A 144179-nucleotide genomic window follows, 5' to 3' on the forward strand; every position below is an offset into this window, starting at 1 on the left:
TGGATTCCTTCTACAGAGCATACAAGTAGGGGAAATAACCTTGTCTAGAATGTGTCACCTATTGCACTGGAAATACAGCTTTCCTATTATAACAAGGTCTCCTGTGAATGCCTCCCCCTAATTTTGGACCCAAAGACTCCCCCCACCCAAAAAAAAAACCCCAACAACCCCAATCTTGAGGTTTCAGTATTTTTATGTAATCTGTCATCTTGGGGGAAAAAATCCAAACATTTTACAAATCCAGAATGGATCAATGGAGAATTTATTAGGGACTATTTCTGTAAAATGAGAACCAAGATCAAGTGGTTAAGAGTGGACCAGATAGGCAACCTTACAATAAACTGTAGACCAAAGATGAAAATGACAGTTTGGTACATAACTGAATTCCAAATATTTGCCCGAAATTCTGCAACAGATCCTGCCAATTATTAAAAGAAGGACCTATTTGACAAAAATTATCCAAAATAATGAAACATACTAAGCTGTTGGTACATATGTAGCGATCTGCTCATATCACACGCTTGCACTCCCAGTGTTCTCTCCACGTTAACAGCCATCATCTAAATCCCTCTTTTCCTTAACACATCTGAATCTACAACATGGTTTTAATAGAAAACTTCAATAGAATATCAAGTTTTAAAATAAGTGATCGACTGCACAGCTGAAATGGGAGCTTAACAAAATTTTACATACAGAATGAATTACATTTTACAAAGGAAAATAGTTAAAATCAACATTTCACTAAATTAATACAGTAAAGAAATTATATATAGAATACTGCAAAAATACAGTAAGACCAAATTTTGCCTAACTCTGCTCAGGAAAGGACTGTCGTCGCTCCCAAGCTTCCAGCGTCACCTCTTCCACCGTACTGGTGACCTTTTATTGTTTCTCTTCCTTCTGATCTTCTTTGTGATCTGTACTTCCTGCACTCTCTCTTTCAGATGCCATCTAGTAAAGTATAACGAGCAGCATTTGTGAAAGGTTGTAAAGTATCACCAGAAACAAGTTATTTCAAATACGTCCAGTTTAAGTCACATTAAATTCTCATCAGCTTATTGCTTAGTCTGATTAGGACCCATCTAATTCCTTAAGAACACATTGATAGGTCAATTTTCAAAAGTTGTTTCCCTTTAATTTGCATATTTAAGCAACTATTTTTACAAGGCTCTTAAATTTAAGGGACCTAGAAGTGAGTGTGGCCAGAGTGACGTCGTGAAGCTGGGCACTTAGGGGGAAATTCTAAAACCATTGCCTAAACTTAATTGTCAGTAGGCGCCCTGCCAGCTCCTAATTGAAAAATGCAGTTAAAAACAGCAAAAACGATAAGATTAAAGCACCTACAGATGCTTAAATAAAAGGCGCCGGAATCACAACTAGGTAGCTGCTTTAGGCCGTGGAACGCCGAAAGTAGCATTAGGTGGGCTAAAGCGGCTACCTAGTCACAATTCATGCCAAGATAGGTGGCCGAAATGTAGGCCCAGAAAACCTTGGCCTACATTTCAGCCGCCTATCTTTGCCTTGAGATCCTAAAAGCAAACCGCAGTTGCCATAGGCTGATTGCGGCAGGGGAATTTAAACTCTGATCAGCTGAGTTGGCAGGACTCCCCGAAGCCACGAAAAGTACCCTGCCTCAATCAGCTCAGCAGGCTGCAGCGGACAGAAGACCTCCCCAATTCAGCAGAAGGGATGCCCACTCCTTCCTGCCTTAGGAACCCCCCCATCCAAAATCAGCATGAGGGATTCCCACTCTCCAGTCTGAGAACACCTGCCAACACTTCCCCAAACCACGTACTTTAAGTGACAATCTGGCAAGAGGGATGTCCACTGGGCCAACCAGAACCATAGGCCCCTCCCAATGCATCCCAGGATGCACCAGGAAGGGGAAGGCCTGCTATTTTGAGGAGGTGGGCCTGCTGGCAGGAGGAAGTGGGCATCCCTCCTGCCGGATTGTCATTTAAGGTATGAGGTTAGGGGGGAAGAAGGGTCCGGATGGGGTGTCAGGTGTTTGGGGTGGGGTATTTGGGAGTGATCACAGGCAGGAGGGAGTGGGCATCCCTCCTGCCGATTTTGGATGCTGGGGGGCACTCTCTAAAGTTAAAAGGGGATAGATTCCATACAAACATAAGGAAGTTCTTCTTCACCCAGAGTGGTAGGAAACTGGAATGCTCTTCCGGAGGCTGTTATAGGGGAAAACACCCTCCAGGGATTCAAGACAGTTAGACAAGTTTCTGCTGAACCAGAACGTACACAGGTAAGGCTAGTCTCAGTTAAGGCACTGGTCTTTGACCTAAGGGCCACCGTGTGAGCGGACTGCTGGGCACGATGGACCACTGGTCTGACCCAGCAGTGGCAATTCTTGTTCTTATGTTCTCAAGCAGAAAGGAGTAGGCAACCCTCCTGCCGATTTTGGATGGGGGATGTTAGGCAGGAGGGAGTGGGCATCTCTCATGCCAATTGGGGGGGGGGGTGCTTCTGTCTGCCATAGCCTGCTGAGCTGATCACGGCAGGGGAATTTCCACTGATCAGCTGAGCCGGCAGGCTTCCTAAGTCATGGCCAGCTTAGCTGATCAGGGATAAAATCCCCTGAGGTGATCAGCTTATGGCAGTGGCAGTCTTGCTTTTGGGATCCCGCAGCAAAGATAGGCAGCTGAAATGTAGGCCAGGGTTTGCGTGAAAGAGACATGATTCTATAACCAATGCTGTTGTGTGTTTGGCATGCGATCGCTGGCCACTTTTAAGGCAGCTGCTGACATGGGTGCCAGTTAGAGAATCCAGGGGTAAGAACCTAACCAGCACCAGTCCCATAACTTGAACAGCTTTAGGTGGAATGAACAAGGGATAAAGCTGAGGGTATTCTATAAGAATTTCTATCTTACCACCTGCTTGGAGACTGAGAAAGACTGGGTTAGGAGGGGGAGCCTCAGTGGTTCCCAACCCTGTCCTGGAGGACCAGACCAGTCAGGTTTTCAGGATAGCCCTAATGAATATGCATGAAAGAGATCTACATATAATGGAGGTGTCAGGCATGCAAATCTTCCCCATGCATATTCATTAAGGCTATTCCAAAAACCCAAATGGCCTGGTGGTCCTCTAGGATAGGGTTGGGAACCAATGAGCTAATATACTACAACCAAAGTTTTGGTCTTAGTCTCCACCTGTTGGTCATAGTGAGATATTACTCCTCAGTAAAGAACTGTACTGGTCTAGAGAGCAACACAGAAGTATTTTTATTTTTGTAAACATGCAAATATGTTTAACTTCCGCATGAAATTGGGGGCTCTGCTTATGGCACCTCACTCAGCTTTGTACACCACCCATAACCACTACATGCATTCACTCCCTCAATCCCTTTATGCCCCCCCCCATCTATTTAATTTTGCTCAGTTATAAACATCACAACATACCTTTGTACAATCCTCAGGCCAGGGGTTTTCAGCCCAATCTTGACGACACCTATGTGTTCTAATTTTCAGGATACCCAAAACAACTCCAGTGCCCCACATTCGCTATCTAAACGTTCATGCTTTTTTCTGCAATAGACCTGCACATCACTTCCACACATGCCCGTTGCTACTGAAGTACAGGCTTCTACTACCTCTACCGACAGGCCATTTAGGTTATCACCTTCCTTCTGAATTTTTACAAGACACACTAAATCCTAGATTTAGGTCTCTCCCCATATACTACTAAATTTTCTACAATAATTACCAAGATAATCAAAGCCACTGTTCAAGTGCCTTGTCCTTACCTTGCTCATTGAAGATTGCATTTACCCCATGGTCACAACATGCTAATTACTCATTGGAAGCCTACTGTAGCCATATTATACTACTAGTCATGCTGACTGTTGTGTGCAGACTACTCCAAATGCCTTATATTTCCTAACATCTTTAACCTATCTTAACATGTCCCAGCACTTGTAGACATTAGCAATAAACAGAAGGGCAGGTGTTACCAACTCAGGTTAAAAACTGGTATTTGGCTACCAGAGTGAATACAAACACCTATACTTATTGTACCTTTTCATAGATTTTTTTTTTTTTCTTTTTAAAGTAGAGTAATGGACACACATGTGAGCTATGTCACTGAAATAGTGGCACCCTTAAGATGGGATCTGTTGGAGAAATGTGTTATGGACCCCAGATAAAGATAATTGGGACCAAGTTGTAGAAATTTGCATCCTGTGACATACACCTCATGAATTTGTGGCCATAATGGTTAACACTCAAAAAAGAGTTACGACTTAAATCACGCAGGCACCACCATCCTAACATTCTAAAGATTACATACTTTTTTGTAAGCCATTTCAAAAAGCTTGAGTGAAGCTTGCTGAAGACTGGATGCAGCTTGCCTGATGGTCTCCCCAGTCTCATTATCTTTGCGAGCCAATAGGTCCCTCATTTTGGCAATTTCCTCTTTAAGTTTATTGCACTGCAAAAATAAAGGAATTGAGTAAATCTACAATTTAAAAAAAAAAATTGCACTTATCTTTATAAATCCAACAAGAGTCACCTGTTCTAACAAGTTTCTTTTTTTTTTTTTTAAATTTTTATTTATAAAATTTTCATTCTTACAATAAATAAATAGCATAATATTTAGTTTATAATAATTATAGTTGTATGTACAATATCATATCATATATATTGAATCCCTTTCCCCTGTTATTTGTTTTTTCATTTTTCCTCATATTAATTTCTATATTTCCCTCCCTAACCCTATATTATTATTATCAATGTGTTAAGATATCTGATCTTTAGAATATTTTGTCAATGGATCCCATATTTTCTTAAAATTTTTTATATTTCCTTGTTGTAATGCCAATATTTTCTCCATTTTGTATATGTGACACACCGAGTTCCACCAGAATGTATAATTTAGCTTGGTATAATCCTTCCAATTTTGTGTGATTTGCTGCATGGCAACTCCTGTCAATATTAAAAGCAATTTGTTATTGTTTGCTGATATTGGACTTTGTGTTCTCAGTTTCAAGTTTCAAGTTTATTAGGATTTTATATACCGCCTATCAGGATTATCTAAGCGGTTTTTACAATCAGGTACTCAAGCATTTTCCCTATCTGTCCTGGTGGGCTCACAATCTATCTAACGTACCTGGGGCTATGGAGGATTAAGTGACTTGCCCAGGGTCACAAGGAGCAGCGTGGGGTTTGAACCCACAACCCCAGGGTGCTGAGGCTGTAGATCCAACCACTGCGCCACACACTCCTCTTCGTAAAATGGCTTACAGTCTAAGTCTGGAGGAGTAACATGACATGATTTGCCGAGCTCACAAGGAGCTTCAGTAGGACAAGTAGGTGTTGAACTCTGCTTTCTCAGCTTGTTGCTGCTCCACACCACGAACTGAGGCACACATTGCATGCAGCAAGTTCAAGAAACCAGAATGCAGCATATTGTTTGCAAAGCCTCTCATTACCCCAGCCGAACCTACTGGCATTAAGTCAATCCTGTTGTGCTTTGGTAACAAGATATTCTGTAAGTCAGAATGTTACAAAAATTTATTTAAAAGATTTCTTAACTTGCCTATAACTAGGCGGTTTTACAAAAAACTCACTCATTTAAAAAAAAACAAAAAATAACAAACAACCCACAACCCAACATACAACAAAACTGTCAAGAAAAGTGTGGAATAGTTTGTAAGTTTCATGGTTCCACATCAATGTCAGCTTCTATGAGACAAACATGTTTTTTTTTTATTTTACATAGAGCTTTATGGACCCCTACTCGTTTACATAGAATTGATAGTTCTAAGTCTAATAGATGCTGGCATTGTCATCTAGAAGTGGGGACATTAGACCATCTTCTATTTTATTGCCCATTCATATTACTATTTTGGAAATCAATTTGGCCTCAAATTAATAGGATGTTAGAAAATCCGGTAGCCTTGACATATGATACGATTTTGTTTGGTACTGCAATGAGAGCTCGAAGTCAAATCTCGTCAAATAATAATAAACTTTTATTTATATTGACTGGAGTAGCAGTTCAACAAATTACACATAACTGGAAGAATTGCGATAGATTGAATTATAACTTTTGGTGGAATTCAGTTTGCCATATATATAAGATGGAGCGTACATTTGCAACACAAAAAGGATATATTGAAAAGTTCAAGAAGATTTGGGGACCATTAACAGATTTTTGTAATGAATGATATAATTTTTCCCATAATAAGATAATGGTTAAAGGAGGGGAGGGAAGGGTGGGTTTTATTCTCTTTATCATAAAATATAAATAAATTATCATAATAGTTGTTATTTTATATGCAACTAACAGCATAAGGGGAGGGGAAAGGGATTCATAATTAAATAATAATTGATAAATCATTTTATATGATGTCTAAAATTATAATAAGGACAATATAAGATATGTTGTATATAAATATGTTATGAAGATAAAGTGTATTTTTAAGATAATTGTATGAAAGGTTATAACACACTTGTTGTTATATGAAAAAAATCAATAAAAACATCATTCTCTTCTTGGTTGGGCTATGAACTTTTCAGTGGTTCCTCATAATGGAATACAAAACTACAGCATATTACCTCATCTGCTGGCAACTGATCTTTAAACTCCTCCATTTTGGATTCTGTGTCATGGATGATTCCTTCTGCATTGTTTACAGCCTCCACACGTTCCTGAACAAATAAATCAGGGTCAAATAGTCTAGCCCAGACCACTTAAAAACAGATAACAGAACAAGGATTCTATGGAACCTAGATTACATTGTTCTAGATATTTTCTCAGTCTGTGGTAGACAAACAAATAGCCGTACACAGAGCAGTTAAATGTCTACTTCTGGAGTGGTGAAACAAAGTGGACTAAATAGTGCATCAGCACAGCAATCTAGGAGAAACACAATATACACCCAACAGTCATGATTCAGGATGGCAGAGTTAGACTCGAGAAGTTAAGGTCTAAAGTTTTGAGCTATGGTCAACTGGGTACGTGGAGAACACTCACACACACAATGGCTTTGACTGGCATTGCTAAGTTCTGTGAACCAAATTAATTTTTTTTTTTTTTAAATAAGCTATCTTGGATAAATATCTAGTGATGAAGATTGGACCAGGACCAATCACTTAAAAGTCTGTGGTGCAAGAGAAAACTGGATAAGCAAAAAAGAATATATACAGTCAAACCTTGGTTTGCGAGTAATGCAGTTTGCGAGTGTTTTGCAAGACGAGCAAAACACTCAAGCAAACTAACTCGCAAAACGAGCATTGACTCTATTTGCGAGCCCCCACCCGACCCTGAGAACTGGCAGTATTGCTCCCCCGAGGCCGCTGCTCCCTCCCTTCACGATCACCTCCTCCCCCCCACTGAAAGGCCCTGTCTTTACCCGTGCACTGCCAGTGTTAGAAAGTGCCTGCTGCCGGTTTTCTGCTGGGCCTTGAGCATCTGCACATGCTCAAGGCCTTCTGGATCTCACCCTCTCCGAGATTCTCATGAGAGTCGAGATCTCATGTGAATCTCAGTGAGGGTGAGATCCAGAAGGCCTCAAGCATGCGCAGATTGCTCAAGGCTCAGCAGCCGCCCAGCAGAAAACAGACAGCCGGCACTTTCTAACACCGGCAGTGCACGGGTAAGGACAGAGTTGGTCAGTTGGGGGGGGGGGGGGCGATAGCAGTGCCTGTGGCCTCGGGGGGGAGCATGGGAGTCGGGGTGAGCCCAGCAGGAGTATGCCAGCACCTGAGAGTCCCGGGGGGGGGGGGGGGAGGGCGCAGTGTCCGGGAGCGGCTATGCACATGAACAGCAGGGCCAACAGTGCCTATCTGGGCTCGGTGGTGGTGGTTTGATTACAGCCAGCACCCTGGAGCCGGGGCGCACAATCACCACCCGCACAACCTGCAGCAACATGAGCGCCCTGCAGTACAGCCCCCTCTCCAGTTCCCAGAGCTACGTGAGGCAGCGAACAGCAGCAGAGGCCTCCCCAAGAGAACTGGAGGAGCTGTGTGGATAGGTCCCTGGCAGAGGCAGCGGTGGAGGCGTTGCTAATGGTAATTAAGTTTTTGGGATGTGGAACAAATTTTTTCGAATTTACATTTATTCTTATGGGGAAAGTTGCTTTGATATACGAGTGCTTTGGATTATGAGCATGCTTCTGGAACTAATCATGCTCGTAAACCAAGGTACCACTGTATATACATCTTGTTCACACTAGTTAATCTTAGTGGAATTCTGTGCGACTGCGCAATGAAGAATTTACTCAGAATTGCATAGTCATGAAGAATTCCCCCTTTCCCACACAGAATCTTGGGCAGTGCCAACTATCGGGTTGTGATATCAGCAGTGATTCTCACACGCTGCCTGCTACTAACATGGAAGTTTCTCCGTAGCAGAGGAGAGGCTTCTGGGTTTGCAGCAGGCAGCGTGTGAGGGGAGTGCAGAAGGGAGGAAGAGGGAACAGATACTGGACTATAAGGGTGAAGAAAGGAAGATGGCTTCATGGAACATTTCTGCAAAGTAGAACGAGTACAGATGTCTACACAGTGCTCAGGGCCCAAACACTGCAAACATCAACTGTGCGGGTCAGTGACTGAGAAAGGGCACTGGAAGCACCAGCACTCTTTGAACCCACTCAAAGGTTTCGACATTGGCAGAAAAATCTCAGCAGCTAAATTAAATTCAATAATGATGAAAGAGAAAAGCCAGACATAAAAAAAGAGAGAGCCAATAGGCCTGACTGAGGTACCCTCAGCAAAAGAAAAATTAAAACTGTTTTTGCATAGTCTGTAGATAGATAAAATATAAGAAATAGTAGCCGAAAGGCTAAAAAGAAAAACATTGACAGGAAGGCAATGCATGATGGACAGAGTCCAGAAAAAGCACTTCTTCACTCAGCAGATAAAGAATTGAGGTACCATGAGCCTCACGCATGTGCAGTGTGGGAAGTCACAAAGTTTCTAAAAACAAAGTAGCAAAACACTTTTATCATTGTCCGTACCAGGCTCCGTGGATGACATCACCCACTTGTGATAATATGCTGCCTGCTTGTCCTAGGATAACTAATATGGCTTTGCAGAACAGCCTTTGCCGCCGCCCAAAACAAAACCCAGAATCCTCTCTCTGGGGAGCATTATGAGTCTCAGTCTTTCCACCTTTTCAGGAGGAAATCATGAAAGGTCTGATCTCTTTAGAGGTCCAGAGGAAATTTCCAAGTGTTCTGCCCCACTCCCATACCAGGACCCTCCCAATCCATCCAAACCAGGGTGTGGTCAGATTTCACTAGGGCCTATCTCTGCTCCTTCCACTTGTGATACCCAAGAGGTAGAGATCAATAAGTAGTCAATTCTAAACAAAGTAAAATGTGCCCTGGAAAGATGTGTGTACGCCTGTTCCAGAGGATAAAGAAATCTCCAAATATCGACCAAATCAAAGGTCTTACAGAATTTGCTTAGGAGTTACCTCCCCCGCCTCCCCTGATCCCCTAGATCTTTCTAATTGTGTGTCTCAAACAGATTTAATATCTCCACCTACGAACAAATTAGATGTGTCAAAACATAAAGGCCAGAATTAGTCTTCTCAGAAAATAAGTATCATATCAGTAGGGTGCATAAACATTGCATAGCACCATCAGCCTGTGATGGACTGTTATTTTGCAGATGATACGCCTGTCCAAATCTGCCCAGACCTGATTCACTTGAGAGATGAGCCCCTTACGAAAAAGAATGATCACACCACCTTTCTTGCCCAGAGCTGAAGAGGCTACATAGTTAACCCACCCACTATTTCCATAATTTAGCATGCTCAGCGGACCCTAAGTGGGTTTCCTGTAACATAGCTATATCTGATTTCTGGCGTTAAAGGTCTTACAAAATTGTGGACCTTTTAAATCAGGGAAGAAATACCCTCCACATTCCAAGTAAGAATTTTAACTCATGTATAGATGAGAAAAAGCATGATGTACTCCAGAAAAGAGGGAAGAAGATCATCCCAGCTGCAACCCCCACCCCTCCCAATTAGCCAGCCAGAGAAATAAAGCCAGTAGCCATATCCACAACCACACTCTACCCATCCATCCACACCATTCAGTTGAACCCCTTCTCCCTCCATCACTCCCATCCTACCCCTCCAACATATTACTAAGCCTCCTCCAACTGCTCCCTCCCTCTCCCACACCTCCCTCCAATCCAATCCCACATCAACAACCAAAGCATTTTAAAGTTCTTCTCTTCCTCTTGGGGCTCCAATGGTCCTCCTTACCAAAACAAAAAAGAAAAGAGGAAAAAAAAAAAACTACATAAAATACTCAGTAGCCCTTCCCCCCCTTTTAACAAAGTGTCCAAAGTCATATATTTCATCATCTCCTTCTTTCCAACTTGCCAGCAATAAAAAGAAAATGAAACCCCATGCTGACGAAGCAGACTAAGTCCGCCCCTGCCAACCCACTGAAATCAGGCCTCAAGGGCCCAAAAAACTCTTCTCACAGTCACATGCGAATGCAAGAAAAAAAAGGAAGGAAAAAAATAAAGCAAAAAATAGACGCTGATGGGGTGCATAAACCAATGTCCTGCTTGTAGGGCTGCTACCCCACCCCATGGACGCCAAATCAGGCTGCCATCCAGGATCACTGCCAGCTGAGAAGATAAAATAAAGAAAAAAGGTAGGCATAGTCTCTGTGCACCAAGCACTCCCCTCAAAAGAAAAATATCCGCCCCACCACCAAGCCTTCAAGCAAAGTCAGAGTTCAAGTCTCCTGAGGAGACTGAATCATGGCAATATATGCCCTTGCCGATAGCAATGAATCAGAGTTTTGGGGTGCCATTTCGGATAATTTTCAATTTAGCTAGGTAAAGTAAGCTGAAATGCATATTGAGCGTGATTAGTTGCTTGCAAAGGGGTGAGAAAGCGCGGCAAGCCACTGACACTGTGGCTGAATAGTCTTGAAAGCATAACATCTTTGAACTCTGATGCTCAAGTGCAGGGGTAGAGAACTCCGGTCCTCGAGAGCCGTATTCCAGTCGGGTTTTCAGGATTTCCCCAATGAATATGCATTGAAAGCAGAGCATGCAAATAGATCTCATGCATATTCATTGGGGAAATCCTGAAAACCCGACTGGAATACGGCTCTCGAGGACCGGAGTTCCCTACCCCTGCTCTAGTGTCTTGCCTGCGTGAAGAGCTTGCAAAAACTCCAATTTATGACTATAGTTGAGCATCTTTAGAATTACCGGGTGTGATTCAAGCCGGTGGGCCCACTTGATGTACAATGACCCCGCTGCTCCATAAATATTCCAGGGAATCCACCAACTACATTTCTAAGGTCTTAAAATCTATGTCAGCATTGAATTCTGGTAAGCCAATTAAGCACAAGTTGTTCTGGCGTGAAAGATTTTCTAAATCATCTTATTTCGCCTCCACAAAGTCCAGTCATTTGTGGGTTTGTTTACAGTTCTCAATCAGCGAATGCAACACTTTTTCCATCGCGCCAACCCTCCCTTGCACTGCTTTCATGTTTGTAGTAAGTATAGTAAACTGCTGGTCCATTGCTTCAAATTTGTCCAATATAAATTGCAGTTGCCTGCCAATTATAAGTTTCACAGCAGATTTTTCTTCCGCCATGATCTCTGCCGTCCATTTCAAGCTTGGTGAAGGAGATGGTGGGGAGGTCTCTGCCATCTTGGAATCCCCCATTGCCAGTTTGAGCTATCTTTTTTTCAATGCTTTCACCACCTTCGGAGCACTTATATGGCCAAAGATACACCTTCCTCTATGGATAATGTCTTGCAATAATGTTTGCTGGTGATCAATTGCCAAGTCTACAGGGAGTATCGGGAGCAGTCAGAACTGCATCCTCACTGCTGCATTCCCCCACCATAAGTCAACTGTATCCACGACAAACTGTATGTCTATCTTGGCTGTTTAGATTGTAAGCTCTTTCGAGCAAGGACTGTTTTTTCTTCTTTGTGACTCTGTGCAGCGCTGCATGCGTCTGGTAATGCTATAGTAATAATAGTAGTAATAGTAGTAATTGGCAAAAATTGTTTAAATTTTGACAAAAACTTGCAGAATTTGCTAATTTTGAGCACAGAATTTGGAAATTTTTTGTGCAGAATTCCGCCAGGAGTAACTAGTGGATGATAAAGTTTATAGAAGCATGGGCAGAAGATAAAGACAACTCGAGGGGTAGGATAGTCGTTAACATATGAAGCCAATTTATAGCAAAAGCAGTTATACCAGATTTTTAGACAAGTACCTTTCGTCGTCTGTCCTCTTCAGCATACTTCTCTGCATTTTTTACCATGTTCTCAATATCATCTTTGCTTAAACCACCAGAAGACTGTATGACAACTGTAAAATAAAAGCAGCACCTTAATATTCTCTCACTACACCACACCAACAGCAAAAAGGCAGTTTATGGAGCTCACAATGTGAGTATATTGTTCGTAAAGAACTGGGCTAGTTAGAAAGGAAAAATATAACAAAGCACTCTTTAGGATAGTCATTAAAGAGGGAAAAGGAGTAGGGACGACACTGGATACATTATATAAGAATTCACAAGATTTAATAAGTTCCACCCAGAACTAATGCAGCATAAGCACAAAATGTCTACAGCAGTGGTTCCCAACCCTGTCCTGGAGGACCACTAGGCCAGTCGGGCTTTCAGGTTAGCCCTAATGAATATGCATGGAGCAGATTTGCATGCCTGTCACTTCCATTATATGCAAATCTCTCTCATGCATATTCATTAGAGCTAGCCTGAAAACCCGATTGGCCTGGTGGTCCTCCAGGACAGGGTTGGGAACCACTGGTCTACAGTACATAAATATGCATGAAGAGAGAGAGAGAGAGAAAAACCAAAAAAACAAACACACCCTCGTAGGAAACCTGTTTGATTGAAAAAAAAACTATGTGGACAGGCTAAATACATGCCCCCTAATTCTTCCATATATTCCTCAGTTCTTAAGTCTATCTCAGAGGAGATCAAGAAAAAAAAATCTCACACAAAAAGTGTTGTTAATAGTCAAAGTTTTGAGGAGTATTTGACTGCTTACTGAAAATAGCAAGTTCACAGTCAAAAGTCTCATCGTATTACCAGTGACTGATCATTTTATTGGAATCATGGCATCATTAATTAATTCATTATTAAACATACACAGTGGGTATATCTTCCAATTACAATCTATTTACAAATTGCATACTTCAACAATATTCTATTGGTTCTATGCAAGTCGCATGGTTTTCTGTTAATTTTATTTTGGTAGTGCTTTTCCTTAGCAGCAATGACTTAACTCATCATATGCTATTGTCTCACCTCTGTCAGCAATAGAAGGAAGTGGACAACATGCTTACAGAGGTCACACTGACCCTTGCAGACATGTTCTCTTCTATTGCAAATATGTCATTTACAAAAACAATCACGATTTTCTATAATTACAAGTTCAGTGTTTGCCCTGATAAGTGGAAGAAAAATATATTCTTATCAACAGATATGTTAGTGTGAATTTTAGCTTACTTTCAGGGCCCTGTTATGTTATGGCTCCAACTTGTTCCAGACATTAAACCAAAAGATTTTATTCTATGAAGGAAAAATATGTACTCTGCGAGCTGTGCTGTGTCAATTATTCAGCTACATCTTTTATATAATAATAGTGTCTTTAAATTTAACTAAAATTGTATCTAATACATATTAGCTATGGGGGCCCCCCTTATTCTTCATGATACAATTATCACCATCACCACGTTGACCTGCCCCCACTCCTTCTCTATTATATTGCATCTCACCACAAATCTTCCTATTTTATCATAATGCTGAAACCCAAACTAATTTTCAATGGAGCTACAAATCTACAATATTGATTGTAGGGCTGACAAAGGCTCCTCAATGTTTTCTCGATCCTGAAGTAAAGTTTCATTTGAAACATGCATGTCGGGAGAAGTGGTGTAAACGTCGAGAGATAATCCACTATAAAGCTAAGTGGGATTTACTTTATTTTATAAATAAGTTTCAAGGAAGAAACATATAAAGTGAAAAAAGTGAACACATTTAAAAACAATAAAAAACCAATAAAATTTGGACCGACGAAGACGTTAACAATCGGCAGCATAACGTACCTGGCTGCGTTTGAAGGTCCACACACACATACACACACAAAAAAAAAAAAATCTTGTGTGCATGACAAGGTAACCTCTGATTCCACCCTACCCTTAAAAAACCCAAATCAGGTGGTCCACTGGATCCCCCTTCTTTGCAACATGACCACTATAGATTTGGGGGGAATGGGAAGGGGTGGAGTTGGGTCAGGCCAGGCCCTTCAGCCCAAACAAGGGTCCTGGCCAGCTGGACAACTCTCCTCCCTGAGCCCAACGAGGAGTCTGGGCTTCCCAAGTTGAACAACCTTCCCTGATCCCCCACTGTACCTCTTCCATAGCACAGCAAGAGGAATGCCTACTGCCTCAGGGCCCGCCTCTTCAAAATGTCAGCACCCCACCCCTACCTGGTACATCTTGGAATGCTGGGAGGGGTCTAAACATCATTAAGGAGATTTTCTCCTTATATGGTGTTTCAACCCCTCCCAGTGCATTCCAGGATGTACCAGGCAGGGGTGGGGTGCTGACATTTTGAAGAGGCAGGCCTGAGGCAGGAGGCATCCCTCTTGCTGTGCTATGGAAAAAGTATGGTGACAGATCAGGGAGGAGGAGGAGGAAGAGTCATCTAGTTGAGGGGCCCATTCTGGTCACTGGACCACTATAGATATTTTTGGGGAACTCAGGGTCAGGAGAGTGTCCAGTGGTTCACCCCCAATATTTTTGGTTTGTTTGGCTTTGGAGGTAGGATTGAGTCGGGTCAGGATGGTCCACCAGGGATATTTTTTGGGAGGGGTGCTTCACTTTCCTGTGCTAACAGGAAAGTAAAGGCTAAGAGCACTATCAACAGCTCAGAGCTCTCAGTAATATGGCAGGGATTTTGTGCAGCCTGTGATTCTGTGTATTGCAGTGTGCGCCAATGAGCTCGTTTAAATACAAACAAGCTCATTAGCATGAGCTCCCATGCACAGTAAAGCAGTGACTGACAGCCTATGTGCATTGGAATAGAATTTCATTTAGACTGAATAAAACATTGCCAGTGCGTGGGGCTTTATGCATCTATCCCAAAATTAGCAAAGGAGTGGTGGTGGACGACAGTGATTTCCTAAAGTAGATTATAAAGGATGCAGATGTGAGTGATGTAAAAATCAAATGCAACTGAGGTTGCAATGTGATGGGGCTGGAAGTAAGAGGCTGAAGGGCATACAGAAGAAGAGATAAGTTAAGGTAGTTTTAGATCACGTACTGACCCATGGTATAAGCTTATCTAGGGCGAGAGTACAGATTGAAGGAAAGCAGTCACAGAATTTACTGCAGTTACTATATTTTGCTGTCATGAAATGAATTATGAACAGAGATTACTTACTTTGCTGCTCACGTCCTGTACCTTTGTCTTTAGCGGAAACATGAACGATACCATTGGCATCAATATCAAATGTGACCTCTATCTGGGGAACGCCACGGGGTGCCGGTGGAATCCCAACCTGAAAATGCAATTTGAGTATGTAACTTTTCTTGAATGTGTTTAAAGCATAAGCCATTAATTTAATTACAGAATTAGAACAGGCAGTGCCCTTAATGTGCACAAATTGGCCTTCTAGCTACACAAGCAGCAAAACTGGATCACCAACTCTCCAATTTACTGATAATGACCCCAAACTACCAATCGTTCAGAAAAGAAATAAAAACCATGCTATTCAAGAAATCCTTGAAGACAAACTAACACCGCAAGACTCTTCCCAATTCTCTGAAACTCCTCGCTCTTCTCTTCAATTCCTCTGGAAATGGCCAGATAACTTCTTTTGTAATCCGCCTTGAACCGCAAGGTATTGGCGGAATAGAAATCACTAATGTAATGTAATTAGTGTTCTTATATAAAGGCTCTAGGGCAGGTCACATGTGGGAGGGTGTTTCTGGAAGCCAAATTTAGGCTCTTAGGTAGAACGCTGAAATCCAGATCCAACATGAACTCCGGCTGTGCATTTCACCAGCAAATCGCCTCCAGTTGGAAAGAGACCGGAAACAGTCATATCCCCATAATGAGACTAAACTATGGAATCAGCTCCCTCTTCCCATCAGAGCAATAAAAAATTGTGTTCGCCAATCAGCACATACCTTGGGTTTAAGACTAACTGCCCAAAGTCATTTGCCTTGGACAAATAGCTTGTGCATTGTCTAATGTTCTCCTGTCTAATGTCTTCACACTTACTATGAGTGTACAATTGTAACCCATTCTGAGCTCCTGGGGAGGATGGGCTAGAAAAGCAATAAATAAACTTACTTTACAGCACTGGCTGTGGCTATCACTTGAATTACTAAAGCACACGTTATCAAATCACAATGCAAAACCCCACAAATTCAAGTCACCAATCTTGAATTGAAACATCTCATCTGAAAGAGCAGACAGGCATTTTCTCAGCTGCCATCTGAGGTTGTAACCATCTTTGTTAGATAAACAAAATACTTTTATACTTACTAATGTAAACTGGCCCAAAAGTTTGTTGTCATTTGCCATCTCTCTCTCCCCTTGGCATACTTTAATTTCAACCTGTGTCTGTCCATCAGCAGCAGTAGAGAATACCTGTAGAAATGGAAATTCATTTCTCAGACTACTTCCACAGCCTAAACTAAAACATCTGTGCTCAGTTAATAAAGTTCTCCACAACAGTTTTAGAACGATGCGTTGATGAAGCCATCACTGAACCAACAGGTTGCCACTACAATGATTCACAAAAGGAAAATGTGTGCACAAATGAAACCTAACATTGCCAATTTCTTATTTCAAATCTACTGAGTATGGGAGGAATGGACTATATATGGGTTTCTCCAAACAGTCTTGGAAAACCTGTAAGTGTGTACTGAACAAGTTTCAAGTTTATTAAAAGCTTGATTTTATCGCATCATCAAAAGATATTAAAGCAATGTACAAATTAAAAAAACAAAATGACAAACAATATGCTTTGGTAGACAAAAGACTTAATTGACAAACAAATAACATGAAAGCTCCTCAAAAACTACAAAGCAGTAGCACACATTCATGTCCCTTTGAGAACCAAGATGCGAGTCAAAACATGTCGTTTTTAGAAATGAATCAAAGACTATTTAGCAAGGACTGAAGGAAATAAAAGCCACTGACAGCAGCAATGCATACCTGGCTTTTTTTGGTTGGAATAGTAGTGTTCCTGTTAATGAGTTTGGTGAATACACCTCCCAGCGTCTCAATTCCCAGGGAAAGAGGAGTAACATCTAGCAATAAGACGTCTGTAACATCACCAGCTAGTACTCCGCCTTGAATGGCAGCACCAATAGCAACAGCTTCATCGGGATTGACTGCTTTACTAGGAGCTCGGCCAAACATATCTTGAACAGTTTGCTGAACCTGAAGAAGAAAAGATGAAAGTTATTTCCAAAGATAGATGAAACCTGCATCTGCCTCAATCCCTGCCAATAATTCTCTAGTACTGATTATTTTAAGAGTTACTACAGCCAATCCATAAGTAGTCATTTGCCTAGACACACATACAAAATACACAGGACTTCTGCCTTGCTGCACCATATGCTTGAACAATCTGCCCGAATCCCTACGGCAGGCTCTGTCTCAGGCAGTGTTCAAGGCCCAGTTAAAAGCCCACCTCTTTGAGAGTGCTTTTGACTCCTAACTCCTCTCACCTTGAGTTCTGTAACCCCAACCTAAATGTCATGTCTGTCTATCCAAGTTAGAGTGTAAGCTCTTCCGAGCAGGGTCCATCTATAAATGTCAAAATGTACAGTGCTGCGTACGCCTTTCAGCGCTATATAAGTGATAAGTAGTAGCAGTAGACCATTTTTAAATAGTGAAACCAGGACCCTCAGGAGTCTCTTCAATGTCCGTATAAATCCAAACAAGGTCAGGATGATCAGAAAAAGAGACGGACTGTGGCCTCCGGTCATTCATAAGGGAACATTCTGCAACGACAGGCAGCTCAGACTGTAGCTTTAATGCCTGTAGAGATTGAGATCAAATCAACAATAAGCACGTGCTTGAAAGATCTGCACACAGGGGGATCCTCCCCTCAAATCAGGGGCTCCACAGTGATCCGGATCCTGGAGAGCCAACTGATCTGCCACAGCTGCGACCACCATGGCACCCTCCTGTGAAAGCAGATGTATGGAAAGTGAATCTGGCACAACTGCAGGCACTAACTGCATACCTGCTAGTACCCCCTAGGGGGGTCCCTGTTCCCAGTATGGAGGCCGGCAGAAGGGAGACAGGCAGAGACACCCCTCCCCCCCCAATTATGCCTTACAAAGCATATCAACAAAATCCAGGGAAAATCCATCCTTCATGGCAGGAGCCGACCCGTACACTCCAGGTGGGGACTGTTTGGAGGATTTACCAGGTTTATCCCCCGAGACATACTTGCGTTTCACTGTAGCGTCACCTGCGTACTCCCCAGTGCCTCCCAATGCTATTTCCATGGGAATCTGAACAGAAGATGCTAAAAGACCTTCCACGGAGGTCGAAGGCACTGAATTCAGGCAAGTCTCTTGCCCCTCATGGGCTGCAACGCACATGGAATACGGCTGTGCATCCAACAGCCATTCATTGGAAATGAGGCAAGATTTGATGACATCCTGCCCTGGGGAGGTCATCTATGTGGTTTTCTTTCAAAAAAATGAAGCTAGCAAGTATTTAAAAAAAAACAAAAAACCCAGCTTTAAAATCAAAGATGGTGACTGAAGGCCTATTTTGACTAAAAATAGCCTAGGTAAACCACAGGAACCCTCAAAAATGGGGGTAAGGCATACAGGGAAACCACCTAAAAAAAACCCCAAACCTCTGATTCAAGATGTTAGCTGGTACTCACAGAAACATGTGCTGACAGGGAAACACTGCAGTTGGAGCCAAAACAGCTCACAGGGAGATCCTGCATCAACTTGCTGGAAAGTTGAACTTTGAATCTTCTGACTGCCCCACTGGCCTAACTTACATGGCCGGTCAACTCCACCACCCTTGGACACGCCACACAGCACGCCTGGGGGAGGAACACAGTCTGGCTCTGATCCTTGGCGCGCCTATACAGAACTACGCAGCCTGCATTTGACCCACTAGCAGATGAACCTGGGGCAAGCTAGCTCCCAAGGTTATGTGCAGGCTGACCAGAGGGCTTACTGGCAAGCAAGGAGCCCTCCAGAAACACTTTTCCCAAAAGTTTGTGATCTCCCACAGTCGGAGCTGTCCCCTCAGGGAACCTCTGCAGCACAAGGATGAAAACCGCGAACGCAAAGACTGAAATTACACAAAATAAAACACAAGCAGAAAAGATAAGCTCCTATAGCCTGGCTTACAGGAAGAAAATCTGAGGAACTGGAACTGGCAGTAATGAGGGTTAAGGCTCAAAAGTTTGAGGCTTCCTACAAAGTCCTGGCGGGTAACCCACTGGTCCCGGAATAAAGTGGGATTGCACAAAAAAATTCCAGTTTGTAGCCCAACCTACGGGTCTTAATAGAGAATGGAACATTTGATCTGGGCAAGTTGTATTCTTTTGGGGGTCAATATATTTCTGGGCAGTTTGTATGTATCCAATTCACTAAATATTGTTCAATCTTGAATTTGTGCAAATGGTGCGAGGTGCCTGATGTGTGATGCAATCCTCAATGTGGTATGTGTGAGCCAGCTGTCTTGTTCGATCTGATGAGCCACTTTGATGCAAGTATTGGCGTCAACATTTTTTTCTTCGGTGCTTTTGTGTAATTGTGATTTTGGTGTGTGTGGCAGTATCCCCTTTTTAGAATGTTAAATCTTTTTTGTATTATAAACTAATTTAAATTTAGCGATTTGTTGTAGACACGCCCACTTTAGTAGTTTGACGTCATGACATCATTGTCTGGCTGCCTCTTATTCATTTAAATGCCATGTTGTCGGCAGTCTTCGGACTATAAGAATCACTGCAGCAGGAGCACGTTTAGAGTACAAGCACAAAGGTAATGACGTTGTTTAATCGTTATTTTCTGTTTTAGAACAAAGTTAGTTTTGTTAATATGGGTTTAGTACTTGGGAGTTTTCCTCTCTATTATGGCACTGTAGTGCAGTTCCAGCTGTGCAAAGTGTTAGTTTGCTCACATTTGCTTGTTTGTAGGCTTTTTTGTTTAAATTGTGTGATTGATAGGAGTTCATAGGGGTTTATTTTTCTTTTTTTTCCCCAAATCTTTATTCATTTTAACATATACATCAAGTGTACATTAAAATATGAACACAACATATTACATTATCACTTGATAATTCCATAACAATATATACCTAAAAGATTTATATCCCACCTCCATCTCATATCTATCTATCTATCTATCTATCTATATATATATACAGTGGTGCCTCGCATAACGGACGCCTCGCACAGCGAACGCTGCGCACAACGAACTTCAGGTCTTGCTTCCCACAACGAACTTCGTTTCACACAACGAAGTCGCCCGAGCTGCATCCTTAACTGCCCTCTCTCGGCGCTACATATTTTAAACCCCCCTGCCGCCGCCACCGCATATTTTTAAACCTCCCCCCGCCGCCACCGCATATTTTTAAACCTCCCCCCGCCGCCACCGCATATTTTTAAACCTCCCCCCGCCGCCACCACATATTTTTAAACCTCCCCCCGCCGCCACATATTTTTTTAAAAAAGCCACCACTGCTGCAATTTTAATCTCACCCGCTCACTCGTGGTGGTCTAGCAAATTTCCCAGCCAGAAGCGCAGAGATCAAGAGCAAGCCTTCTGTGCTACTGCCTGGGCCTGCGCTGATCTCTGAATGGCTGCAGTCAGCTCTCGCGGGACTCACAAGAACTAACTGCAGCCAGCTCTCGCGGGACTCACAAGATCTAACTGCAGCCATTCGGAGATCGGCATGGGCCCACACAGGCGTGCAGAGGAATTGCTCCTGATCTCTGCGCTTCTGGCCTGTACGCCACTGGCTGGGAAAGATGGGAGGAATTAAAAAAGGTACTGGGGAGTATGTGGGGGGTGATTATAATACACAGCAAGGATCAACAAAACCCCTGTCTCCCCTCCCCTTCACATATATCCCCTCTATATCATGCTAACAGCTCTAACAAGATAAATTTATCTTTTTTTATGTCATCTTAGCATATTTTATGCTACAGAACGAATTATTTTTTTTTACATGTATTGTAATGGGAAAACGCGTTTCACATAACGAACTTTTCGCATAACAAACTTGCTCCTGGAACGAATTAAGTTCGTTGTGTGAGGCACCACTGTATATATATATATATAAATAAAATCGGAGGTATGTATGTGTGTATGTGCCGCGATCACGCAAAAACGGCTTGACCAATTTGAACGAAACTTGGTATGCAGATCCCTCACTACCTGGGATGATATGTTCTGGGGGTCTCGCGGCCCACCTGCACACGTGGGCGGAGCTACAAACATAAAATCAGATTTCACCCATTCATGTCAATGGAAAAAATGTAAAAAGCTGCCATTCTCACAGTAATTCAAAACCGGCTTGACCGATTTGAACGAAACTTGGTATGCAGATCCCTCACTACCTGGGGTGATATGTTCTGGGGGTCTCGCAGCCCACCTGCACACGTGGGCGGAGCTACAAACATAAAATCAGATGGCATGACCGATTTGAACGAAACTTGGTATGCAGATCCCTCACTACCTGGGATGATATGTTCTGGGGGTCTCGCGGCCCACCTGCTCACGTGGGCGGAGCTACAAACATAAAATCAATTTCACCCATTCATGTCAATGGAAAAAATGTAAAAAGCTGCCATTCTCACAGTAATTCAAAAACGGCTTGACCGATTTGAACAAAATTTGGTATGCAGATTCCTCACTACCTGGGGTGATATATTCTGGGGGTCTCGCGGCACACCTGCACACGTGGGCGGAGCTACAAACAGAAAATCAGATGGCTTGACCGATTTGAACGAAACTTGGTATGCAGATCCCTCACTACCTGGGATGATATGTTCTGGGGGTCTCGCGGCCCACCTGCACACGTGGGCGGAGCTACAAACAGTAAATCAGATTTCACCCATTCATGTCAATGGAAAAAATGTAAAAAGCTGCCAGTCTCACTAATTCAAAAACGGCTTGACCGATTTGAACAAAACTTGGTATGCAGATCCCTCACTACCTGGGGTGATATGTTCTGGGGGTCTCGCGGCCCACCTGCACACGTGGGCGGAGCTACAAACAGAAAATCAGATTTCACCAATTCATGTCAATGGAAAAAATGTAAAAAGCTGCCATTCTCACAGTAATTCAAAAACGGCTTGACCGATTTGAATGAAACTTGGTATGCAGATCCCTCACTACCTGGGGTGATATGTTCTGGGGGGTTTCGCTGCCCACCTGCACACGTGGGCGGAGCTACAAACATAAAATCAGATTTCACCCATTCATGTCAATGGAAAAAAAGTAAAAAGCTGCCATTCTCACTGTAATTCAAAAACGGCTTGACCGATTTGAACGAAACTTGGTATGCAGATCCCTCACTACCTGGGGTGATATGTTCTGGGGGTCTCGCGGCCCACCTGCACACGTGGGCGGAACTACAAACAGAAAATCAGATTTCACCCATTCATGTCAATGGAAAATATGTAAAAAGCTGCCGTTCTCACAGTAATTCAAAAACGGCTTGACCGATTTGAACGAAACTTGGTATGCAGATCCCTCACTACCTGGGGTGATATGTTCTGGGGGTCTCGCGGCCCACAACTCTATGTTGCTTGCTCAAGGGTGGGTTCACCCAAGAATTTATATGTTCTTGCTCCAGGAGGTGAAACTAAAATTGTTGTTTATAATCACGTTTTGCGTTAGTTGTATTGTATTCATTTTGTCAAATATTTCACATTATAATTTGAATATTGTACTTTTTATTAAGCTGTAAAAAAATACTTTCATTCACCACTATAAAGTATCTTTATTTGAATCCATTTACAGTGTTATTGCTATAATTAAATACCCGTGCAACGCCGGGGCATCAGCTAGTACATGAATAATATAATTCCTATGTATATCAATTAAATTATGCACATATATATTAAATTATCATAACTCACCCATCCCTCATCCCCCCATCCCCCCCCATTCTGTCAATTATCATATAAGGAAAAATAATAATAAATTAACATTAATCATTATGATAATTTATTATTGGCCTCCACACATCTTTAAATCTATTAAAATGACCATTTTGTATTGCAAGTATTTTTTTTATAGTTCAGCAACAGTTTTATTATCCCCCAAAGAAGGCTTGCTTTGGCTGAAACATTCCTGATTTAAGTGGAGCATCGGGTGTTTACCGAGACACTCACCAACGTTGGAACTGGCGCATAGCCATTTAAATAAGTGTTGCTGTTTCTTCCGATATACAGTATACTAAAAGTTTTTCCCAGTTAGACACAAATAGAGTGGGATGGAGGTTTGATGTAAATGATTATATGGTGATTGATATATCAAGGATAAGGACCTGAAATAACACATGTTATAAGAGGTTCTATGTACTGAGCTGTTAAACCTCTATATGATACTTCTACTTCCTAGTGAATTCATTATTTGGGAAAGTTTTCTCTAAATTTGGATATCCATACTAACGGTTTGAGCAGGATGTCATTTATATTAATCTGTGCATAAGTTGATACACTTATGTGTAATTAAAAATCTGTAAAGTAATAATTTTTTGTGATCCAAAGAAACCCCTTTTTTGATGACAATTTCATTGTAGGTTGGATTAGCTTGAAAGTGATCCATGTTTTTCGTTTGATGATTCTTGTTAAGACTGGCAGAGAAACAAGAAGTTCAATCTAACAGTACTTATTGAGGCAGACAGCAGGTGAATCAAAATCTCCCTGGGCGGGCTTCAGGAATAGAGTGTGGATTTACAAGAAAGAAGATTAATGAAGTAAGAACCTAATCTTTCCTTCTTGTACAACCCCACTATTCCTGAATCCTCGGGATGTCAACAAGCAGTCCCTCAAACTTAGGGTGGGCCAATTAGCCTGCTACCAGGATCAAAGATCCAAATGCAGAATCTTGCTTGGCTGCCACATCTATTCTGTAAAACTTTGTGAATGTACGGAAAGAAGACCAAATGGCAGCTCTGCAAATTTCATTCGGGGAAACCACTGAAGGTTCTGCTCATGAGGAAGCAATGCCTCGAATGGAGTGGACTTTCACCAAAATAGGAGGCCGCTTCCCAGCTCTGATATAGGCCAAAGAAATGGCTATACAAATCCACTGGGAAATTGAGGCCTTCGATGCCAGTCGGCCTTTTCAGGCTGCTCCTAGGACGAATAGATGATCCGACACGCAAAACTTATTTGTGACTTCCAGATCTCTCTGCAAAAGACTATGCACGTCCAGATATTTCAACACCCTGTCATGCTTTCTTGAACCTGAAGGAGTACAGGCAAGCAAGCAGCCTCACCGCCTGATTGACGTGAAAGCTAGAGACCACTTTCAGCAGGAAAGAGTGGACAGTATGCAGAGTAGCACTTGAAACCATAATCCTAAGAAAAGGAAGCTTGGATACCCACTGGGTGGAGGTAATGGCCACCAAAATTACAGTTTTGATGGTGAGATCAATCACCGAAGCTTGGTCCAGTGGCCCATAGGGCAGACTTGTAAGCGACCCAAAAACCAGGTTAAAATTCCAAAACAGACATCACAGTTGAGGGTGGAGCCATAACATGCCTTTTAAAAATCTAACTACTATGAGGAAACTCCTTTAAGGCTGATGACCAAAACAAATACCAGCTATCTGCGCTCTCAGAGCCGACAGTCAGGCCCTCTTGAAGAAAGATGAGTACCACCAGGACCAACCCCAGAGCCTTGGTCCTTGCCCTTACGGGCATACCAGTATTGGAAACATTTCCAGGCCTTCACATAAACAGCAACAGTTGACTTTTTACTCTGGAGGATGACAACACTGGCGAGTAGCTCCTGCACACTGGTGCTGCAAGCTCAAGAGCCATGCCATAAGATCAAAGTGTTTTGGATCCTGCAGAGCAAGGAAAACCACACCGAAAAATATCAGAAATGTTCAGGTGGGGGGATGACCCAGAAACCCCTCAAAATCAATCTTCCATGCTGTCAGCCATGATGTGCAGGGACCTGGAAGATAGAAGCTGAAACACTAACAAGGAGATCCACTGCTTGGACAAGTCTGGAAAGTGGACTGCCTGTATCTTTTGTCTGTCTATCGGACCTGATGTCCCATCCGGAGAGCTCAACCCCCTGAGATGGAAGACCTTTAACACAGGGGAAACTTTTTACAGAGGTTGGACATTTACTGCCTGTTTTCAGTGTGAGCCATGGGTACCAGAACTGGTTCTCTCTGGAACGCTACTTGTGCACCTTTGTGAGTGCTTAAGTTTTGATTCCCTGCTGTGAAGACAGTGTTCAGTGCCCTGTAATAAACCTGCAATTCAGCAAAGGAGCACACCATACATGGTATCAGGCATCCAGGAGGTGATAAAACCCCCAGAAGTGGGGGCCCATGTGAAGAAAGAAAGTTCTAAGAATATTCTTGTCCTGGGAACCCCCAGGGAGGATAGAGACATGGATTGGGGGATGGGTTAGACAGGAGGCATATTTGCACCTATAGCAACAATACACGAACAGAACTGGAGATGTGTTTCACAGAACAAAGAAACTCTCTGTATAAAACCCCATGCTTGGGCAGGGTGATTAGAGAACGCAACATACTTCAGAAATATGCTGGCCCTCTATTTGTATGATTCTCTCCATTGTACATCCAGAGTGATCATATAAGATTCTTCTTGGTGTGTTTATGCTGCTCTAATTTTTTTTATATACTAACAATAAAAGTATTGTCTGATTTGGAATATACAATGTCAGTCCATGGTTATTTCCTTCAGAAGGAGTCTAGTGAAGTACCAAAGCAGCAGGCTATTTTACCCCTCAGGAACCCCCGCATGCAAGAGCAGTCTGCCCTGATCCTGGACAAACCACCATGAAGCCACACAGCCTGTGCTCAATGGCGAGCTATGCTCCCAAAGGAAAGGTGTCCAAGGAGGAGCACTGCAAAGCAGCCAATCCCCTGGAAGCAGACTCTCTGCCTAAGTCTGCAGTCTTCCGCAGCCAGAGCTGTGCCCCAAAAGAATCCTCTGCAGCAAGAAATCAGCAAAAGGAATGAAATTAAATACGAGCAGATCAGACAAGCTCCTACTGTCTTGAAGAATTGGAGGGCAGTCCAGAAGAGAGGAGCAGCAAATGTATGCAAATGAAGCTTCCTACAAGAGATCTTGCGAGAAGGGACTGACTACACAAGGGATCAGGAATAGAGTGGGGTTGCATAAGAATTCCTTTTTTAAGAAACTAGATCTTATAAGCGATAGTAAGCTAAAGCTATACCTAGTAGTTCTTCATGAATTAGAAGCACCACTTTATGCAATATCACTTATGCTTGCCTTAAAAGATCTTGATTTCATCAAAATGAAAAAAAAAAAAAAAAAAAAAAAACTAGTGCACAAAATTTGCAGATTCTACTTCTGAACTAGTTGCATGTGCTTATGATTCATTAAAACTAAAATTCTGTTTCTCATTCAGGAAGAGCAGAATGAAGTTCATACCTTAGGCATTCTGGTCATGCCTCCAACAAGAAGGACCTCCCCAATGTCACTCTTGCCGACTTCTGCATCCTGCATAGCTTTTTGGCAGGGTGCAATTGTTCTTTTGATCAGATCAGCAACAATTCCTTCAAACTGTGAACGAGTCAACTTCATATTCAAATGCTTTGGTCCAGAGGAATCCATAGTAAGGTATGGTAAATTAATGTCAGTCTGCAATACAGAGCAAAAAAAAAGTAAAGTAACGATATTAGCTTCAATAAGTTGATATTAGCAGCGATAAGTTGAAATTGTATATTTGAGAAGAGTCAGGTGACAAATTAGACAATTTTACAGGGATAGCGCCATTATTACAGGAGACACAGAAAGCTAAACTTTGAAATTTAGCATGTCCATTTTTCGGCCCACTAAGGCTTTTTACATAAGTCAGTTTCAAAAAATGAAAATCCACATTAGTTATTTATAGTAACGGGTGTTATCCGGGGACAGCAGGCAGATATTCTCACATTTGGATGACATCCACGGAGCCCGATACAGACAGTGGTAAAAGTGTATTGCCACTAAGTTTTTAGAAACTTCGTGACTGCCCACACCACGCATACACAAGTGCCTTCCCGCCTGATACTGGCTCATGGTACCCCCCCCCACAATCCTACATCCCCCCAGCACCGCAAAGACATCGCTTACCCCGATTGGGCACCGGCACCAGCACCAATGCACAGGACGTGCCAGTGCCCGAAGATCCTCCCTCGCCTGGGCTGGGCTGAGCTGGGCGGTGCGAGGGAGATCCTCCCTCTTCCCTGTGCTGGGCTGGACTTTGAACATTTGCGCATGCTCAAAGCCTTCTGGTCTCGCTCTCTCCAAGATTCTGAATCTGAGAATCTCGGAGAGAGCGAGACCAGAAGGCTTTGAGCATGCGCAAATGCTCAAAGCCCAGTCCAGCCCAGCACAGGGAAGAGGGAGGATCTCCCTCGCACCGCCTAGCCCAGCCGAGGGAGGATCTTCAGGCACTGGCACGTCCTGTGCATTGGTGCTGGTGCCCAATCGGGGTAAGCGATGTCTTTGCTGTGCTGGGGGGGATGCCGGATCGCAATGAAAAAAAAAAATTGTATAACGCACTCACACATATAACACGCATGGTTATGCTCGGTTTGTAAAATATGCGTGAAAATACGGTAATAAGCCAAGGCATGCTTACAGTCTGTTTCCCCAAAATGAGAATGAGGCTGTGCGAAGAAGACTAGAAGCACAATGGATTGATTAAGGTGAAATTCTGAGACTACTTTTGTAAGGAATTTAGGATGGGTTCAGAGAACCACCTTATGATGAAATACTATGTATGGTGGATTGGAGACCAATGCTTGAAGTTCACTCACTCAACGAGCGGAAGTGACAGAGATCAAGACGACCACTAGTGAGAAATGTAAGAGTGGATGCCAGAGGTTGAAATGGTGGCTTCATCAAACTGGTGAGAATTACAATTAAGGTCCCTGACTACTGGAGGCAGTTTGAATGGAGGTTTGAAGTTGAAAAGTCCCTTCATAAACCTAGAAACAAGAGGATGATTAGCCAGAGATTTATGGTTGACAGGAACATGGAAAGCACTAATGGCACTGAGGAACTCTGTCCAAAGTGGTATTCAGCCCAGAACTGGATAAATAGAGAAGATAGTCCAACATGAGAGGAGGAAGCATCTTGGTGATGGAGTGTACACCACAAATTGAAGCAATGAAGCGAGTCCATTTCTGTTGATAGCATTGCTGAGTAGAAGGTTTTCTTGAAGCGGCTGTAATGGCTTGTACTGATTAAGAAAGATTGAAATCTGCTAGAGTCAGACCAGAAGGTACCAAGCTGTCAGATGCAGAGATTGCAGGTTGGGATGTTAACAGAGAGCCTTGATTGAATGAGCAGATATTTGAAAGGTTTGCCAAGGAACTGGATCCTTGACACTCAGCTGAAGTAGAAGAGAGAACCAAAGTTGTCAAGGACACCAAGAAGCTATCAGGATCATGGTGGCTGACTCGTCCTTGAGCTTGTCTAAATAGAGTAACTGGAATGTCTCTTCCCAAACATCTTAAACAAAATTCAATAATAAATCACACCTGGGATGTGTGGGAAGAACACAGAAGATTTAGAATCAGAAAATAATATTAAATATTGAACTAGGCCAGTTACTGGGCAGACTTGCACAGTCTGTGTCTGTTTATGGCCATTTGGTGGAGGATGGGCAGGGGAGGGCTTCAATGGCTGGGAGGGTGTAGATGGGCTAGAGTAAGTCTTAACAGAGATTTCAGCAGTTGGAACCCAAGCATAGTACCGGGTAAAGCTTTGGATTCTTGCCCAGAAATAGCTAAGAAGAAAAAAAAAATAAAAAAAAAATTTAAATTGAATCAGGTTGGGCAGACTGGATGGACCATTCAGGTCTTTATCTGCCGTCATCTACTATGTTACCTTTGAACAACTAAAATACTTAAGACTCCTTCATGGAATAATCCATTAATATGCATTGATAATAATCCATGGACTAATCCATTAATAATCCATGGAATAATCCATTAATATGCATTGATAATAAATCTATTTCAAGGCATAAAAAAGAAGAAAAGAGCGTTTATCCTGTACAAACAATCAGGGAAGCGAGAATCCAAGGAAGACTATCTGGCAAAGTCAAAAGCAGCCAAAACAGCAGTCAGGGAGGCCAAACTCTGAATGGAGGAGAACCTTGCGAAGAACATCAAGAAAGGCGATAAATCCTTCTTCCGCTATATTAGTGACAGAAAAAGAAACACAGATGGGATAGTACACCTTAGGAAACCCGACGGGAACTATGTAGAATCAGACTCTGACAAAGCCAAACTTTTAAATGAATACTTCTGCTCGGTCTTCACTTGCGAGGCGCCGGGATCCGGCCCTCAGCTGCCGACGAGGGAAAACTTGGAAGACCCGTTTCAAAATTTCGAGTTTACACCCAGCAGTGTCTACGAGGAGCTATTAAGACTCAAGGTGAACAAAGCTATGGGACCAGACAAACTACACCCCAGGGTGCTCAGGGAGTTGAGTGACGTCCTGGCGGAACCGTTATCCGTGCTCTTCAATCTTTCCCTAAGTACTTAAGCCTAACAAAGAAGTCTTCTCAGACTTCAGCGAATTCAGAACACCGCGGCTAAACTAATCTTCGCAAAAAGCAAATTCGACCACGTCTCCCCGCTTCTGTCTAAGCTTCACTGGCTCCCAGTTATCCTCAGGGTTCACTACAAATGCGCCTGTCTAGCCTTCAAATCTCTACACGGCATCTTTCCTCCCCTTTATCCATTATCTTGGCTCTCCCCGAATCCTAATTCCACCAGATCCACTCAAAAATTCAAACTATCCTTCCCCTCTTTAAAAGGCATATCCCATACAGGAAAACTTGGGACATCCCTCCTCTTCAGGATCACCGAGCTGTGGAACAGCTTTACTGCCCCTCTTCGGAGTTCGACCTCCCTCCAACGCTTCCGAAAACATTTGAAAACTTGGCTTTTCCCTCTCCATTATACTAAGTCCCCACTTTCTTTCTTTTTTTACTAAGTAGTTCTTCTTTCCATTGGAGTTCCTTTCTATATTAATTCCTGTAAACCATGTCGAGCTCCACTTCTGTGGAGATGATGCGGTATACAAACTTAAGGTTTAGTTTTAGTTTAGGAAGAGTCCCGTTGGATTGGAAAATGGCTAACGTCATTCCACTCCACAAAAAGGGATGCAGGACGGAGGCTCACATCGATAGTGAGTAAACTTATGGAAACACTAATCAAACGCCAATTGGATACGATCCTGAACGAGGAGAATCTACGAGATCCCCATCAACATGGTTTTACGAAGGGAAGGTCCTGCTAATCAAATCTGATCAGCTTCTTTGACTGGGTAACAAGAAACTGGATATAGGGGAGTCCCTGGGCGTCGTGTACTTGGACTTCAGCAAAGCGTTTGATAGCATCCCACACCACAGGTTATTGAGCAGATGGGTTCGATGGGACTGGGTGAAACATTAACCGCATGGGTTAGGGACTGGCTTAGAGGTAGACTTCAGAGGGTAGTGGTAAATGGTACCCTCTCCGATACGACGGAGGTGATCAGTGGAGTCCTGATCCTATTTAACATCTTCATAAGAGACTTGGCTGAGGGGCTTCGAGGTAAAATTACATTATTCGCTGATGACGCCAAACTATGCAACATAGTAGGCAACTGCACAACAGATGAAAGCACAGTGCCTGACAAAAGCTCAATGCCCGACAGTATGACGCAGGACCTACTCCTGCTGGAGCATTGGTCAAAGACTTGGCAACTAAGTTTCAATGCCAAAAAATGCAAGGTCATGCACCTTGGCGGCAGAAATCCATGCAGGACTTGCACCCTAAATGGTGAGATCCTAGCGAGGACTGTAGCAGAACATGACTTGGGGGTGATCATTAGCGAAGACATGAAGACTGCCAATCAAGTGGATAAAGCTTCATCCAGGGCTAGACAAATCATGGGCTGTATCCATAGAAGTTTCGTCAGCCATAAGCCCGAGGTCATAATGCCGTTGTACAGATCCATGGTGAGACCCCATCTGGAATACTGTGTACAATTCTGGAGGCCGCATTATCAAAAAGATGTGCGGAGAGTTGAGTCGGTTCAGCGAATGGCCACCAGAATGGTCTCAGGTCTCAAGGATCTCCCGTATGAGGAACGACTGGGTAAGTTGCAGCTGTACTCACTCGAGGAATGCAGAGAAAGGGGAGACATGATCGAGACATTCAAATGTCACAGGCCGTATCGAGGTGGAAGAGGATCTCTTCTTCCTTAAAGGACCCACGACAACAAGAGGGCATTCATTGAAAATCAGGGGTGGGAAATTTCATGGCGACACCAGAAAATATTTCTTCACCGAAAGGGTGGTTGATCGCTGGAATAATCTTCCACATCAGGTAACTGAGGCCAGCAGCGTGCCAGATTTTAAGAAAAGATGGGATTGGCATGCGAGATCTCTTCATGGAGGTAGTTAGGGGATGGGCCATTAGTGTGGGCAGACTAGATGGGCCGTGGCCCTTTTCTGCCGTCATGTTCTATGTTTCTATGTTAAATGGCAAAATCTTAATATATGGGACCTTAGTGCTTTTATAGATTCTTCAAACAATAATTGGAAAACATTTGCCCAATGTCAACAGGAATATTCTCTTCCTCCTCCACAATCCTATGCTTGGCTTCAATTAAGAACAGCACTTCAAAAATGTGATATTCCATTTTCAAATTTAATCAAATCCCCTGATATATCACTCTACTTATCTATATCTTCCATTGGACAAGCAGCATCCACTTTTTATAAAATTCCCAAAAATTTACATTTTCCTCATTTGTATGGTCTTCAGAAGATGTGGGAATCTAAATTAAACACTTCCTTAATAGACAAAGACAGAAGTACCTTTTGGTTTAATACTTTCCATTTTTCCAAATGTTTCTACCTTAAACATATTTTGGAATGCTCTTTCAAAGCTTTTTTGGTCCACTATATCTCTTAATATTTTCCTTTTCAATACCTCTCACAAATGAAATTATATGTGTTTTTTGGAAAGATCTTAAGAACAAATGCAAGGAAGATTTTCTTCACCCAAAGGGTCGTGGACACTTGGAATGCGTTACCGGAGGAAGTGATCAGGCAGAGTACGGTACAAGGATTCAAACAGGGATTGGACGGATTCCTGAGGGATAGGGGGATCATGGGATACTGAGAGAGGTGCTGGGATGTAACACAGGTATAGAAAGCAAACCAAGTAATAATATAGAAATCCAACCAGGTCATGCATGTGCAAGACCGGAGGGTTAAGACTTCGATGGGAAGATAAGACTCAATGGGAAACCAAGGTGGCAAGGGGGCCCCTTCTGGTGACTCAGACAGGCCGTGACCTGTTCGGGCCGCCGCGGGAGCGGACTGCTGGGCGGGATGGACCTATGGTCTGACCCAGCGGAGGCACTGCTTATGTTCTTATGTATCTTATGATAAGGGATGGAATTTGACCTGCTTAACCTAGATATGAATGATGCTATGCTAAAAAGAATGACTCAGTTAGTAAATTTAACTGGAAATGGTCTAATCTAAAGATCTATTTATCCACTAAGTTCTTCTGAATGATATGCCTATGCATTGTTAAATGTTCTATTGATTTGCATAGCTGCTCTCTTCTCGTCTTTTATAGCCTCTTATTTAATTGGGTACATTGTTCTACATGACATCATATGTAATGTTCCCTTGTTATGTATATGCTCTTATTGTCTATAGATAGATAGATAGATAGATAGATAGATAGATAGATAGATAGATAGATAGATAGATATAAAATCGGAGGTATGTATGTGTGTATGTGCCGCTATCACGCAAAAACGGCTTGACCGATTTGAACGAAACTTGGTATGCAGATCCCTCACTACCTGGGATGATATGTTCTGGGGGTCTCGTGGCCCACCTGCACACGTGGGCGGAGCTACAAACAGAAAATCAGATTTCACCCATTCATGTCAATGGAAAAAATGTAAAAAGCTGCCATTCTCACAGTAATTCAAAAACGGCTTGACCGATTTGAACAAAACTTGGTATGCAGGTCCCTCACTACCTGGGGTGATATGTTCTGGGGGTCTCGCGGCCCACCTGCACACGTCGGCGGAGCTACAAACATAAATTAAGATTTCACCCATTCATGTCAATGGAAAAAATGTAAAAACCTGCCATTCTCACTGTAATTCAAAAACGGCTTGACCGCTTTGAACGAAACTTGGTATGCAGATCCCTCACTACCTGGGGTGATATGTTCTGGGGGTCTCACGGCCCACCTGCACACATGGGCGGAGCTACAAACAGCAAATCAGATTTCACCCATTCATGTCAATGGAAAAAATGTAAAAAGCTGCCATTCTCACTGTAATTCAAAAACGGCTTGACCGATTTGAACGAAACTTGGTATGCAGATCCCTCACTACCTGGGGTGATATGTTCTGGGGGTCTCACGGCCCACCTGCACACGTAGGCGGAGCTAGAAACAGAAAATCAGATTTCACCCATTCATGTCAATGGAAAAAATGTAAAAAGCTGCCATTCTCACAGTAATTCAAAACTGGCTTGACCGATTTGAACAAAACTTGGTATGCAGATCCCTCACTACCTGGGGTGATATGTTCTGGGGGTCTCGCGGCCCACCTGCACACGTGTACGGAGCTACAAACAGAAAATCAGATTTCACCCATTCATGTCAATGGAAAAAATGTAAAAAGCTGCCATTCTCACTCTAATTCAAAAACGGCTTGACCAATTTGAACGAAACTTGGTATGCAGATCCCTCACTACCTGGGGTGATATGTTCTGGGGGTCTTGCAGCCCACCTGCACACATGGGCGGAGCTACAAACAGAAAATCTGATTTCACCCATTCATGTCAATGGAAAATATGTAAAAAGCTGCCATTCTCACAGTAATTCAAAAATGGCTTGACCGATATGAACGAAACTTGGTATGCAGATCCCTCACTACCTGGGGTGATATGTTCTGGGGGTCTCGCGGCCCACAACTCTATGTTGCTTGCTCAAGGGTGGGTTCACCCAAGAATTTATATGTTCTTGCTCCAGGAGGTGAAACTAAAATTGTTGTTTATAATCACGTTTTGCGTTAGTTGTATTGTATTCATTTTGTCAAATATTTCACATTATAATTTGAATATTGTACTTTTTATTAAGCTGTAAAAAAATAATTTCATTCACCACTATAAAGTATCTTTATTTGAATTCATTTACAGTGTTATTGCTATAATTAAATACCCGTGCAAAAGGCTCCATAAGCAAGATGAGCTGGTACAAATAAGATCTACAATGTTTCATTTCCTCTTTTCTTCCAAGGATATCTTTTATTCAGTTTGTTGGCCTTTTACCTGCACAGACGAGGATAGCTCACACTTTGCTTTTTCCGATGCTTCTCTCACTCTTTGGAGCGCCATGTTGTCTTTTGTCAGGTCAACACCAGTCTAATAAAACAACACAGTTATTTCAGAAACGGCTGTTAGGCAGCCCATGAATAAGCTTGGGAAGGAAAAATAATGGCTACAATAAGATTTTTAACACAAAGACCAAAAAAACATCAGGCCTGTGTAATTGTAAAAGTTACTTCTTTAGGGTGCTATATCAATGCCAAATCAACAAACAGCTAGTTCTAAGGTGGTTTACGAGCATAGTATGACCACTAACCTCTCGTTTAAACTCCTTGACAATGTACCGGAGCAAGGCCTGGTCAAAGTCTTCACCACCCAAGAAAGTATCACCATTGGTAGATTTCACTTCAAACACTCCCTTCTGTATTTCCAGGATTGAAATATCAAATGTGCCACCACCCAAGTCATAGACTGCAATACTAAATGCAAAAAGCAGTTAAATCAACAAAAATTTACTAGACAGTGGTCAGACACAAACTAGCTCATTTTTAAACATGGCAGCATGTTAAATGCAGTCGTTTTTCCTACTAGGGCTGAGAAGGGGCCGAAATAGAATGTAGAGCTAATGGGACTAAAGTCTAAATACTGTATATACTTGAATATAAGCAGATATTTTGAGGGCCCCAAAATGCAGTTCTCTGCTTATAGTCAGGTCAGCGCCAACCCACCCCTCTCCCGGACATGTTGCAGGCCTCCACCAGGCCTGCCATTAAGACCTAGTGGTTCAGTGGTGGTCCGGGACAGGAGGGATCCCTACCACTTCCTGTCCCAGCCGACTTGGGGGAAAAAAAGAAAAAAACAACCCCTCCCTCCCGCCTCCCCTGCATACCTTTAAATTCCCTGGCGGTCCAGCGATGAACCAGAGCAGGAGCTGCCTTCCTGCACTCCTGTTCCATGGAGAGCTGCTAGAGAATGGCTGCCGCAAGTTCTCATTGAAATGAGATCTCATAAGATCTTAACTGACTTCAACCCTTGAAATTTCTCACATGGCAATGGGAGGGGGGAGGAGCACTGCAGCTGGCACCGTGATACCCAGAGAGTTGTTACACCCGGGCCCTACTGCCTGCATGCAAGCTCCTGATTAAATCAGCAGACGGAAATAGACCCTGAGCTCCTGAAGGGACATAAAGAAGGCTTAGAAGTTTGCTGCTCCTAGGCCAATCTCAAGTTTCAAATTTATTTAAAAAATTTTATACTGCTCAATCAGAGTAAGCCTAAAAAGGAGACCTCTAAGCACCGATGCTAAGCAAAATAAATTTTGAAGACCAACAGCAAAAATATCCAAAAACTACATGAACAGAGAAAATCAGTACACACCTTCTGAGTTCGCTTGCAGAAGGCGAAGCTATTCTCCACTCCAGAAGGGGAAGAGTTCAAGATTTTATAAAGTGACACACTTCTGCAGATTCACGGTTACTTTCACGGTTACTGGGTATCAATAGCTAAAGTGCACAGACAGTCCCTGGATTAAGAACGACCGACTTACGTCAGTCTCATATGAACCGGGGTCCTGCCTCTCCCTTCTTGTGCCAACACCCCCCCATCTTCCTTCCCTCCCATCCCAACGCGACCCTCATCATCCTTCCCTCTCTGTTCTGCATCCTAAATTCATGCCTCCCTTCACTTCCACTTGCATTTATCTTCTCTGGCCAGCTTCCTCCTCCCAAAAGGACTACTATTCACAAAGCTGCAAGCAGCGGCTCCTGTATGCAGGGAAGAGAGATGAGAGGGAGAAATGTTGGATATGGTGGTGGAAAAGGAACGGTAGGACAAATGATGAACGATGGCCTGTCCAAACTCCGTCCAGCACCAAAAAAGGGACCAGGAGTCCTAAAACAAATTCCAACAGCCTTAACAGGGGGAGCCATAATGTTTTCCTATCTCACCTACTTGGAGACTGAGAAAGACTGGTTTAAGAGGGAGAGCCTCAGCTAATATATTACAACCAAAAGTTTTGGTCTCAGTCTCCACCTGCTGGTCATAGTGAGATATAACCCATCAGTAAAGAACTGTACCGGTCTAGAGGGCGATACAGAAGAACGGTTATAAAAATAGAACTTGTTCTTAACCCTGGGCATGCCTGTATATGTCAGACACCTCCGATACACTGGCATATATAGGAGACTGAGTATCTAATTCTCTCATATATATGCATCACAACTATCCCAAAAACACTAGGTGTCCATTTGCTCCTGCAAGAAAGCAAATCTGAATACAGTTGGCTTCTTCCAGAGTTAACAGAAAGGAAACAAAATCACAAGCCAGCAAGAAATCAGTTATGGCAAAGTGACATGTACAGTTGCGAGGGCGTCTCAAATATGGGATAAAGGCAAGTGGCAAGAAACAAAAAACCAGGCCCAGATGAACAAAGCTCCATCAACCCAGTAAAAAATGCTGGGAGCAATTTGCTTTTACCGGGCTATGCTTACACAAACAGCATGCACATCATATGCATGCTATTGTGCAGAGTAGCCCGGTAAAAGAGGGGAGGAACTGTGCCTGGCACTTGCTCAGAAGAGCATAATTACTAGACACAGCCCCTCCTCCTATCTGCAGCTGTTATTCTCCCCCTCTGCCCAGCTGATGTATCAGCTGAGAGCTGGTAGAGGGGAGAGCAGTGGCTGCCGGCTCAGCTGATTCATGGCTTCCTCTGCCAGCTCCTTCTCAAGAGCTGGCAGGGGAAGCCACGAATCAGAGCCAGCAGCCACCACCCTCCCCTCTGCCAGTTCCAAGATGATCGTAGCTCTAGAGCCACCCATCAGCTGGACAGAAAGGGAAAATGGCAGCTGCAGGCTTTTTTTTTTTCGGGGGGGGGGGGGGAGGGAGAGAGAGAGTGTGTAGCTGGTACTGTATGCACGCACAACAGCTACCAGCAGCTCCAGAGCTGCCGGAAAATTTCCCCTCCGTATAAGGGGGTGGAGATGATTCTTTCATGCATCACAGTGTAATGAATTTGCATAGGGTTCTCAGTGGTTGCTACAAGATCAGTAACAGCCTCTGAGAACCCTTTTGAGTTTTGGGAGGAGAGTTTCTGTGCCAGTAAGACTGCTTTAACAAATCTTACCAGCACAGAAAATTTTTAAGCCTTAGCCTGTGAACCATAAGGAACAGCTGGAAAATAATTATTTCCTAAGCCCTAAAGACAGTCCCTCCAACTCATCCAATAGGAGTGAGAAGCGGGTATTCTTCTCAAATATGGTCCCATGGTGGTGCTTGGGGGAGGAGACTACCGTTATAAGAGGCAAAGTTTTGAGCAGAGTTCAGTCTCCCTATGGAAATGCCATAGTAAAGTATGCTAGTGTCAAGTCTGAAGCCTGCAACATTTGGAAGGTATGCGACCATCTGCTTTTTACCTGTGGGATTTATTTTCTTGGGTATTTTTATTCCTCACAAGCTACCCATTTTGACCATATTCTAAAATGAACTTAAAATTACTATTTTTCCTGCCAGTGGGTGGATGTAGCTGCAAGTAGAGCTTTGTGGGTAGTGGCAGGCTGGACAGGACCTACAGTACATGATTTGTTTTGGATTCTTTTTGCGTGCTATAATAAAGTATAAGATAAAAAGGACAATTTTCTGGATATTTTTATGTATATGAACAGTTGCTTGAACTTTGGGGTCCTTTTTGTTGAAAGTCAGAGAGAAGCTAAGGCTAGGACAAGGTAATCTTGCTGGAGAAACTCAGAGGTTATTTGAGAGTAAACACATAAGGGCAAGGACCTAACTGTTTATTTGCAGGACAGAAATTTCCATGCCGACAGAACTCAAGCTCACACCACTGAGTGGGCAACGATTAACAAGTCATCATGGACACAATCTGTGCACACAGGCAAGTGGGAGTGGGCGTGACAATAGTATACTCTACATGCAGCCTTGCTATACTGCAAGCACATGAGACAACATCTCTAAAATTTCCAAGCAATACTTCATAGAGTGCCACATGATATCAGATGTCTCCTCCGCTGGTTTCTTACAGAATTTATTCCATGCGTTTCCACATTTATAACAATACAACATGTTAAGGAGTATGAAAGTGACCAGTTTAATGCAGAATGCATACAAGAACTTAGAATCATGCATTACACAGTAAATATACTTACACCTTATCATCAGACTTATCCAAGCCATAGGCTAGAGCAGCGGCAGTTGGCTCATTGATAACCCGAAGTACATTTAAGCCAGCAATCTGGCCAGCATCTTTGGTAGCCTGGAACAAAATTTAAACCATAAAATCAGTGTTATAGCAGTTATCTAGCTGCAATTAAGGTTCAGAGATTAAGTGGCTAACCACAGAAGATTTTTCTTGAGCACATAGAACGCATTCACAACAATGGAAAAGACTTCTTCGAAGGGTATGAAACAGACTGTTTGTATCCTTTGAACTTTGCACCCTTTCTGGAGTAATATCTCCACTTCTTGAGGTGAAGAGGAATAGACCTCAGTGGCTACATCCACACTCGTTCAGAATTCATAGTAGCTGGCCTCCTCATTGGTCATATTCCAACCACCATCCTATTTAATTAACCACTGAGATATTTCATAGCTCTGTGTCTACAGCAACCAAAACAGGACAACAGAATCTCTTGTCATGAAGCAGCCTCAAATAACACTGACTCCAAGATCAATTATCCAACAGCTGATTGTTTGCAGATGACACTTGATAACTGCACTTGTTTCAAGCTTAGGATAAGAGTAGTTTGCTTACCCTGAGTCAGGAAAATTTTGCTTGACTTGGTTCTGAACTAGAGGTCTGCACAGGAACAAGGATTGCGGGAATCCCACAGGGATCCCCTCCCTAAGTCTATGGGACTCCTGCAGGGATGGAACCGGGGTTCCCAAGGCCTGGAAAGAGAATTAGTAGAAGATAGACAAAAGCAGAAACTAGGACCAAGATGATAGAACACCAAAATGTCCCACCAGCTACAGCAAGGAAGATGTTCATTTTGAGGGGGCTAAGCTCAAAGTGGGAGGCCCACCCCCTCATGGTTATGCCACCAATTCTGTTTAGTACAAATGAAGTACTTGCTGAGTTTGTGTTGGGGTTTCTAGGTCAGTTTTCGCACATTTTTCTTATGCAACCATTGTCCTGAAAGTCTCTCAATTCTGCTTTAAATAATTTTGATGCTGTATTGTTCGATTCTTTACTTATTGCTGCATTAAAAACTATTTGTGGATCTTAGAAGGACCTCTCACAAGTTACCTATGCCAGATGGTGGAACCAGATTTGTTTGCTCTACAGATATGAGCTTTATATGGCCAAAAATCCATCTCTTATTTCTTTTAACAAGAAATGGTCAACCCTAGTCACATGACCTAATGTCTATTCTAATTTTTTCTGGTGATGTTATGCATCTCTTATTTCTGTTCACTGTTATTTGTTTATTATTGTTGGTGTAAATAAAAAAAATTAAAAAAAACCTGTCAGAAGTAATTGCTGCATTTATGGGGGACGAGCAACTTTATTGTGGGACGGGCCTGTTGGATTGCCTTTAGTAGTGTGGGAGCCACAAGGTCAGAAACATGGACACTCCATTGCAAGATTGCACCACTGAAGAAACGTGTAGTGCTTACTTTCTTTGTGCAGAGGGATTGAAACCTGTGGAAATTCACCCCAGAATACTGACTCAGTATGGACATAGCACCATAAATCAATGAAAGGTTTATGAATGGGTAAAAAGGTTAAAAGCTGGAAGAACAGGTGTAACCAATGAACATAAGAACAAGCATTGCTGCTGCTGAGTTAGACCAGTGGTCCATCGTGGCCAGCAGTCTGCTCCCACGGTGGCCCTTAGGTCAAAGACCAGTGCCCTAACTGAGTCTAGTCTTACCTGCTTACGTTCTGGTTCAGCAGGAACTTGTCTGTCTTGAATCCCTGGAGGGTGTTTTCCCCTATAACAGCCTCTGGAAGAGCATTCTAGTTTTACACCACTCTCTGGGTGAATAACTTCCTTACATTTGTATGGAATCTATCCCCTTTTAAACTTTAGAGTGTCCTCTCGTTCTCTCTGAGATTGGAGTCGGTTCAGAGAATGGCCACCCGGATAGTCTCGGGACTCAAAGATCTCCCGTATGAAGAACGGTTAGACAAACTGCAGCTATACTCGCTGGAGGAGCGCATAGAGAGGGGGGACATGATCGAGACGTTCAAGTATCTCACGGGCCGCATCGAAGCGGAAGAAGATATCTTCTTTTTCAAGGGACCCACGGCAACAAGAGGGCATCCGTGGAAAATCAGAGGCGGGAAACTACGAGGTGACTCCAGGAAATTCTTTTTCACTGAAAGGGTGGTTGATCGTTGGAATAGTCTTCCACTGCAGGTGATTGAGGCCAGCAGCGTGCCTGATTTTAAGGCCAAATGGGATCGACACGTGGGTTCTATTCACTAGGCAAAGGTAGGGGAGGGTCATTAGGGTGGGCAGACTAGATGGGCCGTGGCCCTTATCTGCCGTCTATTTCTATGTTTCTATGTTTACCTTGGAAAGGGTGAACAATCTGTCTTTATCTAAGTCTATTTCCGTCATTATCTTGAATGTTTCAATCATGTCCCCTCTCAGTCTTCTTTTTTCAAGGGAGAGGAGGCCCAGTTTCTCTAATTTCTCACTGTACAGCAACTCCTCCAGCCCCTTAACCATTTTAGTCACTCTTCTCCATGGACCCTTTCGAGTAGTACTGTGTCCTTCTTCATGTACCAGTGCTAGACGCAGTATTCCAGGTGGGGGCGTACCATGGCCCAGTACAGCGGTATGATAACCTTCTCTGATCTGTCCATGATCCCCCTTCCTAACATTCCGTTCGCCCTTTTCGCTGCTGCTGCGCATTGCACAGACGGCTTCATTGACTTGTCTACCAGTACTCCCAAGTCTCTTTCCTGGGGGGTCCCTCCGAATATTACACCAGACATCCTATATTTGTGTATAAGATTTTTGTTAACAACATGCATCACCTTGCACTTATCCACAATGAACCTCATTTGCCATTTCGCAGCTCATTCCTCAAGCGTGCTTATGTCTCGTAGGTCTTCACAATCCTTCTGTGTCCTCAATACTCTGAATAACTTTGTATCGTCCACAAATTTTAATCACTTCACTCGTCGTACCAATTTCCAGGTCGTTTATAAATATGTTGAAGAGCACGGGCCTGAGCAACGAACCCTGCGGCGCTCCACTCGTGATGCTTTTCCAGTCCGAGTATTATCCATTTACCCCCACTCTCTGTTTCTTATCTGCCAACCAGTTTTTAATTCACATGAGTATATCACCCTCGATTCCATGGCTTGCAATTTTTTGAAGTAGTCGTTCATGTGGGATCTTGTCGAACACCTTATGAAAATCCAGATATACAATGTCGACCGGGTCACCCTTTACTATTTTGCCTGTTTATTCCCTCAAAAGGCAGTAAGTTCGTCAAGCAAGATCTTCCTTTGCTGAAGCCATGCTGGCTGTCCTCAGACTATCTCCGTCAAGGTGATCAATGATGCGGTCCTTTATCAGCGCTTCTACCATCTTTCCCGGTACCGAAGTCAGACTCACTGGTTTTATTAATGGAAAAGCAACATACTTAAGAGCACCTGATTACTATTCAATGTATTATAAACCGCTTTGGGTGAATCTCTTCATGAAAAGCAGTTAATAAGCCCCAATAAATAAATAAACAAAACAAACCATGATCTTACCTGTCTCTGTGAGTCGTTAAAGTAAGCAGGGACTGTTATGACTGCATTCTTTATTGAATGTCCCAGATAACTTTCTGAAAAGAAAAAAAAAAAGTTTTAAAACAGAAAATTAATCAGCCAAAGCAGAGGTTCCCAACCCATGGTATGCCCTGGGGACCTGCGAACACTGCCCTTTCTACACTCCCCCAATCAATAGGTTGCTGAAAGCAACTAAAGTCGCTTTCCAAAGTTTGAAACACTATTGTGAGATGGGCCAGTAGAAGGAACACCAGAGAAAGTGGTGGCACAACACAAGTTAATAACGAGAGTTGGTTAAGTCTCCATCCTGTGAAATCATAAGGAGGTAGCAGTGGCAGCATAGCAACCCCGCAAGTCAAAGAGCCAAGGCAGCAAGTTATGTGAGCTGTCAGTTTTAGACATTAAATAATGCTAAACAAAAGGATAAGTGAGATGATCTTAGAGAGCGAGACTGATCAGCTGAAAACAGGGTAGGGTGGGGGTGTGAAAGGACAGAGCGCACACACACACACACACACACACTGGTGACAAGGTGGGACAAAAAATGACTGCTCTGAACAGGTTTAGTAGATATGATTAGAGAGAGGCACCAACTACTGGAGCCACAGAGGTGCCGACTTAAGGATTTTTCCCCCTGTCACCAGTACACTCATCCCCCACCTTGTCACCAGCATTTCTCTCCATCTCAACCTCCCCCACCTACAATCTGGTTCTCAACTTATCAGTTTCACTACTTCAATCCTTTACCCTGAAATAGAGAGCCAATCCCAGGAAACCTGTTCAACTAGAATTCTACAATTACCAGGGTACAAGCAAAATAATTTCATGGGAAGATCAGTCCAAATGCATTCAATTTTAGTAAACTAACCTGCGGTCTCTTTCATCTTCATCAATACAAAAGCTCCAATCTGACTTGGTGAGTATAGTTTTCCATGAGCTTCTACCCAGGCATCACCATTTGAGGCACGCACAATTTTAAATGGAACATTTTTACTGGAAAAATAAATAATTTCTTACATTAAAAAAGTTGGTCATGTGAAGACTGATTATTTGTAACGAATGCTAGATTGAGCTCAGTTTCATTTAGATGTCTAAGGTCTATGGCCCAGAAGTAACAAAGAAAAAAAAAGACATTCTAATTTAATCTTGAAATTGTATACATGTGATTACTGGGCAGACTGGACGGACCATTCAGGTCTTTATCAGCTGTCATTTATTATGTTACTATGGGTCCACACACACTTTTGATGGTCCTCATGGAACCCAAACATATCCAAAGTCTAGTGTGGATAAAAAAACAAAAAAACAAAACCACAAAACACAAAAATACATTTGGGCAACAATTATAAGCATGTCCTCTTGTATTTTGGGACCATTTGTAAAGAAATGGCTTCAGATGCTTTATAAAGCTTTTACTATTGATACATGTAACATGCATTGTCCTAACTATGCCCCAATGATATTTATGGAGTTAGTGATGTTTGGGAATTTGCTTTTTTTTAATGTCTCGTTATAAAACCCTGCCTCTATCTTCAGTAGTATATACACGTATCAGTTTCTGCATAGAACAGCAGTTCTCAAACTATGTGTTGTGGCCCTAAATGGGGTCACTGCATCCTAACAAAATTTAAGAGAAGCTGGTTAGGAAGGGGAATAAGTTATACTAATACAACCCTAGGACTTGAGAGTGCTAATTACCAAGTCAGTAGCTTTCATATGGATCATCTTGGTGGCGAATAAGGGCTGTGAGCTATGCTTGCCAGTGTCTTATAAATTACAAATTGAATGCAAAGACTGACTAACTTCTCAGTTGGTACTTATTACACAAGTGCACTACTATACTTGCCCACATTAAATTTTACCTAACAACTGTCCATTTGTTTGTAATTCTGTTTTGTACTTGTCTGTTCTGTTCCTATATAATAAAACCCTAGCCGCGCATGCGCACTTACCTGCGTGCTTCCGTGATCTCTGATCTGCAAGTCCGTGGCAAGCAGGAGTGCGGATGCAGCGGCCAGACAACTCGGAGAAACACAGCACAGCCGCCGACTCCCCCCTCCCGCCCTCACTCACCGCCAAAACCATCACCGCCAAAGCCTCCTCCTTCTGCCCAGCTCACCCGCGTTTAAATTAAGAGAAAAGCGCTGCACCGCGCTAATGCTGGCCTCGCCGTCTTCTGTCCACTGTGGCCCGCCCTCTCTGATTACTTCCTGTTTCCGCTAGGGTTGACCGCAGTGGATAGAAGATGCCGAAGCCAGCGGTAGCGCGGTACAGCGCTTTTCTATTAATTTCAATGCGACCGGCTGGGAAGGGGGCGGCGGAAAATGTTGTTGCTGCACAGGAAAGGCCGGGAAATGCTGCTGCTTCACAGGCAAGTGTGTGTGTGTGGTGGGGAAATGCTGCTTCTGCACAGGAAAGGCCGGGAAATGCTGCTGCTGCACAGGCAAGTGTGTGTGTGTGGGGGGGGGGAATGCTGCTTCTGCACAGGGAAGGCCGGGAAATGCTGCTGCTGCACAGGGTACTGTGTGTGTATGGGGGCGGGACCACGGGAAGGGGGGGTAAGGTAAATGCTACTGCTGCACAGGGAAGTGGTGTGTGGGGAGGGAATGCTGCTGCTGTGGCAGCTGCACAGGGAAGTGGGGAGGGGATCGAAATGCTGCTGTATAGGGAAGTAGGGGGGGGAGAAATGCTGCTGCACAAGGACATGGAGGGGGAGGGAATGCTGCTGCACAGGGAAGTGGGGGGAAAAAAGACAGACAGCTAGCATCTGTTAATGTAACAGGCTAAAATACTAGTAAATTAATTAATTAAATAAATAAATAAATAAATAAATAAACAAACGATTAAAACTCTAAAATCAGCATACCATATGCACATACACTGGAACAACTGGTAATTTTGTGCTAGTTTCTTCAGATTACTAATAAAATAAACCAGTCAATGTCTCCTTTAAACAAGTTCCAAAAATCCAGATGCCAAAAATCGGAACCACCCAAGAATCCAGATACTTTCTCCCTCCCTCCTGCCCACCTCCACCGTCCATGCATGTTCCGACACCTCTCCCTCCCCTCCTGGCCCACCTAGGTTGTGCTGAGAATCCCCTCTGGGTGGTGATATGTCAAGAGAAAGAATGAGAATTAAGTTCTACATACACATCTTTCTGCACTTCTGGATCATCATAGCGTCGTCCAATCAGTCGCTTGGTGGCATATAACGTGTTGTTTGGGTTAGTTACTGACTGGCGTTTAGCTGGCATTCCTACCAATCGTTCACCATCACCTGAAAATGCTACAACTGAGGGGGTTGTTCTAGCACCTTCAGAGTTTTCCAATACCTAAAGAGAAAACAGATCTTAGTGATTCTCTGAAAATAAAATAGCTTAAGTTTCAGGTGCTTCTCCCTCAAGTAAGCTAAAAGTCAGAGGGATGTATCAAGGGATCACAGGTCTAGATGAATATTGCATGCAGTTATCAAGAAAGATTCAATCAACTCTGAACTGACTATGCACCCTCCCAAACAGCTGAGCCTACACAAAATGGTAGAACTACGCCACTGCAGACCAATTTTTTCATAGGTCACTTTAAACCTGTTTTTACACATACTTCGAAAGAAGGAAAGAATGAACAAAAGGGTAAATATGACTATTTTTTTTTAAGTAAAGTCTCCTTTAAAAACAAATAAAATACATAACTGAGGTGAAAGCCAATTGTCAATTTCATGTTATTAAAAATTACCTTTCCTTCTAGTCTGCAGCCATCCAAAATGTGGAAAAATCAACCACCCATCTTCCTGTCTTTCAGTCTGTCAAAGGTGCCGGTTAGAGAATCATGTTGCCGCCGAGCTGATTGCAGCAAGGGAATCTCCCTGCCACGATTGGTTTAGCAGCCATGCCAGGGAACCTGCCCCACCCCTACCCCAAATGAGTGGAAAGAGGGGTGCCCAGTCCGTCCTGCCGGAATCCAACCTCCCCCAGACATCCCCCAGCAGGAGGATTCACTTATGTCCCAGAGTCCCTTTTCTGTGGGGAGGGTTTTACCATCTTCCCTGGATCACCAATTTTGTCCCCATCTGTCTAGCATGTCACCTTCCCCACCCATCTCTATCCTGAGATTCTCTCCTCTGTGCTCCTCTCCATTCCCCTGCTTCTATTATTCCTCTGTCACAATCACTCCTTTTCTAGCTGTCCTTTTATGCCTGAATCAATTCTCTCTCCCCATCAAGCATTCTTCTTCATGTCCGTCCCTCTCTTTTCTTAGCATTACTTCAGTGTCTCTCTGTTTACACTCATTCTAAATGGGGACTCTCTGTTCTATGTTATGATCTTCCACCCTTGAGCCTGCATCTCTCACATACCCCATCAAGTCTGCATCTCTCACATACCTCTGTCTCATGCCTGGACCCCCTCCCAGCCATCATCTCTCTCATCCCTGTACCCCCCAGCCAACTGTACACCCATCAGCATCTCTCATATCCCTGTACAACCCAGCAAGCTGTGCACCTCCCCCAATCAACATCTCATCCCTGTACCCCCCAGCTTCTCTCATCCCAGTCCCCTTTTTCAGCCAACATTTCTTACTCTTCCCTATCCCCCCGAGCCAGCATTTATCACCCCATCACTCCCCAGTCAGCTTGTTGACTGTTCAAAGTATAAGAACAATTTCTATGCTAGTTTGCAGCAAAGAATTTTGTTTTCCACTGGGATTTACAATATGCAATGATTGGGTGGCGAGGCAATTTTCTCTTGGGGCTGCGGCTCCATATTGTTGCCTTTGTGTCTCTGAGCATATTTTGAATTCTAAGTGTGTGTTCTAGAAGTATTAATTTCACTATTACACCTATTGAGCGACTGCTCAGAGAAAGAACAGCTACAACCCCAACCACCAGAAGGGGCAGGCCAGACAGACTATTAGAGGAAGTAGCCTCTTACTGTCTAGTGATTTACTAAACCATCAAAACTACATAAAAGTGTACCATTTTTAGCTCCCTGAAGCAACAAGGAATCTGAAATTTAAATGTTTACATATCAAAAAGTGGTAAAAAATCATACATTCTGATCATGCTTACCTTTGCTTGCTTGCCCTCCATAACTGCAACACAAGAGTTTGTGGTGCCCAGATCAATTCCAACAACTGCCCCCTTGATTGCTTCGGAACTGCAAAAAACAGCAAAGAAATCATGACAAACGCCAATATTAACTCTGGTTCAAGGGATGATTCCCAAGCTCAGCTTCTGTTTCTCAGCTCTGGATGCAAGAGCCCAATCATACAAACATCTAGCAGCTGGTCTCGGAGCACATGTATCAGATTCTGGAAGAAACCATAATATAACCTATAGCCAAGAATATCTACATTACATAGACACTTTATACCAACAAACCTGGGATAAAAAGATAAAGTAGAAAAAGTATGTAGAAAAATCTTTCAAAATGAGAGGTTACGGAAAACTAAATTTGTTCAGAATAATATAACAACCAATCTTAAATGTGTATAGAAGGTCCTCAGTCTTAACAACCCCTGTTTAGGCAAGTTGTTGATTCTCATTTACCCAAACATCCCAGTATAAGTGTGTAAGTGCAAAATAATAAGTGAAAAAAAAAAATCAAATAAGTTTCCCGTAGACTCAACATCTAATCAATATGTATTCAAAAAATTCAGTTCAATTCAAAAGTTCAGACAGCAAAAAGCAGTAAAATTGCCGATATCCACAAGTTAGAAAATCCAATGTACTTAACTTGGTTGATCAAAAGTGTCTTGCAATATTCCCAAGGGGTTCCTGGGCAGAATTGTTAAGACTGAGGACCCTCTATACACATTTAAGATTGGTTGTTATATTATTCTGAACAAATTTAGTGTTCCGCAGCATCTCATTTTGAAAGATTTTCTACATATATTATGTTTGTGTTTATATATTAACCGCACTTCGATTTGCCAACAGCACAGTGTACAAAATATAAAAACAAGAAATGAAAAGAACGCCATAAAAAACATGAAAGCAAAAGAAGAACGGTAAAGAAAGAACATAGAAACATCATGGCAGATAAAGACCAAATGGCTCATCTAGTCTGCTCATATGCAACATCCACCATCTCCTCCTCTCCCTAAGAGATCCCATGTGCCTGTTCCACATTTTCTTGAATTAAGACAGTCTGTCTCCACCACTCTACCAGGAGACTTTCACCCATCTATCATGCTTTCTGAAAAAAAAGTATTTCCTCAGATTACTCCTGGGCCTATCACCTCTTAACCTCTCACTCTGGAGTTTCCTTTCAATTGGAAGACTCACCTCATGTGTTATATATGCCACATAGGTATTTAAACGTCTATCTCCCCGTTCCGTCTTTTCCTCCAAAGTACATATATTGAGATCTGTCCCCGTATGCCTTATGACAGAACATTAACCATTTTCATAGGGTAAAATGTAAAAGCCCATTAGTTACAACTAAAAGCTTGTAGTACTGCAATCGCAGTAGAGGATGTGTCAGCTGAATGTCCAGGAGGAAAACTGTTGAGACACATCCACTCCTATCAGTATTTTCAAGTGTAATTATCGCAAACTATGAACATATCTTGTATTAGCTGAGGAATCAAAGTGGTGCATATTAGACTCTTCTCAGCTCACTGAGAAAATGTTACTTGTCTTTAACAGGGGTTCTCCACAGATAGCAGGACAAGTCCTAACTCCTTATTCAGGCTAATGAAGGTCAATTCTATAGTAAACTTACATTCCTCCATGACCTCTCCCCTGCTAGCAATAACTGAAACCTGGTTCTGTTCTGAAGACTCTGCTTCAGCTGCCACCCTGCGTCAATGCTACAGGTTTACACACAAAATGCTTAATACCAGTTGGAGTAACTTACGCATAATCACGTCTTGATATTTTCCTGAGAACATCTTGACTAAGACCATTCCAACAACCCTAAAAGAGTGGGGAAAAAACAAAAAAAACACATGAATGAAATGTCAGCATCCTATGACCTTAGTAAAAACCCTGAGGCAGTCAACACAAAGTGAAAGACTAGCATGATATAATATTTGTAAAAGGCTAGAAAAAACCCTGTGTGCCAGGCTACCCAAAATTTGGCATATGTGATGGGAAGTGAAGCCAAAATAAAGGGACGAGTAGGGAAAAATTAGTAAAAACTAGTACTGAATAAATTCCCTCCCATTAAGCTTTATAACATTTCTCCAACTATAAGTCACAGCTATAAAATCTACATGGCAGAACTTCAAATGGATTTCTGCCACTAAAAGCAGCACAGCTTAAAAAAAACAACAAAACATAATTACAGATTGCTTTTAGCTGGAGAAGGGCTGAGAGATCTTGTTGAAGGAGGGTCTTCTGGAGGGAGTTGAGAGTTTTGGTGACTGGTTTGGAGGTTTTATGATCAAGCATAAGATGTAGCCCTGAGTAACAACCCGAAGACCCCATAGAGCTGTTGTAAGAGTCCAAAGTTGATGAAAGCAGATTCATCTGCCTCTGATAGGGAGATTGGGATGAAGAATCAGGGAAATGCTGGCAATGTCAAAAGGAAGACAGACAGGTTGTGATTTGTGTCTTGTTTCCTTGTATGGGATCAATGAGCAGGCGGCCTAGATAAGGAAAATGGCAAATTGTAACGCCGTTTGGTCTGGATGAGGCAGAGTATCTTTTAGATGAGTTAGAAGATGGAGAGGTTTGTTATTTAGATAAAAGTAGTCATAGTATCTCTGGGTTTTTTTTAATCTTATCTACTACTTCCTCAATTGTATCCCCAAACAGGTCGTTGCCCTTACAAAGAACATCGGAAAGTTATTCTTGAACTGAAGTTTCCAAATGAGATACTCTAAGGGTAAAGGGTATAAGGCAGGGGTGCCCACACTTTTTTTGGCTTGCAAGCTACTTTTAAAATGACCAAGTCAAAATGATCTACCAACAATAAAATTTAAAAAAACAAACCCACAAAGCGCACTGTACACAGAGAAAAAGTTAATTATCATTTGAATTTGGGGTTTTTTCAGAGGTCAAGACAGATGACTTTAAAATATGCAATGTCACCTCAGTAACAACTATACAAAAATAGACAAATATACCCCCTCCCCTTTTACTAAACCATGATAGTGGTTTTTAGCGCAGGGAGCGGGGTTTAAAAAAAGGTTTGGCTAAATTACTAAAAGGGAAGCCCATAGGCCATTATTGAGATGGCTTGGGGAAATCTGCTTATTTTTAAGATAAGCGACATAAAATCTGTTTTATTACTTGGATCTCTAGGTACTTAGGACTTGGGTTGGCCACTGTTGGAAACAGAATACTGGGCTTGATGGACTTTCAGTCTGTCCCAGTATGGCAATTGTATGTTCTTAAATCAGGAAATTCAATATGGCTGCCACAATAATGATTTTAGCACCTAAAACAGCCCATGGAAGCAAAATTGAAATGTCAAAAAATTCAGGGAAGGAGTTTCTGGAGGTGGTGGACCCTGTCTCTAGCATCAGAAACCTTTAAAATTAACCCCCCCTGATTTTCCCCCATAGGCTATTAACAGCCTTACTCATTAGGCCATGCTGGATGCTACTAATAGAGAACCTCCAGTAGGCCTCATACAAGCCTGACAAAGAAAAACCAGCTTGTATCTTTGGACTGCCATCCAGCCTTCCTGAGGCACTGGACTCTCAGACCCCCAACAAAACTCCTTGGGAGGGGCCTGAGCCATTCGGGGACTTCCTTAGGAAGGAGCCTAAGGAAGTCCCTGATTGGCCAGGGAGCGGGCAACCCTTCTGCCTTTTTCTTCGCGGGGGGGCGGGGGGTAAGAAATCTTTTCGGGCAGGGGGAGTGGACATCCCTCCTGCCTTTTTCTTCGAGAGGGAGGGAAGAGATCTTTTTGGGCAGGGGGGAGTGAGCATCCCTCCTGCCTTTTTCTTCAGGGAGTGGGGAAGATCTTTTTGGGCAGGGGGGAGTGGGCATCCCTCCTGCCTTTTTCTCCAAGGAGGGGGAGATCTTTTCAGGCAGGGGTGAGTGGGCATCCTTCCTGCCTTTTTCTTTGAGGAAGGGGAGATCTTTTCGAGCAGGGGGAGTGAGAATCCCTCCTGCCTTTTTCTTCGGTGGGGGAGAGAGAGATCTTTTCGGGCATGGGGGGGAGTGGACATCCCTCCTGCCTTTTACTTCAGGGGGGGAGAGCTCTTTTTGGGCAGGGGGGAGTGGGCAACCCCCCTGCCTTTTTCTTCGGGGGGGGGAGGGAGAGATCTTTTTGGGCAGGGGGAGTGGACATCCATCCTGCCTTTTTCTTCGGGGGGGGAAGAGATCTTTTCGGGCAGGGGGGAGTGAGCATCCCTCCTGCCTTTTTCTTCAGGGAGTGGGGAAGATCTTTTCGGGCAGGGGGGAGTGGGCATCCCTCCTGCCTTTTTCTCCAAGGAGGGGGAGATCTTTTCAGGCAGGGGTGAGTGGGCATCCTTCCTGCCTTTTTCTTTGAGGAAGGGGAGATCTTTTCGAGCAGGGGGAGTGAGAATCCCTCCTGCCTTTTTCTTCGGTGGGGGAGGGAGAGATCTTTTCGGGCATGGGGGGGAGTGGACAACCCTCCTGCCTTTTACTTCAGGGGGGGAGAGCTCTTTTCGGGCAGGGGGGAGTGGGCATCCCTCCTGCCTTTTTCTTTGAGGAGGGGGAGATTTTTTCAGGCAAGGGGGAGTGAGCAACCCCCCTGCCTTTTTCTTCGGGGGGGGGGAGGGAGAGATCTTTTTGGGGAGGGGGAGTGGACATCCCTCCTACCTTTTTCTTCGAGGAGGTGGGGGAGATCTTTTCGGGCAGGGGGAGTGGGCATCCCTCCTGCCTTTTTCTTCAGGGAGAGGGGAAGATCTTTTTGGGCAGGGGGAGTGGTCTTTTTCTTCAAGGAGGGGGGGAGATCTTTTCGAGGAGGGGGGAGTGGGCATCCCTCCTGCCATGTTTTTTTCTGGGGGGGCGGTGGCTCAGGAGTGATAGTGCTGCTGGGGGGTTAATGGGAGAGATGGCACACAGAACATCTGTTCCATTAAGAAAAAAGCAGAAGCCCTGACAGCAGTGTCAGTTGGCTGCTTCTGCCTCTTGTCTCTATTGTTAGGGCTCTGCACCGTGTCAAATCCTATTGGTCTGTCAGAGCCATAACCTACGCCGCACCTCCTCTTTTAAAGGACGGGCGAGTTGAGATCCGCGTTTTACCCCTGCCAGGGGCGCCTCTCCCGTGACCTAACCGGAGAGCGCGACTCCAAGTCCCCCCTCAGTGCCAGGAGAGCCCCATCCTCACCTGTCGGGCGCACGTGAGCAGAGCTCGGGGCGCGCAGCAGCTCTGCGGCGACTGGAAGAGGCGGAAGAGGCAGCGGCCGGCGTTCAGCATGGTGCGCAAGAAGGAGGCAGGGGCGCGCGCGCGGGGAGACACTCGCTCAAACAAGTCACGCGCCGGCTAGAGCACGCACACAGCCGCAGCGGCCTCTTTTCTGGAAACCTCCTACCACGCGGGCCTCTCGGCAGAGGTCAAGGAGAGAAGCCCCGCCCCGCGAGATCGCCTCGGCGCAGCCCGATCGGGTCGGCGTCACTCGCTACCGCTCGCGACGAGAAACGGCTCGCTCTGCCTTCGGCTGCGCCACGCCCGAGGCCAATTTCGAGTTTTCAGAGGCGCAGCCCGCGACTTCGGCCAACGCACGCTTTGCCGCTCCAGACAGGCATTACGGGGGGCAACCAAGTCCAGGGTCCATACAGGCGAATTCCGCTCAAGGTCAGACGATATCGCCTTACGACAGTCTGGCGGGACCGCCCACAACAACATTTCCGGCTGCTTAGAAGTTCTTGCAGGGGGATTACATCAGAGCGCGCTTGCGTAGAGGCGGAAATGGGAGGAGTCGCGTGCAGAGGTTCATGTGGCTCCTATGTGTGCGTGATTTTGCTGGGTTTTTTTCTGCACGCTGTTTTCATTTGCTTTAAAATGATATAGAAGTCCTGAATCGATGTTGGTGGTGGTGGTTTTGTGGACTTGCATTCTTTTTTTTTTTTAGAAGGGGAGGGATGCAAGTCAACGTAACATTTCGCAAATCATATCCTTTTACCTCTCTATTCTCCAGGACTTGGATAAAAAAAGACGTGGCCCTCCACACAAACATAACATAAGTCTTTATTTATATATCACAAAATGCCTTTTGGTTTAATGCGGTTACAGAAAAGTAGTAACAACAGAAAAGAGAACATTTTAACAATTGATAAAACCATTTGTGTGAAGTCTTAAGGCACATGAAATTTCCTTATCTGTCCCAAATTGGAATCTCAATATAAGCTAACTGCCTAAGAAGCAAATGGTATGAAGCCTATATACTAGGAAAGAATGATAAATAAACTTTTGTCTCTTCTCTTGCCCCACCCCCCTATCGTGGGATGGTACGTCTGGTGGCAGCTAGTGGTTATTTGCATCCAGTTGGTACCAGTCCTCCAGGGGTAGGAGCTCCTGTCACGAACCACTGGAGGCTCATTTAGAGATAGCAAGAAAGGTCCCATCTCTGCCTGAGCACAGGGCTGTGTGGGGACCTCTGAGCACACACAGATGCCCTCCAGACATGGCCCCTAGCTCAGGTAGAACCAGAGCCTGTCTGGCCGCTTCTAGTGGCTCGCAACAGGAGCTCTTGCTTCTGGACCACTGATACCTGCTGTGGGACTATGATCAATGTGGCTCCCACCTGTAGTTGAGCCGCACTTCCTGCCCGAAGGAAGAAAAAAATTGGCTGGACTTAGTCTAAAACTGAGCTAAACTGCCAGGTTTTAAAACTGTACTGACTCCTAGAAAATCATTTAAAAAGAGAACATGTTTGTGTAAATCTGGACGTATGATAACCTTACCCAAGACTATTTTCAGCTAACAAGTAAAACTACTGTTGGACATTTTTATTTATTTAGTCACACCTTTTCAGTGGTAGTTCAAAGGTGAGTTTACATCAGGTACTATGGGGGGCTTTTTCTATCCCTAGAGGGCTTACATAAGAACATAAGAATTGCCGCTGCTGGGTCAGACCAATGGTCCATCATGCCCAGCAGTACGCTGACGCAGTGGCCCCCAGGTCAAAGACCAGTGCTCTAAATGAATCCAGCTTCACCTGCGTACGTTCCAGTTTAGTAAGAATGTGTCCAACTTTGTCTTGAATCCTTGGAGGGTGTTTTCCCCTATAACAGCCTCCAGAAGAGCGTTCCAGTTTTCTACCACTCTGGGTGAAGAAGAACTTCCTTACGTTTGTACGGAATCTATCCCCTTTCAACTTTAGAGAGTGCCCTCTCATTCTCCCTACCTACTAAGTCTATTTCCTTCAGTATTTTGAATGTTTCAATCATGTCTCCTCTCAGTCTCCTCTTTTCAAGGGAGAAGAGGACAAGTTTCTCCAATCTCTCACTGTACGGCAACTACTCCAGCCCCTTAACCATTTTAGTCGCTCTTCGAGTAGTAATAATAATAACTTTATTTTTGTATACCGCAGTACCACAAACAGTTCAGAGCGGTTTACAATGTAAGAGACTGTACATACACAGCGAAGATACAGTGCAAGGGAATGTGCTATGCAGTTGAGCGCAGTTTACAATGCAGGGGACTGTACATATTCGGCATGCGTGATTATATAGCGAAGATACAATGCAGATTTACCATTCAAAAGCCTGTACATATTCAGCGGAGATATTTATACAGTGAAAATACAGTACCGTGTCCTTCTTCATGTATGGTGACCAGTGCTGGATGCAGTACTCCAGGTGAGGGCGTACCATGGCCCGGTACAACGGCATGATAACCTTTTCCGATCTGTTCGTGATCCCCTTCTTTATTATTCCTAGCATTCTGTTTGCTCTTTTCGCCGCCACCACACATTGCACAGACGACTTCATCAACTTGTCGATCAGAACTCCCAAGTCTTTTTCCTGGGAGGTCTCTCCAAGTACCGCCCCGGACATCCTGTATTCGTGCATGAAATTTTTGTTACCGACATGCATCACTTTACACTTATCCACGTTGAATCTCATTTGCCATATCGATGCCTATTTCTCGAGCTTGATTATGTCATGTTGCAGATCTTCTCAATCCCCCTGTGTCTTCACTACTCTGAATAACTTTGTATCGTCCACAAATTTAATCACCTCACTTGTCGTACCAATGTCCAGATCGTTTATAAAGATGTTGAAGAGCACGGGTCCAAGTCTTGCGGCACCCCACTGGTGACGCTCTTCCAGTCCGAGTATTATCCATTTATCCCCACTCTCTGTTTCCTATGCTCCAGCCAGTTTTTAATCCACGTGAGTATTTCACCCTCGATTCCATGGCTCACAATTTTCCGAAGTAGTCGTTCATGTGGAACCTTGTCGAACGCCTTCTGAAAATCCAGGTATACAATGTTGACTGGGTTGCCCTTGTCTATCTGCCTGTTTACTCCCTCGAAGAAGTGCAGCAAGTTCATCAAACAAGATCTGCCTTTGCTGAAACCGTTCTGGCTGGTCCTCATCAGCCCGAGTCTGTCAAGGTGATCAATGATGCGGTCCTTTATCAGCGCCTCTACCATCTTTCCCGGTACCGAGGTCAGACTCACCAGTCTGTAGTTTCCCGGATCTCCCCTCAAACCTTTTTTGAAGATCGGCGTAACATTCGCCACCTTCTAGTCTTCCGGAATCTTTCCCGATTTGATCAACAGATTGGCTATTAGTTGAAGCAGTCAGCTATGGTCCCTTTCAGTTCCTTGATGACCCTCGGATGGATGTCATCCGGTTCTGGGGATTTATTGCTCTTAAGCCTATCGATCTGCCTGCATACCTCTTCTAGACTGACCGTCAACCCTATCAGTTTCCTGTCTTCTTTTCCAGCATATAGCCTGATGGGTTCTGGTATGCTGTGTATATCCTCTTCGGTAAATACAGAAGTTTGAAGCAGCGAAGGGTTAAATGACTTGTCCAAGGCAAAAAAAGGTTCAGATACTCAAATACCAGATCATTTTTCAGGAGTGGGATGATGAGAGACTCATTCCACAGAATTCACGAAAAGAAACAAAACAGCATTTTGAGTGTAGAACCTGAGCTCTTTTATTAACATGTACTTAAGGATTATGGATCATTTTTATCAAGCGATGGAAAACTTGCTCATACTCAGTATCACTGAGTAACCCCTTTAAAAAAATCCCTGGGTATTTGAGCTCTAGTCTCTCTGGTTCTCAGCCTGCTGCTCTAAACACTAGACTGTAAGTCTGCACAAGATATATATTCAGTATTCTCCAGCATTTATCTGGTTAACAGCAGAGCTGGCCCAATACTATCTGATGATTTAAGTGAACTTTCAGCTGTGTGCCCCCACACTTCCCTGGGGTGGCTCAAGGCCCTACTCCTATGCCCCTTCTCTAATCCCCCCCCCCCCCAATAGTGCAAGCATCTCTTCTTTCGGTTCCTACCTTCCCTCCATGGTCAGCATTTCTTCCCTTCCCCAATGTATCCCATGTCCAGCATCTCTCCTAAACTTACCACTGCTGCCCTACTTTTCCCTGGACCTGGGCAACAGTACCAGCATGGCACTTTTAAACTCAGATCCACATTCCCTTCGCACACAAGTTTCTATTGGGAGAAGGGCAGCACTTGAGCAGAGGCCTATCTTTAAATGGCTCATGCTGGTGCTGAATCTAGGGCTGGGTCCCAAGCAAGATAGGAAAGTGGTGGCAGGTAGAGAATGACACGGGGACAAAGCTTTCCCCATCTCCGCGGGAACTCATTTTCCTATCCTGGCGCTGTCCTAGCAAACAATAGGGATACCTCAATCAATATTAAAATCACCTATTAGTAAAACTTCCCCTTTTTTAGATATATGCTGAATGTCTACTATTAAATTTCTGTCTACTTCTGTCTGTGAAGGAGGCCTATATATCACATCAATGTAAATATATTTACTGTTCCCTCAGTGGTCTTTTGATCATAACTGTCCTTTACTACTATAGCTGTATTAGTATTACTTAGTGAATTACAGAAGGAGTTCTTTCACTACATGGTTGAGAAATGACAAATTGAACTGTGCTTGGTAGCCATTCAGCTGCTGTTTTGAATCAACAGGGCGCTACACAACCCTTACTCCCACAAGCTTTGAGAAGCAATTTAAAATTAGAATGATTTTACAGCTCAACGAAATCTATTGAGGAAAAGTACAAGAACATGTTTTATTCCAAAAGTGAAATATTCTGTAAAGTACTGACAGCTAGATGTCGCTGTCACTCCATACAAATTGCTGCAAGTTTCATACTTGTAAACAGGTTTGGGGAAAAAAATATTTATTTATTCATTCACTCATTCAATTTTCTATACCGTTCTCCAATTAGCAAGTAAGACATGGAGTTCGTTAAGAACATAAGAATAGCCATTCTGGGTCAGACTGATGTAGGGTTACCAGATGTCTGGATTTACCTGTTGCTAAATTATATATTAAATGGATTTACTAAAAAGAAATTAAAAACTAGTCTAAGAGATATTTGGAGTATTGAGATTAAGCATGAAATTACTGCATCTCAATGGCCACGAATTTGGTCTTGGAGGATGAGATGTACAGTGTCGGCATCTATGAGACAAACTTGGTTTTTTCTGTTGCATAGAGCGTTGTGGACTCCTGTTAGATTGCAAAAATTGGATAGTTCTTTGTCTGATAGATGTTGGCACTGCCATCTAGAAGTAGGAACTTTAGATCATTTATTGTTTCATTGCCCATATATTATGAATTTTTGGAAATCAATTTGGGACCAAATTAATAATTTATTAGATAACCCAGTGGCATTATCTTATGATACTGTGATTTTTGGTATGGAAATGAGAGCAAAAAGTCAGATTTCTGCGAACAACAATAAATTGTTACTTATAATGACTGGGGTTGCCATTCAGCAAATTACATATACTGTAATTGGAAGGATTGGAGGAGACTAAATTACAGTTTTTGGTGGAACTCTTTGTGCCATATCTATAAAATGGAAAGATTTATTGCAGTACAAAGAGAGTATTTCAGGATGTGTGGAAACCATTAGCAAAATTTTGTAAGGATTAGTTGAAAATGTTTCCCTTTAATGTATCAATTAATTTGGGTAGGGTGAGGGATATTTTATTAATATGTTTTTTATATGATTATGGAATATATGGTAGGGAGGGGTGGGAAGGGGGAGGGATAAAAATTTATGTACTGTACAAATGATAGAATGTTAAATGATATATTTATTGTTAATGTGATTGATTGAATATATATATACATTTACCGGTAATGTAATTTTGAAAATGAATAAAGAATTAAAAAAAAAAAAAAAGAAATTTTTTATATTTGGCGTTTTATCAAATTTTTAATAAAACTTGAGTTCATCGCCTCAATAGATAAAAATTGAAAAAAAGAAAAAAAAGGCCATTCGCCTTTAAAATATTTTGCAGGTTAGTGCATTTGCGGAAAGACTCAAAAGGGCTGGATTCTATAAACGGTGCTCTGGGCACCTGCATTGTAGACATCGCTCTGCACAGTTGTCTATCACCCACTAGGCGCCATTTATAGAATCATGCTTAGCGGCGCCTAAGCGAACTTTTGGCCTCACTAGACATCCTAAAGGTAGGCACCAGGGTTTCATTGGCCTAATTTACCAGTGCCTATCTCAGATGCCTAACAATGCCTAACTAAATCACGCTTATTCTCCGTCCCTAACCACACCTGGTTATCAGTTAGGTGTCAGAAGGCGCCTCCACTTAGGCATTGCTAGGCAGGCATCATGTGGAATGCTGTGCCTTATAATTTTCATTTTTTTTAAACTAATTATTCAATTAACTTCAATGGTGTTAATTACCATGGCATTTAAGCTAATTGATTTCATTTAGGTTAGGCATGGATTTTAGTTAGGCGTTGCTAGGCGGTCTCGATTACGGCACCTAACTAGGACACTGTTTATAGAATCTGGCCCAAAGTGCTTTTGACTCCTAACTCCTCTCACCTTGGGTTCTGCATCTCCAACCCTATATGTCATGTCTGTATTTCCAAGTTAGATTGTAAGCTCTTTCGAGCAGGGACTGTCTCTAAATGTCAAAATGTACAGCACTGCGTATGCCTTTCAGTGCTATATAAGTGGTAAGCAGTAGTAAGTGGCGTTCAAGTACACAGTAATAGCCTGTATTTTTATTTGTTTTAATACCTACTGCAAAAATGTCTATGATCATTCTATTCGTTAGTTGTGTTGGGATTAACATTTTAAAATTACAGCATGAGATTTCCTATTGCACCAGAAAGAACCCCATTTATCAAGCCATATGTGGCACAAAGAGCTCATACTACCTAGGTCAATCTAGTTATTGCTAGATAAACGTTTTATGGCCCTTAAGGCCCAAGAACACTAATTAACCTCAAACTACCAAAGCAATTAGAAATAAAAATGTTTTCTTAAGGATATTGGTGCCATTAACAGCTGAGATGCATTAATTCTGTGCCGCGGCTGCCTTTCTCTGTGTCCAGGGAGCTGTCATACGGATTGCATGTGTGGAAGGAGCAAGCTGTGCTGTTTGGCGTAATGGTCTTGCTTTGAGAATATCATAAATCTACAGTTCTCTTGCAGGAGAAGCAGGTCGATGCCAAGATGGAGAAAATGAATATAACCGCCAGGTTCATGAATGTCATCCATCACTCATAATAAGGCATTCTGGAATTCTGAGGTCTTCCAAGAGGTTCTCTTCAAGAACTGTGCACAGCACTTAAATAGGATGTCCTTATAGCACTTTGCAAATACAAAGTTACTCCCCCCCCCCTCCTTTGGTGCTAAAAATGATCATTAATTGTAGTTTTCTTCAGGTATTATTTTTCTAGTAATAATACTCAAGTCTCAATAACTAATGTAACATATTAACATAGTAGATGACGGCAGATAAAGACCCGAATGGTCCATCCAGTCTGCCCAACCTGATTCAATTTAAATTTTTTTTTTTTTTTTTCTTCTTAGCTATTTCTGGGCGAGAATCCAAAGCTTTACCCGGTACTGTGCTTGAGTTCCAACTGCTAAAATCTCTGTTAAGACTTACTCCAGCCCATCCTCCTCCAAACGGCCATGCACAGACACAGACCGTACAAGTCTGCCCAGTAACTGGCCTAGTTCAATCTTTAATATTATTTTCTGATTCTAAATCTTCTGTGTTCATCCCACGCTTCTTTGAACTCAGTCACAGTTTTACTCTCCACCACCTCTCTCGGGAGCGCAATCCAGGCATCCACCACCCTCTCCGTAAAGTAGAATTTCCTAACATTGCCCCTGAATCTACCACCCCAGTTTCCCAAATTCCCTATAAATTTCCCAAATTCCCTATAAATTTCCCAAATTCCCTATAAATATTTTCAAGACAGAGTGTGCACATAACCTCTAGGCATATCCAAGCATGAAAGCAAATTTGTCTTTATGGACTTTGTAAACAAAAACTGTAGATACAGATGTTCTGGAGATAATTTATTAAACACTGACATATAAAACCATGAAAATTCAATTAAAAAAGTACAATGATAAAAAATACAGTGATAAAAATCCAAGCGGACCCTACACGGTCCGTGTTTCGGTGAACACGCCTTCCTCAGGGGTCCAATGGTTTGCAAACTCACATATAAAGAATTGGACTGAAAATAGTCTATTATCTTTAAACTTGTGAGCAAATTTACCCCTTCCTTTACAAAGCCACGCTAGCATTTTTAGTGTAGCGTGAGTGAAAGCTAATGAACTCCTGGCGAACCAGGGTTGCAGGCTTCAACAATTTAAAGTGGGCTATTTTTCAAGACCCACTGTGCACCATCATAGGCTCACATACGTGCACTAAATCAAATACGTGAACCCTTAAAGTGAAGGTTTTAAAACGTACCATAAACAAAACCAGTGCTATCAACTAGTCCAAAATGCAGCTCAAAACTGGCGAGTTGCTCAGGACTTATCTTCAGATTATTCAGTAGCTGGAAAATGTGGACAGTTTTCACACTACCAGGGCTGGGTTGAACAACGCTGAATAATGCTGCAAAGAGTTACTGAATAATCCGAAGATAAGTCCTGAGCAACTCGCCAGTTTTGAGCCGCAGAGCTTTGGATACTTGCCCAGAAATAGCTAAGAAGAAGAGGAAAAAAAATTTTTTACATTGATTCAGGTTGGGCAGACTGGATGGACCATTCAGGTCTTATCTGCCATCATCTACTATGTTACTATGATTAACATATTTGGGATCTTTTTTACAAAGCTGCGGGAGAGGTTTCTTCTGTGGGCCAGTGAGGTAAATGCTCAGATGCTCCTAGAATTCCTAAGAGTGTCAGAAGGTCAGAGCATTTACCTCTCCAGCCTGCGATAGAAAGCTCTACCACAGCTTTGTACAAGCCAATGTTAATTAGGGCTGTACCAAACATTTGTATTCAATTCAATTTGGCCCCAGTAGTACCCCAAATACATTATTCATATTTATCCAAATAGTGATTTTAAATTCAAATATGAATAATCCAGGGCTCTGTGCTAAATTTTACTGAAATAAATAATTTATTTCTGATTTTACGTTAAAGCTCAATGCTGATTATTCATATTCAGTATTCTTATTTGGCCAGATAATTCCACCCCCCTTTACAAAACCACACAAGAGGTTTTTAGCTCCAGCCACCCTATCAGCTGTATCGGCAGGCAGAGAGAGCAGGCCAGCTTTTTTTGACAGGGCAGGCAGGAGGAGGAGCAAGTGCCAGCCACAGTTCTTCCTTCCTTGTACCTGCGGCATGCATATAATTTGCATGCTATTGTGCTGATCATCGCTGGTAAAAGAAAAAATTGCTCCCACCATGGTATTTTTTACCATGGTGTGTCACTAGCTGGGGGTCTGCGGAACAGTTGCGGCCCACCCGGCTAGGCGGCATAAAACCTTTCTGAGGCGCACTTCCAATATGGGATAGCCCTACAGGGAGTGCTTGGCTCAGAGAAAACCCACAGCACTGAACAAGGATAACACCCAGCACACAGGACAGAACACAACTTGAGTCAACATGGCTTGAATGCAAAAATAATGATTTATTGTCTAGGTCTTTCAAGACAAAGCAAAATATTTTCCAGACAAATAAAGCACAAAACAAAACAATGAGCAACTGGTAACTACAAACTTTCAATAAAACAAAATGCTTTAAGCACACCACCGCAGTATTCTGGGTTCCACAGGTTTCTCACAGCAGGAGAGTTGACATGCCTTGGCTGGAGTAAAGCCACAGCTGTTTCAAGGCTTTTTCTCTAAACTCTTAGGCAGATAAAGAAAATTTGTTTGCAGTTGCTTCTGATGGGGAAAGAAAACAAATAATCCAAAATTAGTTCACAGTAATGTCCCATAAGCTTATTTCATTGTTCCTTCCAGTTCTCAAAATGGACAAAATAAACAAAAAGAAATTTTTGCAGCAAAAAGAATAGGCTTCATGCAAAGTTCAAACAGTTCTTGATTCTCTTAATCACCACAACCCTATGGTTGCTAGAAAAAAACACAGTACAAAAAGGAACCTTCTCACCTCCTGCACCTATAGGTGGCTACTCCAAAACAGTTCACTTCTTGGTTTAAACTTCCCACAAAAAAAACCAGATAAGTCCTTTTTAATATAGCACACTTTAGACAGCTGGACTAGACTGAGCATTGTTAGCAGACCTCCATTTGTCCTGGAATCTCATTCTCAGAAATGAACTTCTCTTCTATTGCCATACTTTCTGAAGTATTAATCAGCTCCAGTTCTGGCCTGTGGAAATCCTCCTCCAGCTTAAGCATTTCCCAGTCCTCACTAGGGCTCAGCTGGGCTCCACCTTCAAGCAAGTTTAAAGGCTCTTATGTGGTTCTCTCCAGAGACTGGTCTGTCCACTGTCTCCTCCCTCTCTTCCTCTGCTCAGTATGGAGCTCCTTTTTATCTCTACAGAAACCCGGCCCACACCTAGGTACTGCTGGAATGGGCCAAGGCTCTCACTGGCTCCCCTTCAGGCTAGTCAGTAAATTACTACTAGTTTTATTCAAAGGGAAATATATATGCCTGAGCTTTCCCTAACACTCTGGATTGGTTCTAGGCTTATTCAAAAGGGGGCAAGGGATTACATTGCCAGTAGCTAGATCCTGGCATGCCTGAACTCAGATAGGCAGACACGCCTATCTGTGAACCATGGCCAAATCCCTGGTGCGACTCTCTTAACTGCTGAGCTCATACTTTTCCTGCCTAGGGCCTGTGGCAAGTAAGCAGCAGTGCTGGAATGTCACAGGTGTCGGAGCTTTGTGTGTTTGGCCTTAAGTACGAGGGAGGGAAGGGAAGAGCGCGCATGCGGCAGGGTGTCGGAGAGGTGCTGGCATCCCCATCAAGACGGCGCCCAGGGCAGACCCCCCTCCCCCTTACCACGCCACTGACTATATGGCAGATGTGGGTCAATCCTGATTGGGAGTCTGTGGCCTCATTTCTTTAGCAGGGAGGTGTGCAGAAGATGCAATAATGGAAGCAGACAGCCTAGGAATCTCCTGGATAAACTTGAAATGTTTGGTTAGACAAGTTGAAAGTTCTGCTCAGATAAAAATAATTTCAAGCAATGCCTGGTGGGGCTGTCAGTTTATTCAAAACCTTTTAGAAAAATGTCTTCACTTACAGTGCATATGCCAAATTACTAGCAAACATGCCTCCAAAATGTATCCATTTTCAATGGCAGCATCTTACATTTATCTCTACAAAACTACAGATTCATTTTAGCCTGATGCGCTTGTTTCCCATTGGAAAGATATTTCTTTCTCTGTAATCTCGCAGTAGTTCAACAAAACATGGAATAGCTTAGCAATAAAGCACCAAGAGGCATTTTTTTACAATTTCTTTCAAAAATGTATCATCTGCCTACCCTTAGTGATATTCCAGGCATGGAACGATATATTAAACATCAACATATAAAAACACTCGTACAAATCCACAAAACAGCAACACATAAAGGGGTTCTTTTATCGAGCCTCGATAGTGGAGTTAGCGCGTCAGACATTTCATCACGCGCTATCCCCCGCGGCCAGCTAAAAAACTAACGCCTGCTCAATGCAGGCGTTAGCGGCTAGCGCGACAGATGGTTTAACGTGCGGTATTACGGTATTGGCTTGATAAAAGGACCCCAAAGTCTATTGTACAGGGAGGTAAATGTGGTTTCTTAAATTATCAGCACTATCTTGTTGATCTTGAATGTTTATTTAAATGGCAGTTCACTTTGCACTAAACAATAAAGCATTTGGGGTTTTGACCAGAGATTAAGACATGACCTGCTTCACTTGCCAAATTTAAGCAGCATTGTGGCATTCAGAGTCTCTGAGGTCTTCTATCCCCTCTTGCTAATATTGGTTTGACTGTTGACATGGGTGGTTTTGGTTTTCACCCACAGTTGCATTTTGTCATTTTGTGATACACAGAATTCATCTCCCCACCCCCTGTTCTCTGCTCTCTTAGGCCTGCACAGTTCCACCCACCTCCGCCCCGTTACACCCCAGTCCCACCCCAAATCCTGCCCTAGCCCCGCCCCCTACTGCCTGCTCTCATTGGGCAGGAGGGCATCCATGCATGTGCGAACACGACGCTCATGTGCACGCATGGATGCCCTCCTACCTGATGCGATTTCAAGGAAGCTGGTGCCAGGTTATGAAAAGCCATCCAGACCCCCGGACATGTCCTCAAAAAGGAGGACATGTCCAGGGAAATCCGTACCATAAGCTCTGTGCCCTTCCCCCTGCTAGCAAACCAAAATAGTAAATACCTGATCTGGCAGGGTTCCCCAAACCCCATCAGCTGAAGGTCTCCTCCTCATCAGGCAGCCTGCACTCTTCCAAATAACATAACGTAACATAACATCGTAACCATAAGTTCAACACGGTTAACAAAAGATTAAAAATAAAGATAACACATAAAACTGGCCAGATAGGTTTTCAACTGGGTTCTGAAATGTTTATAAGAACAAGCTCTATGCAACAAGTTTCAAGTTTATTAGGATTTTATATACCGCCTATCAAGGTTATCTAAGCGGTTTTTACAATCAGGTACTCAAGCATTTTCCCTATCTGTCCCGGTGGGCTCACAATCTATCTAACGTACCTGGGGCTGTGGAGGACTGAGTGACTTGCCCAGGGTCACAAGGAGCAGTGCGGGGTTTGAACCCACAACCCCAGGGTGCTGAGGCTGTAGATCCAACCACTGCGCCACACACTCCTCCAATGATCAAAATTCTTTATCATAGGAAGCTGCCTGAAAGGCTAGTGTATGATCCAAAAATTTCTTGCTAGGTAGTAGTCTTGTTTGGCAGCACTTCATACATTTCAAATTCTTGCTGACCTCCTTCCAGTCTGTTCTTTCACTTAAGAACATAAGAAATTGCCTCCGCTGAGGCAGACCAGAGGTCCATCTCGCCCAGCGGTCCGCTCCCGCGGCGGCCCATCAGGCCCATTGCCTGAGCACTGGTCCCAGACTATTCCTATAACCTACCTCTACTCCTATCTGTACCCCTCAATCCCTTTATCCTCTAGGAACCTATCCAAACCTTCCTAGGCAAACAAGACTACTACACCCCATTTAACTAACTCTTTTGGCTCCAGCCCTTGCTGTCTCTTTGCCACACTGAACTCTCTACCCAAGTTTCGCTTTCTCCCCAGACTATGGCTGTGTCCTTCTACAACAAGGTTCACAAGATTAACCTTTAGTTCTCAACCAGATCACCTCCACCTCTCCTTCCTCCATTCTGTCAACCTTCCTTCAACGCCTGCTATCTTTTCTTCCTTTTCTGAAATCACTGAAGAGGAAACAGCACATTTTCCTTTCCTCCAAACTCATTACCTGTTCTGATCCAATTCCCACCCATCTACTCGGCACTATCTCTCCTACTGTCATCCCTTCTGTCATATCCTCAATCTTTTACTTTCCACTGCAACTGTTCCTGATGTCTTCAAACATAACGTAGTTACACCACTCCTCAAAAAATCCTCACTGAACCCTACCTACCTTTCCAACTATCATCTCATCTTCTTCCTCCCTTTCATATCCAAGCTATTTGAATGTGCTGTTCACCACCATTGTCTTGACTTTTTCATCCTAAGCTATTCTTGACCTACTTCTTAGAAACATAATGGCAAATAAAGGCCAAATGGCTCATCCAGTCTGCCCATTATCTCTTCCTCTCTCTAAGAGATCCCACATGCCTATCCCACACTTTCTTGAATTCAGTCACAATCTCTGACTCCACCACATGTTCTGGGACACTATTCCATGTATTTACCACCCTTTCTGTAAAAAAGTATATATTTAGATTACTCCTAAGCCTATCACCTCTTAACTTAATCCTATGCCCTCTCGACTCATGCGTATTTATGCCATATAGGTAGTTAAACATCTCTATCATATCTCCCCTTTCCCACCTTTCCTCCAAAGTATACAGATTGAGATCTTTGTCTGTCCCCATACTTCCTATGATGAAGACCATTCATCATTTTAGTAGTCTTCCTCTGGACCGACGCCATCCTTTTTATATCTCTTTGAAGGTGCGGCCTCCAGAATTGTACACAATATTCTAAATAAGGTCTCACCAAAGTCTTATATAGGGGCATCAATACCTCCTTTTTCCTGCTGGCCATACCTCTTCCTATGTACCCTAGCATCCTTCTAGCTTTTGCTGTTGCCTTTTCAAACCGTTTGGCCACCTTAAGATCATCACATACAACCACACCCAAGTCCCGCTTTTCTGTCATGCACATAAGTTCTTCACCCCTAAATTTTATTGTTCCTTTGGGTTTTTGCAGCCCAAATGCATGACCTTGGATTTCTTAGCATTAAATTTTAGCTGCCAAATTTTAGACTATTCTTCAGGCTTCGCTAGGTCTATCTTCATGTTATTCACACCATCCAGGATGTCTACTCCGTTGCAGATTTTTTATCATCCGCAAAAAGGCAAATCATTCAGCAACATCGCTTATAAAAATGTTAAAAAGAACAGGTCTAAGAACACCACTGGTAACATCCCTTTCCTCAGAGCGATCTCCATTGACCACTACGCTCTGTCGTCTTCCACTCAACCAGTTTCTGACCCAGCCTGTCATTTTGGGGCCCATTCCAAGGGCAGACTAGATGGGCCATTTGGCCTTTATCTTCCATCATGTATTTATATTTCTATGTTTATTAGACATCTGTGTGGAACAATGTCAAAGGCTTTGCTAAAATCTAAATACACCACATCTAGCGCACATCCTCTATCCAATTCTCTGGTCACCCAGTCAAAGAAATTGATCAGATTTGTCTGACAAGACCTACCTCTAGTGAATCCATGTTGCCTTCAGTTCTGTAATCCTCTGGATTCCAGAAACTTCACAATTCTCTGTTTTAAAAGTGTTAAAAGTGTTTCCATTAATTTGCTTACCATAGAAGTCAGACTTACTGGCCTGTAATTCCCTACTTCTTCCTTACTTCCACTTTTTTATAGAGGGACCACATCCACCCTTCTCCAGTCCTCAGGTACTACTCCCGAGTCTGGAGAAGCATTGAAAAGGTCAGTCAGTGGAGTGACGAGAACTTCCCTAAGGTCTATGTAAAAAAGTTTTTGATAAGAACATAAGAATAGCCTTAGTGAGTCATACCAATGGTCCATTTAATCCAGTATCCAAGTCACAAGTACCCAGCAAAAACCCAAATATTAGCAGCATTCCATGCTATCAGTCCAGGCCAAGTAGTGGCTTCTCCCATGTCTGTCTCAACAGCAGAGTATGAATGTTTTCTCTAGGAACTTATCCAAACCTTTTTTAAAACCAGCTACATTAACTGCTCTTGCCACATCCTCTGGTAATGTATTCCAGAGCTTAACTATTCTCTGAGTGAAAAAAATATTTCCTCCTGTTTGGTTTAAAAGTATTACTCTGTAACTTCGAGTGTCCCCTAGTCTTCATAAATCTTGATGCAGTAAAAAATCGATCCACTTGCACCAGTCAGGATTTTGTAGACTTCGATCATATCTCCCCTCAACCATCTCTTTTTCAAGCTGAAGAGCCCTAACCTCTGTAGTCTTTCTTCATAAGAGAGGAGTTCTATTCCCTTTATCATCTTGGTCGTCCTTCTTTGAACCTTTTTTAGTGCCACTATATCTTTTTTGAGATAAGGAGACCAGAACTGAATACAATACTCAAGGTGAAGTCACATCATTGAGTGATACAGAGGCATCATAACATTCTTAGTCCTGTTTACCATCCCCTTCAACAATATCCTTCAAGGATACTCCACACCAAACCATCTGCTCCTGGGTGACTGTCGGCTTCCCCCCCACTCCCCATAGCATAAGAACATAAGATTTGCTGCTGCTGGGTCAGACCAGTGGTCCATCGTGCCCAGCAGTCCGCTCACGCAGTGGCCCGTAGATCAAAGACCAGTGCCCTACTAGAGTCTAGCCTTACCTGCACATGTTTTGGTCCAACAGGAACTTATCTAACCTTTTCTTGAATCCCTGTAGGGTGCTTTCCCCTATAACAGCCTCTGGAAGAGCGTTCCAGAGTTCTACCACTCTCTGGGTGAAGAAGAATATCCTTACGTTTATACGGAGTCTATCCCCTTTTAACTTTAGAGTGTGCCCTCTCATTCTCTCCACCTTGGAGAGGGTGAACAATCTCTTTCTCTACTAAGTCAATTCCCTTCAATATCTTGAATGTTTCAATCATGTCCCCTCTCTGTCTCCTCATCTCAAGGGAGAAGAGGCCCAGTTTCTCTGCCTCTCATTGTACGGCAACTCCTCCAGTCCTTTAACCATTTTTGTCGCTCTTCTCTGGACCCTATCGAGTAATACTGTCTTTTTTCATATACGGCGAGCAGTGTTGGACACAGTACTCTAGGTGGGGGCGCACCATGGCCCGGTACAGCGGCATGATAACCTTCTCCGATCTGTTTGTGATCCCCTTCTTAATCATTCCTAGCATTCTGTTCGTCTTTTTCGCCGCCACCGCACATTGCGCGGACAGTTTCATTGTCTTGTCTATAAGTACTCGCAAGTCTCTTTCCTAGAGCAGCTTTTAAACGATCTTCTTTTAAAATGCTAGAGCCGGCAGCTTGGTTCCATCCTGGTTAAGGTGGAGTCCATCCTTTCAGAATAGCTCCCGCAGAAGGATTTCTCTACAGTAAAGAATGGTTAAGAAGAGTAATGAACAAATGTTCACCTGGGTTCAAATGTTATTCTGATATCTAGCCATGAAGTATAAGTTTTGTTACAGTTCTGTCAAGACTCAGCAGATGGCAGTGCAGAGACATCTATTTCTACTTGAGGTAGAATGCTATGTGCACTGAAGGTTTATAAATACAGTACTGTATATTAAAAGAAATATTCCTGTAACACTGGCTTAAAGATGCACAAGATGTAAAATAAATTAAATAAAATAGCTCTGCATGATTTCTGCTCTTGATTTTGTAAAATGCAATATATTCTTATAACAATGGTTTGTATTTTTGCAGTAAAGATGTTTTGAAAAAAGGGGTAATGGGATTTGATATACTGCCTTTCTGTGGTACAACCAAAGCAGTGTACATATTATATAGTTATGGAACTCTGCACTGACACTGCGACTAAAGTTCACTAAACCGGCTTTCCCTTACCTTTCCGATCCTTGGCCGGGCGATCGATTCACGAGACTGCATGCAAATGGACGCAATTGGAGGCACGCCCCACACTGACCCCAGAGCGATCCTGACACATGCACAGACCATCTTCTTTGCCTGTAGATGGTCTGCACATGCCCTTGCTCTCTGTGGAGTTTCATCCGTATTGTTTCCTTGCTGATGACCCACACATGTGTGGGCTGCCAGGTCTTGTGCTGCTCAGTGACACCCTCGGTTGTTTCCCTCAGCCTGCAGCACGGTCTCCCTGAGAGCTGGGATACTGTGCACTGCAGCCCTGTAGCTTGATCAGCTGCTGGGTGGGTGGACGCCACGATGTGAGCCAGTTATGCCACATGTGCACGGCCACAGACTGGTGGAACAGACATTGCAGAGATGCGCACAGTGTTAACTTGTGCTTATATGCAGAGTATGACTGTGTGTGAATTTGGGAGCAACTTTCTCTAACTTCTTATGATAGGGCAGAAATATCCCACTGGATGTTAAAGGCAGGTGCGGTTTTTACTGAGAACTACTTGCGGGTTTAAAGCGGGGCTGCACTGCAGCGTGTTCTGGAATAGAACAGAACACACTGTAGTGCAGCCCCGCTTTAAAACACAGGCTCGCAGGGGCGGCAGAGAGCAGAGTTTTTGCACAAGGCAGAGAGCAGGAAAGGATACGAGCGACTGGTCCTCAGCAGTCACTTCTTTTTTGATTGGCCAGCCCAGTCAGTGTTCCTGAATTTGTTAAGTGAATCGAGGCCCTTCCAAACTTTGCATGCCGGTTCCCCTCATTTGCATGCACGGATCGGATCGGGTGGAAGGTTAGTGAATTGGGTCAGGGTCTCAAACTGGTCGGGACTTAGGGCTTAGTGAATCTAGCCCTAAGACTCAGAATAAAGGTTATTGAGCACATCCCAGGTGCAGCCTATATTATTGAGAGCAAGGAGAATGCAGAGTTGTGTGGCGTAACAGCCTCTGGGTCCTGTTCCCAAACTATAAATTTATTGTGTACAGAGAGAAAAGCTCTGATACTGGGCTTCACCTAGGCATCTGCTGTACTACCCCCGAGGGAACCTGGCTTACACTTAATTAAGGATAATATTCAAAGCAGAGGAACAGGAACGTGTGGGATGAAGGTTACATACTACACAGAGGTGATAATAATGTGTTCAGGTAGAAAGGCAAACTCCTCACAATTAGACAAGGAAGGATTTTGCATGACCCCAGAACTTTCTGGGATAGGATAGAAAAATTTCTTGGCCTTTTGGCTGTGAGGGGAGGAGTCGTTCTGTGGAGAAAACTAAACTGCAGGTCTCATATTTCAAAGAGAATCAGAAAGAACTAGACTTGCAGAAGAGCTGGAATCAGAAAGCAGTTAGCTTAGCAGGGTTTAAAAAGGTTTGGATAATTTCCTAAAAGAAAAGTCCATAAGACATTAAGGTGCACTTAGGAAAATTCACTGCTTATTTCTAGGATAAGTGGCATAAAAAGTGTAGTTACTTACCTGTAACGTAGGTTCTCCGTGGACAGCAGGATAGTCAGCCACATGTGGGTGTTGTCCCAACAGCTAATTTGCATGGCCAGATCGGTAAATGGGCAATCGAGGGGAAAAAAACGTGGTGAATCGGGTCTGTAATAGCGATCGTTGCTAAAGCTGTGAAAACGGGTTTAGCAAAGATCGCTGACTTTAGTGCAACAAGCCCTATATCTTCTGCTCGAGACTTTTAAACTGTACCCATTTCTGAAAGGCTCATTATCTCACGTTCCAACCCCCTACTCCTGGTGCATTAGGGCTTAACTGGCTGAAAACGCCATGAGGCTTTCCTCTACAGCAAACACAAAGTTTCCTTGCAATTTCAAAGGAACAATTTAAAGGAATCTTTTACTCTGACCTGACCATTGATCCCAACAGTGTGTCCATTGACAGCTCTGCCCTCTCTAGGCTTGATGTGTTGTTCTCCCAGTCCTTTGCTACATCTGGGTTTAAACTGTCTGCAGGTGAGGTGTCTTCCCAATCATTTGGGTCCTGTTCCATCGCCTCAGAGCATTCTGAGGAATTTCCATGCTCTTCCAAGTCCTCTCTCTGGGAACACTTCTCCCTGTTTTTAAGTTCCCTCTCTAGGGCATCATACAGCTTGTTGTAAGGACTTCACTCCCTCTCCTACAGGTTTACTATGAGAAATCCCTTTTCTATCAGAGCCTGAAAACCTCTTGGGTCTTACTCCCCCTTCTTCTTCCCATTTATCAAATGGTACGCTATCTTAATTTAGGCAAGGAATATAGGTCAGGGTTCTGCCCTTGTTGATGAACATAGGAACCTTGGGCTTCTTAGCACTACTGCTCTTGTGACAATTTCCAGTTCCAAACGACTGTGAACTTACTTAGGCAGTCAAAGCCACCATAGGGACATTGCAACAAGCTTAGTGCCATTCAAACTCTGATATGGCTAATATTCTAACGACATGATTTATTAAAATGCAAAAAACAGGGAGATGTACAGTAGATCTTTGGCTTCTGAGACAAAAGCATAGCCATAGGCTTCTTTTTCAACTGATTCTATTCATTTTTGTCTGATAGGAAAGGAAATGTGTTAATTCCAATAATAAAGTCAGGAATGCTTTCTCTAGAAGCACAGTTTGCCACAGAATAATCTCACGTTCTCTTTTGGTTTTATATGGTTTAATAACATGTATTGTCACAGTTGCTTCATGTAGCTTCGCTTATGAAAACAGCATGGTGGCCCAAAAGTATAGAAGGACAAGGGAAAAAAGCAGAGCAATTACAACAAAGGATAATTAGCAAAGGGCCTAATATTTAGCTTTGAGCTTCTCACAGCCATGGGCTGAATTAACCCTAGATATTCAATACAGAGGCTCCAGTCTCCAGCACTGAATAGCCAGGTTAGCACTGCAACCCACAAGTTAACTGAGCAATATTCAGACCAGTATGTTTATGTGGCCAAGGCTACATACCATGTCTCCCAATCCTGTCCAATCTTCACTGGCTCCCAGTGATTTCCAGAATCCATTTCAAATGCTCCTGCCTGGCTTTTAAGATCATTCACGGCATCCTTCCTCCCCTAATCCCACTATCCTTTAACTCCTCGAGTCCTGACTCCACCAGACCCGCCCAAAGATATAAACTATCCTTCCCCTCTCTACGCAGTATTCTCTATGCAGGTAAACTGGTAAAATCTCTTCTTTTCAAAATCACAGGTCTCTGGAACAACCTTACTATCCCGTTGCGGAACCTGGGCAATAGGGAATTGGGCTTGATGTACCACTTTTCTGTGGTTACAATCAAAGTAACATAGAAACATGATAGCAGATAAAGGTCAAATGGCCCATCCAGTCTGCCCATCTGCAGCATCCACTATCTCCCCCTCTCCCTAAGAGAACCCACATTTTCTTGAATTCAGACACAATTTTTGTCCCCACCACCTCTACTGGAAGCCTATTTCATTCATCTACCATCTTTTCTGTAAAAGAAGTATTTCCTTAAATTACTCCTGAGCCGAGCCTATCACCTCTTAACTTTATCCTATGCCCCCTCATGCGCATTTATGCCAAGTAGGTATTTAAACATCTCTATCATATCTACCCTTTTCCGCCTTTCCTCCAAAGTATACATATTGAGATCTTTAAGTCTGTCTCCATATGCCTTATGACAAAGACCACCAATCATTTTAGTAGCCTTCCTTTGGACCAACTCCATCCTGTATATATCTTTTTGAAGGTCTGGTCTCCAGAATTATACATAATATTCTAAATGAGGTCTCACCAGAGTCTTTTATAGTGGTATCATTACTTCCATTTTCCTACCTGCTATACCTCTCCCTATGCACCCTAGCATCCTTCTAGCTTTCGCAGCCATCTTTTCAACTTCTTTGGCCACCTTAAGGTCATCATATACTGTCGCGCCCATGTTCCGCTCCTCTATCGTGCACAAATGTTCTTTACCCCTTAAACTGTACCATTTCCTTGGGTTTTTGCTCTTTATTAGGAAAAGTGGTATCCTCGGGCACTTAGCTATGTCCAAATGCATGATCTTGCATTTCATAGCATTAAATCTTAGCTGTCAAATTTCATACCATTCTTCAAGCTTTGCAAGGTCCATACTCATGTTATTCACATCAGGGGTGTCTACTCTATTGCAGATTTTGGTATCATCTGCAAAGAAGCAAATCTTACCTAACAACCCTTCAGCAATATTGCTTACAAAAATATTAAAAAGAATAGGTCCAAGAACCGAATCTTGAGACACACCACTGGTAACATCCCTTGCCTCAGAGTGATTTCCATTGACCACTATCCTCTGTTGCCTTCCATTCAACCAGTTCTATCAGTTTGGGGCCCACACTGAGGGCACTCAGTTTATTTATTAAACACCTGTGTGGAACACTGTCAAAGGCTTTGCTGAAATCTAAATATACCACATCTAACGCACTCTGTCTATCCAATTCTCTGGTCACCCTGTCAAAGAAATTGATTAGATTTGTCTGACAAGACCTACCTCTAGTGAATCCATGTTACCTCAGATCTTGTAATCCACTGGATTCCAGAAATGTCACTATTCTCCATTTTAAAACGTTTCTATTAATTTACTTACCACAGAAATCAGACTTATCGGCCTACCATGCCTAAAAAATTGGCACCGGAATCGCACCTCCATAGGTATTTTAAGCCACCTAATGCCACTGCAGGTGTGGTTAACACCGGAAATGGCGTTAGGCAGTCAAAAGCACCTATGGAGGTACAATTCACATCACAGGTAGGTACTGGAAATGTAGGCCTGGAAAACTCTATCATTGCCCCAGATACATTAGATAGATTGTGAGCCCACTGGGACAGATGGAAAAATGCTTGAGTACCTGAATGAACTCATGTAAACCGTTCTGAGCTCTCCTGGGAGAATGGTATAGAAAATTGAATAAAATAAACAAAATTAAAATAAAAATACCTTTGCTGGAGGTGCGATTCTGGAACCGGCGCTGTTGAGTGCATTTGGCAGCCACTTTTAAGACAGCCACTGACAACGGTACCAGTTAAATAATCTGGCACTAAATTATTTTAATACACATTAACCTAATATTAAATCAATTAACATAGAAACATAGAAGATGACGGCAGAAAAGGGCCACGGCCCAACAAGTCTGCCCACTCTAATGACCCCCCCCCCCCTAATTTCTTCCTTGAAGTGATCCCACAGGCTTATCCCATTTTCTCTTAAAATCCAGCATGCTGCTGGCCTCAGTTACTTGCAGTGGAAGACTATTCCAATGATCAACCACCCTTTTGGTGAAGAAATACTTCCTGGTGTCACTATGAAATCTCCCACCCCTGAGTTTCAACAAATGTCCTCTTGTCGCCGTAGGTCCTTTAAGAAAAAAGATATCCTCTTCTACCTCAATACGGCCCGTGACATATTTGAACGTCTCTATCATGTCTCCCCTCTCTTTACGTTCCTCGAGTGAGTATAGCTGCAACTTACCCAGCCATTCCTCATACGGGAGATCCTTGAGTCCTGAGACCATCCTGGTGGCCATTTGCTGAACCAACTCAATTCTCCACACATCTTTTTGATAATGTGGTCTCCAGAATTGTACACAATATTCTAGATGATGTCTCACCATGGATCTGTACAACAGCATTATAACTTCGGGCTTCCGGCTGATGAAACTTCTTCAGATACAACCCATCATTTGTCTAGCCTTGGAGGAAGCTTTCTCCACTTGATTGGCAGTCTTCATGTCTTCACTAATGATAATTCCCAAGTCCCGTTCTGCTGCAGTTCTTGCTAAGGTCTCACCATTTAGGGTGTAAGTTCTGCATGGAATTCTGATGCCAAGGTGCATGACCTTACACTTTTTGGCATTAAAACTTAGTTGCCAAGTTGAGGACCAATGTTCTAGAAAGAGTAGGTCCTGCGTCATACAGTTGGGCACTGTGCTTTTGCCTACTATGTTGCATAGTGTCACCGACAGTCTCAGGGCAATGGGTCCAGGACCGCCAGGACAAGGAATGGCTCTTGTGTGCCACTGCGTGCGACACAAGGAAAAAGAAAATAAGGTTTAGCGGAAGGAACCACAAACAAACTAGGTAAGTGAAAACCAAAACCAGGACTGGATTTATTTCTCAGAACAAAATAAACAGGATGCTTCTCTTGTTTGTTCTCATGCCAGTCACCAAATAAAAAATAAACTTTGTCAGGATTCTGGATTAAACAATAAAGTTCCAAAAACATAAAGATTGGAATGAGTAAATAGTCCCAAAGTGGCATACAAGCTTCAGAGGGTTTCAAACCCCTAAATGGGAAACCTTATCCTCAAACAAAACAGGCCCTTCATGTAATCAAGAGTTCTAGCTTGTAAGGTTTCACTAAACCAAAAATAAACACAAAAACAGTCTACTTTTCCCAGGAAGACTTTGGCTTGTATCAGTGCAACGGCACTGATCCCTCCAGCAACAGTAGTGCTGGGACAGGTGGTGTGCTCCACGTGGTGATATATTGCCAAAATTTAGGCCTTCAATCCCACCTCATAAACATGGGGCAAACCCCCCACCACCTTAGCAGGCAAATCAGTCACACTTCCAAAAGGAAGAAAAAGAAAAAAACTAAATCAAAACAGCAGAAGTTCAGCACAGCTTTTATCACCAGGCTTAGCAGGATTAATAAGGAACAGCTTAAAAAATAGTCCCAACAGCAAACACAGTTATTAATAATCCAACTAGGCGTTTTTATCACCTGCCTTGGACCAGCATACCTCCATGGGTTGGACTCCGTTATACACCTCAGTAATAGGCTCTGGATCCAGTTCCATGGCTTGGCAGACTTCAGGTGGGTCCGTAGGTAGCTCTGCTCCAGCTTCTGTAAGCTCCATATATTCTGGCAGCGAATAGCCCTTCAGAGCTCCCAGCCCCGAGCTTTGCAGCTGTTCCTGTTCCCTCCGTCTCTCTAGCAGCTCAGACCTCTGGTTTAGAAGTTGGCAACCACGCCCCAAACCCTCAGGTATAGAGGATTTCCGGTTAGTTCCTCTGGGAAAGCGTGGGGGAGGGGAAAACTGCAGCTTAGCTTCCAGGCTCCCTCTACTGGAGACAGAAGGAAAGTCAGGTAAAATGCTAAACTGGGTTTTAACCTGAGCAGGTTGGGAATTGTCTGCTTTTGAAATGGGTCTAACCCTAGGGCCAGACCTAGCAGGCACGGTCTGCATATCACAATAGTTTGGCGTCATCGGCGAATAATGTAATTTTCCCTCAAAGCCCCTGAGCCAGGTCCCTTACGAAGATATTAAATAGGATCGGACCCAAGACCGAGCCCTGCGGCACTCCACTGATCACTTCTGACGTTTCGGAGAGAGTACCGTTCACCACCACCCTCTGAAGTCTACCTTTGAGCCAGTCTTTTACCCATTAGTTCACATTAAAAAGTTGTAATACATTTAAAAAAATCTTATTAAAACAAATATGTGATTTTTTTTCTTTTATAATTATCCATATTTTTGTTATTCAGTTTGAACCTTTATTGGGAATTGGCAGAATATACAGTAAGGGGTTCATAATCGAAATGGAAATACATCTAAAAACCCACCTACATCGGTACTTGGACGACCTAAAAGACAGGTCGTCCAAGTTCCGATAATCGAAATGGGTTTTAGACATATCTAAAAGCAGCTTAGGCCTTTTTAGTGCCGCTGTACGCCCACAGTGAAAAGGGGCATTTTCGAAGGAGTGGTTAGGGCGGGAGGTAGGCGGGATGTGGGCCAACCTTGCCTTAGTCGTCCTGCAGTGATCCGTGGCCAAATTTTTATGCGCAAAGTCTTTGAATATCTTAATGCATTCTCTAGTAATCTCTAAAATCGATTATTGCAATGCCTTATTTAAAGGCTTCCTTCAAAACCAGTAGCAATTATAATTGTAGCCAACCCACTATCATATGCAGCCAAATACACATAGGTTGGAATGATTATACTCAAAAAAGAACTTTTATGAAGTACCTCAGCCCCACCACTCCACCGCTATGAAAGTTATTTAAGCGGGAGATTTATGTGGTGCCTCATCATTGGTAGATCAATTTTAAAGCGCCATGAGTATATATATTTTTTTACTTTTTCTATTCAAAAATTTTTTTAGTTTTTTAGTTTTCGTATTAGTTTCACTATAAATAGATCAATAAATAAGCAGTTATAAAAGTAGAATTTGTATACTTAGCTTCTACACACAGCTCAACCAGGGAGTACGACCCGACATGTTTCGCACCCTCCGGTGCTGTCTCAAGGGTCTCCCTGCGTAAATACAAAAATTACAAAGCACATCTCAGGGCAATGAAACGCTACAAACATACTAGCGCCCACCCCCCCAAACCAAAATCTCTATATGCATACTTCATATAAACCGCCGTCTCCCACAGAACTCACCTAGGTGGCCGTAGTCATCCGACTCACAAGATTGAGGTCTGTGGAAAGATGGCGGCAGCGTTCGCGGTATGGTTTTAAATGTATTACATTAGTCTAACCACTCCCCCCACAGTCACCCATTGGGCCAATCATCCTCCAATCAAAGTGTTCCAGTCAATCTCTGCATTCAAACCCCGTGGTTCCACTGTATCCAATGTGAATATCAGTCTCTGTTCAGCCTCATTCAGCTTCTGCAAATCCTTACCACCCTCCCTCCCCGTTATTCTCTTCACCACACGCCACCTAAGATGTTCCACCCCATGATTATATCTCAGCCAGTGGGCCACTAAGGGGGCCTGGAGAACATTATTAATGATACGCGACTTATGCTCATTCAGTCTAATTCTGATTTTACGATTAGTCCTGCCAATGTAGATCAACTCACATGGGCAGATAATGGCATAAATCACATGCTCAGATGTACAATCTGTGATAGCGTTGGAATATAACCGCAATGGTCTACCAGGAACCCTCCACTCTTCCCCCGATATAGTCGAGGGACACCACTGGCATCTTCCACAGGGGCCATGAAAGCCTCTCTCCCGCTCAACTCTCTTGCCATATTTCAAATGATCTAATCTTTGACCCAGGGTCCTGCCTCTAGTGTACGCTATCCGAGGGAATTCATTGAGAGAAGAATGAAGTTGTACTATGTGCCAATGCTGATGTAAATAGTTCACCATCAGTTTAGTGGCTTTGGAATAAGGGAGCACACATGTCAATACCTCATGGGTGACTTCCTTAGACTCCCCTGGCTCGCCCAACAATAGCTCTCTCTGGGCGTACCTAGCTCTTAAATACGCTTGGCGAATAGATCTCTCAGGGTATCCTCTCCTACGAAACCTCTCAGACAGCAGGTCAGCTTGCACTCTAAATTCCTTGATTGAGGAGCAGACCCTGCGGATACGTAAGAATTGTGCTATTGGGAGGTTAAATCTTAGTGTAACAGGGTGAAAACTGTCATAGTGGAGAATGGTATTACGTGTTGCTGGTTTACGGTAGAGCGATGTCTGAATCCTGCCTTCAAACACAGAAATATTAATATCCAAAAACACCATCTGAGTGCGGTGACTAGTCATGGTAAATTTTATATTCTCATCAACCGCATTCAGATGGTGTATAAATTGGTCTAACTGCTCATATGTGTCATCCCAGATAAAGAAAACATCATCCAAAAACCGTCCCCAAAACATAACAGATGAAAACCATCGGGATGGGTATATATGTACTTCCTCAAATTTGGCCATGTATAGGGCCGCCACCGAGGGGGCCAAGGTGGCACCCATGGCCACTCCCTGAATCTGCTGGTAAAATACTTTCTGATACTGGAAGTAGTTTTCTTGAATAACCCATTTGGCTAGCTGAAAAAGAAAACTAGTGGGGACACGTTGGTGAGAGGTACGGTGGATCAAAATGTCGTAAATCACTTTCAGAGCCTCGGGCTGCGGGATCTGGGTGTAGAGAGAGACGACGTCGAGGGTCACCATCCATTTACCCTCCATGATGATCTCATTACTAGTCAATTTTCGAAGAAAATCTGAGGAATCCCTAATATACGACCGTATCTTAGGGACCTCACTCCTCAAAAAATAATCAATGAATTTAGAAAGGGGTTCCAAAATGGACCCACGAGTGTTGACTATAGGACGCCCCGGAGGGCTACAGAAAGTTTTATGAATTTTGGGTACAAAGGAAATTCTAGGTATTACAGGATGTTTTTCATATAGATACTTGTATTCCCTTTGGGTGATGTAGCCTCCTTCCCGATATATATTCAGGAATTGAAGAATCTTAATACCTAGACCTTCAGTGGGGTCCCCCCCCAATCTATAGTAGGCTTGAGTATTAGTTAACTGACGCTGGGCTTCGTCCTCATAATCCTGTCTGTTGAGTATGACCGTGGCACCCCCCTTATCTGCTTTTATTACTATAACACGATCCTCACATATTTAATAAATAAGTGAGGATCGTGTTATAGTAATAAAAGCAGATAAGGGGGGTGCCACGGTCATACTCAACAGACAGGATTATGAGGACGAAGCCCAGCGTCAGTTAACTAATACTCAAGCCTACTATAGATTGGGGGGGGACCCCACTGAAGGTCTAGGTATTAAGATTCTTCAATTCCTGAATATATATCGGGAAGGAGGCTACATCACCCAAAGGGAATACAAGTATCTATATGAAAAACATCCTGTAATACCTAGAATTTCCTTTGTACCCAAAATTCATAAAACTTTCTGTAGCCCTCCGGGGCGTCCTATAGTCAACACTCGTGGGTCCATTTTGGAACCCCTTTCTAAATTCATTGATTATTTTTTGAGGAGTGAGGTCCCTAAGATACGGTCGTATATTAGGGATTCCTCAGATTTTCTTCGAAAATTGACTAGTAATGAGATCATCATGGAGGGTAAATGGATGGTGACCCTCGACGTCGTCTCTCTCTACACCCAGATCCCGCAGCCCGAGGCTCTGAAAGTGATTTACGACATTTTGATCCACCGTACCTCTCACCAACGTGTCCCCACTAGTTTTCTTTTTCAGCTAGCCAAATGGGTTATTCAAGAAAACTACTTCCAGTATCAGAAAGTATTTTACCAGCAGATTCAGGGAGTGGCCATGGGTGCCACCTTGGCCCCCTCGGTGGCGGCCCTATACATGGCCAAATTTGAGGAAGTACATATATACCCATCCCGATGGTTTTCATCTGTTATGTTTTGGGGACGGTTTTTGGATGATGTTTTCTTTATCTGGGATGACACATATGAGCAGTTAGACCAATTTATACACCATCTGAATGCGGTTGATGAGAATATAAAATTTACCATGACTAGTCACCGCACTCAGATGGTGTTTTTGGATATTAATATTTCTGTGTTTGAAGGCAGGATTCAGACATCGCTCTACCGTAAACCAGCAACACGTAATACCATTCTCCACTATGACAGTTTTCACCCTGTTACACTAAGATTTAACCTCCCAATAGCACAATTCTTACGTATCCGCAGGGTCTGCTCCTCAATCAAGGAATTTAGAGTGCAAGCTGACCTGCTGTCTGAGAGGTTTCGTAGGAGAGGATACCCTGAGAGATCTATTCGCCAAGCGTATTTAAGAGCTAGGTACGCCCAGAGAGAGCTATTGTTGGGCGAGCCAGGGGAGTCTAAGGAAGTCACCCATGAGGTATTGACATGTGTGCTCCCTTATTCCAAAGCCACTAAACTGATGGTGAACTATTTACATCAGCATTGGCACATAGTACAACTTCATTCTTCTCTCAATGAATTCCCTCGGATAGCGTACACTAGAGGCAGGACCCTGGGTCAAAGATTAGATCATTTGAAATATGGCAAGAGAGTTGAGCGGGAGAGAGGCTTTCATGGCCCCTGTGGAAGATGCCAGTGGTGTCCCTCGACTATATCGGGGGAAGAGTGGAGGGTTCCTGGTAGACCATTGCGGTTATATTCCAACGCTATCACAGATTGTACATCTGAGCATGTGATTTATGCCATTATCTGCCCATGTGAGTTGATCTACATTGGCAGGACTAATCGTAAAATCAGAATTAGACTGAATGAGCATAAGTCGCGTATCATTAATAATGTTCTCCAGGCCCCCTTAGTGGCCCACTGGCTGAGATATAATCATGGGGTGGAACATCTTAGGTGGCGTGTGGTGAAGAGAATAACGGGGAGGGAGGGTGGTAAGGATTTGCAGAAGCTGAATGAGGCTGAACAGAGACTGATATTCACATTGGATACAGTGGAACCACGGGGTTTGAATGCAGAGATTGACTGGAACACTTTGATTGGAGGATGATTGGCCCAATGGGTGACTGTGGGGGGAGTGGTTAGACTAATGTAATACATTTAAAACCATACCGCGAACGCTGCCGCCATCTTTCCACAGACCTCAATCTTGTGAGTCGGATGACTACGGCCACCTAGGTGAGTTCTGTGGGAGACGGCGGTTTATATGAAGTATGCATATAGAGATTTTGGTTTGGGGGGGTGGGCGCTAGTATGTTTGTAGCGTTTCATTGCCCTGAGATGTGCTTTGTAATTTTTGTATTTACGCAGGGAGACCCTTGAGACAGCACCGGAGGGTGCGAAACATGTCGGGTCGTACTCCCTGGTTGAGCTGTGTGTAGAAGCTAAGTATACAAATTCTACTTTTATAACTGCTTATTTATTGATCTATTTATAGTGAAACTAATACGAAAACTAAAAAACTAAAAAAATTTTTGAATAGAAAAAGTAAAAAAATATATATACTCATGGCGCTTTAAAATTGATCTACCAATGATGAGGCACCACATAAATCTCCCGCTTAAATAACTTTCATAGCGGTGGAGTGGTGGGGCTGAGGTACTTCATAAAAGTTCTTTTTTGAGTATAATCATTCCAACCTATGTGTATTTGGCTGCATTATTTAAAGGCTTGACACAAAAGGAAATCAGAAGTCTTCAAATTATTCAGAACGCCTCTATTAAAATTATTTCCAAAGCTAAAAAATTTGATCATGTCTCTCCATTACTTAAAGAGGCACACTGGCTCCCTGTTGCACATCGCATTTTATTTAAACTATGCTTGCTTACCTTTAAATCTCTATTATTTAAAACTCCTGCTTTTATTTTCAGAGTTTTAATTCCTTATTCTACCTCTAGATCTCTGAGATCACAAGATCAACATTTATTGGCCATTCCCTCATTAAAAGTTATTAACACGAGGCGTCATACTATTTTTTCAATAACTGCTCCTCAGTCCTGGAATGATCTTCCATTGTATATAAGAGAGGAAAAGAATTTAGACAAATTCAAGACCAAACTTAAAAGTTTTCTCTTTAAAGATGCTTTTAGTGAATAAACATAATTCTTTTATCTCTCTTCATCTAATATTTCATCTCTAATCATTTTTGTCTCCCCTCCCAATGTTTTTACCTTAATATATTGAATTTAACATTGATTGTAACCCCTAAATAATTTTCCTTTTGTTTTGATGTTGTATGTATAAATTATTTAACTTAAATGATTTAAATTTTGTATAAGAATGTCCGTATTTTCAATTTAATTTGTTAAGCTGTATGTTTGTGTGATTTGTTACCAATATTTTAGATATTTTAACAATTTGTACATCGCCTAGAACTTCGAATAGGCGATTAATCAAATTATATAATAAACTTGGAAACTTGGAAAGTTCAATGAAATTTCCTAGACAGAACTTATACGTTATGAGTTAGGCAATTTAAAAACAGGTTTAAGTGCCCAGAAGCTATCCAAAGTGACCAGATAACCACTGCAGGGACAAAGTACAGACCCCCCACACACTCCCCCCAGTGATCACTGACCCTCCCTCCCCTCCCCACCATAAAAATTGGAATAAAAATGTACATACCTGCCTCCAGAACATCAGCACCTGGCATAGGAAAGCCTAGTAGAGCTGCACAGAGATGGTTTAAGTAGTCTGGGGGGTGGGCTAGTGAACCATAAAGAGGAGGATCTAGGCCCAAAAGCCACTCTTACTACATTCATGGTGAAAAATGTGCACCCACCAAAACCCCCCAAAAGCCTACTGTCCTGCCATATAGGTGCTACCTACAGCCATAAGGGCTATTGGGGTGGTAGACAGGTAGGTAAAGTAGGTTTTAGGGGGCTCACCATGACCTATAAGGGAGTTGTGGTAAGATGTTTATGTGACACCCTTTTTGTGAAGTTCACAATAGTGCCCTGTAAGGTGCCCCACTACTCTGTTGCCATGTCTGGGTGGCCAGTCCATCACTTTGATGGTCCTTCCCACGTCTAAAAGGTCTTTTTCTAGGTGTTTTAGGCTAGGATGATTTTTTGGATGAGAATGGGGTGTAAAGATAGATGACTTTGCGATCTGGATGATCAAACGGTTGGACGTACAAGAGGACTATTCTTGGGAAAAAAAATATTTTGGAGGTATTTTTCGAGAATGGAATTTGGATGCTGCCGACTTTGGACGACTAGCTACTTGGGCCCCAAATGGACTTAGACCTTTTTTTATGCCGCTCCAAGTATCATATATCACATCATTAAACTGATAAATGCCCCAATATTAAGGAAAAAAGCCCCAATGAACCAAAAACAAACTAAAAATATTTGCCTTGTGCAATCCCTGTTTCCAAATGCTCATAAATTCAAAGGGGCCAATACTGAGTCATGTGTGACCTAGTCAGTTAAGCCAATATTCATCATCTGAGTGACTTAAGTCATAGCAATCAAAGATAGACCTGCCTAAATGGCCAGTCTATCTGTCTGCTAAACTTAGCCGTTAGCCAATGAATATTGTTTCTAAGCGGCTATGTTTCGCAACACAGCTGAGGACTGGGCTAGCCACAGATTGTGAATATTCAGTGGCTATCTCCCACTGAATATTCATGGTAAGCTGGGCAGGCTAGATAGTGTAGAATATTGGGCGGAACCTGTTTATTCTTGCCTACAAATATATTCACTCTGCAGTGTCTCCTTCTCTGCTTTCTCATCCCCCCCCCCCCCCCCCCCCACACACACACACACTCATCTGCCCTAAAGGAATCATCCATAAACATTGTTTCAAGATTTTGGTGCAAAATTGACCCCCCTCACGCAATCCTTGTCGCACTTCATCACAATACTTTGATCTGCCCTCCAAAACGATATCACAAACTTCTGATGCCCCTTAGTCTCAAACAAATGATAGGCCAATAGACAAGAGCTGCCACTGTTCTAGTTCTACTAATGGAAAACATCACAATAAACCATGTGCTCACTTTTTAGGCCCACTGGAAACAGCTAAGGTGACACCACATCACTCAGTTTGTAATCAGTTCAGCATTGCAAACACCACGCAGTGCTGAGTATGCTGAATTTTTCTGTGACTTAATTACTCATCTGTCCTACCATGGAGATGAAAAATGATCCATCACCATGCAAATAGGAAGAAAGCTGACATCAACCCTGTTTTCTGGAAGAGGTAGTTCACTGAAATCCAGTCTCCTTTTTTATGTCACTCTGCACTAGAGAGTTGCGCGGGGACAGAAATCCCGCCCGTCCTCACCTGTTCCCGCCCATCCCCATGAGGAATCTCCTCTGTCCCCATAAAAATCAGCAATTACTTCTGACAGATTTTTTTATTTAGACCTGCAATAAAATACAATATAAACAAATAACAGTGAACAGAAATATGAGATGCGTACCACACCGGAGAGAATTAGACGTTAGGTCATGTGACTGTAGGGTTGACCATTTCTTGTTAAAAGAAATGAGTTGGATTTTTTGGCAATATAAAGCTCATATCTGTAGAGCAAACAAATCTGGTTCCACCATCTGGCATAGGTAACTTGTGAGAGGTCCTTCCAAGATCTACAAATGGTTTTTAATGCAGCAATGCGTAAAGAATCAAACAATACAGCATCAAAATCATTTAAAGCAGAATTGAGAGAAAGACTTTCAGGACAATGGTTGCATAAGAAAAATGTGCCAAAACCGAACTGGAAACCCCAAAACAAACTCAGCAAGTACTTCATTTTGTACTAAATACAATTGGTGGCATAACCATGAGGGGGCTGGGCCTCCCCCTTTGAGCTTAGCCCCTTCAAAATGAACATCTGCCTTGCTGTAGCTGGTGGGAAATTTTGTTTTTTTCGATCATCTTGGTCCTAGTTTTTGCTTTTATCTACTAATATCTTCTACTAATTCTCTTTCCAGGCCTCGGGAACCCCGGTTCCATCCCCTTGGGAGTCCAGTGAGCTTGAAGGGATCCCCACAGGAGTCCTGTAAACCTGGGGTGATCCCTGGGGGAATCCTGCAGGACCCACGGGATTCCCGCAATCCCCATTTCCATGCAGACCTCTACTCTGCACTTTTTCCATTCTTGGCGTTTACTTGCACATGTTTCAGGGGCAAATGCTCAAGTAAGGCTGGTTGTAGCCAGCCTAGCTTGTAATTTAGTTCTGCCTCCAGTGCACAAAAGGGTTCTTGGCAGCCTTTACCAACTGCGGTAGCAGCCACTGAGGACCCTATGTAAATGCATTACAAGGAGCTCATGAGTATTAAAATGAGCACTTTATGTAATGCACAACAAGGTACGCCCACCTTTTAGCGTGGAAACTTTTCTGGCTGTCAGTTGCAAGAAAGTAGGAGCATTTTGCTTGAATATTAAACATTTGCTTGAATTTCAAAGTCTGTAAGAGTGGCCATGTGTATGGCTTGTGTGTGTGTGGCCCGAGTCTAATAGCTTGCGCCTAACAACTGCATCTAAAATTGCTGTGGAACACACACACACACACACAAAAAGATACCTTTGCTATGGGAAGTTTGGAAGCCGTGTTTACCGCTCCGCTCATCTGTACAAGGCGCTAGGTATGTTCCTCCCCCGTTTTTTGAAGAAAAGTGATAACACCTTACCCCAAGTGAACTGCACTAGCTACCTATAGAAGGGTGAATACTTTATAAATTCTATTGTAAACTATTTGAAATGCATTTTGGAGAAACTCCAGATTATATGCCTCAACTCTAAGGGCTCCTTTTACGAAGGTGCGCTAGTGTTTTTAGTGCATGCACCGGATTAGTGCACACTATAGCGTGCGTTAGCCCAAAAACTACCGCCTGCTCAAGAGGAGGCGGCAGCGGCTAGCGTGCGTGGCATTTTAGCGCCCGCTCTTCTGGGCGTTAAGGCCCTAACGCACCTAAGAGCATAAGAAGTGCCATCTCCGGAACAGACCCTAGGTCCATCAAGTCCGGCGATCCGCACATGCGGAGGCCCCGCCAGGTGTACCCTGGCATAGTATTAGTCCCCATATCACTCTAAGCTTCTCATAAGAGATGTGCATCTAACTTACCCTTAAATCCTAGAATGGTGGATTCCGCAATAACCTCCTCTGGGAGAGCATTCCAGGTGTCCAGCACTCATTGCGTGAAGCAGAACTTCCTGATATCTGTCCTGAACCTGTCCCCCCTTAGCTTCAGTCCATGTCCTCTTGTCCGTGTCACATTGGACATTGTAAATAGTTGTTTTTCCTGCTCTATTTGGTCGATTCCTTTCAGTATCTTGAAAGTCTCAATTATATCCCCTCGCAGTCTCCTCTTCGTAAAAGGAGCCCTAAATTTTCCCAATAATTTTTCCAATTTTTGAATCTGAGAAATAATGATACTTTTTGGTATCTGGTCATTAAGAATATAAGATACAATAGATCTTTTAACTCCACCTGGGTTTATCAAGCAGCAAAACTTTGGAAAACTTTACCAACTAATATTAACCAGCAATTTAATTTTAAGATTACCTGCCTTCATTCATAAACTCCTTCGAGAATCTTAAGATCAGCATCTCAACACCTTCTTCACATACCGTCTTTAAAAATGATTAGTACTCGCAAGGCTACTTCATTTGCAATCACAGCCCCTTCTATCTGAAATTCTTTACCATCATACATTAGGATGGAACAAAATTTAGATACATTTAAGGGAAACTTTAAATGATTCCTTTTTAAAGATGCATTTGAATGCTAAATGACCTCAGGGTCCATCCTAGCTGATACCTGAATTGATCCCTTGTAACATCATCTCTCTTTCAAGGCTTTCCTCACCATCCTTCTGTTTTTTCCCTTATCTGTTTTATTTGTCTCCTTTTCTTTTAATTTGTATTTCTCCCACTTTCCTCTTGCTTTCAAGTATGTCATATGCCCCAATCAATAATAAGTATGTTAAATGTCCTCCCCTTTTTATATTTTATATTGTAAAACACTTAGAATAATGATTAGTGTTTCATCAAATTTTAATAAACTTGAAACTTGTTCACTGTGAACACCTGGGTGAGGGAGAGATCACAGTGGCACTGTTTTGGGGGTTTTGGGACTCATTTAACCAATACAGTATGTTCACTTCCGTAATAGAAATGTTTGTGGATGAGTTTATTCCTTACTGTCATTGCACATTGGTGAGTTTGTGGGGTTCTCAGGTCACTGAGCTGCACAGTTTTCTCCTCGTCCTCATTCTCAGCTAGCCAAGATTGAAACTCTGGTTCAGGCATGCATAGTAACATAGTAACATAGTAGATGACGGCAGATAAAGACCCGGATGATCCATCCAGTCTGCCCAACCTGATTCAATTTAATTTATTTATTTATTTTTTTCTTCTTAGCTATTTCTGGGCAAGAATCCAAAGCTTTACCCGGTTCTGTGCTTGGGTTCCAACTGCCGAAATCTCTGTTAACTCTTACTCCATACCATCTACACCCTCCCAGCCATTGAAGCCCTCCCCTGCCCATCCTCCACCAAACGGCCATACACAGACACAGACCGTGCAAGTCTGCCCAGTAACTGGCCTAGTTCAATATTTAATCTTATTTTCTGATTCTAAATCTTCTGTGTTCATCCCACGCTTCTTTGAACTCAGTCACAGTTTTACTCTCCACCACCTCTCTCGGGAGCGCATTTGCAACAGTCCATTCAGAATCCTAAAGAATAGCAAGATTCCGGAATCCCAAGGAGTAGCATAGTAACATAACATAGTAGATGAAGGCAGATAAAGACCCGGATGGTCCATCCAGTCTGCCCAACCTGATTCAATTTAAATTTTTTAAATTTTTTTCTTCTTAGCTATTTCTGGGCAAGAATCCAAAGTTCTACCCGGTACTGTGCTTGGGTTCCAACTGCCAAAATCTCTGTTAAGACTTACTCCAGCCCATCTATGTCTTCCCAGCCATTGAAGCCTTTCTCAGCCCATCCCCCACCAAACGGCCATACACCGACACAGACCGTGCAAGTCTGCCCGGTCTGTGTCTGTGTATGGCCGTTTGGTGGAGGATGGGCAGGGGAGGGCTTCAGTGGCTGGGAGGGTGTAGATGGCTTGATGACTAGGTTATGAAGCATGCAAAATGACCAGGAAGATGTGATCAACTTAGCCAAGGGTGTACATCAGTTCTCTACCTGACCTATCCAGATCCTTGAAGTGGGATTTTAACATGCCAAATATCTACTCTCATCACAATCAAGAAGCCTTAAGGTAACTCACTCACAGACCTCAGCAGTGCAGCCAATATGAGTATTAAACTTTTTCACATATGGCATATCAGCACCAAAATCGTCATTGGTCTCATTTGTTGATTTTTTTATAAATATGCTTTAAATATGATTTCTTTAAATAGTTTAAAGTAGAAAAAATACTTTTAGAGTAAAACTGTACTCATCTTAGTCTATGCGGATGGGGGGTTATCACTCCGACATAGAGCTCTGACATCCCTGGTGCCTCTTTATATCTTTCTTCTTCTGGGCACTTGGGGTGAGCAATGAGGGTCAAAAGCCATGTCCTAAGAGGATAACTTCCATTATCTGCAAAGGAGAGAGAAGGGGCTACATGAGTACCAGTGTATTAAGGATGAGAGGTTGGTATATTACATTACATTACATTACATTAGTGATTTCTATTCCGCTTGTGCCTTGCGGTTCTAAGCGGATTACATTAGAAGATGGCTGGTCATTTCCAGGCGATGACAATACAATTCTTTACATTACTTTACAAACTTTGCATACCTAACTTTACATAACTTTTTGTACATAACTTTACAAAACTTTACGTGGGATTACTTTGCATTACTTTACATTATCTTTACAGTACTTGCATAACTTACATTACATTATTTTACATGGCATAACTTTATATTACAGAAAAGCTGGAATCTGTTTTAAGTTGTTATATCTGACGTTTTGAGATATTTGGTGGATACAGTGTTTCCAGATATGAATTGACTTATCGTCAATTGCGACTAGATTAGATGTTGCCTGTGGAGAGGAATTGCAGGAGGTTGCGAAGAGTGATAGAAGATGATGGTAGATTATATTGTTGGGATGTGTTTTTTGAATAGTATGGTTTTGATATCTTTTCGAAACGCTTTATAGTAGTTGTGATCAGCAACTTGGATATGGTGGGGTCAATTTTCGCGGCCTGTGTAGCAAGTAGGTTGTCATATAGTTTTTGCGTCTTGTGCCTTTGAGTGGGGGGTAGGTGAATGGGATCTGGGTTCTCCTTACTCTGGGTGAAAGGTTTCGGTTTAGGCGGCTGTTTAGGTAGAGAGGTGCTGTTCCGTTTAGTGCTTTGAATAATAGACAGTATAGTTTGAATTGGGTTCTTGCTCGTATCGGTAGCCAGTGAGAGTCGAGATAGGCATTAGTGATGTGATCATATTTTCCTAGCGAATAGATGAGTCTGAGAGCTGTGTTCTGTATATTACAGCCTTCACAATGGCATTGGCTTGCAATGCTGGTAGTTGCCCTTGGAGGTCATCTGCAGTGAAAGATAGATCAGGTTAGTGATATACAGGTATAGGAAAGAATGGTAAATTCATCTAGCGGTGTTCCCCCGGTGACCTTGCCACTATCAAAGCAATCAGGAATGCCAGAATATATTTGACCTCCTTGCCAGCAAATAGTCTAATGGGAATGTCTGTGCAGCTCCTAGCACTGAGGGGAAATGGGCCAGCTCCAAGTAGTCCGTCAAAGTGTTGCTGCTGCTCTTGTTCAGGGAATAAAACAGGAACAGAGAAAGATGACAGCCTAGCACCAATAACACCCAGTGATGAAGACTGCCAGTAATACTCTGTGGTACAGGATTACACACACACAAAGACACACAGCCAAACAGACACAACTGGTTACAGACACATACACAGATAGTGATATGCACAAAAACACACATTGTCAGTTGCACAGAGAGATGAGGGTGACACGTTTAGAGGGTTGGAGAAGATGTTAGGTTGAAAGGGGCAGAATAAAGCTATGTAGGTATTAAGGGGGCTGTAGAGGGTTAGGTGAGGGCAGAGTGGGAGCTAGTTAGAGGAAGAGTGAGGCCTTACAATGCACTGAGATGCAGCACAATGCACCAAACAATGTTCCAGATCAAAAGACACCTTCTTTCTCTTTTAGGTGTACCTTTGGGGGCATCTTTGACACGCCGTCTGTGGACCTGACATTTATAGCGTACTGTATGTCCTGGATGCTAAGATTAAGCAACAGAAAGACAAGGGAGGCATCTTTTCAACCAAACAATTGAGTCTTTATTGAAATTTAGGTAGTCCCGACAAGGATCCCAGCTTCAGCGTATAGAGGACGTCTTCCTCAGGGGTCACTTAGGTGGTGGATGCTGAGTCCTAATCTGCCGCAGATTGTCTTCACAAGCGAGATTAGGACTCAGTGACCACCAGCTAAGTGTCCCCTGAGGAAGGCGTCCTCCATACGCCGAAACTCAAATCCTTGTTGAGACTCAATTGTTTGGTTGAAAAGACGCCTCCCTCGCCTTTCTGTTGCTTGTTCATATTTTAAGGCAAGTTGTTCTTCTGTTTGCTTTGCCCCTGGATGCTAAGATGACAGTCCGGTCCAGCGCGCGCACACTCTCTGCCCTAAACATTACCCCTTTGAGGTCATGTACGTGATTTGCTGCACACGCACGCTCCTGGTTTGAGGCTATAAAATGTTGGTCAGTGCATTCTTGGCTTTTGGGCGTCTTGATATTGATTATGCTCGTGAATGATGCGTAACTTTTACAGAATTACTACAGTATCAATCTTCAACAGCAGCTTGCCTATATGCTTAGTTTAGACCTGCTAAACAGAGCCCAATCACAGAGTACTGGGAATCGTGACGGCAGCAGTCAGTAACAAATGCTTATTTCAGGGCTGCTGGTTATACGGTTCCCGGTGCTGAATCAACAAATTAAACACTGGTAGAAACATAGAAACATAGAAAGTGACGGCAGAAAAGGGCTATAGCCCACCAAGTCTGCCCATTCCAAGTATCTGCCCCACAGAGTTCACTCCCTTAGAGATCCCACATGAGTATCCCATTTCCTCTTAAAATCCGTCACGCTGCTGGCCTCAATCACCTGCAGTGGGAGTCTATTCCAATGATCCACCACTCTCTCGGTGAAGGAGTACTTTCTGGAGTCGCTATGAAATTTCCCTCCCCTGATTTTAAGCGGATGCCCTCTGGTGGTTGAGGCATTTAAATTAATAGGGCTGCTACCACTGCTGAACTTCTAGCTCATAATAGTCTTTTCCCCTTTTCTCCCATCAAAACTCAATTATTCTGATAGGCTGCTTGCTTTGCTAGCTCTGCATAAGGGCTTAGACGGAGGACTGCGGTGGGGAAGGGGGTGTCAGCTATAAGAACTAATTTTCTTTAACCAAAACTGCATGAGTGGCAAGGCCCGAGACTCAACATATTGGGGTCCTTTTACTAAAACGGCCTTAGTAAAAGGCCCCCATTATTTTTAAAAGGTGGTTGCATGGGGTGGGGGACACAAATTTGTCCCCGTTCCTACAGGTCTGTCTCGTCCCCGTGAGTTCTATCCCTGTCCCTACCCCGTCCCTGCAAGTTCTGTCTTTATCTGCACAAACTTCGAACTCTTATGATTGTAGTGTTCGAGGCTTGTGCAGATGAGGACAGAGCTTGCAGGGAAGGGACAGAACTCGTGGGGATGGGATGGGGATGGAGACACATTGGTTCCCATGTCATTCTCTACATACCTTGTGTTTTAAAATGGCAGGCAGGACAAGGGGCACCCAGAATTTAATTGATTTAAACATTCACATTGCAACAACAACTTTCTGCAGGAACTTCTTGGAATTTAAAACGTTTATGTTTGTTGTGAATTTGATATACAGCAGCCTGACAAGCAGATCTTAGAGGTTTACAACTAAAATCAATAAAAAAATAACACAGAAAAAAGAAATGCATTTAAAAACAGGAAAGAATGACAGCATTCATTTTAGGTACAGACATCATTTATACAGGGCTGCAAATATTTTATTGAATTTTCAATCAACAAACAATAGGTAAAAGAGAAAAAGAATCGAACAAAACAATCCACTGGCATGGGTGTAGGCAGGCATTAATCTAATTATGCATTCCGACTCTGCTTTTGCTTGTGATAGGCTCTCTGTTTTAACAAACCTTTTGGCTCCATTACAGTGCTTAAAACGATTGCTCATCTTTACAATATTGCAATAGTGAATTCCACAAGAAACTTAAGCATAATATAATACTACTTTTCCAGTTCATGAGAATCATGTGTATTGCAACCATGCACAGGTGTTAACTTTTAATGTAGTGATTGTAATGTGTCAGTTTTTGAAATTTACATCTAATATTTTGCACAATGCAAGGGGATATCACTTTCTCTCTCTGGTGTTGCTTTGTGGCTGCTTGGGGATTCAATTTAATATTTTTCTGTGTTTCTATTTTTAATTCTATACTGTGTGAGGGTCTGTCTATGTTCTGCGTATATGAAAGAGATATGGTTTTCTGTTAGCATTAACTGTGCAGGATGGATCATAGGTTTATTCATCTCCAGGATGCAAGCTTCTCTGCCGTGGCCTTTACCCTTGACAGGGAGGACGAGAATACCACCTGTGCACCTGACTGCTTCATCTTCTTTCTTAGAGCCACAGTCACTTTTGATACATTTGGAGGGGTACCTATCAGGATCATTAGTGCCAACATGGATGAGCAATATTGGATAATAGTCACTAGGCTTGATGGAATTGTATTACTGAACATTGTGGGGCTGGCAGCCAATTGGGATGTACGTTTTTACAAAAATACTACCGAGGAAGAATGCCTGCGAGGAAGGCATCTGTGGTGCTTCTACAGAGGTGCACAGGTATCCTTAAGCATGCCCAAGGTGGTGTGTGGGTGTGGTTTTGCCTGGAAGTGGCCTTGGGCGAGCTTAAGCGTCGGTGTGCATCTCCGTAAATGGGAGACAGACGCCTTAAATGTAAGTCTGCAGAATGCTGGCCTATATTTAAGGCATCTGTCCGGGAGCGTAGACCCGATACTGAACAGGATGCAGGCAGAGTAGGCAATTTTCAAATGTGTTTTATCCACAGAAATGGATTTGAAAATTACTTTGTCAAGCCTATTTTCCTGCTCAGTGGATGGCTGCAGTTACATCATGATGCAGACTACAGAAATAATTTTAGGTGATTTGAAGAGAACCGAGTTAATAGTACTCACTGACAGGAATCTAATACAGAATGTTTTGTACCTATTGCCTGGCAACTAAGTTCAAAATTAGCAGAATGTGAGGGATACATCTGTTCTATCTTTATTGGAATAAACGCCAAGGTTGCAATAACACAGACGATTACGGCTGTTTGTTTTGGAAATGGTCATTTCATTGTTACAAAATAATCATCAGTTGGACTCCCCTTAGGCCATGGCTGGCTGCTATTGCCCTTGGAAATGGGCACTAATTATGGACTGTAATTCTCAAAATACTGATGTAGCGGATTGATTTCGAAACCTTATTCATGCTCATGCGAATGACAAGAACTGGAGGAACTCAATGCATGGCCTCAATCTCGTAGATACTGTTGCATGGTCTGGGAAAGTGCTCTTGTATTTTACATAGGCAGTAATCTCGGGCACAGCACTGCCAGTGCTAAACGAAATTAGAATACTCCCGAGATTCTATCCAGAGGGTGGCTAAAATCAAGTAATTCAATGATTGCTGGATTAAAGGACAAAACATGAGGCTTTGTAGAAGTCATTCAGTTGGCATTACATAATTTGCAACATGGCTGATTCCGGAGGGAATTTCATATTTTGTGCCAAAGTAATCAGGAGTTATAGGGCAGACTGGAAAATAGAATTAGGTTTTGGATTATACAGCCAATAAACTCTAACAAGTGAGGCATAATTTTATTTTAAACTAAATTAGTATTGATCTGACTCTTTCCCATTATTTGTGGCTCCAGTTAATATTTTTAATGTTCTCTTAGGCTTCCATGGCTGGCGTCATGATTGTAGCAGTTTACTGGGTCTCGCCTCATCTGGGTAGGTAGAACCGACATTTCAACCATCATGCTGTGGCTTTCTTCAGAGTATGCTGTAAGGTTTGCAGTGTGTCTTTATATATAGTGGATCCACAGATCTGATTGAGAACAGAGCAGTCTGTAGGTCAAGAAATTTGAATTTTTGGGCAGGAAAGTTTATTGGGCTGACCTGATTGAGAACAGGGAAATCTGTTGGTCATGAATTTCAATTTTGGCAGGAAAATTAATTGGAAACCCAAGTTTGAATGTTGAATATTGGCGGGAGTGTTTGTGGACCCACTTTTAAATTCTGTCAGAAAAGAGGCTGGAACTTTTGAGAGGGAGAAAGGTGACATTTGTCCTCGGCCACAGTCCTTTTTTGCGCTGTTTGTTTTGGATGGGAGGTTGCCATGCTTTGTTTATGGAGAGCCCTTTATCTGCATTGAAGTTATTGGAGTGTCAAATTTCTATTGCCTCTTTGATTCTTCTCGGCTACCAGCGGTCTTCTTTCTCCAGGACTTTTGTGCTTTCAAATCTAGGAGGACTGAATTTTGCAATAATACTCAATGGAGCTCACAACACAAGCATCATAGGACACTTTTCTTACTGATGGCTACAGCAGAAGGGCTACCTCTCGAGCCCTTATAGACATTCCAACTCAGAAAACCAGCAATGGACCAACAACCACTAGAGGACAATGCTACATCAGAACAAAATATGGTAGTGCTCTATGTCCAAGGAGTAACAGATCGTATACATTCACTCGTTATATCAAAATTAGATTATTGTAACTCACTTTTAAAAGGAATATATCATAAAGACTTAAAACGTTTGCAGTTGATTCAAAATACTGCTATTAAGATAATTTCAGGAGCAAAGAAGTATGATCATGTAACCCCTCTCCTTCAAAATGCCCATTGGTTGCCAGTCTCACAAAGAGTAACATATAAAATTGCCCTTTTAACATTCGGAACTCTGCAGTCAAATGCCCCAGCCTTCATAGACAGATTACTGATTCCATACGACCCACCAAGATCCTTAAGGTCCATATCTCAATTTAACCTCAACATTCCTTCCCTAAAAAATATTGGCACACGCTGTACCTCAATTTTTTCAGTTACAGCCCCTACAATCTGGAACACTCTTCCACTATATTTAAAAATGGAAAAAAACTTAAAAAAATTTAAAAGCAACTTAAAATGTTTCCTTTTTAACGACGCTTTTAATTGAAAAAAAAAAAAGAGGCTCATTTTAGAGATTAAATAAATAATATTTGTTTTTAATTCAAACCCATTTCCCTAATTCCTTTTGTGTTTACCTTAAATGTTTCTTACATTTACTTTATCAATTGTATTTCTTACCCCCTTTACCATTTGTGTCTATTGCATGCCTGCCCATAATTACCTAGTACGTTCTGTCGTCAGTTATGTCGATCATAGAAAGTTTGTTTTAAATGTTTTATTTTCTTTTTTACTGTAAAGTTATTTTATATTCTGTACAACGCTTTGAAGAAACGAAAAAGTGTTTAATCAAAAATTGAATAAACTATAAACTATAAACTAAAGAAAAATAACATCAAAACAGCCTACAATGCACCACAGAAACTTGCACTCCCTCCTGCTACCAGATGCCCTCCGGCCTCCCCCACACCTCATGACCCATCCCCATACCTGTTCAACAGGAGAGATGCCCAGTTCCTCCTGCTCACAGGCCCGCCACTCCAAAATGGCGTCCCTTCCCCTTCCCAAATCATCCTGGGAGAGGCCTTAACCGTCTGAGCCAATCTGGGCCATAGGCCTCTTCCTCGTGCATCCCAGAATACACCTGGAAGGGGAAGGCCTGCCATTTTGGGGTAGCAGGCCTATAAGCAGGAAGGTCTGGGCATCTCTCCTGTTGTTTACTTCTTGAATAGGTACGGGGATAGTTAAGGGGGGTGGGGGGTGGGTATCCATTGGCAGGAGGGAGTGGGCATCCTCCTGCCCATTAAAAAAAAAAAAATTAGGATAGGGAGTAGGGAAGGGGAGGGGAATGGTAGATTTGGGGGTGACCTGGCAGGGGGGGTTGGTTCAGGGTGTGGTCATTTCTATCCCTATGCACCCAAGCATCCTCTTAGCTTTTGCCATTGCCTTTTCTATCTGTTTGACCATCTTAAGATCATCACATAGGATCACACCCAAGTCCCACTTTATTATGGCTTTTTCATCCAAGTACCCTGCACAGACATGCCTAAGTCTATGAAAGGAATGGGGAAAAGAGCTTCTTATCATGTACACCATTCTGATTTATTGTGAAAGGCAGTGTAGCTAATACGAAATAAACTAAACTTTATGGGGCTCATAATCAAAACTTTAAAACATCCAAAAATCAGCCTAAGTTGGTACTTGGATGTCCTTGCTATTAGGACGTCCAAGTGCCAATAATCAATACCAACTTTCTGGACATACAGCAGCACTTCTAAGCTGCTCTGCATCCAGAGATCAAAGGGGCGTGTTGGGAGGTATGTTATGGGTGGAAGTCAGCTGGGCTTCAACCTGGATGTACCCCCAGCCATAATCAAAGCTTTCCTAGAGTGAACTTAGACACTGGCAGTTAGACCTGTTTGAGTTGCGTCTAAGGTCAACAAAAGGTACCCAAACTGACAAAAAGACCACAGGAGGATTTAAGGCATGACCCCCCTTACTTTGACAGTGGTCACGACCCCCTCCTACCACCCAAAAAGCGACAAAAATAAAAAACCCGTAGGATTCCCATCAGCTGATCGCATCAGAGGAATCCCCATCAGCTGAGCTGGTTTCAGCGATTCCTGGTGGCTCAGCTGATAGGGATTCCCCCTGCCAGGATCAGCTGAGCTGCGGAACCATACACCCCTCCCCCTGATATCCCTCTGACATCCCTGACATCTCAGACCTCTCCTGACATCCCCCCCCCCACATTCCTGGGCACCCCTCCCACATCCCTAGACCCCCCCCCCCATAACTTTGGATGAGAAAATGGCAGGAGGGAAGCCCTAAAGGGCCGTGTGCTGCAAATGATGGGGCTTCCCCCTCCAAATGCATCTTGAGATACAGTGGAAGGGGCCAAAGGCCCTGATTGACTTAAAATTGTCATTTGCAGCACATGGCCCTGTAGGCAGCAGGGAATGGGCTTCCCTTCTGCCATTTTCTCATCCGAAGGTACAGGGGGGTCTAGAGATGACGGGGGAGGTCCAGGATGTCAGGGGGATATTGGGGATGTTAGGGGAGATGTCAGGGGGAGGGGAATCCCCATCAGCTGAGCCACCAGGAATCTCTGAAACTGGCTCAGCTGATGGGGATTCCTCTGCTGTGATCAGACAAGGTAGTTGACGGGTACGGGCATAGTTAAGGGGCCCAGCAGAGGCATTGCTTATGTTCTTATAAACTTGCTTTTGTGCGTTTTTCATGTGGATGTTTTTATTTTTGAAAATGGGCAAGATGTCCTAAGGATCAAAACTTATACTAGTTCATTTTCAAAAATAAAAGATAGACGTTTGGCAGCTTTGAAAATGGACATTTTTTCTACTGGATTTGTGGACATCTTGCACAAAACGTCCAACCTCAGACTTAGGCACACTATTGCATGTCTCAACAAGAACCCAAAATATATTGAAACAAGTATTTAAGTCCGTTACATTAACGGGTGCTAGAGTAGATGTGTCTGTGTGTCTCTCTCTTCTTGGCCGCTTTCTACACTCAAGCCCAACAATTTTCCCTTTCTATTCCCTCCCTCCCTCCTTCCTTCCTATGTCTTTAGTGCCCCCAGTGACTTCTTCCTATGTCCTTATTGCCCCCAGTGCCTCCTTCCCATGTCCTTAGTGCCCCAGTGCCTCCTTCCTATGTCCTTAGTGCCCCTTCCCATGTCCTTAGTGCCCCCAGTGCTCCTTCCTATGTCCCTCCTCACTGCCTTCCAGCCTTTGTCCCACTCCCTCCCCCAAAGCTAGCCAGCCTACCTCCCTCCCTCCCTGCCGTGCTAAAGCCTGCCTGCCTCCCTCCAATGCAGAAGCCGAAGCCTGCCCCCCACCGTACTGGCCCCCGCTGCTGCTACCTACCGTCTGGCTTACAGCCGCTTCAAACACCCCCCCCCCTGGTTCGCCGCCGCTGCCGCCCGCCAAAACAAAACCAAAAGGAAAAGGGTCTGCCGCACTCAAACCGCCGCAGGCTCCAGCTGAACGTATCGCACACTGCCTTGGAGGCAGGGATCACGCCGTTGTAAGTGTGCATGCACGCTTAGGGTTTTATTAAAGAGGATACAATACTTGAAAGACACAAATTAATACTAATGTTATAAAAAAATTTTAGATGTGATATAAGTATGAACTTTTCAACTTTGTGGTTTTTTAATAGTATCTAAATTATTATGCTTTGAATATAAGTGTCATGAATTTCATATACTGCATTGGTACAACCAATGCAGTTTACAGTACTTTCTCTGTCCCAGTTGGGCTCACAGTCTGTTTTTTGTACCAGGGGCTATGAAAGGTTAAGTGACTTGCCGAAGGTCACAAGGGCTGCAGTGGGAATTGAACCCAGTTCTCCAGATTCTCAGGCCATTGCACTAACCATTAGGCTAGTCAGAATGTTTAAATATGGTTTGATGTTTAAGAAAATCTATTGCTACTGATCTTATTTGGATATGTGAATGGAGTATATTACTCTTTTGTACTGGATTGACACCATTAACAGCTACTATTTTTTCTGCCAGCATATAATTCAAAAATATTGATATTTTGTCCTTGCCAGACATCCTTCTTGGCACCCCAAATGTACTCTCATACTAAAGATCAGCCACTTGCTGTGAACTGCTTTTTCTCTAGGGATGAAACTGCTTGGTTTTCTTCAGACAGATAAAATATTCCCATGGGACTTTCCTGCAATTCTACGAGTGTAACTGAGAAATTATTAATGCTATCAATTTGTCATGATAGGACAAGGTCACTAGCATTGCAAATAAAACAGCGACTGTAAACAGGTTTCTTTCTGTGGCTGAAAATCTGAATGTCAGTGATGGTACTTTTATAGCAGGTGCCTATGGGAAATTAGGCTTTCCACTGCGGTACCCTTTCCCACTCTGTACGCCCTCCTAGGCTCCTTTGCTCCCTGAATGGCTGACTATCACCTACACATCTCTTCCCCAAGAAATGCCATTTTAGAATCAACCAGAAATAGTGCATCATACTGCACCTCTCCCTCCTTCTGGATTGCCCTCGCTTCCCCTTTTTACACCTATGGACCGGCAGAAATAAAAGAATTATTTTGTGGACCGGAATCGGTCCGTGGACCGGCGGTTCAAGAACACTGGGCTAAGTCGTGGGCCAGACCCTGCCTATCTCTACCCAATCTCCATCCCAGACCCCGCCCCCATAATAGTACTAATTGTAGCACTATTTTTCCATTCATTTTTCACAGATACACAATATAATCTTATTAACAACACGTGATGGTTAACCACAAAATTAAACTACATAAAGCACACTGACAGCTGATGTAAATTCTCAAAATTTACATAATTCAATCACAAAATAAAATCATTCTCCCCCCCTACCTTTGTTGTCTCCCTCCCTCCATGCTCCCGCCTGGCCATTTTATGCCGCCCCCGGTGTTATCTTCAAGCCGGCTCCCTCTTCCTCACTGATGCAGTGCACAAAGCTGTGGGCAGTGGCTCCTTGCGCGTCCCGTGCCCTATCTGGAAGCTTCCCTCTGACGTTGAAATGTCAGAGAGAAGGCTTCGGGTTCAGGCGCAGGACGTGCGTAGGAGCCACTGCCCGTGGCTTTGTGCACTGAATCAGTGAGGAAGAGGGAGCTGGCTCAAAGATAATGCCGCATTGATTGCACTGTGGACCGGTGGTTGAAGAACACTGTTTTGGGCCTGATGCACGTGCTGGTCCTGTGGACCGGCAGGAAATTTCTGTGGACCAGTATCAGTCCACAGACCGGTGGTTGAAGAACAGTGATCTAGAACTTTCTTGTTCTCAGTTTTGCACAGCCCTTAAGTCTTACCTACTTCAGAAGGCTTTTGGAGATATGGCACAGAACTCTAGATCCACTGACTTCCTACATTTTGTTATCCACTATATATTTTTTTTTAATTTCATCCTTTAGTCTTTTATGTTGTGTGAATGGTTACTTTACTGCTTTAATTGGCATTACTTTCCTACTCAAATTTATGATGCTTATTAATTTATGTTGTAAACTGTCCTGTGATGTTTACAGGAAGGGTAGTGTAACTTGTATTACATTTTAAATACACCAGAAATCATAAAAACACACACACTTTTTTATGCCTGTTTTGCAAAGACAAATAATTAAAATGATTCTATCAAAAAATAATTGGGGAGAAAATATCCCACCATGCAGTACTAATTGTAAATACAAGAGTCATTTTATAAATAATGCACACTACTTTTTTTTTTTAATTTACATGTTTTTTTCCAAGTATTTCTTTACAATCCTTCAATATAGTCTCCCTGCTTTGCAATGACCGAGTCCCAACGTCTGGGAAGCTTCATTATTCCATCCAAGACACCGTTTTGTTCAGTTGCCAAATGGCTCGGGTACTGGCAGAAGAAAGCTGTTCCATAGGTGCAAACCGATGTCCACGTGTAGGTTGATTCAACTTTGGAAAAAGGTCGAAGTCTGGACTGTAGGGAGCATGAGGTAAAACCTACCAGCCATATTTGTGTCATTTTTCAATAACAAATGGAGAGCTCCATCTTCCCCACAACCAAAAAAATGTTGATGAGCTCAATCAAAAGTCAAATAAAGGTTGATTTTTGCTTATGATCATGAAGGCATCATCATTACAGACAAAGTTCCATGTGGAAGAAGTGTCACAGCAGTGTCTTATCATGATTTTTTGCAAAAAATGCGCAGAAAAATACACAAAACCCGACCTCAGTTGCTCTTGTCTGGGCCATTCATTCTTCACGACAACACTCGCCTGCACATAGGGAATGTCATTAAAAAACTACACAAATATGACTGGGAAGTGTTACCTCATGCTCCCTACAGTGAAGACATGAGACCACCAGACTTCAACCTTTTCCAAAATTGAAACAACCTATGTGTGGACATCGTTTGGAAGAGCTTTCTTCCGCCGGTACCCGAGCCATTCGGGAACTGAACAAAAGCGGTGTCTTGGATGGAATAATGAAGCTTCCCAGACGTTGGGACTCGGGCATTCCAAAGCAGGGAGACCATATTGAAGGATTGTACTTGAAAAAAAACCCCCAAACATGTAAATTTAAAAAAAATAGTGTGCATTATTTATGAAATGACCCTCGTATAATTCCAACTATAGTAAACTGAAATGAAATCCTCAGATTTGGAGCACTTCAAGGCTACATGTAAATCTTTGAATCTAAGAGAGCAATTCCTGAGTTGCTACAGTATAATCACATATGTTTGATATGCCTGAGTCCATGCTGTGCTGTTCTAATCAAACACACTCACATTACATTACATTAGGGATTTCTATTCCGCCTGTGCCTTCACGTGTCCAGCATGGGTTTTATCCAGGAACCAGCATGATAAAGTGCTCTCTGGCCTAACTTAAAGACGGAACTGGCATTTACCCTGCTGACAGACCCATTGCATTTTAGAAAATTCCTTTTCTATGTATAAACCAGACTTTGCACATGATAAAAAGATCTTTGGGACATTGCTGTGAACAAGGCTGCCCTGGAACTTCATTCAATAAGATAAGTACATAAGTACATAAGTACATAAGTAGTCGCCTCCGCCGGGGCAGACCAGAGGTCCATCCAGCCCAGCGGTCCGCTCACGCGGCGGCCCATCAGGCATATTGCCTGGTCAGCGGTCCCTGTCTAATTTTATGCCTACCTCTACACTTATCTCTAAACCTTCCACTGCTCTTATCTGTACCCCTCAATCCCTTTGTCTTCCAGGAACCTATCCAGGTCATCTTTGAAACCCTGTACTGTGCTATTTCTTATCACGGCCTCCGGAAGGGTGTTCCATGTGTCCACCACCCTCTGTGTGAAAAAGAACTTCCTTGCGTTTGTTTTAAACCTGTCCCCCTTCAATTTCATCGAGTGTCCCCTTGTTCTTGTGGTTTCTTTCAAATTGAAAAATCTGTCTTTGTCAACCTTTTCGATGCCCCTCAGGATCTTGAAGGTGTCTATCATATCTCCTCTGAGTCTCCGCTTTTCCAGGGAGAACAGCCCCAGCTTCTTCAGTCTGTCAGTGTATGTAAGGTTTTCCATACCCTTAATCAGTTTAGTTGCTCTTCTCTGGACTCCCTCAAGCATTGCCATGTCCTTTTTGAGGTACGGTGACCAGTACTGTACACAGTATTCCAGATGCGGGCGCACCATAGCCCGGTACAGTGGCAGGATGACTTCCTTCGTTCTGGTCGAGATACCCTTCTTAATGATACCTAACATTTGGTTTGCTTTCCTCGAGGCTGTGGCGCATTGTGCCGACGCCTTCAATGTCGTGTCTACCATCACTCCCAAGTCTCTTTCCAGATTACTGACCCCTAGCATTGATCCCCCCATTTTGTAAGTGAACATCGGGTTCCTTCTCCCTATATGCATGACCTTGCATTTCCCTACATTGAAGCTCATTTGCCACTTTTTCGCCCATTCTTCCAATGTCGTAAGATCTCTTTGGAGATTCTCGCAGTCAACCGTGGTTTCAACCTTGCTGAATAGTTTGGTGTCATCTGCGAATTTGATGACCTCACATTTTGTTCCCGCCTCCAGGTCGTCAATGAATATGTTCTGCATTTCAAATTCTGCTCTTTTCACTGGTTTTCAGCATTATATCTGCTTAATTTCTCTTCTCCTCCGTTTCTTACTAAAAAAAAAAATATAAAAAAACATAAAAAAATAAACCCTTCTCTTTCCTCTGTTAAATCTTATTTCCTCTTTCCCTTTCCCTTCATAGGAATAAGGGTAAGACTTATAGTCCCACCAACCCCAGGGACCACTATTCATATATAGAGACCCATATAATCAGGACTTCACAACCAATCAAGATGACCTTTATTCTATGCAATCACTGTGGTGCTTTAATTCCAAGACATACTATTTGGAGGCTTAAGGCTTGCCCCATCTGTCTTCAACTTGCCAGTATTAAGGAGGAGCTCTGCAAACTTAAACAGGAATTGAATACAATTAAAGCAGCTTCCATCACTCCACAAAATCATACCAACTTACCACCTCTACCTCAAAGAATAAAACAGCCCAGGAATAAATGGGTCACAGTAGGCTCAGGAAGACTGCGAAATGTAACACAGAAACATCCACCTTCACTAATATTACCTCTACAGAATTCCTTCGCTCCACTAGTGCACTGCGATACTCAGGAAAACAGAAGGGAGGTGGGACTGGAACCAATGAAGGTAACTCAAGAGAACAAGCGCAACCTAAGCACAAATAAAAAAGCCAAAAACAGAAAACTATTACTGTTAGGGGATTCCATCATCAGAGGCATTAACCTTGGAACACAGGGCGAGGAGACCAAAATAGTGAAATGTCTTCCAGGATCCTCAGCTACCAGGAGTTCCAAGCAAATATGTAATGTAATGTAATGTAATTTATTTCTTATATACCGCTACATCCGTTAGGTTCTAAGCGGTTTGAAGAAAATATACATTAAGATTATAAATGAGAAGTAAGAAGGTACTTAAAAATTCCCTTACTGTCCCGAAGGCTCACAATCTAACTAAAGTACCTGGAAATTAATAAATTAATAAAGAAGAGAAAATAAAGATGGTTGAAAAGAAAAATTCTATGTGAACTTATAGGATGGAAATACTGACTATAATTAAGGAAGAAACTAAGGATTTTAACACTGATGTTGTTATCCATCTGGGAACAAATGACCTGGCCAACAACTCCACACTTGCAGCACAGAAAGCTTTTCGGGAGCTTGGTGAGGGCGTGAAACCAGGATCCTGGAGTCTGCTTTGGATGCAACAATACATTTGGGATGACAGTGACATAGCGAAGGTGAGTCGCACCGCGTCCCCGTCCCTTCCCCTGCACCGCTTTAATTTTCCCACTGCGAGCAGCATTATGAACTTGCTGCCCTGTCGTGTCAGCTCTCCCTCTGATGTCACTTCCTAGGCGCAGGACCCGGACATGACGTCATAAAGAGCCGGCACTGACGTGGGCAGCAAGTTCGTAATACTGCTTGTGCAGTGAGCTGCGCACAGCGGGGGTGGGGGGGGTGGAGAGGAAGATGAGTGCCGGCACCCCACCAAGACAGCGCCTGGGGCAGACCGCCCCCCCTTATTACGCCACTGTGTCAGGGGTAGTTAAAGTTTCTTTGTTTCCAGAAATGCAAGTCAAACCAAATCAGTACAGTGGTACCTTGGATTACAAGCATAATCCGTTCCAGGAGCATGCTCGTAATCCAAAATGCTCATATATCAAAGCAAGTTTCCCATAGGAAGTAAGGGAAACTTGCTTTGATATGTTCCCCCCCCCCCCCCCCCCGAGGCCAGCAGCCCTGCTCCCACCCCCCCCCCCACGAGAACTGGCATTGCTCCCCCGCAGGCCCCCCCGCAAACCGGCACCCTCCCCCCCGCGATCCGGCACCCCCCACCGCCATCGTGCACCCCCCCCGCCCCCGCCGCCACCGGCACCCCCCGCCGTGACCTGAGATCCTCCAACCCACCCGAACCCTCTTCTTACTTCCAGTGTAGCCTCCGCATTGGCATCGGCACCGGCACCAGCATGTCCTGTGCGTTGGTGCCAGTGCCCGAAAATCTGCTTCCTGTGCCGGGCCTTGAGCATGTGCGCGGGGGAAGGTGCCGGTTCGTGGGGGGGAGGGGCGCTCGTACAGCGAGGCAAGCTCGGTTTACGAGGTACCAAGTTTGCGAATGTTTTGCTCGTTTTGCAAAACACTCGCAAACCGGTGCACTTGTAAACCGAGGTACCACTGTACTTTGGTTTCATTTTGCTAAGAAAACTTAATTTGAACCAGGAAAGAATTATTAGTTTGCTACAGTTACATTTTGTAACAAATTTGCAGCTAAGAAATATTGCCAGACATGGTCTTGTTCACTATATTTATCCAGCAATAAATCAGAGTATTTATTCAGAATGCATGTGCTCAGATTTCTTATTGCTAGCCAATAATCCAAATTGGGATAGGGCAGATAAATAATTCCTTTAGGCTGTAACTCTCCTGCAAGCTAATCTCTGCACAGAAGACACCCTTCCTTGCCTTCTTCTAGACAAGCAGGATGTGCTTGAAACATAGGCAGCAGAATAGAAGGGCCCCCACCCAGCATCAGCAAAGAGGGAGATGCATAAAACACGGTCGCTGTGGTCTGATTTTTTGGCCAATTCTGGAACAGTGATCGATGTTCCAACAAGTTTGCGTGGAGGTTCGCCATAATCACACCTGATCAGTTGCAGTGAGAGGCGCAGAGCCAGTTTGGGGAAGCCTGAACAGCTGAGCGGCAGGGGATGCCCCAAAGCAGCCTCCTGCCACTCAACTGCTGGGGCTTTTTTCTTTTTAAATGGAACAGATGTTGTGTGTGTGTTATACCTGCATAATATCTGCCCCATTTAAAAAAGTGAGCCCACCCCCCCCCCACCCCGTGACACTGGAACCAAAATAGAGGCAGGAGGGATGCGTACTCCCTCCTGATACCGAGAACCTCTCCTGCGCTAGCTGAACTGCCCCCCCCACCCCTGCATGTCAATAAAAATCAGCAGGAGGGATGCCCACTTCCTCCTGCCACCACAACTCCCCCGCTGAAATTACACCCCTCTCCCCTGCCAGCACCTCCCTGAACCGACCCCTCCCCTCCTCTTCCCCACTCCCCTTCCTAAAAAGAAAATAAGTAGGACTGATGCCTACTCCCATCTCCCACTGGATAGCCCCCAGCCCTCCCCCACACCCCCAAAGCAGGCTAATATAGGCCTCATTAGCATTTAAGGGAAAAGAGTCCATGGCTATACACTCCTCATAATAAGCTAATAAAGGTTGACAAAGTCGTTATTGTAGCATGTTGTAAAATTTATAGGAGAAGCTGGCCGGCCCAGGCACAAAGCCGTGCTTAGCCACCCCCATGGCAGAGAGCAACGCCTGTGGCTGAAATGGGTCTATCCAGAGCCTGCAATGCAATGGGAAAGAACCGATACATCCCCTTTTCCACCCAGGTGATTCCCTATCTGTTAGACTCATGTTCTTGCATACCTGGAGCACTGGGAAGCAGGTGACTTGTATGTAGAAAGATCCACATTAGCCTAGGCCAGTGTTTCTCAACTCGGTCCTGGAGTACTCCCTTTGCCAGTTAGGTTTTCAGGATATCCACAATGAATATGCATAAACTTAATTTGCATACACTGCCTCCATTGTGGATTTCTTGAAAACCTGACTGGCACCTCCAGGACTGAGTTGAGAAACATTGGGACCTAGGCCTTACTTTCTAATCTATGCAAAGACCCGGCTTCCCTGAGACACTATGTTCTGCTATGTTAGCCAAAGCGCCTTTTCAGTGGGCAAAAGTATCCACATAGTTCAACAAGATGAGTGCTAAAACCAATAGAGAGGTTGTGCAAGTAGCAAAACCCCCATTTCTAAAGGTAAAATGTTATTACACAATGAAAAGGGCTTTCGTTATTGCCCTGCCCATGAGCAGCTTGTTGGCCTCCACACGTGCAAAAGTTAGGAAGTTGGTTGAGTCTTTTTATGACTGTGCTACAAGTATATTAGATTAGATGGGTTTTATGTGTAGTTGTTTTTATGACTGTACTATTTAATATGACATTATTGTACCACCCACTGAACTAATTGCAAGATGTGCATTAAATTAAATTATTATTATTTATCTACTGGCTAAAATTAGTTTTAATGCAGAGCAAAAATGTGGTGGAGCACTAGATACAATTGTGCAGCTTTTCAGAGGAAAAAAATTGGCAGCTAGGCCAACAGGGTTACATATTATCACCTACAAGCACAAAAATTAAATTAGCTCCTCATTAAAGAGAAAGGCAGATCTGAGTAGGTCTAAAAAATTGCAGTCAGAGGTCACTGAATCTCAGCTTAAGGAAGAGGAAGAGGTAATTCTCTCTGAGGTGTGTCCCTCAGGACATTTCAGTTTAGTGAAAAGGGTGTTGGACTTAGGGTTACCATATGGCTCCAGAAAAGGGAGACAGATAGAGGAACCAGTTCAAAAAATACTTTCCACTTTCAACGGTGCTCAGAATCCAAGATGGAATGTAAGAACTCAGAGTGGGGGATTAACCCCTACCAGAACTCTTGTGGTATCTATCATTGCACCATGACTGCTGTGACAGGAAAAGAAAATTTGACTGATTTCAAACCAGGATAAATAACAATATGCAAGATTGTATGCGGGTTCTCTGAGGAAGCCAGTAAGGCGAAACGCGTCAGGACCCAGCCAAACTAACGCTAGCAGCAATCTTCAGCTAAGTTACTTAACCTTTGAACCATTCATACATTATAAGCAATTTGAAAGTGTGCAAGTTACAAAGTATCACTTATTCTATTCAATGTTTCAAAACAACTTTTCACAGCAGTCATGGTGCAATGATAGATACCACAAGAGTTCTGGTAGGGGTTAATCCCCCACTCTGAGTTCTTACATTCCATCTTGGATTCTGAGCACCGTTGAAAGTGGAAAGTATTTTTTGAACTGGTTCCTCTATCTGTTTATTTGTGATTCCGTTTTTTGGAACTAGGCTTTTTTGACCTAACCCAGTCGTTTATATTGGGATCCAGAAAAGGGAGGACAGACTGAGACATCTGGGTTTTACTTCCATTGCTTTCAATGGAAGTAAAATCCGGATGTCTCCATTCGTCCTCCTTTATCTGGAGCCATATGGTTTCAGCTAAGCCATGGAGCTTCAAATGCATCTATGTCAGGGGTGTCAAAGTCCCTCCTCGAGGGCCACAATCCAGTTGGGTTTTCAAAATTTCCCCAATGAATATGCATGAGACCTATTTGCATGCACTGCTTTCATTGTATGCTAATAGAGAACATAAGAAATGCCTCCGCTGGGTCAGACCTGAGGTCCATCGTGCCCAGCAGTCCGCTCACCTGGTCCAGGTCCAGGACCTGTGCAGTAATCCTCTATCTATACCCCTTTATCCCCTTTTCTATCAGGAAATTGTCCAGTCCTTTCTTGAACCCCAGTACTGTACTCTGCCCTATTACGCCCTCTGGAGAAATCCTGAAAACCCGACTGGATTGCGGCACTTGAGGAGGGACTTTGGCATCCCTGATCTATGTGAAGTGGCGCCGCTGGTTAAGGCCTTAGCGGGAGACGGCGGCTCGTGCTTAGAGCGTTTAGTCGCTGAGTGCAAAGCGGCAGAACTCGTGGTGGGAGCGGCTTCAGACTTACTAGATTTGGTGGCCATTCCCACAAACGCAGGTGATATTTTGCTCTCTGAAGGGATGAAAAAGATTTCAGTAAGTGAGGCTACAACAGAGATAAAACACTAAATGACCATCTTATGTGCAGGCACGTGACGCCCCCTAACTTATATGTTTTAAATGATTCAATTAGCACAGTAATTGACTGTGCCGATTAAAAACGTCATAAAAAAAATGGAGGTGCAAGTAGGCGCCTCCAAAAATGGTGTCATTGTCCTGGCTAAGGAGGTGTCATGCAACGTTTACGGCCACTATAGGCATGGTTAATGCCAGAAGTGGCCTTAGTCACTGTTAGGTGCCTCTTTAGACGTGATTCTCATGAAAGGTAGTTGCCCGAAATGTAGGCCCTTAAAACCCTAGCCTACATACATTTCTGGCATCTACCTTTTGCATAACTACAATTCTCCAAATGGCATCGTTGTGTGATTGACATGCGATTGGCGCCATTTTTGTATGCGGGCTAGTCAACACGGCTTCAGGAAAGGGAAATCATGTTTGACAAATTTACTACAATTCTTTGAGAAAGTAAACAAACAAATGGATAGTGGAGACCCAGTAGATATAATTTACTTGGACTTCCAGAAAGCGTTTGACAAGGTCCCACATGCAAGGCTTATGAAGAAACTACTAAGCCATGGAATAGGAGGTGAAGTGCACCGATGGATCGGCAAATGGCTAGAAAACAGAAGGCAGAGGGTTAGCATAAATGGCAAATTCTCGGACTGGGAGAAAGTGACTAGCGGCGTGCCCCAGGGCTCGGTTCTTGGGCCTATCCTGTTCAATATTTTTATAAACAACCTGGAAGAGGAAACAACATGCAATATAATAAAGTTTGCAGATGATACAAAACTATGCCGGGCGGTTGGCTCTCAAAAGGACTGTGAGGACCTCCAGAAAGATCTGAACAAACTGGAAACGTGGGCGACAAAGTGGCAGATGAACTTTAATATAAACAAATGCAAGGTGATGCATCTAGGAAAGAAAAACAAAGAACAAGAGTATAAGATGTTGGGGGAGATGTTAGCAAAATGCGAGCAAGAAAGGGATTTGGGGGTAATGATTGACAGTACCCTAAAGCCATCAGCACAATGTGCGGCGGCGGCGAAGAAAGCTAACAGGATGTTGGGCATAATTAAGAAGGGGATCACAAGTAGATCGGAAGATGTCATAATGCCACTTTATAGAACAATGGTCAGACCGCACTTAGAATACTGTGTCCAACACTGGTCTCCATACCTTAAAAAGGATATAACTCTGTTGGAGAAAGTGCAGAGGCGAGCCACGAAACTTGTCAAAGGAATGGAGCATTTGAGCTACAAAGATCAACTCAGGAAACTGGGACTGTTTACCCTCGAGAAGAGAAGACTGAGAGGGGACTTGATAGAGACTTTTAAAATATTAAAAGGATTTGATAAAATAGACCAAGAAACAGCATTACTAACATTTTCAGATGTGACACGGACAAGAGGTCATAGCCTGAAACTGAGCGGCAGCAGGTTCAGGACTAATGTCAGGAAGTTCTGTTTCACACAGTGAGTGGTGGGTGCTTGGAATGCACTCCCGGAGGAGGTTATGGCAGAGACTACGGTACTGGGATTCAAATGCAAGTTGGATGCACACCTTCTTGCATATCATATTGAAGGATACGGCAAATCCGGGTCGTTAAAAAGGAGTACCTAAATGGGCTGCCGCGTGTGCGGATCACCGGACTGGATGGACCTCGGTCTGATCCGGTGAAGGCATTTCTTATGTTCTTATGTCACTGAATATCACCACAGACCGCTAAACTGAAAGCCAACTATTGTATGGCTGGTCTGGAAGTGGAATCGTCACTTGTGTGATTAAGTGCTGATCGTCTGCACTTAACCGTCTAAGTTTAGCGGTGAAATTGGAGCACATAAAGGCCAATCCTATCATTATGTGGTGTCACTTAAATGCAATTAAATGATGAATATTCACTTAACTGTATAAGAGATTGTTGGCTGCATAAACTCAGATATTCAATGCCAGTGTATGGACAAGGCACAGCATTCAATATTCCCCCCACTCATTTTGGTTAAAGGTGCTTGTGGTGTGGAAGTTTCTTTGTACTTGTAGCCTGGTTAAGCAGGATAATTTTCAGCCACGCAAACTCACCCAGCTAAATTGCTATTTACCTGGGAAATGGCTTTGAAAATGGTGCTGTAAATTATATTGATCCAAGACCTATAAAAAAGTGAAACCCTACATCGTAAACTAAAAATGTGTTGCACAAAAAAACAATGCCTCTCCATGGCATTCGATTTTGGTGGTAAAGTTAGTCTTTAGGAGCCATAAAGCATTTCTATGATGTCGTCCCCAAACATTTTCAAATGATTAACTCTATGAATCAATGCTGCCTTATTATGCATAGAAAAAAAATGCAGCAAGCCCAGTAATTTAAAGTCTATCTTTTATCTACTGAATTCTGTCAGCCTTCACCATAATCCAAGAGCATACTAATGCAGTACTTATTGTAATTCTTCTATCATGTCCCTGCATGAGCTTTTCCGAGGACTGAGTTTTATGTTTCTGCTCTTCTCAGAATTTAGGAGCAACAAGAACTGGTAGAGGGGAGATACAACCTTCATCATTACAACTGCACGGCATGCCTTTCACCTTTCAATTGACAGCCTTTTATTACTTGCATTGTACCTCACAAGCAAAGCAGTCACACAGGTAGCTAGGAAAGAATGGAATTAAAGGTCAAGTGGTTGACCCAGACACATAATGGATGCGGAACTCATGGACAATAGACAAAGCCCCAGATTCTATATAGGTCATGGAACATTAAGTGCCAGCATTTACAACTTAACTAGGAAATTGGCACCAACTGGCCGTCTACTTGGTGCTATTGGTCTTCAGCTGAAGTTACGTGAACGATCTCCCCTGCGCTCTAATGCATAACGCGGTGCTTAACTTTCTGCATGCAACTGAAAAGGGGATGTGGCCAAGGGAGGGGCATGGGTGGATCATGGACTTTCCCAAATGTTAGGCACCACCAAGTTATGGAATAGTGCCAATCTGCGTGTAACTTTGGGTGCCAGACTTGCACCTGTTTCTATCAGGCATAAGTCTGAAGCCCTAAGTTAGGTGACTTTTCAGAATAGAGGCTCAGCACCATACTTTTTAGTGCCTAAATTTCAGTGCTGTTTATAGAATTTCCTCAAATGGGCATAGATAAAGAACGATAACTGGAAAAGGAGATGGGACTTAATTTAGGGGCTCATTTTCCAAGCACTTAGATTACTATGATACTTTGTACTTTAAAAATGAACCCCATACTGCCTTTCTGTGGTTGCAGTCAAAATGGTTTACATATTACTTACAGGTACTTATTTTGTACTTGGGTCAATGAAGGGTTCAGTCACAAGGAGCTGCAGTGGGAATTGAAACCAGTTCCCCTGGTTCTCAGGCCATTATGTTAGGCTTCTCCTTCCCATCTATGTTGACAACAGGTGAAGAAAATGGAATGTAGACCACAAAAATCCAAAGTAGAGTTTACCCATTAAGTTCTGTTTTGGACTTATCTGGTCTACATTCTATTTTCTTTACTTGTTGACGGGACAGATAAAGTGAGCCATGAACTGAATGTTTATCGTTGATCCACATTGTAGTTCATTGAACTGTTATAGTATAAGGTAAAAAACATGGTTTCTCTGCTGGAGGAGGTTGGGGGTGGGAGGAAGAGCTCCACCTAGATCAGTGGTCTCAAACTCGAACCCTTAGTGGGGCCACATTTTGGATTTGTAGTACTTGGAGGGCCGCAGAAAAAAATAGTTAATGTCTTATTAAAGAAATGACAACTTTGCATGAGGTAAAACTCTTTATAGTTTATAAATCTTTCCTTTAACAGTTGTTTCTAAAGAAAGATTATACTCTGAAGTTCCTCCTAAGTGTTATGGGAGTCTTTCCTTCTGGTTTTTCATCGTTGGCTGCATTCTCTGTTTTTTTTTTAGCTCTTCAGGCCTTTTTAAAGATCCAGAAGATATGATTGATCTAGGTCAGTGGTCTTAAACACGCGGCCCGCATGCTGCCCCCCAGGGACTATTTTGCGGCCCGCAATCTGTCCTCAACTAAAGCAGGGGTCTCCAATCTACTTCCCTTCCAACTGCCCTCCCCCAAGCCACCGCAATCAGGGAACAGGCCAGCGCCCGAGGTCTTACTTCTCCCTCCCCTCCCCCAAGCCACTACCATCGGGGAACAGGCTGCCACCGCCGCAATCGGGGAACAGGCCGCGCCGAGGTTTTAACTCTCCCTGTTTATCTTCCCCAGGGCGGGGCCGACCAATTCTCGCCAAACAACGTCAATTCTAACGTCGGGGAGGGACTTCCGGGCCAGCTCTAGAGGCTCATACTGCATCCTAGTCTTTAGCAGAGATGAGCATCAGACCAGATACTATCAAAAGGTCAGGGAGGCTATTTAATTTGTCTAGCACAGTACTTATTTATTTTATTTATTTATTTATTTAGATTTATATCCCGTCCTCCCAGTAGCTCAGAACGGTCTACAAGTAAACATACACAATGGAAGTAATTAGACAAATAAGATGTACAATAGGTTTAGATGCTTGGACATACAAGACTGTGCAGTATTTTTCAGAGTACAGACAATTTATCAGAGTACAGACTAAGAGAGGACTATACTGAAATTTAGGGAGAAGTTAAACAGGGGAGAGAAGAGAGAGGTGGGGTTTAAGGGGGGGGTATAGACTGAGGGAGACCTTTAGTTGAAGAGGAGGGTCTTTACCATTTTACGGAATGGCATTTGTTTTGTAGGGTCCGAAAAAGAAGAATTTCTACCACCAATATTCAGCACTTATGGTCATTAGAGAAAAATTCAAAGGATTTTTTCTTGGACTAAGTTTATCTTTATCCATCCAAGAATAAATGGAACCTTTTATATAATTGTTCTTATCTCTTTGAAACTTCCTTGATTTGGAAAGTTTAATGTCGAACAAAAATGATCTAAAGACTGTTAGGAAGAAGATAAAAATTCATGTAATTTAGAAGGTTCCAAATGAGTCTGAAGTTGTTTCTGTGACACTTGAATATCTTTTTGAGTAGTTAAGGACACCTCATTAATAGTAATATGCAAGATCAGATCTGAAGAGCACTTGTTTAAAATTGCTGCCTCTCATTTCATTGTAGTATCCTTTCACATTTTATAGCATTTGCTCATGTTTAAATCTTTGCATGCATTTATACTGCTGTATTGGGAGTTTGCCCTGATTTGTGTCCTTTGGAGCCTGGTTGCATTTCTTAACAGGAGAAGATGTCCACTGTATTCTGTTAGTGCCATTAGGATGACATCTTTTTGCTGCTTTTAGGGAAGTGCGTCCATTATCGCACAGGGCCATTTGTCATTAGTGATTTCTATTCCGTCATTACCTTGCGGTTCAAGACGGATTACATATGAATTTGTCAGGACATTTAGAAGTACATTTAGAAGTACATAAGTAGTAGTCTGGACATTTTCCCGGTTGCTATGGAGATTCTTGCAGGTGATGCTTGAGATAGATCTAGCTGTGTTAGTTTGGTTTTATGTATTTTTTGAATAGTAGGGTTTTTGTTTCTTTTTTGAAGGTTTTATAGTCTGTGGTCGAGATCAGTAAGTTGGAGAGTTGGTGGTCTATTTTTGCTGCCCGAGTGGCTAGGAGGTTGTCGTACAGTTTTTTTCATTTGACGTTTTTGGTTGGAGGGTGTGTGAATGGTGTGTGGGTTCTCCTGTGTTTGGTTGAGGTGGATTGTATTAGTCGGTTGTTCCAATAAGTTGGACTGTCTCCGTTTATGGCTTTAAATAGTAGACAGTAGAATTTGAAGAGTAGTCTTGCTTGTATTGGGAGCCAGTGTGAGCCCTGGTATGCCTCTGTGATGTGGTCGTATTTCTTCAGCAAGTAGATAAGTCTCAGGGCTGTGTTTTGTACTGTTTGTAGTTGTTTTATCATAGTTGCTGGGCAAGGGAGATATAGTATGTTGCAGTAGTCTATTAGACCTAGGACTAGGGATTGTACCATGAGTTGGAACTGTTTTCTGTCGAAGAAGTTTTGAACTTGCCTTAGGTTTCTCATGACTGCAAATGATTTTTTTTTATTGTTTTGTTGATTTGTGGCTGCATGGTACATCCTCTGTCTATCAGCACTCCCAGGAGTTTTAAAATGGGTTGAATGGGGTAGGAGATTGAGTTTATTACTAGGTTTGTTATGGTTGGAGTTTTGCTATTTTCGAGGAGGATGAAGTTTGTTTTGTCAGGATTTAGTTTTAGTTTGTGTTCTTTCATCCATGTTGCTACTGTTTCAAGTGTTTGGTGTATTGTGTCTGCCAAGGAGGGCGCTGGTTGGTCAAAAGGAAGGAGAATGGTGTTGTCATCTGCATAGCTGTATGAGGTTAGGTCTAGTTCATCTAGGCAGGAGCTGAGGGAAGCTATGTATAAGTTGAAGAGTGTGGGAGATAGTGGTGATCCTTGGGGTACGCCGCAGAGATTGGATCATGGTCTTATAGTCTCTTCTCATACTTCTTTTAGCGCAGACTCCCTGCTATTTTCATTGTTTTCCTCTAAATTGCCTCCAAAACTGAACATAATACTCCAAGTGGGGTATATAAAATCCTAATAAAAAACTTGAAAAAAAAAAAATCTGCCACTGGTTTAGAGAATCTGGGCCTTAGTGTCCTGTGTTTAACTTTAGACCTTTGACTGAATCTATCCCATTATGAAGGATTTTGCATCTCCAAAGAGATGTGTTAGATTCATGAATGCTCAGGATGCCCTGTAATTTGCTCCCGCCTTTTTACTTGTGTCTGAGAATGACAAGCTCATTTATCACATGAAGTACTTCAGGATGGAAATGATAGGTTTCAATGTGTTCTGTCTTATAAAACTGCTCCCCTTAAACGCACCAAATAATAAGTGTCAAGAAATGATTCAGAATGGCAGGAATCAATGATTTCAACTTAATTTTTGGTGCAGGATGAATAGTTCACAAATACTAAACAGTTTAAGAAATGACATTTTAAGTCTATTAGATAATACCTCTGGGAGCAGATTATGTTTTTCATTTGTATGAATGTAGTATTTGACTGAAAGCAATAAAAACAGAATTTATCCAAAAACAGATAAACAAATTTACAAGAGCACAGATCAGGCAGGAACAGTGCAAGAAACTCTCAAATATACATATGCATAGGGTTACCAAACACCTGGATTTCCCCAGACATGAACTCCTTTTGAGGACATATCCGGAGGTCCGGACAGCTTTTCAAAACCCGGCACTTTCTCCGGGTTTTGAAAAGCTTCCCCCAAAACTGTGACGGGCAAGAGTAAACAGAGCAAACAGCAAGGGCATTTTCTATCCCATTGTCCCCAAAGAGCGCAAAACGGGTTACAGGTTAAACATACATAATATCAGTACAAGATTACAATGCAAGTTTTCATCCTAGTTGGCACATATTAGGTGTAGTTATCTTTACGTGACACAGACTGGTTCAGTTACCAGTATACAATTATTTGCAGTCTATGGATCAAGGGCAGGGGGTCAGATGAAGAGGTATGTTTTTATTACTTTTCTGAAATTGAGGAGACCTTCAAGAGATCTGATCTGTGATGGCAGTTGATTCCAGTGGCTCGGTATGAAGTGGGAGTAGGACCGTTGTTTGGCAGTTTGTAGTTGAAGGGCACGAGCAGGGAGCGTTTTGAGGCGTATTTCATCCTGGGAGCAGAGGGACCGGTTTGGCACATACAGAGGAAGTTTAGCCATCACATAGCCTGGTGCCATGTTGTGCTAGGATTTGAATGCTAGCATCAGGCCCTTGAAGATACAATGTTTAGCTACAGGCAGCCAGTGAGCCGACGCTAGAGCTTGGGAGACAGGGTCACAGGCACGGAAATTTTTTAGAAGCCCGATCGCCGCGTTTTGAACACACTGGAGACCATTGAATAGCGCATTGCAGTAATCCATGCAGAAGAGTACTAGGGCATAGAATAGTTGGGCAAAGTCAGACTCTGAAAAGTAGTTCCTTATTGAGGAAGATACCACCTGAGAGATATGGTCGGAGAGTGACAGGCTGCAGTCAAGTATTCCTAGGCTGCGCACTTGGTCTTTTGCAGTTAAGAGTAGTTGAGTCCCAGCACAGCGAGGGACGGTCACGGACGCAGCGTTCTTTGCAGATCCAAAGGAGTTCCATCATAGCACATTGTTCATATAAGAGAGGCAAAAATTTAGCTAGTAAACGCTGGCTTTTACAAAGCTGTGGCTTGCAAGGTAAATGCTTTAACGTTCGTAGAATTCCTACAGGCTTTGGAGCATTCACCTTGCTGGCCTGTGGTAGAAATCTACCAAGGCTTTGTAAAATGAGCCCTATGTGTGGTATTCAGCACTTAACTGGCTATGGTGAACCACATAAAGATAGGTCTGACTTATCTAATCCTGTTTATGTTGAATATTGGCACTTAACTGGGAAAGTGCTGACTTGGTCCCTAGAATGCCACCAAAATATATGCCACCAAAATAAACGGATTCAAAATGCCTAGGCCAAGTTCATCTTTGCAAAAAGTAAATTCGATCACATCTCACCGCTCCTTTCCAAGCTTCATTGGCTCCCAATAATTTCCAGAGTTCACTTCAAATGCATCTGCCTAACTTTCAAGATCCTCCACGGCATCCTTCCTCCATTAATTCCACTTTTTTGGAATTCCTCAAATCTTAATACCACCAGACCTACCCGAAAATCGAAATTATCCTTCCCCTCACTAAAAGACATTTCCCACCCTGGAAAACTGGGGACTTCCCTCCTCTTCAGATTCATCGAGCTCTGGAACAGCCTTGCCTCCCCTCTTCGGAACCTGAGTGCTCTCCAACCCTTCCGCAAACATCTGAAAACCTGGCTTTTCTCAAAAACCTAACTCTCCCTCCTCTTCCGACATCCTAGCCCGCTAACACTCTTCCTTCTCCGATCTTCACCCAACCCTTCCTTGGAGTTCCTTTCTCATTATAATTCCTGTAAACCGTGCCGAGCTCCACAAATGTGGAGATGGCGCGGTATATAAACCCAAGATTTAGTTTAGTTTAGTTTAGTTTAGTATGGGCGCTATCCAGACATCTTCAGGGGCACTACCTGATCAAGTGCAGATAAATGTGTTTTGCCCCGGACAGGCCTTATAAATATCAGGCCCCTTACTAGCAGGTCGATCTTAGAAGGCTACAGTTAGTCCAAGGTTAATTACATTACATTACATTGATGCCTTCTATCCCGCCAATACCTTTCAGTTCTAGGCGATTTACAACAAGAAATTAGCCTGGGCATTCCCAGGGAGATTACAAGGTTGATAGCTATAGTATGCGTCGGGATCTGGGAAGGGTCGATATGGTTTGGTTAGATCATTTGACAAATTTCTTGAATAGTATGGTTTTCAGTTCTTGCCTGAAAGTTTTGTAGTTGGGCGTGGTGGTCTATTTTTGCTGCTCTGGTGGCTAGTAGATCGTCATATATATTTTTTGCTTTGCATGCTTTTGATTGGGGGTTGGGTAAAGTGTGCTTGAGTTCTTCTTGGTCTGGATGTGTTTTTCCAGATTAGGCAGTTGTTCAGATAGCTTGGTTCATTTCCATTTAGGGCTTTGAATAGGGTGCAGTAGAATTTGTGTTGTATATGTGCTTGTACTGGGAGCCAGTGTGAGGCTTGGAAAGCTGAGGTCTTGTGGTCGTATTTTTTCAGCGAGTATATTAGTCTTAGGGCTGTATTTTGGACTGTTTGTAATTGTTTTAGCATGTTGGCGGGGCATGACAGGTAAAGTATGTTACAGTAGTCCAGGAGTCCTAGGAATAGTGCTTGCACTACGAGTTTGAATTGTTGAAGTATTTTTGGACTTGTCTTAAGTTGCGTATTTAAGAAGAAAACAGATCACGTTCCTCCCATCTTGAAAGATCTGCATCGGCTTCTAGTGCAGGAAAAGATATCATTCAAATTACTATGTCTGGTTTTCAAAGCATTTTGGCTCTTACAACCAGGCTATCTTAGGGAGAAGTTGAAGAAATTAACCCCTTCCTTTACAGAGCCACACTAGTGTTTTTAGCGCCGGTGGACGCAGTAACAGCTCCGACGCTCATAGAATTCCTATGAGCATCCGAGTTGTTACTGCCAGGCTGGCACTAAAAACACTAGTGTGGCTTTGTAAAGGAGGAGGTAAGTCAGGGTAGAATGTTACGATCCCCTCAATAGAATATCCCACCTGACAACTACCAGAAAAAGGGCATTTTCATATGCAGGCCCTTTCTTGTGGAACACTTTACATAAGAACATAAGAAGTTGCCTCCGCTGAGGCAGACCAGAGGTCCATCTCGCCCAGCGGTCCGCTCCCACGGTGGCCCATCAGGCCCATTGCCTGAGCAGTGGTCCCAGACTATCCCTATAACCTACCTCTACTCCTATCTGTACCCCTCAATCCCTTTATCCTCTAGGAACCTATCCAAACCTTCTTTGAAGCCTTGTAACGTGCTCTGGCCTATCACAGCCTCCGGAAGCGCATTCCATGTATCCACCACCCTCTGGGTGAAAAAGAACTTTCTGGCATTTGTTTTAAACCTGTCCCCTTTTAATTTCTCCGAGTGCCCCCTTGTACTTGTGGTTCCCCATAATCTGAAAAATCTGTCCCTGTCTACCTTTTCTATACCCTTCAGAATCTTGAAGGTTTCTTAAAATTATATATACTACCAAACACTGTAATAATCTAGTAAACAGTATTCAACCCAACTAATTTACTCCATTCATTATCATCATATGCTGCTGCTACTACTACTAGGCTTTTTTCCTCAGTGTTTAATACCACTGATCATTAAATACTCTTATTAGTTTTTTTTTCCTTGCAGCACTGATTCTTTGTGAAATTGTTATACGTGGAAGATTGATTGTAAACCACTCTTAAACCTTGTGTAAAGGGCGGTATATAAAATAAAGAAATAGAATAACTTTTTCCCAATTGTTCAAAAAGAGCAAAGCCTAAAGAGAGTTTGACCTATGCAATTATAAACTTTCTGAAAAAAAAAAAAAAATTTAAGAAATAGAGAACAAAATTGCCAGAGTTGTAATTGTCAAAGCCTGCAAAAAATAGAATCAAATTGGCCACAAAACATGTAAGCTCTGACATTTGGATATGTTTAAATAGCAGCAAGCACTAAGAAAAACATTTTTCAGAAGGAGGTTGTGTACATATTTAGAAGATGCTTTTGTCAATTCTTTCCTATATTTAAAGGTTATATGTAATGATTTGATGTGTTATGCAAATGATGTTGTTAATATGTCAAAAATGTGATTATGACCTTAAACCTCTGAATAATACCTCCCTAATGCTGACAATTTTTCTACTCTAGTTTACTGTATTGCATCTGATCTGGATTCCCTCTACTGCAATTATTTAATCAGACTTGTGAGCGAGTCTAAGTCCCTAATTCTAGAATCTTAGCATCTAAATGTGCTCTAGGATTATAGAATACTAGTGGCGACAGCTAATGCCTCAGCACCCTGCGGTTGCAAGTTCAATTCCAGTACCGCTCCTTATGCCCCTGGTCAAGTCACTTAACCGTCTATTACCCCAGGAACTGTAATTAGATTTTGAGCCCACTGGGACAGATGAGAAAATACTTATACCTGATAGAAAAAAATTGTGCACGATCCAGAACGTCTCCAAGATAGGATGGTGTATCAAATGCTAATAAACATAACTCTTAATGAAGGTTCAAGGTTTATTAATATTTGATTTATCGCTGAATCTGTTTACAAAGCGATGTACATAAGTAAAAGAATAAAATATAAAGATACAAATTAAAACTCAGTAACGACTATTTTAAGACAAGACAAACTTGAATTGGGAGGAAAAAAGGGGGAAAGATTACATCTGTTATATATAGAAAAACAAATACGGGAAAAAAAACATAAGGGAACGGGGATAAGTAAAAGATTAGAAAACTAAAAAAATTTTTAATAATGAGTATTAAAAACATCTTTCAAATTTTTTTTAAAAGAAAGTAGATCTCTTTCGTTTGTGATATGTTGTGGGAGTACAAGATGCATAAGTGCAAGGGGACATTCACAGGCAGAGGTGCATGGGTGGGGCCCATTTTAATTGTTGTAATTTATAGAATAATATCCAGCCAATATTCAACCGGCGACAGACTGCGTTTTTAAAAATGCTGTCACCTGCTGGATTGGCCATGTGTGGGCTCAGCTCAGAATATCTGGGGTTAATTTTCCCAATGTTGCCCTCCCCAGTGGTGTAGTGAGGGTGAGAGGAACCTGGGATGATGGTGCCCTTCCCCCACCCTCTTCTCCACCCCCCTCCATCTCCACATGCTTCTTCCCCGTCCCCTCCTGCTGCATGCGCACCACTTCCCTTCCCCGTCTCTCTATAACATTCCTGGCGCAAGCAGCAACCCCCAAGCTGCTGTCGTGCCAGCGTCGGCTCTTCCTGCTGGCACGACAGCAGGTTGGGGGTTACTGCTCATGCCAGGAATTTTATAGAGGTATGGGGAAGGGAAGTGGTGGCAGTGGGGGGCAGGGAAGGAGTAGGGGCGGCAGAGAGGAGGACGAGTGCCTGTGCCCTCACTAAGATGGTGCCCTGGATGAACCCCCCCCCCCCCAACCCCCTTACTAAGCCACTAGTCCTGGCCAATATTCAGCCAGTGCCCCCATAAGACAGTTATGCAGGATCCAGCTGAATATTGGCAGGGACCTGCATAACTTTTTTTCAATTAACGCCCCCTCCCCCCCCAATCTTCCTCCTGGTACAGACAAAACCTCCTTCTTCCCTCATATACCCCATGGAATGTTCCATCCCCTCTGTATAGGTACACTTCCTGGGCCTGATGTCCATGGGATCATTGGGGGTAAGAGCAAAGGCCACCTGGTCCTACCTCTTGCAGCTTTCCTGAAAAAATGACGGCTGTAACCTCTCATGGTACTTTGTGTAGTACCGTGAGTTGTGGGAAGTCATGGCAGCCATTTTTTTCAAGGCAGCTGCTAGAAGCAGGAGTAAGTGGCCACAGACCACCAGGGACATCAGATAGGTTCAAGAGGCCTACTTAAATTGGGCGTCTCTGCTCCGCGGTCATTATAGCCGTGGTATGAGCATGGAGTTGAAGTGCCGAAGCAGTACGCATTTTAAAATCTAATAGACTGGCATAAGTTAATAGCAAGCTGCATAAAGTTCAATCACTTTTGTCTTTTTCAGGTTATAACAAGGGTTCTCCTGCTCTGACGCAGCCCCAAAGCGAAACGGTGGTGTGCCTCATCGGCAAGGAGTATCGAAACCTAAAGACCACAGCAGCGCAAGTCCGATGACACACTGAACAGCAAGATAAGTGGTTTTTTCCCCCCGCTAAAGTTTTGCTTTCATGTGTTTTGCAACACAAGTTAAGATTCTCACTGAACCAAAGCAATGTCAGCCGTTTCACAGAGTCATTCAGTGGGTTTGAGGCAATGAACAGGGGTTTTTGAGCCCATGAAGCAATTTCCCTTTCAAGAACCGCCACAATATCTGAGGCTTTTCCCCTTGCACAGTCTAGAGCAGTGGTTCTTAACCTGGGTTCCACCGAACCCCAGGGGTTCGGTGAGTCAGTCTCGTGGGTTCGGCGGAGGTCAAAACACACCTCCGACTCATATAGCGCTTCGGTCACGTTCAATCATCTATCAGTTATTCAGTGATTTTGATCAAGACTGATCGTGTACTCGGTTTCTTGATCTATCAATCTGTAACTAACACCTTATATACATCAATCAATTCCTGATCAAAATTTGTGATTTAACTGATAGATGATTGAACGTGACCGAAGCGCTTATGATTTGTGATGATACGCCCCGCTTTTCCATAATTGGCTGCAGGTGATCACGCAACATCACTTGGCCTATCTGTGCTGCAGGGGATTTGATGCGCACAGTAGTCGAATTGTAACTGTTGTGATGGTACGTCGTGTGATACCTATCTTAATATTTTAATCCCTTACTAACTATGTCGAGCAAAATACGAAAGTGGTCGGACAAATATGTATAATATGGATTCACATGTATGACGGAATGTGATGGGAGTCAGCGTCCTAATTGCACGATTTGCAATGCCAAGTTGAGTAATTCTAGTCTAGCTCCGGCAAAACTAAGGGAATAAAGAAGGGTTCGGTGAACACGCATATGAAACTGGTGGGGTTCAGTACCTCCAACAAGGTTAAGAACCACTGCTCTAGAGTAAAAAAATTAAATAACAAGTTTAAAAATTTGGAGTGAGAGATATTAAAAAGATATGAAACGTTCATTTTCACAAATGTGGAGAACATTTGACAACTATTTAAAAATGACTGATTGATGGACAAGCAAAAGAATAGAGTTTAAAGACATGAAGAGTTTTTGTCTGAATGATGGTTGACACATCCATAAAGGGAAGGAAAATAGAAGAACCAAATTCTTGACATAGGAATTAATTTGTAAGTGCTTGAAATTATTTTTTTAAAACCCTAATTCTTATCTTATATTTTGAAAGAAAGGTTGTTCACCTTGTAGAATGATAACAATATCTGAAGCCTGTTAAAAGTTACTAGAAAAAAATCTAATGCACTAGAAACTTTGCCATTCTGTGAAGCTTATTAACTGTATTATGACATATACGGTGAACAATTCCTTTTGTCAGCTTAATTTAATTTGCATCAAAGCCTAAAACTGCTTTCTAATAACATACTTGGCATTTAAGGAGGGGGGAATTTATCTGGCTGCAGTAAAAATTGGGTTTTTATCGCATCTTGATTTACCACAGGCGTCACCACAATCAGTATCTCAGTACTACAGGTTAGTTATTGACTCCCCTCCTGAGATTCCTCGTTTTAATTCGAGCTCCTCCAATAAGGTTCCCCCAACCTGACGGGCCTCCTAAGTATAGATCCCCAATCTGGAAGTTCTTCCACTACCAAAAGACCTCCCTAAGTCATGAGTCCCCCCCCCCTCTCATATGTCTCCCCACCCTCCAGAAGGACCCCAAAGTCTACCTTGCAGTAACCCTGATGTCTAATGAGATTGAACAAGAGTGATCTCTAGCCACTCCTGCTTTATCTGGCACCAAGTTTGAAATGGTGTGAGCAACCCCGTAGTGATAGTCTGGCAGTAAGAACATAAGAATAGCTTTAATAGGTCAGACCAATGGTCCATCAATCCCAGTAGCTCATTTTAAAAGTATTTCCCTGTAACTTCATCGAGTGTCACCTAGTCTTTGTAATTTTTGACAGAGTGAAAAATCGATCCACTTGTATCCGTTCTACTCTACTCAGGATTTTGTACATTTCAATCATATCTCCCCTTAGCTGTCTCTTTTCCAAGCTGAAGAGCCCTAACCTTTTTAGTCTTTCCTCATATGAGAGGAGTTCCATCCCCTTTATCATCTTGGTCACTCTTTAGCTTATTAGCTTGGGGAACGGAGATGGGGGACTTTGGGTATGGGTACGATCTGTATTGAGGTTTAAAGGAAAACCAATTTTGTCTGGTTCTGTTGTTTTTATTCAAGTTTTTATTCTGTGGCTTTATTCAAGAAAAAGTGTATACTTAAACTGGTGCTATTAAACTAAACTAAAACTTGGTTTATATACCGGGTCATCAACCAGAGGAAGCTCGACTCGGTTAACAATAATTAAAAAAAGATACACTAAAAGAGAACAACAAGAATTAAGAGGATTAATTTCCAAAATGTTTAGCAAATAAAAAAGTTTTTAAAGATTTATGGAAGAATAGGAAAGGGCTAGGGCTTATCAAAGCTAAAGGAGTTCATTCCATAATTGAGAACATTTAAAAACCAAAGAAAGGCTGAAGTTCTTGATTCTTTTTATTCCTTTTCTAGATTGAAGAGAAAGTTTGAATTGTTGAGCACCTCTAACATAGGAAAATCTATAAATGTTCCATAGCAGAGGGACAAGAGGAGTGAAAATACCATGTAAAATTTTGAAAGTAATGCATGCACATTTAAATTGAATCCTGAGATAAACTGGGAGCCAATGAAGGCTCAACAGCAATGGAGTCAAATGGTCAAATTTGTTTTTTCCAAAAATCAGTTTTGCAGCGGTACTCTGAATCAACTGTAATCTTCGGAGACAGGTCTTTGTAACACCAAGATAAATAGCATTACAATAATCTAGCCGAGATAATATAATAGATTAACATAGAAACATAGAAGACGGCAGAAAAGGGCTAAAGCCCATCAAGTCTGCCCACTCTGCTTACCCCCCCCTGTCTATGCCCTAATGACCCAATTTCCTTATCTTGACCCTCTTAAGGATCCCACATGGGTATCCCATTTATTCTTAAAGTCTGGCACGCTGTCTGCCTCGATCACCTGCACTGGAAGCTTGTTCCAATGATCAACCACTCTCTCTGTGAAGAAATACTTTCTGGTGTCGCCATGAAATTTTCTACCCCTGAGTTTGAGCGGGTGCCCTCTTGTGGCCGAGGGTCCCTTGAGAAAGAAAATATCATCTTCCACTTCGACACGTCCCGTGAGGTACTTAAATGTTTCAATCATGTCTCCCCTCTCCCTACGTTCCTCGAGAGTGTAGAGCTGCAATTTGTTCAGTCTCTCTTCATACGAGAGACCCTTGAGCCCCGAGATCATCCTGGTGGCCGTCCGCTGAACTGATTCAATTCTGTGCACATCTTTACTATAATGTGGCCTCCAGAATTGCACACAGTACTCCAGATGAGGTCTCACCATGGCCCTGTACAACGGCATTATGACTTCAGGCTTTCAGCTGACGAAACTTCTATTGATATAACCCAATATCTGCCTTGCCTTAGATGAAGCCTTCTCCACTTGATTGGCAGTTTTCATGTCTGCACTGATGATTACTCCTAAATCTCGTTCTGCTGAAGTCCTAGTTAAAGTTTCTCCGTTCAAGAAGTACGTCCTGCATGGATTTCCGCTTCCGAGGTGCATGACCTTACATTTCTTAACATTGAAGCCTAGCTGCCAGGTTGAGGACCAACTTTCCAATGTAAGCAGGTCCTGCGCCATATAATTCTGTAAACTGCATTCACTTACTATATTACAAAAATTGGCGTCATCGGCGAATAGTGTTATTTTACCTTGAAGCCCTTGAGTCAGATCCCCTATGAATATGTTGAAAAGGAGTGGACCCTGGACCGAGCCCTGCGGCACTCCACTGGTCACCTCCGATGTTTTAGAGAGGGTACCATTAACCACCACCCTCTGAAGTCTGCCACTCAGCCAATCATTGACCCATGCAGTTAGTGTCTCTCCTAACCCCTTCGATTCCATCTTGCTTAGCAGCCTGCGGTGTGGGACACTGTCAAACCAAAACAGAGAAATGACATTGATGGAAAAGAGATCTAACTTTTGTCTTTGCAGAGTTTCAAACAAAATTCACTCCACCCCCTCAAATGCCCAAGAGTTACCGTATTTTTCGCTCCATAAGACGCACCTGACCATAAGACGCACCCTAGATTTAGAGGAGGAAAAACCAAGAAAAAAATATTCTGAACCAAATTGTGCCTCTGAACCCAGCCCCCTAGAAAAAAAGACAAATATACTGCAGCAGACAGATTTTGATCACTAAATTGAAATTCAACCTTTGCTATCTGGTGATTTTTGGTTGCACTAGATAGTTCTTTCTTTTTCTTTCTTTCCTTCCTTCCTTCCTTCCTCAGGCCCAACAATTGTCTCTATTCCCTCCCTCCTTCCTTCCCGAGTTCTCGCCCCTCCCCCTCACTGCCTTCCAGCCTTTGTCCTTCCTCCCTCCTGCACCGAAGCCTGACAGCCCATCTCCCTCCCACACCGAAGCCTGCATGCCTTACTCCCTGCCACACCGATTTCTCCTCCCTGGTCCGCCACTCGCCCACTGCTGCCGCAACTCCATGAAACCTTCCTTCCTCCCTGCCATGCGGATTCTTCCTCCCTGGTCCACCAACAGACACTGCCACTGCTGCAGAACAACCCCTCCAAGTTCCACCACCTCTCCCTCCCCTGGAACCAGACTTTTTAGCATGCGCCATAAGGAGCACAAAAAACCCCTTCACCAAACCCTGGTAAACCCCAACACCCCACAACCCCAAATAACCAGAGGCTCACCTCCCAGGCCATACACCAGTGCCACTAGCACACCCGCACCAAGCTACACCTCCCCCCCTTGAACAAACACCCCCCCTGAACTTGCCACAGGAACAATCCTCAAGGCCCTACCCCAGGAACTGCAGCACTGCCCACCTCTCAGGAGCCCGAAGATCCCTCCACAGAAGATCAAAAGCCGGCGCCTCTGACCAAAACGAGGCTCCTGGACTCCTGGACTGCAACACACTCAAAACAAGGCAACTTGTGACAAACCTAGCTCTTCTACTAGCTTTGGCACAGGATTGAGCAGAAGGAATAGCAAACCCCTGTGCAGGAGAGCTGACCAGATTAGCTCTGCTGAGTATAGTAGCGCTGACCTCCCTTGCTCTAGTAATGATGAGCTAGACAGAGACTGCCAGGTAGAGTTCAGGCCAGCTGTAGTACACTCTGCCAAACCTGCTTTTAACTCACCTAAAACTTAAGAAGCTAAAAGACTACATTTCCCAGAAAGGCAGAGAATCAGCAGGAAGCTGACACAAGAGTAGTCACAGCTGCAGAGGGAGCTTTCTCCCTTCCCCCTCTTCAGATCAGGGAGGAGTGGCTTGGAGCCAGTTAAAACGAGGCAACTCAGAACTATAGAGGAGGAGGAGCAAAGGGGGCTGCAAGGAGAGCTTCAGAGGCAACAAGGTTTTCCTCCCCAGCTGAATTCTGATGAGCTGGGCAAAGACTGGGAAATGGTGGACATTTAAGATGGGCCTGAGACAACAGCTGAGAGGCAGCTAGAAGGCTGGGAACCCATGGACATTAGTGTGCCGGTTATTCCTGGAGGGAGACTGGATACAATGGACACAAGCTGAGAAAGGTTGGAAATGTTTTTGCTATTTTTGTTGCTTACCTTTTTGCCTGAAAGTTTTGGGACAAAATTTATTTTGTATGCTGAATTGTTTGAGTTTCCCAGAACTAGGCTCTGAAGCACTCAAGTACCTGAACTGTTGCCTTGGACTGGGTAACATTCCAAACTACACAGCTTTGTGTTCTTCCCTCTCAGCTCAACTGGAGGCTAATTAGCTGGAGATAAGATACTACTGGAACGTAAGACACAGAGGAGCTCCGATTGAATGAGTTCCCTATCTGCAGGCATTCTGTGGGAGAGCTTCAAGGTTAGCAGTTTTCCTTTTTGGTTTTGTACAACTTTATTTTTCATACTACAAGTATTTTGTTTGCTCCTCTCTCCTGCTCCTTCCTAGTGAGGGAGTAATGCTGGGACTATCCGAATCTCATAGGGCTGGTGAAAAGGACTGAGGTAGAAAGATTAAAGCCCAGCCAATGTCTTGTATGATTTTGTGTTTTGAATTAGAGCCAGCCTGTGAAGCCAGTGTGGCCAGGTTGGCACAGAGCTCTATGTTTTGGTTCTTATACAAAATGTATTGAAAAGTACGGCAATCTGCTAATAATGCCAGGGCAGTTTGACCAGGGGTCAAAAATAAAAGTACACCTTTATTTTTGGACATTCCTGGGTGTGTGCGTTTTTCCTTGCCTATTTCACTGTGGTCATTTATCTGACAATATTCACCCTAAGCTAGGGCCTAGGTGGAAACCTGAAGGGTTCCTTAGTTGAAAGGAACACGCTGGGAGTAGTATCGGTTGCAGAGAGCCCGGCTTGCTGCGCTGATCAGGAGCCGTGGTTGCAACATACTTCTGGACCACAGAACACATCTGACGCTGCTGCCAACACGGCAGCTGCTGACTCCTGCTGCCGACAGCACAAAGCGGCTGCCGACTCCTGTTGCTCACTCCTGTGTGCAACTCCATGAAGAGCTGGCAGCTTGCAATTGGACCCACAAGCCTTCCTCCGATGTTAATTCTGATGTCGGAGATAAGGTCTGGGCCAGCGATTGGCTGGCCTGGACCTTCTTTCCAATGGGAATTGACATTGGGGCAAGACTTGTGGGCCCGATTGTACACTGCCAGCCCTTCTCTTCCTTTCCTGTAGCGGCGAGCAAGTAAGAGGGTGGAGAGCAGCAGCAGAATGCCATGGGGTGGGGGGCGCAGAGGTTTATTTGATTCATAAGACGCACCCCCTTTTCCACTCCCTTTTTGGGGGTGGAAAAAGTGTGTCTTATGGAGCGAAAAATACGGTAGCTGCTTTTGAATTTGGCACTAGCTGGTCATTTTCAATGGAGATAACCAGTTAAATGTAACTGAAAATGACCAAATAGCCATGAACAAGCAGATGTTTTCCAGTTTTGAATAATGGAAAGATGGTGAATGATTCCAGCTACTGATTTCTGTTCCTGATTTGGAGAAACAAGCTCTTAAAAAAACCAGTCCTGTATGCACTTTCAGCCAACACCTATGTTCTACCTTGGAAGAAATCAGTAAATTCTCATTTTACCTTAATTCATTTTCAGATCCTCGGATCCGGGTAAATTTTCCTAGTTGAAAGTAATATTTCCTTCCTCAAGGCTAGACTAAACTTGCAAATGTCATAGCTTTAGAGTCCTAAGCAGGGGTGCTTGTCCTGCGAGGAAACTTGTGGCTATAGTGTTTCATTAATAGCATAATACGGCATTGGATTACTATCATTTCTCATCAGAGATGGTCTGGTTTCAGTCTTTAACCTTTTCCTGTGCCTAAGGCAATCAGCTGTTCACCTTCTCAAATTGCTTTTCTGCTGCCAGCTTATCAAGTTCATCTTGCATTATTTAATGCTTGCTCCATTGCTAACAAGGTTATGTTATTAAATTAATTTACGGCTGAAGAAATTCAAGACAATTTTTTTTTTTAAAGTCTTGTAAAATTCAACTGACTTTGAGTTCCTCTAGGCTGCTCTTCCTGGTCTTCTTTTTATATACAGTAGATACTGAAACAAATGTTAATTATAATTTGAATTTAATATAAAGAATATATTACTCCTCTTCAGAAACAGATACAGCTAACCTTCAGAAACATTAAGACAAATTTCTGGTTTTGATGTTGACTAACAAGGATTTGAGGGGGAAAGAAACATTGAGACTTTAATTAAGCCTCAGGCACAGTGACTTGCCTAAGGTGAATGCAATAAGAGCTGATTTGCTTAGTTTTGTATATAGCAAGAATTATAAATGATGCATCTGTAGCGCATACAGTAAGTTAGTAATAGAAATATGCACCTTTGAATACTATCTAAAAGTAAGTTGAAAGTCAATGGGTAGTTCGGCAAGGTCTTAATGATTAAACCTTTGAAAGAGCCATCTGTGTGTGTGGGGGGGAGGTGGAACTCTTGATTATTTCATTACTCAAAGACTAGAGGAGGGCAAAGAAGAGATACAAAATCTTAAGAAGAATGACATATGTCTATCATACTTGGACTGATCAGACATGTATAGCTGTGAGCTATTAGGCCACGGGTAACCTATGAGGCTCCCTGGGGTTCTGTCAGTCAAGCACAAGAGTTATTTTAGGGCTTCTAGAATTGAGAATGGTTTTGAAATAAAGGTACTTCCGCACCAGACTCTGTTGTTTCAAAATTTAAAGAATTTATTTGTTTTAGTATTCATATACCACTTATGGCTTAAGTGGTTTGTTTACATTCAGGTACTCAAACATTTTCCCTGTCTGTCCTGAAGGGCTCACACTCTTTCTAATGTACTTGGTGCAATGGGGGATTAAGTGACTTGCCCAGAGTCACAAGGAGCAGCAAGGGATTGGAACCCACACCCTCAGGGTGCTAAGGCTGTAGCTCCAACCACTGTGCCACACATGCCCACATTTACTGGAATCTTGCTGAATAGTGATGTTGGTAAAAAATGTATTTCCTTTTGATGACATTGCTAAATTAAATAATTACTTAAACAGTTCACCATACATAGTGGGACCTCCCTAGACTACGTATTCTCAACTTCTTGAACTCCCTTTGTACTTGCATTCTTCTTGTGGCTCTCCTTCTTTCCTGCATTCCTTGGATGAACAAGGTAGGACATGCTGGACAAGGACTATTTCTTTTTCACTCTTGTAGACTCTTTCCTCACATTGGGACAACTCTCATATCTGTGCATGTACAGGCCACTAGAAGGTGCCTATATGCCATACTTTGTATCCCAATGGATGATGAACACCTACCTCAGTGAACAACATGGTTAGCAGAGCAGCTGTAGAAAGCCATTGGTCATAGGATCCCAGGCAGTCACATCATGTAACATAGCTACAGTGCAGCTGGGCAATCCTACTCATACTTATGGATTGAATGTTACCTACATGCTTAGAATTGAGTTGTTGTGGTACAAATGTAGCAGGATGCTTGATGGCCAAGAACAGTACACCCCCCCAGTAAGCAACTGTGATGATTAAGGCACAGTCCTAACATCCTTGTTGCCTTTGTCACATCTGGTTAACATAGAGAGCTGTAGAAAAGGATTTAGAGCTCCGAGTGTGTCATGGGGTGTATGTCCTGTCACTGAGGATAAAGGAATCAGAAAGGGATGCTACATTAAAGAGACAATATGCCAAGACAACTTAGGTTTAGCTCTGCCTGTGGGTTCTACTTTGGGGCTATCTGAGACTTATCCATTGGAGGACTAATTGAGACTCATTTGTATATTTATTTACATATAGTGGAAAGTGACTATTTTGAAGGGACAACAGACCCTAAAGAAAGGAGGAATTGGGGAATAGTAGAGCCCTCTTCGGATCACCATATTTGATCAGTTTCAGTTTCAATAGCGCATCATTGAGCAGTATGCTTTGGGATCTATTGTTCAAAAAGGAGGCAAACCATTGTAACACAGTGTCTCAGATTCCAATTTCAGAGAGCTGTGCAATGAAGAAAGGATGGTCAATGGCGCCAAATGCCGCGCTGAGATCCAGTAACACCAGAAGGGCATCGTTACCTTTATCCTTGAGTTTCAGGCAGTCATCAAAGACGTCAACGATGTCAAGGAGGAAATTTCCGGAATCCCGATTGGAAGGGGGGATAGGGCTCTTGTTTGTCGATGAAGGAGTATAATTGGTTTAGCACTGTTCTTTTCCAGGATCTTTGAGATGAAGGATATTTTGGAGACAGGTCTAAAGTTTCTGGGCACATTAGGGTTGAGTGTGGGCTTTTTCAAGATCGGTCTGATGACTGCTGACTTCCAGTTTGCAGGCACTAAGCGTGTTTTATAGAGAAGTATTGATGAGGAGAAGGATGGAGTCTACAAAGGCATTTTTCACAGCCAGTAAGAGGTGTGGAGAATAGTGTCTAGTATTTTAGTGAAGTCTTCAAGGGAGACTCTGAAAGGGACTGCGAGGACCTCCAGAAAGATTTGAACCAGCTGGAAACGTGGGCGACAAAGTGGCAGATGAACTTTAACATAAACAAATGCAAGGTGATGCATCTAGGAAGGAAAAACAAAGAACACGAGTATAAGATGTTGGGGGTGACATTAGCAAAATGCGAACAAGAAAAGGATTTGGGGGTACTGATTGACAGAACCCTGAAGCCTTCGGCTAAGAAAGCAAACAGGATGTTGGGCATGATTAAGAAGGGGATCACGAGTAGATCGGAAGATGTAATAATGCCACTTTATAGAACAATGCCACTTTATAGAACAATGGTCAGACCGCACTTAGAATATTGTGTCCAACACTGGTCTTCATACCTCAAGAGGGATATAACTCTGTTGGAGAAAGTGCAGAGGCGAGCCACGAAACTTGTCAAGGGAATGGAGCATTTGAGCTATAAAGAACGACTCAGGAAACTGGGATTGTTTACCCTCGAGAAGAGAAGACTGAGAGGGGATTTGATAGAGACTTTTAAAATATTAAAAGGATTTGATATAATAGACCAAGAAGCAGCATTGCTAACATTCTCGGATGTGACACGGACAAGAGGTCATAGCCTGAAACTGAGCGGCAGCAGGTTCAGGACAAATGTCAGGAAGTTCTGCTTCACACAGCGAGTGGTGGGTGCTTGGAATGCACTCCCGGAGGAGGTTGTGGCGGAGACTACGGTACTGGGGTTCAAGCGCAGGTTGGATGCACACCTTCTTGCATATCATATTGAGGGATACGGTAAAGTCGGGTCTCCAGAAAGGAGTACCTAAATGGGCTGCCGCGTGTGCGGTGAACCGGACTAGATGGACCTCGGTCTGATCCGGTGAAGGCGTTTCTTATGTTCTTATGAGACTGTTTCGAAGTGTTTAGTTTCCCAGTTGTAGGAAGAGGGATGCTGTACCTCTTCTCTGACTAGGCTTGGTCTTGGGGTCAGAAGCATACACTCCTGCAAGGATCCTTACAATTAATTCTGGCTGCAATGCAACCAATGAAAAAAAGAGCAAAACAAGAAGGAAAATTTAGAAACAGAGAGAGAGAGAGAAAATTCCAACACATCACTCAAGACAATACAAATCGAAATCCAATTATAAAGAAGCATTATATGTATTAACAGGCTGCCATATTTTGCACAAACTTTCCAACCCTATTCTATTTGTCAGCAGCAGCTGCTTCATACTTATGTAACTGAGAAACTGTTCCACCAGAAATGGACATCCTCTGGTAATGCGTCCCAGAGTTATCTATTCTCCATGCTACTGATCCAGGGCAAGCAGTGGCTTCCCCCATGTCTTTCTCAATAACAGACTATGAAATTGCTCAAACCTTTCTTAAAACCAGCTACGCTATCCGCACTTACCACAACCTCTGGCAGTGCATTCCAGAGCTTAACTATTGTTTGAGTGAAAAAATATTTCCTCCTATTGGTTTTAAAAGTATTTCCCTGTAACTTCATCGAGTGTCCCCTAGTCTTTGTAGTTTCTGATGGAGTGAAAAATTGGTCCACTTGTACTCATTCTACTCCACTCAGGATTTTGTAGACTCCAATCATATCTCCCCTCAGCCTTCTCTTTTCCAAGCCGAAGAGCCCTAAATGTTTTAGTCTTTCCTCATACGAGAGGAGTTCCATCCCCTTTATCATCTTGGCCACTCTTCTTCGAACCTTTTCTAGTTCTGCTAAGGTAACTATTTCGCCCTCACTAGTAGGCTGGCACAAGGCTCTGACCCCCTCTTCTTGTACTTGCACACATGGGTCAGAAGAATTACTGCTCTATGTTCTCCTTGTTAGTGCATCAGTATCAATGTTTACTTTTCCTGGGCGGTATTTCAAACTGAAGTCATATGTAGCTAGCTTGGCTGTAGACAGCACTTATGTAAGTGAATTGTCAATGCATACTGTGAATTTGGCACCATATAGTCATGAAATTTGTCTACTACAGCCCAGTTCAATGCCAGGAATTCCAGCTGGTGAGCTGGATAATTCTTTTCAGGTTCAGATAATTTTTTGCTGGCAAAAGCAACAGGCCTCATACCCTCTGGATACTCTTGGTACAGTACTGCACCTATCACTTCTTGGCTAGCATCTTTATGCAGAATGTATGTAACCAGGGGTTAAAATTAATTCTGACCTCCTTTTGGGGGGAGGGTCTTCTGGCCTCCTGTGAGGTTGCTGTCTGTCATGGGATCCTTCGGAGTTCCTAGGAAGCTGTGAGCACGTGCAATAGTTTGCACATGCTCAGTACGCGAACTGACCTCTGGTAGGCTACAAATGAAGACTAGGCTTTGGTTTTTGAGGGTATAGACTTCCAGAAAAAAAAATCACACTTTTGTCACTGAAAGTTTTTGGGATGTAGGAGGTCAATTTAAACGGTTCCAATGATTGGGATCATCTGAAAAGCCTTATTGGACTTAGGGCTCCTTTTACAAAAGTGCCCTAGCGGTTATAGCGCGTGTCTAGCGTGCGCTAAAATGCCACGCATGCTAGCTGCTACCGCCTCCTTTTAAGCAGGTGGTAATTTTTTGGCTAGCACATACTATAGCGCACGCTAATCCGGTGCGTACTCTAAAAACGCTATAAAAGGAGCACTTAGTTAAGGTGGTTTTTGAACCATTTAGTTAATTGGATAATTTTAAAACTGTACTTTTGTGAGAAAATCACCCAGCACCCATGTGAATGTGCAATTTTAAAATTTGAAAGCACAGGACCATAGGATAAGATGTGTTTGACCATCTTATCAACTGGGAAGTGTTTTCTTTAAAATTTGACCAAATTATCCTTCTAATGTTTCCCTCCATTATAGTCAATGGGGCAAAATGGAGCCTAGACCTTTGCAAATAGATATTCCATCAACTGCAACTTTTGCATCTCTCAACGTATCACCTACAAAATACTGCTATTAACCTTCAAAACAGGGCAGCCTGAATTTATTAATAGACTTCTAACACCCCTTACTTCTCAATGTGCTCTTCGGTCATCCAATCAAAATCTGCTAACAATTATAACACTAAAAATTATTAATACTATGCGCAATAATATTTTCTCTGTTATCGCCCCCACGCTCTGGCATTCTACACCGGCTTACCTATGAGAAATCCACAAGTTAGATCATTTTAAGACCAGCTTAAAAACAATGCTTTCTAAAGATGCCTTTACTGCATGATTGACCTTTTAAGGACAATTTATCTGATCATTAGTGCAGTCGTGGCAATTATAGCAGCGCAGAAAAAGAGAAAATTTTTTTGTAACCCTTACCTCTTGTTTTTTCCTTATTGTAGTTCTACCCTTTTCCCTTTCGTGTCAGTTAGTTTGTGTGTTTTTGTACCCGTCTTTATGGGGTATTAATTAGCCTTTAATTTTAACTTGTCAGTATTACCTTGTTTTTACTTTTTATTGTACAGTCGCTTTGTAATTTTGAAAAGGCGGGATAACAAATTTTTAATAAACTTGAAACTAATGCTGATTGATTGGATACCAGGTCGCAATCCAAGATGTTACTATAGGGATAAAAAAAAAAAGTCCAAGTCAGTTGAGGAGTTAGATGAAAGACAGATAGGAGAGAGCTGGTATTGTAAGATATTTCCTTTTGACAGAGAAAAGGAAAAGGGTATTTATAACAGAATTTAGGTAAGGAATAAGTACAGGCTGAATTAATATATAGCCTGAGTGGATTAAAAACACTGACTGAGATCTGAACAAGTTGTAAGTGGATTACTGTGTAAGGAATAGTATAGCTGAACAACAATCTGAGAAGTAGGATAGAATAAACATAGACAGGAGCATAAGGACTGAGCCTGAGAGTTGTAGCTTATTTAAAGGGAAGCCTGAAAGTTGATAATTCTTGGTTAGCAGGCTGAGCGTGATTGAAACCTGAGTTGATTTATTTAGGTCTGTAAGTTTCCTTTATGCAGCTGAAACTCTGAAGACTAAGAAGACAGACAAAATTCCTGAGAGCCTGAACAAGGAGGAAAGCAAGCAAGCCGGACAACGCAAAGAAAAGAAACTTGAAGATAAGTTTTAATTTTTGTGCACATATATGTGAAACATTCAATTTATTTTTTAAATGGAAAGCACCAGTTACTTTAACATCAACTTACCTGATAGAATCTTCTTTCAGAAGGGAGTGTCACTGGTGCCGAAAGAAAGAAAAAAAAGAATTGTTTGGGACAGATATTAAAGTAATTCTTATCAGACCCCAAAATAATACTTATCTGATTTAAGAGTTGATTAATTGGGGTCTGGAAACAATCTTTGGTTCTAAAAAGAAAAAGAAGAGAGCATTTATGTGTTTTCTGTTTAGTATTTAGCAAAAAATAAAAAGAACAATAAATAAATAAAGAAAACAAGATGTTTTTCTACTTATGTTGTCTGGTTTCTGCTTTCCTCATCTTCTACTTATTCTCTTCCTTCTATCCACTGTTTGCCCTCTCTCTGCTGCTTCCACATGGCATCTGCTCTCTTTCTATGCCTCTTCCAGAAACTGTCTGCCTCTCTTTTCCATCTCTGACATCATTGGTCTGGCATCCATCTTCTTCCCTCCACTCCCCCCATGGTGAGGCATCCGTCTTCTTCCCTTCCATCTCTCCCTTCTCCCCCCCCCCCCCCCAGCAGATTTTAGCATCTCTCTTTCCTTCTTTCCTCCCCTCAGATCTGGTATCTGTCTCCTTCCTCCCCCCTCCATATCTGGTATCTGTGTCCTCCCTTTTCCCCCATTCTCTGGCGTCTCTCTCTCCTTTCCCCTTCCTTTTCTTCCCTGGTCTTCCCTCTCAAATCTATTTTCTGCCTCTATCTAGATTAAATTCTTTCTTACTCTTTTCATTGTGTCTACCTAAAGCTTGACACCTCTTTCCCTCACCCCTTCCAGTATCTAACTCTATCCTCTTCCCCATTCCAGCATGTGCCCTTTTTTCTCTCTCCTCACACTTTCATTCAGCATCTACTCCCCTCTCTCTTCCCCCCAACTTCCATCCAGCTTCCAGATAGACAGACTAAAGAGCGACAAATCGCCAGGTCCGGACAGCATTCACCCAAGAGTACTCAAGGAACTAAAAAACGAAATAGCGGAGCCACTTCGACAGATATACAACCTATCCTTAAAAACCGGAGAGATCCCGGAGGATTGGAAAATAGCAAATGTTATGCCCATCTTCAAGAAGGGCTCAAGGGGCGACCCAGGAAACTACAGGCCGGTGAGCCTGACCTCAGTCCCGGGAAAGATGATGGAGGCACTGATTAAAGACAGCATCTGTGAACACACCGAAAATAATGGGCAGCTAAAACCAAGTCAACATGGCTTCTGCAAGGGCAGGTCATGCCTCACAAACTTATTGTACTTCTTTGAGGGGGTGAACAGCCAGGTGGATAAAGGGGAATCTGTAGACATCATTTACCTTGACTTCCAAAAAGCCTTCGACAAGGTACCACATGAGAGACTGCTTAAGAAGATATGGAACCACGGGGTGCAAGGGGAGGTCCACCGATGGATCCAAAACTGGCTGGCAAACAGAAAGCAGAGGGTTGGCGTAAAGGGCCATTACTCAGACTGGAAAGGGGTCACGAGCGGAGTTCCGCAGGGGTCGGTGCTAGGACCGCTCCTGTTCAATATCTACATAAACGACCTAGAGGTGGGAACCAAGTGTGAGGTCATTAAATTTGCAGATGACACCAAACTATACAGCAGGGCTCAAACCAGGGAAGACTGCGAAGATCTCCAAAAGGATCTAACGCAGCTGGAAAAGTGGGCCGAAAAATGGCAAATGAGCTTCAACATAGGGAAATGCAAGGTCATGCACGTGGGGGAAAAGAACCCGATGTTCACATACAAAATGGGGGGAACACCACTGGGGGTCAGTAACCTGGAGAGAGACCTGGGAGTGATGGTAGACGCAACACTGAAGGCATCGGCGCAGTGCACCACAGCCTCAAAGAAAGCAAACAGAATGTTGGGTATCATTAAGAAGGGTATTACGACCAGGACGAAGGAAGTCATCATGCCGCTGTATCGTGCAATGGTGCGGCCGCATCTGGAGTACTGTGTCCAGTACTGGTCGCCGTACCTCAAGAAGGACATGGCAGTACTTGAGGGAGTACAGAGAAGAGCAACTAAACTGATAAAGGGAATGGAAAATCTCCCATATACCGACAGATTGAAGCAGTTGGGACTTTTCTCCCTGGAAAAGCGGAGACTTAGAAGAGACATGATAGAAACCTTCAAGATCCTGAAGGGCATAGAAAAAGTAGACAGGGACAGATTTTTCAAATTATGGGGCACCACAAGTACAAGGGGGCACTTGGAGAAATTGAAAGGGGACAGGTTTAGAACAAACGCTAGGAAGTTCTTTTTCACTCAGAGGGTGGTGGATACATGGAACGCGCTTCCAGAGGCTGTTGTAGACAAGAAAACATTAAATGGTTTCAAAGAAGGTTTGGATAGATTCCTAGAAGAAAAAGGGATTGAAGGGTATAGATAGGTATAGACCACTACTCAGGCAATGGGCCTGATGGGCCGCCGCGGGAGCGGACCGCTGGGCAGGATGGACCTATGGTCTGCCTCAGCGGAGGCAACTTCTTATATTCTTATGTTCTCTCTCTCTCTTTTCCATTCAGCGTCTGCTCCCCTCTCTCTCCTCCCCACTTCCTTCAGCGTTTGCTTCCCTCTCTGTCACCCCCCCCCCATTTCCATTCAGCATCTTTCCCCTTCTTTCTCCACACAATAAACCTAAAGTATCACTCAACCTCTTCCCCTTGTTGGGCCATCTCCCTCCCTTCCTCTCACCTTCGCAGATGCTTTTCAAAACCAACGTTTTCTCTCTCAGAAGGGCTATGTTCTCACCAGTTGTATGCAGCTGCCCCAAAGCTTCTCCTCTGATGCCTCTTTGATGAAGCCATTTAGTGTGGGCCACAACAGGATTTAAAGGGCTTCGGGGCCATTGCCATGTGGCAGCCGCTGGCACGGCTTTGTAAAAAGGGGGGTGGGGGTGGATAAGGGCACCTATGAAATATGAGGGTCAAATGATTTTGTTTCTTCCAGATCTAGGAAAACGAACAGCGAAACTCCAGAAACAGATCTTAGAATATAGACCCAAATTAAAACAAATGGGAGCAAAATTTGGGATGTTTTATCTAGCCTGTTTAAGAGTTACCATCAATAATAGTACAAAGGATTTTAACAACTCTATGGAGCTTGCTGACTATACTGAAAAAAATTCCCCAAGCAATACAGATAAAGCATGAAGTCAATTATATCTTAGGACCAACATTATAATGTAACATCGGGCTAATGAGCTGTAGCCAACACTCGTGTTATATTAAAAACCCAAATGGAATCAGCATTGGTGTATATTTTGCATTTTGTTGAATTATATGTTAGATAACTAAGTGCTATTTTTTGAGTTCACTGAGATAGCTTAATAGTTGTTGTCATCCGTTTCATAGCGTGTTATTATATTAGATTGTTATACCGCCTAATCAAGCTTCTAGGCGGTGTACGTTACAATAAAATACATAAATTATACTGAGTTTTTTAAAATATGAAGAAAATTACCCTACAAGAATATGGGGGGAATTTATCAAGGGGTTCTAACCATGTTAGCATGCATTAAACGCTGACACCCTTTATATTCCTATGCATGCCTTAGCATTTAGTGTACTCTAAATTGGTTAGTAACTGACTATAAATGGTATAAGTGGATTAGAAATGACTAAATTAAATTAGATTAATGCACGTAAGTGTACACTTAGGGCCAGATTCTGTATAGGACGCCCAATCTCAGAAGCCAACAGGCGTCCTATATAGAATCAGGCCTAAGGCCACCTAAAGTAAACCCGATTCTGTAACCGACGTCCAAGTTACAGACGCCGGTTAGAGAATCAGGTTATTGTAAATGCGGCCACTAAGCTTATCGTGGTAAGGGATCTCCCTGCTGCGATAAGTTTAGCTGCCATAGGATTTGTATGGCTAACCCCGTCCCCCCCCAAAAAAAATTTGCCAGCGAAACCCTTTGTATATGGACATTTGTACTGTGAGTGGTGGGTGCTTGGAATGCTCTCCCAGAGGAGGTGGTGGCAGAGACTACTGTTCTGGGTTTCAAGCGCAAGTTGGATTCATACCTTCTTGCAAATCACATCGGGGGATACGGGAAATCTGGGTCTCCAATAAGGAGCACCTAACTGGGCCTCCGCGTGTGCGGATCGCCGGACTAGATGGACCTAGGTCTGATCCGGCGAAGGCGTTTCTTATGTTCTTGTCAGCTGACCCTTACTGAGGAAATGCTCAGTGACCTTCAAAAACCCTGCCAGTGCTGAAGGCTGTAAACCTTCCATGATGAACAGAGGCCTGAGGGAGCTCACTGTTTCCAAATGTTAGCTTAGTGTAATTGAACCAGTGTTATAAATGGAGAAGGCAGATCTGTTCCCTATCTATTTTCAGTAAACTTCAGTGTCACATCTTGTAATTAATGTCACTTGGCCAATGACACACCATCGTTTACTCTAGCACTATGCAAAGGGAGCTTGCCATCAGAGGGAATACTGATGGGCTAGATTAATGCTCATCAAGCAACTTTCTAAACAATGCTGCTAAGGACTCTCTTGCTATTAACATTTTTCCTAAAGTGCTGAAGCAGTTTTAGTTCTCATGCTTTCTCCCTTTATTTCTGTCCTCCCTCCTTTTCAGTAGTAGCTCAAGTGAGTTACTTTTAGGTGCTGTAATTATTTCCCCGCCCCTGGAGGGCTTACAACCTAAGTTTCTAGTTGAGGTAACAGAGGGTTAAGTGACTAACCCAAGATCACAAGGAGCAGCAGTGGATTTCAACCAGGCACTGCTGGATGTACAGCTCGATGCGCTAACCAGTAGGCTGCTCCACTCAGCTCCTTCCAGAGACGAAAGAGCATAAAACACAACAGATCCTAATGGACCTAAAGACAAGAACCTGCTGTGCTACAATGTTATAAAATATTCTCCTGCCTTTTACTTGTGAATAAATACAAAATGCCTGATATTCAGTGCTGTTTGGCTGGCCAAGACCAGATCCTGCTGATATTCAGTAGGAGATAGCTGGTTATCTCCTACTAAATATACTAGTCACGTGACATAGCCAGTCAGCGCCAATATTCATCAGCTGACCGGCTAAGTCTAACAGCCAGATAGATTCACTTAAATAGCAGGTATATTGTGACTTAGCCGGTTAGCTGATGAATATCAGCTTGGCTGGCACTGTTCTCTCTCAGCTGATCGGGAGTCTTCCAACTACATTGCTATCAGTGGGGGGCAGTACTTCCATATTGTGTTTTTAATTTTAAGGGACAGGCAGGTTCCCTGAAGGTCTTCAGAGCTTGCCTGGCCCTCCCTATTGAAAATGTGATAGTGAATCAGCATCCCCCAACTGGCAGAACAGTAGGTGGAGGACTCCTGCTCAGCTTAGATGGAACACTGTTGGTTAGCTATGTGTATTAGGTGCCATCGCCTTGTGATTGAGTTCTAGCGACTTGATGAATTTCAGATCTAAACAGAAATTGGTTTTGTGCTAGTCCAGTAAGGTCCTCCAGCGCCATCCCCATGGTTGTTTTCAACATGTCAAGTCATCTGATTGCAGGTTGCCCTCTTCGCCTGGTTCCTGTAATCTTCCCAAACATGATGTCCTTCGATGATTTTTCTCTTCTGATGGTGTGACCAAAATAAGACAGTCATAACTTCATAATTTGGGCTTCAAGTGACATAGCTGGTTTGATCTCTTCCAGAATCAATTTCTTAGCTTTTCTGGCGGTCCATGGCATGCATAAAATTCTTCTCAAACATCAAAGCTCAAATGAGTCAATCTTCTTTCTGCAGTGTCCATCTTTCGCATCTGTAATTGATCACTGAGAAAATGAGTGCGAGGACAAGTCTGATCTTAATTTAGAGTGTTGTGAAATTCCTTGCCTTTGAATACTTTGTTAAGAGCCTTCATTGAAGAGCCACCAAGTGCTATCTGTAGAGTATTCCCTGTTAGTTGCTTCTTTGTATGTGTACCATGGATGTGTACATAGTCTGAAAATCGGCTCCTATGACTTGTTTTGTTTTATTCTTTGAAGTAAATACAGGGATCAAACCAGTGCTTGTAACAGATCCTTTTATCAATGTGATTATAAATATTCATTATATATATTTTTTATATGACCAACATTTGTAACATTACAATATTTATGAGTATATGATTTAAGTGCCTTTTATTTGTAGTTCTGATATTTGATTTTGATCTAGCTTTTTCAGTATCAGACTGTGAAGTTTTCTAATTTTCTTTTCTTTGATGGGACTGACATTTCAATTTTGAAAGAAATGAGGAATTTAGGGGTTATCCATGAAGCCACATCTTTAAAGAATTGTTCGGCAAATCTTCAGAAAATTGAAATGCCTTAGAAATCTTTGCGATGTTTTGAGTGTCAAAAATTTTTATACAGTAGCAGAGGCCTTTATATTTCTTCTGTTTGATTACTGTAATGCGTTGTTACTAAGCTTGGCTTTATATTCGATTAGCGATCTTCAAGTGGCCCAGAATGCCTCAGCCAGATTGATTTCAGAAGGGTTTTGAAGGAAACATATTACTTCAATTTTATTGCAAAATATGGCACTGAACTTTTCCATTAATAATATCATGAACACCATCCTAAAAAACATTTTGTTTATTGAGAATGGAAATCTGTTCATCAAACAATTCCCCTATTATTAATGACACTTTCCCTTCTGCATCTTTCACCTCTTCCTGAAGAGAAAAGAATGCTTAGGGCAGTGGTTCTTAACCTTGTTGGAGGTACTGAACCCCACCAGTTTCATATGCGTGTTCACCGAACCCTTCTTTATTGGAAAAATAAAATATGATTTTTACAAATTCAAAACATAGGTATACAGTGAGGGAAAAAATAATATCAATTTTGAAAACAAAAAAAGTTCTCCTATATTTTGAATAATAATAACATAATAATGAAATTTACTGCAAATCAGTGCGACTTCTGCTGTTGATTGATAGATCAAGAAACCGAGTACACGATCAGTCTTGATCAAAATCACTGAATAACTGATAGATGATTGAACGTGACCGAAGCGCTATACGAGTCGGAGGTGTGTTTTGACCTCTGCCGAACCCGCGAGACTGACTCACCGAACCCCTGGGGTTCGGTCGAACCCAGGTTAAGAACCACTGGCTTAGAGTGAATCATAACAGCCACTCCATATCGATACTTATCAAACTAAAA

The 144179-nt window shown here is 43.0% G+C and overlaps 1 protein-coding gene and 1 non-coding gene across 2 annotated transcripts; both read right to left on the reverse strand.

Moving 5' to 3' along the window:
- Positions 1-243: 243 nt before the first annotated feature.
- On the reverse strand, positions 244-53064 carry HSPA9 (heat shock protein family A (Hsp70) member 9). The gene is made up of 17 exons (XM_033926863.1): positions 52578-53064; positions 49185-49243; positions 47393-47480; positions 45481-45662; positions 43197-43321; positions 42311-42384; positions 38739-38845; positions 34895-35057; positions 34582-34674; positions 26655-26864; positions 17201-17428; positions 16526-16630; positions 15416-15533; positions 12218-12312; positions 6564-6656; positions 4294-4434; positions 244-951 (listed from the first exon to the last, which is right to left on the reverse strand). The coding sequence occupies exons 1-17, from the start codon at positions 52665-52667 to the stop codon at positions 883-885; spliced, it is 2040 nt and encodes a 679-aa protein (XP_033782754.1). The 5' UTR covers positions 52668-53064; the 3' UTR covers positions 244-882.
- On the reverse strand, positions 16687-16753 carry LOC117351944. Its single transcript, XR_004537540.1, has one exon. It is a non-coding gene; the product is annotated as a small nucleolar RNA SNORD63 (small nucleolar RNA).
- Positions 53065-144179: the final 91115 nt, after the last annotated feature.

Source organism: Geotrypetes seraphini, chromosome 18, assembly GCF_902459505.1.
Source record: "Geotrypetes seraphini chromosome 18, aGeoSer1.1, whole genome shotgun sequence".
NCBI lineage: Eukaryota > Metazoa > Chordata > Amphibia > Gymnophiona > Dermophiidae > Geotrypetes > Geotrypetes seraphini.

What these genes read in the sequence shown, in the direction of transcription:
- HSPA9 (XM_033926863.1), bottom strand. Translation starts at nt 52,667, where the DNA reads ATGCTGAACGCCGGCCGCTGCCTCTTCCGCCTCTTCCAGTCGCCGCAG. An exon ending in GATAAGTCTGATGATAAGGT is followed by an intron (nt 35,058 to 38,738) that starts GTAAGTATATTT and finishes TTTTGCATTTAG; the next exon opens with TATTGCAGTCTATGACTTGG. An exon ending in AGCTATCCTCGTCTGTGCAG is followed by an intron (nt 26,865 to 34,581) that starts GTAAAAGGCCAA and finishes TCTGTATTGCAG; the next exon opens with ACTGACATTAATTTACCATA.